This window comes from Pinus tabuliformis, chromosome 5_2 (assembly GCF_031772625.1).
Source record: "Pinus tabuliformis cultivar Carrire ecotype Pingquan chromosome 5_2, CPIR1, whole genome shotgun sequence".
NCBI classification, from domain to species: Eukaryota; Viridiplantae; Streptophyta; class Pinopsida; order Pinales; family Pinaceae; genus Pinus; species Pinus tabuliformis.
In genome coordinates, this window is record NC_142306.1 from 607,814,545 (window position 1) to 607,958,723 (window position 144,179).

Below are 144,179 nucleotides of genomic sequence, written 5' to 3' on the forward strand. Positions count from 1 at the left end.
ACATAGTGGTTCCACCCACTTAGGGGAATCCCTAACCCACTGCAACAATAAGAGGTTTTAGAGGCTCTCGCTATAGGAATCCAAGGACATAATCCTCCAAGCACACCACTAAGGTAATCTAGAGAAAATCGTCTCCACCCTATGGATTTATAGGTACTCTAGAGGAATTGTTTCTCCATAAGATCTAATCTCCATTCAAAACAATTTAGTTTTTCTTGTAAACACTCATGACCCCTCTGCAAATTTGCTAAATTGTCCTGCATCTGCCATTGGTTGCGCTGAAGATTATTCATGAATGAGATAATAATATTTTAGTCATCATGTTTGTTTCTTAGGATCCTTTCCACAAGAATTTTGAGATATGAAAGGTCATTACCAATGTTGTGTTGATCAAATGAAGAATTGTTAAAATCTTACCTATTTACACAACTATGATCTATAGCCTTCCACTGACTAATGCTTTGCAGGTGAGGTCGACTTGATTCTACCCATTCACCAACTTCAAACCTCACTTTGCCTCATTCACGTGGCATCTTGTATTTTACCAGAGGACATAAAATACTAGAATACAATAATGCTACGAATGATACAAACCAACAAAAGCTTTTGCATTAAACACAATAAAATGTCAACTAATAATACTAACAACCTAGTTAGACTTATATTGTAGTAAACAGGGACTAGGTCACAAAAGAAAGTGTTAAGAATAAGAAAAAATACTGAAACCAGAGCATATAAATGTTTCACCTTAGTTCATCATCAAATTCGAAAATTGTCTATTTCCCTTTCTGATTAACATAAGCATTTATTTTGAAAATTGACATTGTATATTGATTATTTATTTTTAACAAATCGATCGATATTATAAAATAATATTTTTGGTTTTTATTCAACAAATGCACGCATAAACATTGCTCCACATCCAATTTCCATTTGGGCAGGGTAGAGGGATGTCCATAAAGAAATATGTATGACTTCTTTCATTCTTTTTTACACTTTTGTATACATTACTCATCTGCACATACAAATGTTTTGGAGTGTGGATTATTGGATATTAAAAAGTTAATTAAGGCTAATAATGAAATTGTTATGCCTCACATTGAAGGATTGTGCAGTTCACGTTTTACCGTTAATAGCAAAATTAGTAAACAATAACTAGAATACATGCAATAAGAACAAAGTCCATAATTCATGCAATTTGGACAAATAACAGTGGACACTTTATTATAATTTCTTCTTACTCTGGACTTGAATTCAAATAAGCTCTAAACAAATAATGATTTTACCATTACCCTGCTACAAATACTTATGATCTCATTAGTGTTACAGATCCATTTGGGCACATCAATCCCATCATCTAGATCAATGTTTTAGGGCTCATCAAACCCTAATTTCAATTGCTACATGCCCTAAACAAGTCACCCCTTTGAATGCATCCTTCCCAGGCAGTTTCATGACTTGGAGACATCCAGAATTGGCCTCTAGAGGGACCAGCGCAAGTAGGCCCATGTAAGGGCACGCTGCAGAGCAGTTGAGTCCATGCCAGGGTGCTCTGCAAAGCACTTAGCCTTCCTATCACTTGCGTTGGGCGAGTTTGAGCGAAATTCACATATGGTTTGGGGAATATCCTTATATTTTGGAGTGATCTAGAAGGTTATCTCACTTATCAACTCCTATGAGCTCGAAAATGGATGAGGAATGAGTTAAGATTCATCCTATCCTCTCATCCCTTCCTCCATGGAACTAATTCTAAGTATGGAAGGCCATTCAATGCCACCATTTATGACAAAACCTCCTTCATCTCCCTATAAATTGACCACTCATCTAAGTGATCAGGGGCTGGATTATGTGGAATTGTAAGGAGATAATGTTGCTATGAGATTTGGCTTTGAAGCAAGTATTGTAATGCTACAAGTTTGTCATGCTTTTAATGTGATGTGGATGGGATCCAAGCAGGAGGAATGACTTTGAATCAAACACAAATGGTTGTAGTTCCTTCTTCTATTCATTAAAGTGTTTGAACCTTTCTCCCATATGTTTTTATTGTTTTATAATGCTTATATGTGTGAAATGTATTTGATTCCATTCACTTATATTCAATAGATCTTTTTCTTTGATCGATTCTTTGTTTTCTGTTGTGTTTATAGGTACTTCTCAAGCGTATTAAGTATGGGAAGGAGCGACAGGATCAATACAAGGGAGATGAGAGGAAAGAGGAACTACAAGTAGGTCTTCTCATCTTCTCATCTTATCTATTGCTTATAGGGAAATACTAAAATACTTTAAACTGTTGTTCTAGATATGGCTACTTATCTAGGGAATTAGTATTTATCCGTAGATACCAAATTCTCAAAAACATATTGGCGACCATACTGGGGAAGAACTGTGTGGAAAGATAATTCATATGGAAATGTGGAACATCGTGACACACTTGTATTTGTTATTAATAAATGCTTGTGTGAAGATATTTCATTGTGTAAAGATCTTTCACTGTGTCTTGACCACTTTGATGACTGACTTGTTAAATGTTCTTTTTCTTTCCTAAATATGGCTTATTTAGTATTAAAATATTACCAATATTATATAATAATAATGATGCAGGATAACAATGCAAAGAGAGACTGATAACAAGGCAAGTGAAGAGCTTTGTGCGGAGAGATTTATGGAGAGAGATTTCATTCCATGTAGAATTTTGTGCAAAGAGATATCATTGTGCAGATAGTTTTGTGTGAAGAGGTTTCATTGTGTGGAGAGTTTTGTTTGAAAATATTTCATTGTGCGGAAAGATTTCATTGTGTGGAGTTTTATTCACATTCCACACAAGCTTTAATCAATTAATTAACAGTAGGGTGTAAAAATACGCTAACAACAAGACAAGTGGAGAGCTTTGTGCAAAGAGATTTGCATTCATTGTGCAAATAATTTTGTGTGGAAAATTTTCATTATATGGATTATTTAGTTTTAAAATATAACCAATAACATATAATAATAATAATCCACAAGAACTTTGTGGAGAGACACTTACAACAATATCTTTATGCGGAATGCTTGCATTGTGCAAAGAGCTTTGCGAAGAGATCCATAATTGTGTGGAGAGCTTTGTGTAGAGAGATTTCATTGTGCTAAGAGTTTTGTGCAGATAGATTTCATTGTGTGGAGTTTTCTCTGCACTCCATAAAACCTTTAATCAATTAATTACTGGTATAGGTAGGGGCTATGCTACATTCAACTATTACCCTTGTCTTAAAAATATGATGGAACAATCTGTGTACCATAGATTACAATATTTGACCTTTGAATTCTATGACTACTATCTCATTAATTTGAAATAATTCACTGACATCTCACTTTTCCTTTCAAAGAGAGAGAATAGTTAAGAGTTCAAATTAATTATTAACTAAAAATAAAATTTATTTTAATATTTTCAGTGTATATATATGAGAAACCATTTTTAGTTTTTGTTAGGGCTCATATTGAAGATCTGATCTATGGACTGTAAAATACAGTACTCAACCCTTGGAATCTACCACAATTTTGTGTTAGTGGATGCTCGATCAAGAATTTTCACTTTGACCAGCTTCTGCTCCCAAAACATATACCATAGAAAGGCCAACTATGGATTATGAACACATAATACTCATGTTGAACGAAACCATGCAGATGTCGAGAAGAGGAGATTCACATTCCAATATTTGGCAAACAAGACCAACCTGTTCTCTGGCTCTAGGTGAGAACACAACAACCCCGATTTTAGCACCTTATCCATCTCACTCACATCGTATGCCTTCCTCAACTTTAGATATGATGTCTCCATCAATCTCTCCTTGTTTTACAACTACCATGCCCACTCCACCAAAATCGTTTGCTCGACATCCTTCGACAAATCCATGAGCCTCCTTTTACATGCCACCTCCAACAACAAAACCCCAAGATTGAATACGTCCGAGCTCAGAGGTCCTTCCTTGTGTGGATGTGTTATGTACCCTAACATTCCTACCACATGTGTCGTTTGAGAATTCTAGTTGGAATCATACAACAGAGTGAGGCCAAAGTCTACTAGACGCCCATTGTGCTCAGAATCTAGAAGCATGTTGCTTGACTTGACGTCTCTTTGGATGACCATTTTATCCCATCCCTCGTGCAGATATAACAACCTCTTTTCCATGCCCTTCAGGATTGCGTATTGTCGATCCCATGACATGACTATTGTTGGGTTCCCAAATATGAGATTACCCAAGCTGTCATTGGGAATATAGTCATAAATAATGAATACTTTCTTGTACATCCAGTACCAGTCCCAGAGATGAACCAGGTTCTAGTGCTTTAGGTGTCCCATGCAAGAGATATCTATGACAAACTAATTCATTCCCTTCATGAACTCATTTGTTATGCGTTTCACTACTACTTCTTGGTTGTTTCTTGGGAGAATGCCCCTGTAAACATCAGCCAAAACCCTTGCCCCAAAACATTATCACACTGTAATATATTGGTATTGATGTTGAGCTCCTCGTAAATGAAACTATGAGGCCAATACTCCTGCTCCCATTCTTCACTCATTTCCATGTTTCTTGTTCTTTTCAGAAACATGGTCACACCAATAAAAACCAAGATGAGAACAACAATGGCCATGGTGATGTCAGTTATGAGTCTAGGGTATGTACGTTTAGAATAAATGTTAGAAAATAAAGGGAGAAGTGAGAAATCGAGGGGCGGCATCGTGCCTTTTGTGGTGAAGCTCCACATTAGAATGTGATGGCCTTCCAACCCTATGGCCGTTGAAAATCCAAAAAACATATTCTCTTGCAGAACATTGTGTAGATCAATTTTTAGATATATCAATGGCCTCTACAGTCTCGGCAAGTCGGTCAACCTGATGGTAACGTTGAGGTGTATTTGAGTATGATTGTAATTGATCCAAGATTGTATGTCTTGTCCACACTTTAGGATCAATACATCGAAGTTTTTCTCTTATTTTTAGTACCTGACAGGCTCAACTTGCACTAACTCAAGGTTGTTTATGTTCACACCCACATGGTTTCCATCTGGGTAATTTAATCCCACATTCATGTTGGTATCGAAATCCCCTATGAAAAAGTGATTGGATGCCTTCCCACAACTGGTGGCATTCAACAAGCCCAAAAAGTGGCTTGGCAAAGTGCTAGTGGGAGATCTGTGGGGCATCATGATGAAGGCTATTCCATGTCTACCTATGTCAGAGGGAGGATTCATCATGGAGAAAACGAAGGTAGTTTTGCAATCATAATCTTGGAAAATGAATTCAATTATATTAAGAATGATGCAAATTGTGCATGTATTAATACAGTAATGAAACAATTGGATTCAGTTTCCAGGTTTCTTGGACATGCATTAATTGTTCACCAGAACCCTAGCAGATTAGGTTGGCTAACATTCCCCCGTTTACTCCGAAGGGGTATATATGGGAGTTCATAAGAGAGCTAAAATGCGAAAATGCATGAGAACCAATGGCTAAATGTGCTCTCTGAAAAGGTGGTTTTTAAAAGAAAACCATAAACAAAACAAAAGGTGTGATAACTTGAGGTCTCAACCAGTAGTGGTTTTAGGCTGACCACCAACTCTGGAACTATCAAAGCAGTTCGTGTAACAATTCCTAATATGGCTAGAAGTTGAAGTCTTATGTTAGTGGAAGTGATCCCTAACAAAAAATGTAGTAGAAACCAATATCTTCTGTATGTGGTGGTTTGAGAAAGGCCACCAATAAAAAAGGAATGCTCATGGAGCATTACTCCGTATCTGCTACAACTTTGAATATGGCTATGGTTATGTTTGGTTCTACACTCAGACAATAGGTTCAGGTTATGGCTCAGTCTCACTTGATAAATCTTCGAATGATGAATTCCAAGCTGCTCACTAATCATCAATTCCCCCCTGTCAAATACAAGGTGAGAATATAAATAAGTCTTCACTATAAGATTAGTCAGTACTCGAGAACAAATTATATGGTATGACCAGTATATCCTCTTGGTTGTTAAATACCATTGCCAAGAAGCAATTCATCCATGGTGAATCTTCAGTCTTGTATGTTTTCTGTTTATGGAACATCTATTTGAACGATGAGTGTTCCTACCACAATGATCACAAGGATGAAGACAAAAAGGTTGATCTTTCACAAGGCGAAATCGATCACAATATTGGCATTTGACAATCTGTGGCTATTGTGAAATAGGAGAAAGTGAAGATGGGCCATCCTGAAGAAATCCAGCGATGCGAAACTGGATGAGCTTGGAATCTTCCAGAATATGAAGGACACTTCCTTATCATATCTAAGACCAATTCTATTCTTGTTGTTCACAACTTCTTCACAATGTTTGATGAAAGTTTTGGGAAGTATGGGTTGAAGCTTCACATATGCATGCAAATCCACTTGTGAAATGGTGTCATTATTTTGATAAATCTTTGACTACTGATGGGAGTCAGACTCAAATCGAGAGTTGTTGTAAACAAGAACCAGTTTAGAATCATGACCCTTTTGATGTAGTTCATCTCGTTGTTGTTGTTACTCAAGCTCCAAAAACTCAATCATGTCTTGAACATTTTGTAAACATGTTTTAATGTCAGAAAGTGTATCCTTATTTATTTTAACTGTGCTTTTAGTAGTAGATATTGTTAGAGTTCTAAATAACTTTAATAAATTATCAATTCAAGCCATTTAAAAATGAATTATCTCCTGAGAATGGAAATGGATATATGAACAACATTCCTCTATTAAAAATACCCATTGATAATATATCCAATTCATACTATCAATATACTATCACCAAATAATATGTCACCATCACTTATACGAACCAACACATATATATGAACCAATGCCAATATGTCACCATCACTTATACGAACCAACATATATTATCACATATATATGAACCAATGGCAATGGAGAAATGACCATAACTTCATAAATATACCAAGACTCCATTCAAAATTCAACACATATACCAACTCAACGCATATGTCATTCACCAATACACATATCAATTCCCATCACAACACATATATGAAACTATGGCTCCAACACATGAATCAATGCAGTTTAATGTTCAACCATATGCATACAATACCTATGCATGGTACAACACATATGAATTACCAATGAATTGGTGAGGCTCCAACCATGCCAATATAACAAACAACAACGACTACTCCTTACTTACGACCCATGCCCAACAAAAACTTCAATTTGAAGAGCATTGATTCGGCGCTCAATTCCAATAAACATTGGACATCACAGGTTGATTTTCATGCTTAGACACGGAGATTCAATGCAACGGTCAGTACAATTTTAAATCATTAACCAAATACACATCTTTGTAAACATCGCAAACACTTTAATGTGCTTCACACATTCAATATATATCAGCACACGTTCGAACGATACCTCAAAGAACAGATAAGATATATACCATGTTCAATTCAAGGAAATAGTTCACAACCTCACGTTCTTCAATTCAACGTTGCATACACAGTTATTTACAAGTAGGCCAATTCAAGCAAACCTGATCAGTATTAAACAAATGATAATGTTCTTGTACATCAAGTTGGACAAGTATGCATGGTTTATATTCTCATAGGACCTCAAAATTCTATAAAGACAGGCACAACATTAGAACTTATAAAATCTGGGCTTCTTCTTGATACAATCGGCTTGTTTGATAGTGCACAAGCGAACGAATGACAACCCGAATGTTTTGCCCGAATTACAAAAATTTTTACTTAAAGATTCAAATCCCACGTTGAGTTTCTTTTGCAAAATAGTTTGCTACAATAGTTGGACGCCTATATTACTTTAAATAAATGGAAATATAAAACCTAACATTTTTCCTTCACTGAAAAATTGATGACTAATAAATAATTATGACTTTTTTCAGAAACACAATTGTTTCCCATTCCAAACTGCATATTACATCATTGGCATTCTCTGAATGAAGATCAAAAGTATTGATTGCACATGATTCTATAGGTCAGACCAACAACTAGGAAGAATAGACAGAGCACACCTTTCATGGTAGCAAGCCTTGCTTGAAATCCTTGCAATCACAGTTCCTTATCCTCAAGACACATAATGGTACATTGGGCACTAGGCCGACAAAATTTCTGCTTATACCCATAACTCTCCTAATGGACATCAAGCGTTTGGCTGGAGAAATACTAGGCTAAGGCTCCTCATATCCCGATTTTAATACAAATAAAGTCACATTGTATATAATTGTTGCCGTTGGATGCTCAAGGAACTCATGGAGAAGAAAATAGAGCACAGGGATTTGAAATCAAACTAGAAAAACTTATTTAACAATCACAATTAATACATTGATACCTACAACATAGAACACCCATACATCCAAACTCTCAACATCTAAGATTTTTTTCTCATTTTCCACGAGTCACAAACCCTTCTAGTACATTCCGCTTCCACCGTCCATGACATGCCAAAACAACGAGCGCAAAACACATATGAATAGGAGCGCACAAGAAGGCCACAAAACTAGTGGTCAATTCTGGAAAGCCACAAAACTAGTGGCTCATCTTACCACAACACTGATATTACTGTTAAATTCACAATATTGGAAAATGAATTTAACTGTATTACGAATGATGTAAATTGGACATGCATAAATACAATAATGAAACTGTTGGATTCAGCTTTCAAATTTATTGAATTTCCAGATTTCTTGGACATGCATTAACTGTTCACCAGAACCTTGGCAGGTTTGGTGGCTAACAGGTAGTGCTGGAACAGGAAAAATTGTCGTTGTTTTTCATCTGCACGAGAATTGAATACAACATGTGGCCTGAAATGAAATTTGAGTGATTCGTGAGGATAAGCATGGATTCAAAGCTCATGAATAAAGTACCCCTTCCCAAGAACAAATTACTTCTATTAAATCTATCGAAGACGAAAGTGGTGTTTCGATGATCCTCCTTCAAGGTCTATGCAGCAAAAAGTGGTATTATGAGGTAGCTTAAGGCTAGTAGGAGGAAGCTATGACATTGAAGCATCACCATTATTTTCTTTGGCATAACCTGAATTTCCCTACAAATAAAATGAATGGATCTTCAGAATACGTGGATGTTGAGATTAATATGTGGATTTTCTTATCATATTGTCGTCTGCGTCTACTCTCACAGAGTAATGTTGACTTCCCTTTATCCTTTCCTATATAATTAGACAAATAATAACTAATCAGATATCCCCTAATATATAAAATATGAATTAGACCAAATCATAAAATCGTAGTTATTCATGAATCATATATTAGGGTTGATACATCATTATTATAAATCATATCAAAGCATAAATTTGTCGTGACGATGAATCACACTGGTTGGTTCGAAACGCATCGATAAATGATGTCTCATGTGATCTTTGCTGAAAAATCATTTATAAAACATAATTTGGCTATATATATATATATATATATATATTAATTTGTAAATAATTGGTAATAAGTATATTTTTATTTGAGCTTGGAGTATTATTATAAAATTACTCTTTTACAAAGAGTACAATTTAATTAGGCATAAGAAAATATGATAATGGCCTAAGACCCAAAAAAAAATTGTTAAAAGTGAAAGCTTGTTTTTTTATAGACCACCACTCAAGTAATTTCAAGTGGTGTGATTTTTCTTAAATAAAAGTGATAAATTAGCCTACATTCACAATAACATTGAATGATGATTGTCCAGTGTTGATTTCACAACTAAATTATGATAAATTCTCCCATTATATAATAAACATATAATTTTTATATTACTATGTTTAAACAAAATCTGAACATTGAAAAAATTATTATATATTTGTTTGAGACATGTTCCAATTTTGAGTTAATAACTAATTTTCTTAAATTTAAGGATGATGACAAGAAATCTTAAATTTAATGATGATGGCACGAAAATAATGTTAAGTTAAAATTTAATCAAATCATTTTAATATAAATAATTTTAATTTTAATATAAATAATTGGCAGGGAAACATTATTATTATTTTTTAGTAAAAAATATAATAATAAAAATCTATATTTTTAAATATTTAATGACAAAAATTAATTACAATTTTTAATTTTCCTTTTTTAAATAAATTAATAAATAAATTCTTAAATTTCAAAATTTATAAACTACATATACAAATATCACACTCTTAATCTGCCATGTTCAAAAATTGTTTCATTGAATATTTGTTTTACTCTTTCAATAGTTCGTATTATTTTTAGCTCTTTTATTGATATATGGTTACACTATTTTAGAAGGGGCGGAAACGGTAGAATATTCCAATCAGGGAAAACCAGGTAACTATAGATTTATTAAATTATATTATGATTTAAAAATTATCTTTTTTGATTTGAACATAACCAAGTCAATATACACTTTAGCTAATTTTTGGTATTATTCAAATGGAAAATTTCTAAACACAAAAATAAATTGCACTTTAGCTAATTTTGATATATTCAAATGGAAAATTTCTAAACACAAAAATTGTTTCATTGAATATTTGTATTTGTTTTACTCTTTCAATAGTTCATATTATTTTTAGCTCTTTTATTGATATATGCTTACACTATTTTAGAAGTGGTGAAAAATTGATGCAACAACACATGATTTACGGCAGAATATTCCAATCAGGGAAAACCTAGAATATTTCAATCAGGGAAAACCAAGTAACTATAGATTTATTATATTATATTATGATTTAAAAATTATCATTTTTTGATTTGAGCATAATTAACTCAATATACACTTTAGTTAATTTTGTTAATATTCAAATGGAAAATTTCTAAACTTTTTAAGGGGTTCATGGCATGTAATTTGTAAGATTTAGTATTACAAATTACCAAAATTATGTGTCTAAAACTATCATTATTTTTTGTTAAATTTGATTTGAGAAATCATTATGCTTTCTTCCTTTATCATTTAGGTTTACATCTAGACTTAAATAACACTCGTAGACATGTCTTAAAGTTGTATGCTCATATACATACAATTTACAAATTTTATCTCCAAAATGATATATATATATATATATAGAGAGAGAGAGAGAGAGAGAAAATTGTTATCCACAACCATTCTCTAGCCTTCACACTTGTTCACATTAAGTGCTCTTCTCATGCTATTTTATCATAATTAACATTCTTATATGGTTTCCAATTACCTTAGCTTTTGGCCTTTTCCTCTTCATCTACCTACTAAACCAACCATTTCATGTCGTCTTTAGATGGATCTTAGATGCATTACTTACCAACTAGTAACTTCTCCTTTTTGGCTCTTTGTTTGGTTCTAGTACCACTTGTTAATAAATAAGTTGATGCCATAAAAAAATATTAAAAGAAAACTACACACATATAGCAACAACACACATGATTTATCCTAACAAATCTCAACTGGAAAAAAGATAGGCCAACCATAAATATATTATTATCTCATAGCCTAAAAGCAATCATCCTTGAGTTAAAAGAAGCTAGTGTGAAATAAAAAACACATTAGACATAGTGGGGATACCTTATGTTGAATTTAACTGCGCAACTTCTCTTAGGCACGCTAAATAAGATCTTTTCAATGAAGAATAAAGAACTGAAAGGTTATATCTAGCCAACACCCTTCTCTAGGTCAAGTAAGCATTGTAAGACTCAACTCTAGCATATTACATTGTAAGGCTCAACTCTAGCATATTACAATTTAGAATCTTGAATCCTTTAAAGGCTTCATCACATGTAACTCATATGCTTTAATACCATGGGATACTAAAACTATGTGCCTAAAAACCACCATTATTTACTTAACAACTTTAACTCCTTTATCGAGTCAAATTTACCTTACAATATTTAAATAAAAAAAACAAAAACTTAATAAAATAAACAAAAAAATTGTGTGCATTCCAGTTGCTGCCAAATGCAATGATTACTCACATGAAATAGACAATATTATTAATAGTGAAGTGAATAAAACTAACAATTTCCCCTAAATTTGCAAAGATACACCGAAGGAATGTAACATGCCTATGATGTTACTACAAAAATGTTGCAGCAAAGGAAAGATAACAACCTAAAGGGTGGAGGATGGAGGGGAGGAAATGTGTTAAGGCTTGCAATAGTCTCACACTTGTGCCGATGACTATCTAACAGATGTTGCTCGAACCACCTGGCTAAATCATTTTTTTGCAATCATACTACTATGTCAAAATATTATATACAAGCTATAACATGCAAGGTAATGAGGAGAAACATTATCATAGGTCCTGGTGGGCACTAATGTACAAAAAATGTAATTTCATAATAGAAATGACTAAGGTCAGTGTGTGTTGATAATGGAATTAAATAAAGAGTATATTTCAAAAATGTAATTGCACAGAGGAAATGATTAAATTCAGTGTGTGTTGATAATGAGATTAAATAAAGAGTATCTTTCACTGGAGTGACCTTTAGATTCGACGATATTCTACAATCAACATAAAGAAGGGGGTTTGTTTTAGAATTTTAGCTATCCCCTTTTAAAAAATTTAAATTAATTTGGAGGCATTAATTCCAGTTTTAAATTTAAATTTAAATTTTGTCTAGCAAAGATTTGTTGGAAATGCAAATTTATGTGGTGTAGTTTACACAATCCAAGTGTCCAAGTAAACTTTCAAGGCATTGTATCCATTATGCATTCAAAAATACATTTTTAAAAATGAAAACTTACACATGCTATATGCATATATAGAACCAATATAGATCCATTTTGAAGAGGATTAAATATCTTGAGGTGCATACTTTTTTTAAGTTTTTCATTCTAAAAGAGGTCCCATAGGTTATCTTTAGCCTTGTGGATGTTAAATTTTTCTTTCTCATCTTTCCAGAAGTAATTACAGTCTCCTTGGCACAGCTAGTGCGGGTCACACAATAATGAGTGGCCCTGTAAGTTAACCATAGTGAAGAAGTCCTTATGTCAAGGATGACTATTCCTAAAGAAAAAATACCCAATAACTTCTCAGGTTGAGCACCATTTAAGATGGGAATTTATCATAATTAGTTAAAGCAATATTGTGTGGGAGTTATTTTTAAAATCCGAAGAGCCATAATTTCAATAAGAGCTTAACCAAAAATTTAGATATTTTCTATTATATAAAACAAATGGTTAGGTTATGATCTAGCTGTAAATTGGTTGAAAAAATCAAAATTAAGCCCATTTAATTTTTCAATTAAATAATTTATATCATTCTACCTAAAAAAATCCCTTTAACACCTAAAGGAAATCTTTAAAAATACATAATTTAATGTAAATCTTATCATATTTATTAATATGCTAGCATCAAGAATAGTGTAAACCCCCATGCAAAAATTGACTTGTTTAAATCAAATTTAATTTAAGGTGTCTTTTACCCACTACATCATAGGTGGATTTTGAACATGAATCTCCATAATCACATCCTAAAAATGAATATATTTAGTTTTTATTTATGATATATAGAAAGTTATTATATTTAAAAAATAAAATAATTATAATATATTTTTTTTAAATAGAAATATTTGGTTTAAATGAAAGTGAGTTATCTAATTGATGTGATAATTTTTCCATCACTTGAATGTTAACATTGTTAATAATTTGGTTATTATGCTTTACTTTTCTTTAATAGTGAGTGAGTAAACATTTTCCCCATTTAAAAAAGACAAAACATATGTCAAAACAACAAATGTCAAATGGAGATGAAAAAAGTAGACAATGCCTAGCCTGACAAATTTTAGTTTAAATGAAAGTGAGTTCTTTAATTGATGTGATAATTTTCCATCACTTGAATGTTAAAATTGTTACTAATTAAGTTATTATGCTTTACTTTTCTTTAATAATAAATGAGTAAACATTTTCCCCATTTTTAATTTGAAACAATAAGTAAACACTTCTCACTCTTGATTTGAAGGAGTACCTACTAAGTATATGATATGCATTTATAGTTTGGAAAATTTTCACATTATTGAATTATTTATTTTACATATATATTTTTTTGTATGTGGAATGGAGAAGTTATAAATCTCAATTTCATATTAACAAACTATAAATATAAAGGAGAGAAATTTAATATATATATATATATAAAAAACAACGGCTAAGACTTCCTATCTGATACAGTCTCGTTTCACCGGTGGCTTTTGTACTGAACGTGTTGCTCGGAGGTATATCCGTTACTAACCGCCTCATCTCGCGGTCTGTTCCTGTTCCTGGTTGACCGGCCCGGGTTTTTCTGTTTCTCCGTTTTCTCCTGCAGTTTCGAGGTGTCCTCCGTTTCAAGGCGCAGCTGTCGACATGGAAGACTTAGATGCCGTGGATTATTCCGAAGACCCACTGGAGGGGGTTTCCATCTGGCGCTCCTCCTTTCCCACGTCGGCTAGCTTGTTCAGTTCTGGCTACTCTTTGGCTGAACCCTCCCGGCCCCCTGTGGTCCTGCCGGACGATCCTCCTACCTGGCCATCGTTATCTACTCCTCCGGCATCCCCGTCATCACTAGGGTTCGTTTCTGCCTGCCTAAACCCTAACCCTGGTTTAGACCCCCCCATCTCTGGCTCTATCACCCGAGTTCTCCCACCGGTGACCGGGGTTTCTGTCATTTCGCATATACAATCTACCCTTGCTCCCCCTTCTGGCTGTTTTTCCGTTGTCCCGCCACTCGCCGGTACCATACATCTTTCGGCTGATGGTTTGCCCCCCTCCTCGTCAAACCCTTGCCCTCCCCTTGAGTCTTCGGACCCTCCTCCTAGCAGGGCACCGCATCCACCTCCTCCTCAGGGGACCAAGAAGAAGTACAAGTGCTACAAATCTAAGGCAGACGACATCTTCCTGAGATTAGAAGAGGATATTCAGTGGGGAGAAGCCATGGACTTTGCGGACAGAGTCTTGGTCGGTCGCATCAGGGGAAGGAATTACTCGGCCGCTCGCCTGAAGGCCTGGGCAGCAGAGGTATGGGGTCACCATCTGGTTGACATCCCATTCGTGCAGACGTTTGTGAGGGGATGGTTCGCTCTGAGATTCGCTCGTGCCGATCACACAAATTGGGTACTATCCTCCTACTGGCACTTCGAGCACGCCCCGGTACTGCTGAAACGTTGGACACCCCTCTTCGATCCTGAGACTGAACAGATTGGCATTGGGCCTGTATGGATTCGGCTTCCGGGTCTCCCTTTACAATACTGGTCTGAGGACATCTTCAGACGGATCGACAATGCTATTGGCACCTACATGGAGTACGACAAGTCATACCTTCACACGGGTATGATGGCATACGCTCGCATCCTAATCAATCTTGACACTAGAGGAGGGCTTCAGGAATTCATCACCATACAGTGGAGGGACACATCCCGAAAGCAGATTATTGATTATGAAGGCATCCCGTATCGCTGCCGCAGATGCCATAAAGTAGGACACTTATACAAGGATTGCCCTCTTCTGCATAAAAATAGGGGTATTGAGCAGAGACAGGAGACTGAGCAGACGGATGGGAGCCCCACTCAGCACAAGGATGATCATGTACCTGAAAAATCAAGGGATACCCTGGGTACCCCTGACAAAGCGGCATCGGACAAGCGACCAGCGGACTCCATTCCTTCCTCGCCTCCTCCTCCATCGAGCTCGGGTACAGCAAGGGACATCACCTCGACTACGGGTATGTTATTCCCTGCCACTCCTTCTGTCTCTGGATTATCTCATGTTATTGCATCTCTCTCTTGCATGGGTACCTCCCCCCCTTCCTTCCCTTCATCTATCTTTCCTGCACCCCCGATTTCCCTGGGCTTTATCCCTTCCTCCTCTCTCCTTTGCTCCCTTCCCCTTCCCTCCCCCTTTCCTTCCCCCTGCATCCCATCCCTGATCTCCTCCTCCTCCCCCTCCATCCCCCCCCTCTCACCCCCTATCTCCCCCGGTACCCTCTACGCTCCAGAACTAAGGATAAGGGTGTTGATGCGATTGGTATTGACCCTGTTTGCCCCCCGACCTCCCATAAGTCATCTAGGGGACGCCCCTCCCGGCTCACTAAAGCCAGACACACTACGGGTGAAGAGGTTTCCCTTGGGCGACAACAAACCATTGACAGGGCCCTTAGAGCAAGGGACGGCCCTCAGCCTCACCCTCCATGAAATTCTTATCTTTCAACTGTCGTGGGGTTGCTAGCCCCCCCAAAAAACTAGCCCTCAGAAGACTGCTCACTTCGACAGAGTTGGATATAATTTTCCTTCAAGAAACCCTCTGCTCGGCTGCCACCCTTATTCCTATCCTCAACTCTTGGCTGCCGAATTGGACCTTTCATGCCATGGATGCATCTGGGAGATCGGGAGGTACTGCTATTGGTTACCGTAACAAATCTATGGTGCTCCGGAATTCTTGGGGTGGCAGAGGTTTCATTGGTATGGACTTATTCGCCCACTCTCTTGGATCTGATATTCGTATCATTAATGTATATGGCCCGTGTGTGGAGAGGGAAACATTTTGGAGGACCCTGCTCGACTCCGAATTATTTCGGGCAGATAATATCATCCTGGGAGGGGACCTGAACTTCTCATTGGGATACTGTGAATCATGGGGTCACTTGGCCCAGGTGGACAGCCTTTCCGACACGATCTCTTCCTTACTCGAAGAGCATCATTGGGTTGACATTCCTCCTGTCAGAATCCAGTATACTTGGACAAACAACAGAAGTGGCGATCACAGTCTTGCTAGAAGGCTAGACAGATTCCTCATCAAAGAGGTCCTCCTTACCCTCCACCCCCGTATTAGGCAGTGGGTAGGCTCTGGAGGCATATCTGACCATCGGCCCATATTTTTGGAACTGTCAGATAACATCCCGAAGATTAATAGCCCCTTCAAATTCAATGCCTCCTGGCTCAAGGACCCCTCCTATCTACAACTGGTATCTGAATATTGGAGAACCAACCCCATATTGGATGGGGAAGAACACACTGCTGGTTTTATAAGGAAGCTGTCTGAACTTAAGAGGATCTCCAGAAACTGGGCACACCTGAAACGAGTAAATGATGATAATACGCTGAAGGAGGCAGAACGAGCCATTGCCACATATGAGGACTCGTCAGATGGTACCTTTCTATCACCTGCCAACAAGGACCTATACACTACTCTTGTCTCAAAGCGTTCCCAAATTCTGAAGGAAAGAGAGGAGAGCTGGCGCCTCAGAAGCAGAGCCATCTGGCTGGCAGAAGGCGATAACAATACTAAGTTCTATCATAAATTTGCCAATGGTAGGAAAGCCATTAACACTATCTGGGAGCTTCAAAACGACCAGGGCCAAGTGGTATCAGATCAACAGGGTCTGGCCAGGCTCGCCAATGAGCACTTCAAGTCCATCTACAAAGCACCTTGTGAGGTGAACATCCTGGAGATAATGCGGGTTGCAGAACTCTTTCCTAGATTTGTAGAACAAGAGGACTCGGAGAATCTGACGATGGCAGTGTCGAAGGAAGAACTTGAGGCCACCATAAAATGGTTTAAAAAAGATAAGAGCCCTGGACCGGATGGGTGGACCATCGAATTCTATATTGCTTTTTTTGACATCCTGGGGGATGATTTACTCAGGATTGTGGAGGACTGTAGAAGAAGTGGCAATATCCCCTCGGCCATCAAATCCACTTTCATTGCCCTCATTCCGAAATCTGATTCCCCTTCCTCCTTTAATGATTTCAGACCCATCTCCCTTTGTAACTGTCTGTATAAAATCATTGCTAAGATCATCGCAAATCGCCTGAAGCCCATACTGTCTAGGCATATATCTCCTGAGCAATTTGCTTTTCTACAGCATCGACAGATACATGAGGCGATTGCCACTGCACAGGAACTGCTCCACACTCTACAGACAAAGAAGCAGAAGGGCATGATCTTAAAGGTGGACCTATCCAAGGCCTTTGATAGAGCTAATTGGCTCTATATCAGATTAATTTTGACTCATCTGGGTTTCCCTTTCGCATATATTAAATGGATTATGAGCTGCATTAAGGATGTATCTTACAGTGTCCTACTTAATGGGGAAGCTACTCCTTTCTTCCTATCTGAGAGAGGGCTCAGGCAGGGTTGCCCTCTCTCCCCTCTACTTTTTTTATTGATTATGGAAGGCCTAAGCCGATCCATCATTGCTGCCCGGAGCGAAATCAGTTGGTCGGCATTAAGATATCGGAGAACTTCTATTTGACCCATCTCTTGTTTGTTGATGACGTTCTGATATTCTTAAATGGTAGCATTGGCGACTCCACAGCACTGCATAATATTTTCAAACTCTTTCAACTGGCAACCGGGATGATGATTAATGAGGGAAAATCTACTATTACCATAATCGGTTGCTCTCAGCATGAGACCATTTACACTACACAGCGTTTTCCCTTCTCTGCACTCAACCTGGAAGACGGGCTTAAATATCTGGGCTTCCGATTAAAGCCTCTCGGATATAGGATTGCAGACTGGACGTGGCTCATTGCAAAGGTGGAAAAACGCTTACAGATCTGGTACCATAAATACCTTTCCCGGGCCGGCAGATTAATCCTCATAAAGGCAGTTATCGAGGCCACACCTGTGTTCTGGATGACACTGGCATGGATACCAAAAGGCATTCTGAACAGGCTCAAAAGTATATGTTGTAGATTTTTATGGAAGGGTAATCAACTCGGGAAAATTTTTGCCTAGGTCAAATGGGATAGAATAGCATTTCCAAAACGATGGGGAGGATGGGGCATTAAAAGACTTGAACTATTTTCGAAAGCCTTGGCTGCTAAACTTGGCTGGAAACTCATTACCTCTAATAGTCTCTGGACTCGGGTTGCTCAGGCAAAATACATTTGGCCTATGAATTTGATGGATTGGTTTAGGCAGACACACCCCACCAACAATAATATCTCCAACATATGGAAGGCAATGATGAACGCGCTTCCTCTATTGCGACAAGGAATTACCTGGAGAATAAATGAAGGAAATGCAGTCCGCATTGGCACGGATCCTTGGGTGGGATGTGGGAACGCACACAGGTTGCCAGCTGAATTGATAAGATTCCTAAATTACAGGGGCATCATCTACATCAAGCACATTGGAGATCGCAACAATTCCACTGTCCTTCATCAGGCATGGAAATCGGCACACGATTTGGATATCCCTGAGCAATGGCGACCCGACTGGCAACAATACATTTGAGCTCTCTCACAGGCACATATCCGACTGACAGAGGAACCAGATGAAATTATTTGGGCATTTGCAAAATCCGGATCGTATTCCCCTAAAGAAGGATACATCAGACTCATGGACCCCCACAAACCACCAGATATCGACCCGAACTGGAGATCTTTCTGGAAACTCAAGCCTGCCCCTCATACCCGCCTGCTACTGTGGAACATTCTATTTGATAAGATCCCTACTAGTGCCAATCTGATGAAAAGAACCTTTCATGGCCCTTTTCAATGGCATCTTTGTCGACTTGATGAAGAGAATACCGAACACCTCTTCCTGAACTGCCCATCCACTAAGGAGTTTTGGAATTGTCTTACTGCACACTACCCTTCCCTGATCCCCTGGCACGGTAACAACATACATGAGGCCTGGGATTCCTGGTGCCAAGCCTACAAAGGAAAAGCCAGGAACTTGCCTCTCCTAGCCTGTTGGGCCATTTGGATTGCTAGAAACCACTCCATTTTCAATCTAAAGGACCCCCACTGGCCTACCATCCTACTTCACACTATCGCTGATTATGATCTCCTTCCCGAGGATGACACCATAGCCCCTCCGCGTACCATCATACCTGAATACATCGACAAATCCAAACCTTGGGCATATTTTGATGGTTCTTCTCAGGAAGCAGGATGTGGTGGGGGAGCCATACTTTTCCTGAATGATTCTCACAGGTTTAAAATTCAAATAAACCTGGGCAGGGGTACCAACAACTTTGCTGAACTCTGTACAGCAAAGCATCTCATATACTTTGCATTAGTACATCATTGCAGACATCTTCAATTGTTTGGTGACTCAAAAATTGTGTGTAATTGGCTCAACAATGCATCTCACTGCAATGCATATACTTTGAGGCATATACTAGGAGAAGCTCGTAGATTGATAGCCACATTTGACTCCTTTGTCTGTCGACATATTTACAGGGAACAAAACTCGGAGGCTGATCAACTTTCAAAAGAGGCAGCGCATCTACAGGGCAATGACTGGTTGATTCAGGAGGAAATTGATGGTACTTACCATCAATATTACCACAGACCTTTTGCAGAACATGGACAATTTGGGCTATAAGCCCAACTTTTTGTTGATCTCATTGTATAAATTATGTTTTTTCTCATATATATATTAACGGCTGTATATACAACAGTGATGGTTTCGGCGCATATCTCTCTCTGCGTAGAGATGATACAATTTTGAACCTTTTTCCCTCTTTCTGTTGAGGGAAGTTTTGATACAATATGGTTGATTACAGACTCCCTGCATGGAGTAACAGCGATTAGCAGTTAAGCCTTTTCATTATCTAGACAGTATCATGTATCTTGATAGGCAAACATGCCTCCATATGCATATGCCTCGGCATCTACAAAATGTAATTTCTTATAAATTAATAGAAATTACTACCTTTTCCATGGGAAAAAAAACAACGGCTAAGAGTATGTGTTTCGTTGATAAAATGTTATGGGTTCAAATTCAAAGAGGATTAAAATATATATACTTTCATTAACTTTAAATGAAAAAATCTCATATATCTATTTAATATATAGTTTAGTCATAATCTTAAAAATAAATTATCATTATTATTATGCCTTGAGGGATTGCCACTTTACACTACTCTGCACCATAAGATCTATTGTTACATATTGAAAATTCTTCCAATATAATATCCCACTATTTTGACTGTCAACCAAATTTTGATTGGTGTAACCATTGTTAATCTTTCAATGAAAATAATAATAACCCATAAACATCTGTGCATGACAGATTTCAGCAAGAAAAAGGAACCTATTTCTGCTTCCTCCCAACGAGTGAGTTTTCATGTCCATTGTTATTTTTTATCTTATGATTTTCTCTTTGCATAAGCTAATTTCTGGTTGTTTTTTGTGTAAGAAAGGAGAGACGCAACGTAAACCTGCAGATACAGAATCACCTTCGCCAAATTTTGACAAATTCTACTATGAATCTGTTGTTGTGGATATGATTCAACCCCTTCGTTGCTAACATTGAACAAGAAGAATAATAACTACTGTAGACATGGCGATTCGACTCCAAACGTATTTGCAGAAGACCCATATGGGTGACTTTTTCTCTGCTCTGCTATAAATAGGCCAGTTACTTGTTTTTCTTTTTTTCTTTTTTGTAATGTAAACATGAAACTTCAAAATTTTCATTTATTGGTTAGTGTTTCCTTGGTTTTTATGTTATAAGTTTAAACTCTCTTAGGTTGACTATATCTATATATATGAGCATTAACACATATTTATATTTATATGTGAGTGTTATATATTTAATTTATTTGTGTTTGAGTAGAATATATTTTTTTTATATTTAGGTTGTGAATATTTTTGTAATAATATTTTTTTAAAATAATTTTTACTTTCATGGTTTGTTGTTATATTTTCAATCATTTTTCATAAAATTTAAATTTAAAAGTTAATGGATATTAAATTTCATATAAACTAATTAACATACATTTTATAAATCATATATATGAAAAACTCATCTCCACTTTTACTATCTAATTTATAAATATCTTTTAAAAAACTATCTCCACTTTCACTATCTAGTTTATACTATCTTTTATAAAAAAGATAAATTCAAAAAAAACTTCTCCTTAACTAACTTATAATATAATATATATTTTATTAAATATAACAAATTCATTGCATCATCCTATACTAACTTATAATATAATATATATTTTATTAACTTCCACAAATTCATTGCATCATTATATACACATTATATTAGATAAATTCATTACACCATTATTGTGAATTCAAAGATCAACAAATAAAAATTTCATGGTAAATATTATCAATTTATTCTTTCTGCAATTGTATAATATAATTCTCATACAGTTTGGATTTTTAAAAACTATATAACATGTGTTAAAATAATACGCATATACAATAAAATATGGAAAAAGGTACTGTAACATGTTTTATAATGTTGTACACATTAAAAAAAATACACAAAAACGATACACTAAAACCTCAGGAGAATCCAAAGATAGCATCGAGGATGCACACTATGAAAAACCCTAGGAATCTAAAGATAACATTGAGGATGCTATTAGAAATTGAAAGTGGTTGTTTTGCAGATTGCATTGCGGAGGAATTATAACAACCAAATAATTGGATTGCAGTTATGCCCAAAATAGGGAAATCGTATTATTGTGCAAAATGTAAAGGTGCATTTAGTTTACGATACAGAGGGATCGTTTAAGATACAAATGAAAGTCTTCCCGGTTGCTTCATACATATGAAACTTACTCAGTGCCTTTACTCCTCATCTCCTCATCCACTGGATCATCTGATTAACTTGGATCATTTGGATCATTCGTAAGCATCTCATATATTAAGCCATGATAGAGATGTCGTAGTTTTTTAGCCATGATAGAGATGTATGCATGGTAGTTTTTTTGCTTCCTGACCTAAACGTATCATGTGCAAACAAATTGCATGCATTTTCAACTACCAGTTGGTGTTATTTTTCAAAAACATTAAAAATAAATAAATAACAAACTTGATTTTATTTTGAGTTTTGTCTCGAAGTATGCACAGTACAAACCATATTTGTCAATGTTTCGAATCCCAACAGGGATCCATCATCAAGACCAATTTGATTGATGATATAAGAAGAGCTATATGATAGGATAAATAATTTAAAAAAAATAATTTTAAAAGTCTTTTGATAACTTTTAATTTTATATTTAATTTATATTTTATATTTTAACAGATTTTATATTAGTTGAAAAAATTAATTAATTGGATTTAATTTTATTTTATTTAGTTCCTTAATTCTTATAAAAATAAAAATTATTAATAATTTTAATATTTTAATTCATTGAATATAGTTTAATTATTTTATATAAAGTAATTCTTTTTATAATTAGTTAATAATAATTTATTAATATCATAAACTAATATCATAAATTTTTTACTATCTTTATTTTAATTTAGATATTAAAAATTAATTAAATATATTTATCCTTATTTGATGTTGGAAATTCTTAATTTGTAAATAAGTTTTGTTATAATATCATTGGTCATTACTATGGCTCATCAATACTACATGTCCAAAACACTATAACTCATTTCATATGATTCAATACTACATGTCCAAAACACTAAAACTCATTTCATATGATTCTCGTTAATATAACATTTTTTTTTAATTAATTAAAAGGATAAACAAAAAAATAGATGTCAAAACAACACATAAATGTCAAATGGAGATGAAAAAAGTAGACAATACTTAAGTTGACCAATTTCAAAAAGGGACACCTTTTGTACAAATATAAGGAACACTTTAGGTAGATATATATTTTAGTACCATCTTCTTTTTTCAGCAAATTATTATTATTATTATTACTATTATTATTATTATTTCAGCGTAAATATAAAGAATACTTTAGGTAAATATATATTTTAGTACCATCTTCTTCTTTTTTCAAAAAAAAAAAAATATTATTATTATTATTATTAGTCCCTTCCCTCCAGGCTGGGAGGGACTATAGTAATCGGTTGAAGCTTTGTCATTAATCTCTACACAAAAATCGATGACAAAAACTTTGGTTTAAGTTAAAGTTTCAATGACATTTTACTTTTAACTAATGACATTTTACTTACTTTTAACAAATGACATTTTAATTTTAACCGAAAGTTTGTGTTTGCCACATTTTATTAATAATGAAGGTTTTAGTTCACCATCTTATTTGGCCTCTTCTCGAGGTCAGCCCAAAAGAGGCCCACATCACACATTGGCATTGGCATTAGGATATCAGCTTTACGATATGAGCATTACATGAACATGACATTATTTTCAAGTGAAGTAATGCTAGCATTACTTCACTAACATTTAATGTTTGTATTTACTTCCCTTGCTGGATGTTTATTAAAATTATCATCTCCAACTTGATGTTTATTAAACTTCTCCAAGCTTGACATCATTAAACTTCTCTCTCTGGCTTGACATCTAGTTCTATGACCTTTGTCCAACAAGCTGCAACATGTTCTACCTGGCGCAACTCCAGCGCCCTTCTGCAGAGACCTTTCATATCAAACTTCTGGCTTGACACTAGGTTCTATGCGCTTTGTCCAACAAGCTGCAACATGTTCTACCGCCCTTCCGCAGAGACCTTTCATCTCAGACTACATCTTGCATATTTGTAATTTTGTGGTTTCTTTACTTCCTTTGTTGATTCATGCACTCCCATTCTAGACTTACTCTCATTCTGGACTCTTCATACATATACACTCTAGTTTCATTCTTTTGTGGAGGACAACATATCCCTTCACACTTGTTTAGTCACTCAGTCATGAGAAGACTAGCTCCAAGTCCTAATGAATGGAAAAAAGTGAGGTAACATAAAAATGGTTAGAAATAGCAAGATTCTTTCATCAAGTTTATGACTGTAATTACTTAAGTTTGTTATGTGCACAAATTTTCCACACTCTTCATTGTTTCCATTGAAATATTAGTTTTAAAACACATGCTTTCTTGGGAATTTAATTAGTTATACCTATATATTTCATGCAATTTTGGTCAATTGTTGTACTGGAAATATATTGCTCTGGAAATATATAGCTCCGAACTTGGTTCAATATTAGAACAATCTTTAGTCTTTGCATAGAGATCCAAAGACATGTAGCTAAACCCTAAAAACTGACTGTGTATTTTAATGCCTTTTAGACCTTTGTATATGTTCTGTTCTGTCTTGGCTTTTTGAGATTTGATATTTTCTAGTTGGAGATGGCCTGCTACTTTACTATTGTTGTTGGTCACTGGTTTCTGCACCTTCGCAACAATTTACACGCCATCAACTGCACTGCAAAAACTGTGTAATCATTAATATGAGTGATATTTAATCTTTGGAAATGAATTCTTAAAGTTATTTCATACATTAATTTAATAGTGTTGTCTTATTTCATGTAGTTCATGGAGTTGATTCTTGTATTCTAAAGCTTTTGTTATCCTTTTGATACTAGGGTATTTTAATTTTTTTATAAAATACAAAATTATTTTTTTTAATTGGATCAGTTCTACAAAAATTTCCACCCGACCACCCATCATTTCAAGGAGGTACTTAGTCTTCAAGGCCTGGCTATTAGCTATAAACAAGTGTGGTATTTACTTAGTCTTCAAGCCCTCGCTATTAGCTATAAACAAGTTTTCACAGGTTTAGAATGAATCGATGGATATTAGGATTTCCATGGGTTTAAAGAGAAGAATTGATAGATGGATATCAGGAAGAGGCTTGGCAATAATTAATTAGTTACATGTTATTAGTTAGTTACATTTTCTTTTTAATATATTATGATTCTCTGTTTGTTTATAGCCTCTTTCTAAGAATACCCCTTCAGAATTAAGATGAGAAGATCTACATACCTGGAGTGTGGTGACTGTAGTAGCGATAGGTACATCGGGACAACCTGGGGCTAATAATTAACTACAATTCGAAGAAGTTTCTCATGTACTTGTGTATGTTGTGTTGCACCTCAACATCATCCCTGTGAGCAAAAGACGAGACAATGAGGAAGTGGTCGATCTCATAATTACAACACAGTTCAATGAATAAAATCAATTATGGTTGATTTTCATGACATTATAGGCACCTCTAAATCTTGCAACACAGAAACACAAAACCACAGTTAGAATGCGTGCATCCGCACCTCTAAATCTTGCAACATAGAAACATAGAACCACATTTGGAACAGAACCACATTTGGAATGCGTGCATCCTCTTATGTGCTACTGCTTCGGAGGGGAAAAGGTGAGAAGTTTGTTGCCCTGGAATCTCCTGTATCGAATTATGTTCTTCCTAGTGAGCATGGCCCTAGTTTAAAGAATACTAAATTACCAAGCCCATTCCCTAGGCGGGATATTATTCTTCATCCTTGGGTCGAAATAATATTTTTCAAGTCTGGTTCATTGGCTTCAAGACAACAACTAAGTGTAGCAACTCTTCACGCTAGATAGAGTTTCTGGCAAGACAAATCTCTCTGTGCAATTGAGTTCTGTTAAAAATTTCTGCAAATAGCACATGCACCCTATGAAAAAGCATCACTGCGAAAAAAACACCACAGTAAAATTATTAACCATGAAAATATTTCTAGATTCATTAATGTTATTGCTACATCAAACACAATCCTAAGCAATTTTGAGTAAGAGATTCCTGAAAGTTTTCAGCTTAATGGAAATCAGGGCGGAGAAAGGGATTTAAGAATGTAATTATTTTCTTTCTTTTAATCCTGCAATTGCAATTGGTGGAAATAGAAATTGGTCAAAATAGGGTGTAGCACACGCAGGTTTCACTGGATTTCTCCAGATTCTCCTTGCCTTGCATGCCGGCTCTGCTTACAGTTACCATGGTGAAATAGGTGAAGTGATAGTAAACCTTCATTCTGGTCTCAAACATTAAACACTAGAATTGAGATTTAGATACTCACAGGTGGCGCAATGCATGTTTTGATGATTGCCACCTTCATCGTAATGCATGTTTTGATTATTGCCACCTTCCTGTCGCCTCTAATTCATCTGGTGTGGACGCTTTCCAATGTTTTCCAAAGCGATTAAGATATTGAATATCATATCGTATTTGTTTATATGATTTTCAAAAAAATCATAGTTAACCATTTATATGATTTAAAAAAGATCTTAATTAACTTTAGGCTTTCCATTTTGAACATAAAGTCTATTTATTTGGGTGGAACAATTTTTACAAGAAAATTCACTAGCTTCCTGTGCCTCGGGTAAGGAATATAACTCTCAACTTATTTGTTTCAAAGATTTGCAAGTTGTGATTGGTCTTGACAGTTTTTGATCTGGAAATCTAAGTTTGTGCACTGTCTCCTGAGCAGCCATCGATTCAGTAACAATCAATCTGATTTCAATCCAGTACCAAAATTTCTGCACTCAAGGAAGAATTGTGCTTCATGGCCATGTTTGTCTAGGTTACAATTCAAGCTATAAATGTAATATTCAATCTCAAAAACATAAAAACAACACCTCCATGTGCTTATTATTGATCTGCACATTGTACATTTATGCACTTATTTTTAGATTCATGTTTTTAGTGGCCTTTCAAATTTTTATTTTGATCTAACACTTGAAATATCTTTGAAAATAAAGTTCAAATCTGCCAGAGAAAAATAACTTCCACGGCCAGCATAGTCTGTGTCTTGCACCTATTAAACATTTACAGTTGATTTTTGTTTTGACTAAGTAATCGTTGTTGCTTATTTTATAGGTTCATTTGTTGTTGATGCCATAATTTGGGTTCACTATTTTAGTTTCCCTCGAGCCCAGCGAGACTGAGCAAGCAATGTGAAGAGCTTAGGCCTTCTTCCAATATGTTTTTCTTGTTTTCACCAGTCTCAGCTACTGCTTGTTGCCTCTACTATTATTACTCTGAATTCACAAGTTGCAACAGTTTGTCCCTCTAAATTCACAAGTTATTGTAAGAACGGTTCTTTTCTAGGGAAGGTTCCATGAACTTGTCAGGTTTCGGCTTATTGTTTTGTGCTCTTATTTTGTTGGCTAGGTTTCGGCTTATTGTTTTGTGCTCTTATTTTGTTGGCTAGATGTTGAATACTATCATTCTTATACACTATCAAGTTGTCTTTGTTGATCATACATCATGAATAGATGCGAAAATGTTCTCTGCTGCACTTGCATCTATGTGCATCATTGCTTTATTTTTAAATCTCAAAGAAAAACAGGTTATCAATTGATTTGGTAATATATATATATATATATATATATATATATAATTTTATTATGGCTACTTCAATGCAATGGTGCAAATAGTCACTAAACACCATCTTTGTTATATGTATTCAGTTCGTCAATTTGAACTTTGGGATCAACCAGTGAGGCAAATAGTCACTAAAAACCATTTCTGTTATATGTATTCAGTTTTTCAATTTGAACTTTGGGATCAACGAGTGAGGTTCATGGTTCATAGCACAGAGCTTAACTGAATCTACAACATCTGTCTTTGCCGGTGTATCTCCATTGACGTGACAAGCACCAAGCTGCTGTAAAAGCTCTTGCATGGTGTCCTTTCCAAGCAAATTTACTAGCTTCCTGTGCCTCAGGTAAGGAATATAACTCTCAACTTCTTTGTTTCAAATATTTGCACGCTGTGATTGGTCTTGACAGCATTTGATCTAGAAATCCAGGTTTGTGCACTATAGTGGAACAGACATCAGAAGGAGCTCCTAAGCAGCCATCGATTCAGTAACAATCAATCTGATTTCAATCCAATACCAAAATTTCTGCAGTCAAGGAGGAATTATGCTTCATGGCCATGTTTACGCTTATTATTGATCTGCAGATTGTACATTTCTGCAATCTTATTTTCATATTCATGTTTCTAGTGGTCTTTCAAATTTTTATCCTGATCTAACACTTGAAATATCTTTGAAAATAAATTTCACAATCTGCTAGAGAAAAATAACCTCCACGGCAAGCATACTTTGTCTCTTGCACCTTCAGCGTACTGCCTCCCACACTAATGCATGTATAAAAGACTCCATACATGTTTAACATTATTAGATAACCACAACATGCACACCTTCTTTCACTATGCTTTTCTTGCTTTCACCGGTCTCAAAACATCTCCTATTTTGAATTATGTTCCTCAATGTCTCATATTACAGTACTCAATCAACTCCAGTTCCCCGTTCCTCCAACTTAGGGTAGGGACTAGCTTCCCCCTTGTTTATTTTGAAGTTGATCTACATTTCATAAGTTTTTGGTCAGTTCTCCTATTTAGCTAATCCTTGGCCTTTTACTAGATTTATAGTTTAATAGTTAGATCAAACTCCATAATTTGAGTGATCCATCTACCTCTCTTTCCATCAGTGTCTGGTTGGGTTAAAACAATTTTTACAGCACTGCTAGGAACATAAGCAATAATAGGAGAATGCAGGACATACATCCTGAATGATTTCACGTTTGAATAAGGGCATAGGATTGCTTCTCAATTATGTCATACTTAAGCTTGGCATCTCTCATAACCTTACTAAAAAAGGCTATGGGTTGATCATGGGAATCTTCATTCTTTTGTAATAGAATAGCAGCAAGGGTTGTTTCTTAGGTAAAGGAAAAGATACTGAATGGTTAGTGTAATTAGGGTTGGCCAAGGTGGGAGCTTCAGAGATAGCTTTCTCGATTTGATCAAATGCATACCTGGAAGAGATAGTCCATTTAACTTCATGATCCTTTAGGAGCATGTCAGCTATATCTTTTACAATCTCAGCATAATTTAGGATCTCCTTAAAAAATTAATCTTACCTAGAAAAGCTTGAATCTCCTTCTTATTTCTGGGTAAGGTCAATGTTTCAATGGCACACACACACTTGGGATCAATCATTACTCCTTCTTTTGAAATTATATGGCCCAGATACTTTTTAGGATTCAACGATATTCCGAATTTTCTACACCTGTCAAAAACCTTCATAAAGTGCTTTAGATGTTTCTGATTAGATTTAGAAAAAGCAGTTATGTCATCAAGATAAATGACCACAAATTTGTTTACCTGATCCATAAAAGCTACATCCATAGCTCTCTGAAATGTTGCTTCAGCATTGGTTAAGCCAAATGGCATTCTAGCATACATGAATGTACCCCAGGGTGTAGTAAAGGATGTCTTCTCTCTGTCTCTTGAATCAACATTTACTTGATTATAGTTTGAAAAACCATCAAGCATAGAAATTCTTTGCGCTCCTGAAACCATTAGAAGTAATTGATCCATTTTGGGCAAAGGATAGTTATCTTTTAATGATGCCTTGTTCAAATTTCTAATGTCCACACAAAGTCTAAGTTCTCCATTCTTCTTTCTAACAGGAACTAAATTTGTAACCCAATCAGAATATCTAAGAGGGAGGATGGTCTGGGCATCTAGCATTTTCTTAATTTCCTTTTCTACAGTTGGTAGAAGAGCTGGATTGATCCTCCTATGTTTCTGTTGATAAGGAATTGCTTCTGGCTTTAAAAGAATCTTATGTTGTATTAATGAAGTGTCATAAGTCTTCAAATCAGCATAGGTCCATGCAAAAACATCCCTATAAGTTTGGAGTAACTTAAGATATTGAGCTTTGATCTCAGGATCTAGAGATGCACAAATTTTTATGTTTTTAATATCGTCATTTGTTCCAATATTAATTTCTTCTGTGTCATCTTGTGAAGAAATGGACTAAGGATTTCTGAGGACATCATTTTGATCAAACAATTTTTCTAAAGGAATGAGGCCTTTGGGAATAAAATTGTTAGACAATTAAATAATATCATGATCAACTATTTTTGAATTGAAATTTGAAGTATCATTTCCATCTGTATGTTCATCATCTTCAAATATCTACCAGTGTTTTAGATTGTCTAGGATGGATGGTCTGTACTTGACTTGTATTTGATAGAGTACATTGGTCTGATCAGGTATTTTAAATGAACTAGCAAAAACAGCTAAGGCATCTACATGAATATTTTGATCTCTTGGAATATAAGTCAAATTAAAAGAATCAAAGAAGTTTTCAACTGAATCCCAGACTTCATTTCGATAAGACCTAAGTCTAGGATGCAAATATTTCTCACTTGTTTGACAATAAGTTCTGAATCAGTAAAAACACTTAGGTTTTGAACTTTTAAGCTTTTGGCTAATTGGAGTCCTAAAAGGAAAGATTCATATTTAGCCACATTATTTGTAACTTCGAAGTCGATTTTACAGGATTGGGTGATATTTTCGTTTTCTGGTGAAATTAAAACTACCCCAGGTCATGCCCCATCTTTTGTACAAGAACCATCAAAAAATAGTTTCCATACATCAGTTTGATTTGGTACAGGACTTTCAATTACATCTTCTATTTTAACTTGAGTTTCATGTATTTGGTTTGAAGAGGGTTGAAAGCAACCAAAATCATGATCAATTGCATAAATGGAATGGTTCCTTGGCTGGTCAGTTTTGCAAACAGTGTACACAAATATTACCTCTCTATATAACCTTAGTTTTTCTCCCCCATAAACTGGAATAGTGGCATAAGACATATCCATCTAAAGAGTTCCCCCTAATTTGGCACGGCAAGACCTAGAAAGGAGCATTCCAAATTTGGGAGGGATATATGTGACACCCATATCAAGCACTACACTTTTTACTAGAATTTGGGCAAGGGTGACTACTAAATCCTTAATCAATCCTAAGAAGGGAAACCTTTTAGAATCAAAAGTGTACAAGTCATGATAGGATCTAGTTATGTCAAGTTTCAAATGGTCCATGATAGCTTTTGGCATGAGGCTATGTGATGCTTCAGAATCAAGCATACAATTATATAACATGGAATCATTTGTCTTAAGAGTTACATAGAAAGGAGGCACTATTCCATCTATCATATCTGAGCTAGGACCAAAGACAACTGCTAGTTTTTCATCTTGCAAGCTAATGATATCACTTTCAGCATCAATCGAGGTGTTTTGTATTCATTTGGAGACTTGATTTTTATACCCAAGGTTTTTTTGAAAGTTCTGAAAGTGGAATTGGGATTTTAACTCTTTCTAACTCTTTTTCAATGTTAAATGTAGTCAAGGCATTTTTATCATTTTGAACAGTATCAGTTGACTGATTTAATGTTCGAATAACAGTTGTTTGAGTTTCAACAGCTTTGGTATGAGGTTCAATTCTTGGAGCCTCCTTAGGAGGTCTTCCAGGGCCGGGTCTAGGCCTAAGATTGTATCTCTTGTTCAACTCTGCAATTAAAAATTCAGAGAAGGCATGGTATTTAGAAACCTGTGAGGATTATTGATCTTCTTGAACCTGATTTTGTTGTGAGAGAGAAATCATTACTGTTTGATTATAAGAAGTATCCATGTTATTGATATCTTCAATAATAGTCATAGTATTTTCATCAGGTTGCTGGTCATCTATAAATAAAGGAGTGGGAACCTACTGATCATTACTAGGTCTCTGAAGAATTTGTAATTGTGGGTTTCTTCTATACTGAACTTGATTTTGATTTTGGGGTCTAGTAACTGTTTGTTGAACTATCCTAGGTTGAGTCTCAATCTTGGAAATTCTATTATATAGATGTCTAAGAAGAGAACTTATTTCATCTATTTTAGAATCTTCAGTTTTAGTCTTAGAAGAACTAGAGGAACTAGAGGCTTCTTGAATATATTTGAGTTTTCTTTGGGCCTTTTCCTCTTTAGCTTTCAAGGAATTCGAAGCAGCCCTATTTGCATCCACCTCTATAGCATTTGTTTATATATCGTCAAGAGTTCTTGAAGTTCTCTATCTTAGCATTACAACAAAATCATCGTCAAAGGCTTTAGAAAGCCTAGACTTAGCTGCTTCTACAGGGGGTTTACAATCAGGGGGCATGTTCACCAAAGTTTCTTTTAAGTTATTCAAACTCAGTCAGAAAGTAAAGAGGATCTTTCTTTACACCCCATCTTTTTTTAAATATGTTTGTAAGCTTTTCCTAATTTCTAATAGAATTTACAGGTAATTGTCTAAACCAGATTCTTACATTTCCTTCAAGTGACTGTACAAACAATCTCATGTAAAAAATTTCTTATTCAATATTCATGTTGTCTGCAAAGTCTAGAAAATCTTAAAGATGGTCCTCAGTTGTGGGACCAATTTCTCCATTATCCCTGGGAAGGTATTTCAAATACCTAGCTGGGAATGCATCGAGGTTAGCAGGTAAGACTAAAGCTACATATCTAGCTTGTAAAATAGGTTAGAATTCCATCGTAGAAGGTGGTGTATAATTTGTTTGTGTGGATGAAGAAGAAGTAAATGAAAAAGAGGTAGAAGAAGGTGATTGAGGGGGTGTGTGACTATGTGGAGCTGAAGAAGGAGGGGATCTCCTGAATGACTTTAAAGGAGTCTTAAGAACTAACTTTGGGACCTGTGAAGGAATACCCTCTTTTGTTTCAAAGAGTGGATTTGTATATATAGGGATGATCTCTTCAGGTCTTTCAGAAGTGGAAGGAAATGAATAAGTGGTAGGGGATATGAAATCTGTGGGTTGGTATTTAGGTAAATGAACACCCAAGTCAGACTCAATTTTAGGTGATCCTGTTGGTAATGGGGGTTCTGGATGCTTTTTAAAAGAATGAATGAGGAAAGTTGAACCTAAATCAACTCCCCTATCTAATAGTTCAGAAACCCTAAGAGGTATTTGTGTTAAACCAGGATCAGATAGAATATTACTAAAAGGATCAAATGATACTAACTCTTCAGACTACAAGGTAGGAGAGGAAGAAGAAGATGGTTGTTGTCTCCTTTTAGAATTGGCTTCTCTTAGAAGTTTTTCAAGATTTGACGGAGGATTAACTAATTCAAATTCTGAATGAGATTTGGTGTGCTTAAAAGGTGCCAGTTTGGGCTAGTGGAGTCGCTAGGTGAAAGATTTTAACCTTTCTAGACCTTTAATCACCTTAAAGGAATAGAATGAATATCATTCTTCCAAGAAAACTTAATAGAATTTGAATCCCCAGCAACGGCGCCAGGTTCATGTTGTACCTCTAAGATAATAGTGGTCATCTATCAATGCCAGAGCATCTAAGATAATTGTTTTGGGGGTTTTTGTTTTAATTTGGAAGACCAATGAATAAAACATATGTAACGCTATAATGCCTAACCTTTTGAATAATATTAATCCCAAAGTAAAGGGCTTCTATAAAACTTCACACAGTGATAAAGTTTGAATAGTGGTGAGCAGAAACAAAAAATAATATGATTATTACAGTTTTCAGACAGAAAATTAAACAATCATAAGTATGAAAACCTCTAACCGATGTTCAGAAGGTTCAAGAGAATATGCTTATGCTTACAACAAGATGCTGATGATTTATTGATTCAAAGGGAATTAATTAAACATGTTAGAAAATTATATATTACAGAGAAATGGAACACATAAAATATTGCAGAAATATAAACACAGAAAACACATAAAACAAGAGAGACACAGATATACGTGGTTCACCCAGTTTGGGCTACGTCCACCCTGAACAGCCAGTCCTTCCTTTCTATTATCCAACAAAATGAACAGACACAACCTACAACATATCCGTTGTAATATCCTCTGTTTTCTCTCACAGCCTCACCTCTCTGTTTCTCGCTCAGAGAATACACATCTATTACACAGCCTCAAATACAATGCCCTCATACAAAGAGAGGGGTTGCCTTCTAGGGAAAAAAACCCTAAACTAAACATAAGTTCTACCGTCAGATCATCCGCCTAATGAACGGCCCAGATTGACTAGAAATTACTATACTTTTACAAGGAAATTTTGCATCTGTTTTTAGCTTCGGGGGCGCTACCCCCAAAACCCCCACCAAGGGACCGCTAGCCCCGAACCCCCACAGGGGAGACAAGTCCCCCCCGCACCCCCCCCCGCGTGGAGGGGTGTACAAACTTCGTGGGGTATACATCCGACTAAAACAAAGACCTCTGAACAATCATGCTCCACACCCAACAAAACAGACAGTTCATTAATGCATTCTCTTCAATGATTATCACTTCAGAAGTTTATAGGAATAGATTGAGACACAATTATTCCTACCAAGGTATCTTTGTAAGGCATAAGAATATGAAGAAAAACATAATGTGTAACACTGGAAAAACTTACAAGAAACACAAACTGTGTAAAACTGAATTCGGAATCCTTTGCTTTGTATTAAGGGTCCAGAAAAGCTAGTACATCAAATGTCTACAAATGCTTCTTCAAGGGTGAACTCTCTTTCAATGGTCAATGATCAGGAGCTCAGGACTAAGTGTTGTAAAATGGTCAAAATGAAAGTTCTCAGAACTAGTTTGAACCTAAACGAATGGATAGAGCTCGTCTTCCTGATTTCGGCACCGTGAACGGTTCGGAAAACGGTTGCCGTATGAGAAAGTTATGTCAAAAAGAAGAATGGTCCAATAACATTGAAATTTTGAATTTTTTCAAAAAAATTTAAAATAGAATATTTTGTTTTGGGCAGCGAATGGCAAGCCACCACGTGGCAGGCCCGGAGGCCGCCACGTGGCCCGGATGACGTCAGCAAGTATGTTGGGGCACATGCTTAAAATTTTTGGGAATTTTTAGTATTGAACCCGCGACCTACAGTCTACAACAACCACGCCTTACCAACGTGCCACCGGGGTTACATTTTTTATATGGGTGGCAGAAATGTTTTATAAAGTTTGGTTTTGTATTATGGCGGGGCTCGAAGGGGTCCAACCCCCACTCATGAGACCACAACACAAGACCATGGGCCTATCCACTAAACCGTCGGCGCTAATAACGTTCAACGGTTATAATACGTGGTGGTCACATGTCCCCAAAGTCCGGGTTAAACAACGGTTAGACTGCCTGTCAACCACAATTTTGGGCACGCAATCCGAGAAAGATTGCCAGTGATATAAATGCGTTCACATGCGCTTTAACACCAAACAGTTAAATCTGGCGGTCCGGTCAGGGTTTGGTGGAGGATTTGGCGTAGTGCTCCAAAAATGGCAGAATTGCCTATTTGTTGGGATTATCTGGCAGTTAGCCAGTTTTATCTGGAGTTTATTAGGGCAGACTGGAGAAACTTTAATGAGCCATAACTTTGGCTAGGAAAGTCCTTTTTGGACGAATTTTTTTTTTTTTTTTGGTCTCTTCGACCTTCTAAATCCATTGGCATAGGTTTCACAGCCATCTGAGGTCATTTGCAGGTGTTTTTGCTTCGTGGAAGTTCCAGGAGCCACTAGGGCCATATCAGTTTGGGAGCTGCATTGGGATGTGTGCAGCCATTGAATGTGGAACGAAGGTCCATTCTGAAGGATTTCAGTGTTTTGAATCCATTTCTACAGTTTTTTTTTCCTGTTGAGGCATTCTTCTCACTTTTTAGCTTCAGGGAAGCTTTCAGGGCCACTAGGGCCATTTCAGTGATTGAGCTGTGCTGGGCTAGGTTCATCTGTTTGAGGTGAAACAAAAGCCTATTTCTACTATAAGGAACCTTCTGAATCCAATGAAGGTGTTTTCAGAAGCATTTGGAGACTTCTAAAGGCCAAGATGCTAAAGAGAAGTTTCAGGCAACCCAAAGCCATCCATGGGAGAAGGCCTAGATTGGGGATGCAGTGCTCATTTTGAGCAAATGAATAGTCATTTGTTTATGTCAGATATGTGTTGGAGACAGTAGCAGAGGTTTCAGAGACATTTGAAGCATTCTGAAGGAGTTTTTGCCATTAAGAAGCTCAAGGAAGCTTAGTGCACCTACTGAAGGAATTAAGTCCAAGGGAGCCTAGATTTGCCTGCACATAGTGGACAGCCATGACAGGGATGTATATGGTTTTTCTAAACCCATAGGTTCAGTTAGTAACCTTTTGGAGTTGATTGTGGAACTTGTAAAAGAATTCAAGCCATAATCCCAAAGAGCCAAGTCTAGTTGACTAGAGCTCACAGGAGACGTAGCCCACGAGATTGGGGTGAACTCCTTATTAAATTTTCTGTTATGTGTGATGTTTATTTTCTGCCTTATATGTCTGATATATATGTTTAATATCAGCTGAAACAAATCAAGTTAAAACACATCAACAGAAGAAAAGACATACGCCTCTTCAAGCTAAGATTCCGCATAATGTCAAGTCAAGCAAGGTCTTGTTTTTAATTGAATCTTAGTGTTTACTTTTTATTTCTTTAGGCAGAGTCTGTAGAGGGCTAGGTAGCTTCTGGATCTCATCCTCTCTTTAGAGGTTACATATCCGGTAAATTCCCCTACAGTCAATCTCTGTATTAGAAATAAGAAGTGCACATCTTTGCATATTTAAACTTGGAGTATTTGTGCACTCATTTACATAAATGGAAATGGATACCTTGCACCCTTAAACAAGTACATTCCATTTTCAGATCAGGTTGGTATCAGAGCACTTGGTTTGCTTGATTGACATCACAATAGCTTGATTGTATATCTTGAAAGGTGTTTTAAAGCAGTGTTGAAGATTGACTGCTTTACTATTTTGCAAACTGCATGTTGTTTGAGTTTGTTGAAGTTTGGGGATAGCTACTGATTAGCTAAGTCTTGGAGAAGAAAGAAAGGAATAGAAGGTATTTTCCTTACCCAAAAAGGACCTTAAAATCACTCTAAGAAATTTTGTTGAGTTGATTTGATGTTGGCTGCTTGAATTTGATGTCTGTAAAGACATTTGGGTAGAAAGCTTTGTCACTTGTTTTGAAAAGCTTTAAGCACATTGTTGAAGTTAATTTGTTCATTTTTATAATGACAACTTCCATAAGTGAGTTCTCAAAATCATCCTCCTTCACAAGATTCTTTGATGAAGGCTTGAAGCAAGAATTTTTCATCATGATGAATATGGTGAGAGAAATGTATGAGGATGAAAGGTAGAGCTCTAGACTTCAAGAGTAGTTGAATTCCATGAGGGAAGAGAAGCAGTTGCTTTCTGACCAATTGCAGGAAATGGAAGGCCAACTTCATATTGCAAACATGAATCTGGAAAGGATGCATGAGTTGGAGACACAACTCCTTGTTGCCAAAGAAGCCTTAGCCAAGTATCAGCTTGAAGAAGAGGTAAACAATTCTAGTTTGTCTTCAAATTCTTATAAGAATGTTTCTGTTGGTTATTTTGAGAAACATACCAGAGGCATAGGGTCCAAGTTGATGTCCAAAATGGGATATGAAGGAAAAGGATTGGGCAAACATGCACAGGGTATAGTTGAGCCAATAATGGTTGAGGTAAGGCCTAAGAATTTGGGTCTTGGCTATGGACAATCTTATGAAGAAAGTTCCAAAGCAGCCATGAAGGAAGAAGGTGTGCATAAGCATGCACTTGAACAAGAAAGTGGTGAAAGCTCTAAAACCATTGAAGGGACTGATAGTGTTCCAAAGGGAGCTTCTTCTTCTTTCGATTCACCACCTTATGAAGGTAATGAAGGTGAAAGAGAAAGGTATAAATCTGATTTCCATCACCCTTCCTTTGATCATGTAAAGCATGGAAAATTTCCACATAAGCATTGGAAAAGAATTGCATGTTCTTTTTGTGGTTTGGTTAACCATAATGTTTCTAGATGTTGGAAAAGAATGGCAACATATAGGAAACTTTTGAAGGAAAGGAGGCAAGAAGCCAAAGTTCCATTGAACAATGCAACTCATGCTTTCAAGAAGATGAACATGTGTTGCACTTATTACCATAAGCATGGACATACTGCTGAAAGGTGTTGGACTCTGAATCCAACAATGCTTCCATGAAAGTTGAAGAAATTGGAGAGAGAGTATGGCAAGAATGGGAAGGAAGTTTCCATCATTGATATGTGTCAGGATGATACACATGTTGATATCGATGTGCAGTTAAAGGAAGCACCTTTGAAATGGATTGGTAAGAAATGGTTAGAATTCTTATCCAATTAAAGTTGCATGTCTTTTGATTGAATGCATTTTCTTTGTTAAGGGAATGCAAGTTGCAGGATGGAAAAGCTGAGTATGAGACTCACTCTATCATAGCGAAAGTTATATTCATTTCAGCTTTGAAAGTAGATGTACATGTGATCGAGGATCTTGTACTTATGATTGTACTTAAGAGAAAGTTGAAGGATAAACTGCATGCATGAGAATGATATGCATGATCACAGGGATCATGATGATTTCCTTGTACTTTAAACATGTATGTGTGATTAACTTGAAGGGTTGATTACTTTGTTTTTAACCATGCATGTAATGTAATATTGACTTGGAAAAAGTTAATTTGATCTCCAAGATTGTAAAGAGGAGAAATGATGAAGGGTCAAATGTTTGAAAGGCTGAAGAGAAGAGGATGTTCATTCTCTCATTGTCTGTACTACAGTTCATTTCAGCATTTCAGTAAGCTTTTGGGGACCAAAAGCCTCTCATTTGGGAGGTGTGATCAGGAGCTCAGCACCAAGCGTCGTAAAATGGTAAAAAATGAAAGTACTCAGAACTAGTTTGAACCTAAACGAATGGATAGAGCTCGTCTTCCTGATTTCGGCACCGTGAACGGTTCGGAAAACGGTCGCCATATGAGAAAGTTATGCCAAAACGAAGAATGGTCCAATAACATTGAAATTTTGAATTTTTTCAAAAAAAATTAAAATAGAATATTCCATTTTGGGCAGCGAATGGCAAGCTACCACGTGGCAGGCCTGGAGGCCACCACGTGGCTCGGATGACGTCAGCAAGTATGTTGGGGCGCATGTTTAAATTTTTTGGGAGTTCTGAGTATTGAACCCATGCCCTACAATCTACAATAACCACGCCTTACCAACGCGCCACCAGGGTTACATTTGTTATATGGGTGGCGGAAATGTTTTATAAAGTTTGGTTTTGTATTAAGGCGGGGCCCGAAGGGGGCCAACCCCCACTCATGAGACCACAGCACAAGACCACGGGCCTATCTACTAAACCGTTGGCGCTAATAATGTTCAACGGTTATAATACGTGGTGGTCACATGTCCCCAAAGTTCGGGTTAAACAACGGTTAGACTGCCCGTCAACCACAATTTTGGGCGCACAATCTGAGAAAGACTGCCAGTGTTATAAATGCGTTCACATGCGCTTTAACACCAAACAGTTAAATCCGGCGGTCCGGTCAGGGTTTGGTGGAGGATTTGGCGTAGCGCTCCAAAAATGGCGGAATTGCCTATTTTTCGGGGTTATCTGGCAATTATCCAGTTTTATCTGGAGTTTTTCTAGGGCAGACTGGAGAAACTTTAATGAGCCATAACTTCGGCTAGGAAAGTCCTTTTTTGACGAATTGTTTTCTGATTTTGGGTCTCTTCGACCTTCTGAAGCCATTGGCATAGGTTTCACAGCCATCTGAGGTCATTTGCAGGTGGTTTTGCTTCGTGGAAGTTCCAGGAGCCACCAAGGCCATATCAATTTGGGAGCTGCATTGGGATGTGTGTAGCCATTGAATGTGGAACGAAGACCCATTCTGAAGGATTTCAGTGTTCTGAATCCATTTCTACAGCTTTTTTTTCCTGATGAGGCATTCTTCTCACTTTTTAGCTTCAGGGAAGCTTTCAGGGCCACTAGGGCCATTTCAATGATTGAGCTGTGCTGGGCTAGGTTCATCTGTTTGAGGTGAAACAAAAGCCTATTTCTACTATAAGGAACCTTCTGAATCCAATGAAGGTGTTTTCAGAAGCATTTGGAGACTTTTAAAGGCTGAGATGCTAAAGAGAAGTTTCAGGCAGCCCAAAGCCATCCATGAGAGAAGGCCTAGATTGGGGATGCAGTGCTCATTTTGAGCAAATGAATAGTCATTTGTTTATGTCAGATATGTGTTGGAGATATTAGCAGAGGTTTCAAAGACATTTGAAGCATTCTGAAGGAGTTTGTGCCATTAAGAAGCTCAAGGAAGCTTAGTGCACCTACTGAAGGAATCAGGTCCAAGGGAGCCTAGATCTACCTGCACATAATGGACAACCATGAGAGGGATGTATATGGTTTTTCTAAACCCATAGGTTCAGTTAGTAACATTTTGGAGTTGATTGTGGAACTTGTAAAAGAATTCAAGCCATAATCCCAAAGAGCCAAGTCTAGTTGACTAGAGCTCACAGGAGACGTAGCCCACGAGATTGGGGTGAACTCCTTATTAAATTTTCTGTTATGTGTGATGTTTATTTGCTGCCTTATATGTCTGATATATATGCTTAATATCAGCTGAAACAAATCAAGGGTAAAACACATAAACAGAAGAAAAGACATACACCTCTTCAAGCTAAGATTCCGCATAATGTCAAGTTCAAGCAAGGTCTTGTTTTTAATTGAATCTGAGTGTTTACTTTTTATTTCTTTAGGCAGAGTCTATAGAGGGCCAGGTAGCTTCTGGATCTCATCCTCTCTTTAGAGGTGACATATCCGGTAAATTCCCCGACAGTCAATCTCTGTATTAGAAATAAGAAGTGCACATATTTGCAGATTTAAACTTGGAGTATTTATGCACTCATTTACATAAATGGAAATGGATACCTTGCACCCTTAAACAAGTACATTCTGAATTTGAAACTACTTGTAAATGCTTAGCAAGGTATTCAATTCAGTAAACATACATGTTTAAGTGATGTACATGTCTTGCAGTTAAAAACAAATGAGTTTTTCAACTGTTTATGACCCTTTTATGTGTAGTAGAATTAATTCATTTCTCTGTTTAACATACTAAAACATATTTATTCAGGAAAATAAATCAACCACAGATGCAAAAGAAACTGATAACGCAGTTCACCCCTCCTGGGCTACATCTGCCGGGTCCAAGGCTCCCAAATGGGCATGTCCTTGATTTGATTAAAAGCTCAAAATGTTTGTACAGCTGAGTAAAAGCCTCTACAGGAAAAATAGACTGTAAAAATGGATTCAGAACACTCAAATCCTTCAGGATTGACTACTGGTTCACCTCCAATGGGTACCTGCAACCCAATACAGCTCTCACAATGCTGGGCCCTGGTGGCTCCTAAAACTTCCACGGAGAAAATACACCTGCAAATCTGAAGGAGTTTGTGCCATTAAGAAGCTCAGGGAAGCTTAGTGCACCTACTGAAGGAATCAAGTCCAAGGGAGCCTAGATCTGCCTGCACATAGTGGACAACCATGACAGGGATGCATATGGTTTTTCTAAACCCATAGGTTCAGTTAGTAACATTTTGGAGTTGATTGTGGAACTTGTAAAAGAATTCAAGCCATAATCCCAAAGAGCCAAGTCTAGTTGACTAGAGCTCACAGGAGACGTAGCCCACGAGATTGGGGTGAACTCCTTATTAAATTTGTTGTTATGTGTGATGTTTATTTGCTGCCTTATATGTCTGATATATATGTTTAATATCAGCTGAAACAAATCAAGTTAAAACACATAAACAGAAGAAAATACATACACCTCTTCAAGTTAAGATTCTGCATAATGTCAAGTTCAAGCAAGGTCTTGTTTTTAATTGAATCTGAGTGTTTACCTTTTATTTCTTTAGGCAGAGTCTGTAGAGGGCTAGGTAGCTTCTGGATCTCATCCTCTCTTTAGAGGTGACATATCCGGTAAATGCCCCTACAGTCAATCTGTGTATTAGAAATAAGAAGTGCACATCTTTGCATATTTAAACTTGGAGTATTTGTGCACTCATTTACATAAATGGAAATGGATACCTTGCACCCTTAAACAAGTACATTCCATTTTCAGATCAGTCAACCTGGTTCAATGGTGAACAATGAACCCTTAATAACTCGAGAAGAGAGTTATTTATACAATAGTAGAACTAAGAAAATATCCTAAACTGTTTAAGGATTTATTCTAGGAAAAGGAAATATCTTCATGCAAGAAGATAGAGACAACTATTGAATTGTTGCTTGTTGTCCCTGTTATTTAGGTTCTGTTGGCTTTGGTCTTTGATATTTTTCCCTTTAAGCTGCTTGTCTATTTAATCTTCACGATGGAAGTCATATTCACTTATGACCTTTCATCTGATACACTTTAATTTGATACTCTTTGACCTTACTGACCTATCAATATCCTTTACTGTGCCTTTTTACTTTTACTATACATTTCAAGTTTTTACTGTGTATTTCAACAATAAATCATTTAGTTTTTACATGTCTCAGTATCAGGTATTTGGATATTTGATCATTTGTTTGTCTTTTAACTATATGTTTATTCTGCCTCCTCTGTTTTGTCTTTTAACTATGTAAATTGTCTGTTTTAACATTTACTGTGTAAATGATTTCTTCTGCTCTATCTTTGGTTTAGACCTGATTTCAGTTTGTACAGGAAAATCATTTGAATTCATTTCCCAAAAACTTGGAACAAAATTAACTGGTATAAATGTTGCTTATCAAATCTCCTGGTCTTCTGCTAATCACCTACAAAATGCAACAATTGTTAAGAAAAACACATGGTGACAGGGAGGGCCACAATGGCTTCATTTGAGTTGATAGGTCTGTGGATGGAGTTTGGAGCGTTTTCAGGAGGTAAACAGTGGGTAAATTGGTTGCAGAGGCTTAGGGTGGTGCAGGAGGGTTATACAAGTTTTATTGTGTAAACGGACAAAAAGAGCGAAAGTGAGGGTTTTTGCATTTAAACAAGTAAACGGTTAACTTTTTAAAATTTGGCACAAAGTGAATAGTGGATGGTTTTTCCATACGCGGGGAAGCGGTTTCGTAGGCTCATCACACCGCTTTTGGCTATGGGGTGGTTTTTCTCTTAGGTTACGCGAGTTAACGTGGGAATGACATGTAACCATAAGGGGCCCGAGCAAAACCTCGAATCTCGCATGCTCTCGGGCGGGTAAAGCTAGGAGATTGGGAGCGCGCGATATTGTTGTGGGTCAGTGGTTTTGGGAGCATGTGATCGGACGGTTATCTCGCGGTCGAGATGCATGAAGGGATTAGGCACAGAGATTAGTGGGCCCGAGGAATAATTACAAAGGATTTGTAATTATTTTAATGAATAAAGCAGGTTTAAACACATTGCGGTGGGTTTATGGAGTGGGACCAAGGTTAACGGCGGTGGGGTTTAATTAGATAAAGCGAAGGGGGGAATTTATACTTAGGGTAAAGGGTTTTTTATGGGTTTTTAGGGAAATCACAAGGGAAATTTATGAAACCAAGAGAAAGGGTGAAAATGAAGGGAAAATGGTGTTTTCTTAAGAAATGATGGGATGATGAGGAAATTAGTAAGGATGTAGTGGGGAATGAAATGAATGAGGGGAAGTTAACCAAATCAACTTGTGAACATCTTTTCACTTTCATAACTGCTCCTGCACACTGAAACACATGATCAAGCATGGTAAATGTACTTCTGCAACTTTTCTTCTACCTACCCATTTACTTACCCTAACATTTTCTCTTCACTTAATTGGGTGCATTTAGGCTAGCAGACCCTTTTCTTTCCTTTTTCTTTTGAAAATAAATGATCGAGGTGGATCTTCAAGAACACATGACAAAGAGGACTCATGGAGGCTCAAAAATCAAATTCACCAGAATGATTTTGACCCAAGACCAGATCGTAGATCTCATCTTCCTGATCGCGTTGGCGCGAACTGTTCGTCAATCTGAGCTCGTATGCAAAAGATAGAGCTCGTCAAAGTTTGATATGGCAGGGGAAAAAATGGGGCCCACAGTGCACCACATGGCATCCCAATCAGCACGTGAGACCCACATAGTAGCCTCTGACACATGGCAGCTCGTCATTGGTCTCGTACCCCTGCACAAGAAACAAAAATCATTTTGGTTATAACACTATGCCAAAAATTGTTTTAATATATAACTATTGAAATAACTATATAAAAACAATAAATAAACAAAAACTATATAAAATATGGTTATCATAACCATATATTAAATCATATAAAAACAAATAAATATATATATATATATATCAAAACCCATTATACCAAACCAATAAAAAATGGGCATATGGTAAAACAAAACTATATAACCAAAAAGCTAATATATATATTATGGTTATATATAAACCATATATGGTATGGTTATAAAAATCAACGAATGGTGGGTGAAGTTAATATATGTTATATGGTGATATATAAACCATATATGGTGTGGTTATAAAAATCAACGAATGGTGGGCGGCGGGCCGGCCCTTGGGGCATGGACCCAACAACTCCATACCCCATTTAAATCAACCACGACATATCCATGGAACCATTGACCTTTGAAATAGGCACAGGGTGCGGGTAGGCGGCCACGTATGTGGTCCCGCCACCCAACCGCGGCCACGTATGTGGTCCCGCCACCCAACCACCGGCCCCTCACTTAATGCATATCCAAAAATTTTAAAACAAAGATTAATGCGGGTTCTTATCCATGGAACCATTGACCTTTGAAATAGGCACAGGGTGCGGGTAGGCAGCCACGTATGTAGTCCCGCCACCCAACCACCGGCCCCTCACTTAATGCATATCCAAAAATTTTAAAACAAAGATTAATGCGGGTTCTTATATGGTTCGAATTGGCGTCTTGTTAAAACAATATGGTAAAATTAGAGGGTACAAGATTTGACCCCCGACTTACCCAACCAATTCCTTTATATGGTTCGAATTGGGGTCTTGTTAAAACAATATGGTAAAATTAGAGGGTACAAGATTTGACCCCCGACTTACCCAACCAATTCCTAAGTATTAGGATTGCACCAAACAGATTTCTTGGTAAATCTGTCCATGAATTTATATAAACTTAGATTTTTACCAGAGCTGGGAGGAGAAGGATTGCACAGATTTCGAGACAGAACGCTGCAGTGATGTTTTTCGAGACAATAAATTAATATTTTAATGTAGGACTATGAATTTTGTAGGAAGGTAAAATTTTCAACTTCTCAGAAATTGATAAATTTTATATGGATTTTACACTTCTCATCGCCACAAACACGATGGTGCTATCCATTTTTCAATCTGAGTTATACATCTTCCAGTGATTTCCAGAATGCACGTGGAACCATGATTTCAGCGAAAACAGGGCGCAAAACCATGAGCCATGAAATTTTCCCACGGAGGTAAAATTTCACTTTGTCAGAATATGGTCAAGTTTATACTTGTTTTTCATGGTTTTTCGCAGGGATCCTAATGGTGAAATCAGATTTGACATTTGAGCAGCGGATTTTCAGCTCATCCCTGAAACAGAATCTTTGAGGAATCCCGAGGGAATCTAAAAGATTCCTTGAGCTCCGAATTTTCAAATTCTCAGAATTCAGATTTTGAATAGTCATTTCAGCACTACTCGACGCCACAAATCTGATGGTGTATTCAGATTTGTCTTTCTCTCATTTCTTCTTTCAATCACTTTTCTGAGTGCCAGTGCAGATGTCCATCTTCATGTGCGAACAGTCTTCTTCTTGTGATCGATGTTGTGAGATCGATGTTTCAGCAAGCTTCAACACTTTGACAGCCTTTTCTTCAGATGGCCCTTGGTGGTGAGGTATATGATGTGTTCATGTACTTCTTATTTCTGCATTATGTTGTACAGATCCATGATTGATGATTGATGCAGGATCTTGTTTATTTCATGTTGTCATGATTCCTTGCTTTATGTCATGTGTAATCTTTATATGTGATGTAATTTCTGTCATGAATCTTTATATTATGCTTTGAAATCCCTTGTTGTATGTTGTTGGGATACTCTTGATGTTGCCATGCATGTGTTTTGCTTTGACATCCCTTTTGTGCCATGTTGGCGAGATGCGCACCATGCTTCTTTTGTGTCATATTGATATGAGTCTTTTGATTGAGAGTTCTAGCTGTGAAACATCTCTTAGAGCCACTCCTGTGTGACGGCATTCTTCCTTGTATGATCAAGACATCATCTCTGTGTACATCATCTTTATTGACAACACATAATGCAGCGGCCTACACCATCTTGACATCGGGGCCCGAAGACGTAGTCCCTCCTGGACGAACTCCGTTATCAACTGCTTTTGTTTTCATGTGCTAATGATTGTTATGTTACTCTTCTTTATAGCATGCAGATGTATTCATTAATGTTCCTTTAATTGCAATCTTAACACATCACGAAAGTAAAAGGTCTTGGAAAGGTCCTTCTTCACACCCGGACCTGGATCAATAAAACTATCTAATTCTGACCTTATAACATCCAAGGGCTCAGATTAAACTGATGAGCTCCTTATTATTCTCTACCTAACTACTGATCTGTCAAGATTAAACAGTTTGGCTAGATATTTATTCTCTAACTATAATCATGAAATTTAAAGCATGAACTAGTTAAGATTAAACTATTTGACTGTCATGGGTTGTGGCATTTATGACAAGTTGCACACAACCATTATTTTGCATAATAAAGTAAAAGTAGTGGCACTTGGACTTGGACACTTTCATAGTTTATTTCTTTTTGCTTTTCTCTCTAACCTAACATTTTATTTTTTCCTTCATTTTTTAGGGCATCTACTCTAACATTTTCTTTGATATGGATATATTTATCAAAATATTTCCTAACATTTTTATTCAGTATTCTTTTTGTCCATATCCTAGCTTAACATTTTTTGAAAAATATTTTCATTTTTTTTACTAATTGATTCTAACTTAAAAAAACCAAAAACTGCTACAACAACTTGATTCTTGAATTCAAAACCGATTGAAAACCGCAACATCAAAATAGCCTTATGCTCAGACCGTCACAATAAAGGTGTCACTTGATTCTTGGTGCTATGCAAGCAAGAATTGTGAAGTTTCATGGACAATTCATGGTTTTTTGTCTTCGTGATTGGGGATTTATTAATTATTTTCATCATAAAACTATTGGTGCAGCTTGTGATGTTGTTGGTGTTTTACGTGCTTTTTTTATATATTAAATGTGAATTTAAATTTATGATGAACGAACATAAATTTATGTTGAACCCAGCTTCATGCGCACAGTGATGTTGTGCATGAGTTTTGGAGTTTCTACACCAAATATTTGACAAGCTATTGCAATGTGAATATTGAAACCATTGTTGCTATGACATACTTCATCTGAATAAACGCCATGTCTTTGCCAACACAGATTTGCGTGCCGACTTGGACTACTGCGAGCTTGAAGTTGCTATGCGCAATGAAATGGCCTCCTTCATTCAGCCACCTCTTCGGCTTGAATTCGGGATAGTTCGTACCCCATATGGCATCCATGTGCTATCTTTGGTCCAGTCTGGGCTAAGTCGACAAGATCTAAGCTACGACGTTTTCCTTGAGATCACCCGCTACGAGAATCTTCTGGTTGAAACTCAAGGGTATATCCCAGCATTGAGCTACCCCTCTTGATTAATAGAGTAACCTCTCTCGGACATCTTAATATATTCGATTGCCTAAGACATCTTAATATATTCAATTTAGATTTCCTTTAAAATGTATAGGAACAAGACTCTCCAGCTTGAATCACTAGAATCACCAAAGTTTGTGAGACTTGAAGGCATAAACCTCCATTTCCATGACCGCCGCCAATTATGGCTTCCAATTTTCTAAATTCTAGCAATGCCAATAAGGCAGATGCCATAAACCAAATGACCTCTTTCGTATCCAGACGAGTTGGCATCCGGAGCCTTGCAAGTGGCGATGCTACTTTGTTTTTTTTTTTTTTCTAACCACATGGTGAATCGGTAACTATCAAGTTTAATCCACGGGAGACCCAGGATCAAACCTCATTGCTGCCACTATAACACCAAGAGCATAACCAACCACTTGCAAGTCGGGTATGCTAAGATCCTATGATTTTAGCAAGAGCAGACCCAGCGGTCAGGGGGGGTCCGCCCCTCTAGCCGCCACCACAGCAGGTCACTGTACTCCATGAGATTTGAACTTTGGTCTCCCGAGCTTCGCCTGTTTGACTTACCGTTAAACCACACATCACCTACTTTGTTACACTTGTGAGAGCTATCTCTACATGGGATAAGGCGGGAGGGCACTTAGCCTCATCTAGGTCTGCACGTTGTCTGAATGTAGGTGTGGGTTTTTTATATAAATTTTTTTTTTTTTTAATTTTTATTTCTCGTAATTACTTATATAAAAAAATTTCCATATTTTGATCAAATTATTTGCGAATATAGAAATGGCATTTTGGCATGGATTTCGCTGACTTGTTTGGTTTTTTCCTGAACCTTTATTACACTTGGATAACTCAAGTATTTGAGAGCTCCGTTGCAAGCTTTTTTATTTTACCCAATGGTTAAGAGCATGTGTTTCGTCTTAAGAGATTACAAGTTCAAAACTAGATGCGGTAGAGTGTGTATGCCTTGGTAGACTTAGCAATCAAATAGTTGCACAGAGGTGGGTCCCTTGTCCCACAAACAAAAGAATCTCATACACCAATTCAGTGTCGGCTTGGCTGTGACCTTATATATATATATATATATATATATATATATATATATATATATATATATATATATATATATATATATATCATCTTACTTAAATTATACACCATAAAAATCTATAAATACAACATTATAATTAATATATATAATCATATCACTTAAATTATACACAATCAAAATATATAAATTAATAGAATCTTTTAAAGTTATTAAGTTATATTTTCTATTTTTACAATAATAATATAACTTAATTATGAACTAAAATGACAATAGTATTGTCATTGAGAGAGAATCTAGCCATTAATGTATTGGATTTACATTTGGAAACATGAAATTTCAACTTCAATTTGATGTGCTTTTTCTTTTGGTTATATTAAGGGTGGTTATCTTGTAATGTGCATTCATCCATCTAGTATTCAACCCATGGATGTGGAACGGGAAGGTGGATGTGGACTAAAGAAGGCCTCTTTAGTTGATTATGATAATGGCAAGGGTATAGTAGGACACTTAATTTAGGTAACAAATTCATGTAAACTTTCTGTGGTTGAATCTATAGTTTTAGAGATCTGCCTCAAAGATAACCCTAATTTGATGAACCCAATTCCTTACATTCTAGATAAGAAAATTCCACCAAGTGGCAACACAATTATCACCAAGAGGCTTGAATCAAATCGCATTTGATATCTCTTTATTTGTTAACACAACTTTAAATGCACTTAATTATTTTGATAGGTGTTTCTCTGCACACTTGGTTTGGGTAGGCACTGTTCATCCCAACCAATCGCAAAGCCTCGGTTTTTTCTGTGTCCCTTGAATTAAAATATGACACATGCTCTCATCCAACCAAATAAAAAATACATAATACTTACCCTATGTTTTATTGAGGCTCTCCATTGGGGTTTTCTTGGTCGGTATACTAAAAACATGATTTCACATCTCATCTTCATCAACGCTATTGTCAAATCACTCTTAAATTTTTCAAGAAGAATCCACAATGGCTCTAGCGAACATAGCACAATAGACCTAATCTGAGTGCTTCTTCTTACTAAATCGATTGTGGATCTCCTAGGAGAAAATATATCATTCTGCATTTTCACCTTTGTCATCTCTATTGTTGAAATGCTCAAAGAAAATTTTAGGGTAAATTTTCTTGGGATGGATATTGAAAATATCCTTTTACTTTTTTATTCCTCCATTGGTTCCTCCAATAGTGGCTTTTAGAAAGCATATCTAAGGTTTTGGGAAATGTTAAAACAAATTGTTTTCTCACACTTTTTCACCAACTGAACATTATTATTAAGCATGGGGATGGTTGTATCATTCACCTTCCTCTCATCCATATGCCCCAATTCATACAATTGGAAAAGACTCTTGAATTTTGATATGAGATTCTTCAACTTAAGAGATAATTGGAAGGAAGTTACTACTGAAAGAAGTCTTGGATCTCCTTCTCCAGCTGGTAGATTTCAAAAGCATATATGATTCTGGAGAATATTACAACAACTTGTTCTCTCACACTTTTTCGAACATCCTTATTGAGGAATTTTTTTCCATCCATGTGAAAAAACCATTAATAACTAAAATTAGCAATCCCAAAATATATAAATAACTTTTAACCTAAATATCTTTTAACAACGACAATTAAATACAATCAAAATTTGAGTTTCTATAGTAGCAGGAGGTTAAATTTAAGAAAATAGTTACACTAACATAAATGTCCCAAAACAATGACATAGTAATGATGGTATCCTTCCCGTTGTTGCTACCTCCTCATCCTATGCTTTATTATATGACATTTGAGAAATGGAGGAAGTACGAAGGTGGGATAAGAATTAATCAAAGAAAAATATGAAGAGAGAAAATGAAGGAAAGGAAACCATGTTCACTCAAGAAGCATAAAAAATGGATCCATGAACTCCCATAAAATAAAATAAAAACATCAAGCTCCTTGCCAATAATGAGAAAGAAACTAAATTAGGAAAAAAAAGAAATTTTCAAAAGAGATGCTCATTTGAATATAACACTAGGCTCACAAGCATCTCTAGCCAATTTTGGCTAATATATGTGAAGTTCCTTTAAATTTAGGTATCTTCTTTCATTGAATAAAGACAATTTATCAAGCAATGTTCAAGTCATTTCATAATTTAAAAGAAGAAAAAGTAAAAAAAAAAATTGATGAATCTATCTTAGTGATAAACATGTTTTTAAGTTCCAATTTCATATTCGTTTTATTCTAACAATGTTTTTTTCCTTTTTGTTGTTTATGCAAAAATTCCTAGCACTATGAGGTGTCCAACTCATCATATGTTGATTTAGATAACTTGAACAACATGATATATCATGATTGTTGGTGTTTAAGTATGTGATGATCAATTTTTTTATATATAAATGGGAAATTATGAATGCAAATTGGTCCATGTTTATGAAAAACTGTGATGATTTATACTTGCAAATGTAGTCAATTCCCTATTGTCACCCTTAGGCTTTTGATGTTTTAATATTTTGTGATTCTTGAAAAAAGCTTGAGGATTTTGCATCCTATTATACTTTATTATAAGCATTTTATTTTAGGGATTTTATGCCTAGGGATTTTGTGATTTCTTAAAGAATCATGATGATTTTTTCCCTAACGCAATATACAATATTATGGGCATTTCATTTTGAAGAACAATTAATATGACGAGACCTACCTTTGTTATTTTTCTGAAATTTTCTTTAAACTAATAGATGAAATTGGTCATATGAGTAATGTGTGGGGAAATAAATCATGGTTGTCAATTCGAAAGTTACTTGAAAATGTCCATTTAGACCAAAAAACACAAAAAGTTGTTTTACCAAAGAGATTGTACAACTTTGATCTTTAAACTTGCAAAACCCATAAATGAGCATGTTCTTTCGGAAATCGAAGTTCTTGATGTGTACTGGGAAACTCTTTATAAGGTAATCATCATTTTTGTAGAAGAGTTTCATACACAATGAAACTACATTTTGATTCACTATGACTATAAACAACATTTTCGAAAAAATGTCTTTCTTTTTGCATTATTGAAGCTGAGATGTCAAATATAATTGTATGCTTCCACACACACGCACACACACACATGTCTCACACACACACATACATATAGTTTTTGAATAGTAATATATGTATGGTTTCTACTATTATTTCCAAATTCCAAATTTGTTTATTTTATTTACGCAAAATATTTCCATGTGTTTTGTTCTGAATATTATGTTTCCATGAACAAGGAACACCACACATACTCAAAATATTGCAAATATTTTTATTACATTGAAGTATGATAATATATATATCAAGAATTGCTTATTGTGTCTCAATAATTCTTATAGACAACATAAATGACATAAGGAGCTATGCCACAAAATTGTTCCTTCAAACTAAGAGTATAAAATAGACTAGTGACCACCATGATGCTTGGAGATCAGTTTAACTGAGTAAGTGCCTCATTTTCTTACTCGTTAAATATGATGAACTATTTCTAGATATTTGGACATCCATCTCAACCAATATTTCAATCCTTTTGCAAAGGACTATTGTATAAATGGCATATTCATCTAACAACCTTTTCATAGAGATGCCAACATAAGCTTTCTTAAAAGACACATCCAACTCAGTTGTTCTTGCCATAGAAATTTTCAAAAGTACTTTCACAACATTCAATGATACAACAATTCTATTTGCAATATGATTTTCACACATCTTCACAACAACTTATTAATGAAAGTTTTTTCTCCTAAGTACCATAAATATATTTACCTGATAGACACCTCATCATTCCCATGTTCAAAATTTATTTCATGCCATTTTACAAAAAACAAAGAAATTAATCTCCTCTGCTATGTACCTTATGCCTACAAGGATTATCATTGTTCTGGGACATTTATGTTAGTGTAACTTTCTTCTTAAATTTAACCTCTTGCTACATTGTCTAGAAGATATATAGAAACACAAATTTTGACTGTAAATCATTGTCCATATATTTCGCTTCACTATTTCCTCCCATATTCCCCCACTCCTCCTATTCATGTTGCTTTTGTCGGATTTTCTCAAAATAATGTTGAACTTTATACTGTTTTCTAAGTGAAATTGTGGCTTGTTTAGACTATGCTTTGACGTTATGGGTCCCCACAATTTAAACAGTTTTTACCTATTTAATAAAAAAACTTAACTTTAGAATTTAGCATTCTAAATTGATGCCACTGTTTAAACTTGTGTAATGGATTAGAAAGCTATCGTGTTTGTGGAAAAGTAGAATATGTTGGCGTGATAAGAATCTTCAATACTAATTCCATAAAAACATGAAAAGTTTCATTTGGATCCAGTTGGACTCCCATTTCATATTTTAACATATATAGCATGAAAAGTAAAAGTTTTTTTTTATTATGTAGGACACGAAACTTTTGTTTGAATCAAACATGGTTGCTTTTTCATCTTTGTAGGTTTTAAGGTGAAGGGGATATGGTGTAAAAAGTCAAAAAAATATTTGATGTGTAGCACAAAGAATGCAAGAATCTTGTTTGCATCATGCTTGACTACCAGAAACTTGAAGTAGTGTCGACCAGACTAGTGGAATGTCACAGGCGGATCCATTTTTTGTCGTGGGGACAAGTCGTTGGGCTCTAGGATCTCACTAGAGATTATGATCTCATGCCCTGAAAGAATCTAGTGCACCATGTGGTTGAGAAAAGATAGCTAGCTCAGCAGGAACAGAGCTTGGACAAGGTATGTCAACACTTTGTGCTCATGCAAAGTTTGTAAGCAATGGGCTTGCCTCGCATCGCTTGCATTGAAGAGTTTGGTAGATATTATGCACATGCATTTAACAATTGACTATGTTCGTAGCTATATGGTCTTCCCAAATCTTCAATTCCTTCGGTGTTTCTTCCCACCTTTAGAAGCAATTTCTAGTTAAACATCGTCAAACTTGTCACAATTGCAGGTTCATCGGACTTGTTGACGTGGCTACTGGGCCCTCTGTTTCCGTTATCAGTTTTGTTTACATCCTATTTCACTGCCAGATATGAAAATATATTTTGTCTACTCATTAAGGCTTTGCACAGTAATGTCATGCATATATCGAACATCCAACAGCTATGGTTTTGCCGATGACTATCAACATAATCATCCATGAGCATCCTGGTCCTACGGGATGACCATCACATAGGCATCCATGGAGCATCCGCCTCGAGACGGAGTCCCGCTCATTTGAAATTTGAAACTTATACATAACACCCTCCATTAATATCGCAAAGACTGTTCTTAATTTGCTTCTTTTTTCTGCTGGCCTGTAACTACCATCTCAAAATATGCACGAAATTAGTGGATGTTTTTCCCAAGCACAGGGACTTGAATATATACAGTCACTGGTCATTCACTCCCCCTGTTAGTTAATGCGACAGTAAGAGGTTTATGTGATGCTTCTGTTGCTGTGGCTGGCGGGTTGTTTTTTTGTGGTATTAGAAACCGTTGGTTTATGTGATGTTTCTGTTGTTAAAGCCTGTCGATTGTTTTTTTTCATGGTATTATAAACAGTTTGTTCCTTGTGGTATTATAAACGGTAAATTGCTTATTATTGTTTTTATTTTTTATTTTTCATACCACTCTTCGCTGAAGCTATTCCCGACTCCCGAGCTACTCTCTGCCTTTTAAGGAGGCATCTCAATGGTCATACCATCCTATTTTGAGTTCCCCCTAGCCTAGCCATACGTATAGGGATCCAGGAGAGTGTTTCTAGGGCTGCTACGAAGTTTGAGATGATTTGACTACCCACCTCGACACATCATTGCTCAAGGTATAAACCCATCGGTCTAGAGATCTCATAGTTCATCCTTATATGACTTTTGGATGGGGGACCTGGATTTTGAAGATGTTTCCCTATTCAAGAAATATTCTTTGGCTTTTTCCTTTTCTTAGTCTAGACTTTCCCCCAAAAAAACACCTCAAACAACCTGCATGTCAATTTGTTACCCAAACAACCTGCATGTCAATTTGTTACCCAGATTAGACTAAATTTTATTGCTTAAATTTAGAAGCACGGAGGCATTTAAGCTTTTAATGATATACTCTCACAAATAATAAATTAGACTAACTTTTGCGGTTTGAATTTTGAAGGACGCAGGTATTAAGGTTTTAATGAGATACTCTCATGTGGAAAATTAGAGGAGACAACTATGATAGCATGCATCTTTGTAAGAACGGAATTGAATAAATAAAATAATTTTGTGTTTAATTAATTAACCAAAGTCTTTTTTTCACTTTAGAGGGATAAAGTAAATGAATAAATAAAAGAATTTTGTGTTTAGTTAGTAAACCGTCCTTTTTCTAATAAATTGGTAAAAAAAATTGTCCTTCAAAAAGTGAAGATTAGATTTTATTAATTAATTTTTTTTTTTTATAAGAAAAGTGTTGTATTATCTTACCTTGTGTGTAATGGTCGGGAAAAAACATAATTTCCAATTTAAAGGGATATTTTCAATTGTTAAAAAAAAATGTCGTCCAAAAGTGAAGATATATATTGGTAAATGATTTTTTTAATTAGATTATTTTTTTATTTCTTTGAAGAAAAGTATTGTATTATATTACCTTATGTGTACTATTATGGTGAAAAGATATAATTTTATAAAACTACCTATTAATCTCTTTAAAATACTAAGACCAACAACTTTTTATTACTACAATTATAATATTTTTTTATATTTTATATGTTTAGTTAGTATATTAAATACATATTATACACTTCAACAATTTATTAATTTTAATGACAAATTAAAATAATAATAATATATTAGATATTTTTTTAATTTGTTTAAAAATTAAAATTAAAATTCAAAATATTTAATTTTAATTTTTAATTTAATATTTTTATATATTTTATATATTATAATATTAATTTCAATTAAATTAAAGAAGTTTCTCTTTGAAACTTTAGTCACTCTGGTTATTTTATATAGATGTGAGGTTTGGGGTTGTAGCATCTCTAGAGAATCCTGGAGAAAGATTGAACAAATCCAGAAGCGTTTTATAATGTACAACCTCAAAATTAAAAGCAACACACCCTATCCTATTCTCCTTATAGAAGTGGGTCTTTCCCCTATCGAGATCCTAGCTATGACTAGGCTTCTGTTGTACAAACACAAACTCAATAACATAGGAGACGATAGACTTCCTAATCTAGCTTTAAATTCCAGCCAAAACCACCTAAGGCTCAAACGAGGTTGGTATAAAGACAGTAGGGCCTGGTTAAACCATTGGGAGATCGACGAGAATGTTGCATTGAAAAACATTAATAACATTAAAAATATTGTTACTTCTAAGTTAAAAAAAAAATGTGGTGTGAGAAAGATTTAGCAGCTAAAAGAAAATTAAGATATTATAAGGAGGTCATCAAACCCACCTTAGAAGATCAAAAGTATCTCTCTGTTTTAACTAGCTCAAAGAAGAAAATTAATATAGCCAAGATTAGAACGAACTCTCATGAGCTCCATAGTGAAATGGGTCATTGGGCAGTTCCTAAAACACCATGAATGGAAAGGTTCTGCCATCTCTGTGAGAATACGAATATCTAGGATGAAAATCACTTCCTCTTAGAGTGCCCCGTGTACAACCACATTAGATCTCAGTTTTAAAATCTTTGTTGCAATAATTACAGTGAGCTCGGGAGGCTTCTCTCCAAGCTTTTTGAGCATAAGAATAAAATCTTAAATCAAAATAAATAATTCATTTCTTTAGGTCCGATAAATCACAATTTGGTCTCAGCGTTAACCACCATCATCATCATATATATATAAACTTATTAAATTTTACTATTTTATAAATATATATTTTATAACTTAGATGAGCTATTATTCATATATATTTTTAACTACGTTGTATACTTATTTGATAAATATAAATTATAGTTATTTAACCTGTATGAATTATTTCTAACATGCAGTTATGTGAAAAATGGTGCATTAAATGCTCATTTTTAAAAAACTGAAATTTATTTATCGTTAACTATTAGTATCTTATTTGGGAAACCAAACCAATAATGTAAGTTTGAAATTTTAATTATATATTATATAGTTTCTCAAAATAGAAATAAAACCAGAAAATAAAATAAACCAAACACTGGAAAAGATAACAATGACAACATTATGATAGATATTCTTCTTGATCATCATTCAATTTGACACTTCATCGAAATCAATCATCATTCAATTTGACACTTCATCGAAATCAATGATTGAATCTCACTCTAATTGTTCTAAGATGAGAAGTCAAAGTTTGCCAATATTGCACCATGCTTAGATTCTTCGAGAAAAACTTTGCAGAAAATACATTTTTAATCGATTACCCATATTCATGGTTGGCTTTAATGTTTTTATTTAATTTAATTATTAATTTTTTAATTAAAAAATGGGGGAGATTGTAGTAAAATACATGAAGTTTTGTATGTACTACAAGAAGTGTTTTTTTTCAACTCCGCAGTTTTTAAGTTTTTTTCCTTAATTTTTTTTTTTATTTGAAATTTTATAGATATTTGAAATTTGTCATTTGTAAAATTTAATTGATTTATAAATTTAGAATCTAAATGATTCAATTTTTTTACAGTATTATTTATAACTTAAAAATTTAATATTTTTTAAACAATACTAAATCTATTTTTATGGTTAAAAACATAATACTAAATCTATTTTTATGGTTAAAAACATATTATAAATAATTGGGAAAAATTACAACCTTACCAAATTATCTATTTTTAACATAATTAAATTATTAAAAAAAAAAAACTAAAATTTAGAATAATTAAACAATGTAGTTATACAATCTTAAATGATACCTCCTTGTTGAGTTTATCCACCTTTTCCATTAATTCTATCATATAAATGGTCACTCTCTATCAGTAAGAACTCTTTCTATGGGAGTTTTAGTATGCTAGTAAAGATTAATGGTTTACATGTCAGATGAGGTGCATGCTCTGGTAGAGTTTCCCACATCATGTATCCATTCATTGGTTTCACTACCCACTTTCCTATCTAGAATAAACCTTTTGGCTTCTTAAGGGTGTTCTTCCACATCAGAGATATTTTTTGGACAACTTCAAGGATAATTTCTTTATATTGGGTCATAGCAGCTTGAGTTATTGATTAGGCTTGGGTTTGGCCAATAGGGGGGAAAGCAAGGTTAGGCGTAAGGGAGGGGTCAGGTTGTGGTCTTCTACCTCCATGGTGAGTAGAGGAGAGACAACATCTTGCCATGACCTAGGGACACCAAGGAAGGATGAATTGAGTTTAGCATCTTAGGGATGGAAGGGGAAATCAAAGACAAAGTTTAGATAGTGAGGAGAGGAAAAACAGAGATAATAGGAAATCCAAGAGGGGGATAGGGAGGGTGAATAGGAGACTAGAGAAGGATATCCTAGCTTAACTATGAGTGTTGGGTATGTGTTATATTCTTTGCACGACTAGTTCCATTTGTTGTTACGTTGTGTTGGGCATGGTGGGGCGACTACAACCCCTCTTGCTAGGGGATTTGCATGGGAGGAAATAGCCCCCGTGCACGAGGTTCAAGCCAATGCCCTATTTTTTTCTTTGGGTGAACCCAAGCATGGTAGGGAGACCCACCCATAGTTGTGTGCATGGTTTTACTCATGATGGTTTTGCCCATAGTATTTTCTAGATCTGACTAAGGGAAATACGGTTATGTTCTAATCTAGGGCTATTGGATTGGGGGTTTATGAATTCTTTTGCATGCATATAACACATTATAGCATTAAGAGGAATATAAGGAAAAATTAATCCAATTTTTCTAGTTTGTGGTTCCATGAGAAAAATCTCTGTGTATATTTTCTATTATTGCCATTACATTTTTTGCTTTCTTTTTAAAGAATTTGTTTGTAGGTAATTTTTGTACAGGGTTAGAACCTTCAATGATCGGGGCAGTCCTGAAAAACAAAAGCATTGGAGGTAGGCGGTAAAATGGGAGGCAAAAAAGCTCAAATTGAATTCATAAAAAACACACCTCCTAGAATTAGAAGTCCTAAAGAGGGGATAAATATCTAGAAGATGATTAATCCACAACTCCTATAGAACACTAATAGAAAAATGTCTACAACTAAAGGGATATGTAGAACAATAATTACAATAACAACAAACTTGAGACTCCTTCGCCAATTTTACAATGAACTAGTGGTAGTGCACCCTAGACTGAGTATTTTCTAGTTGCAAACTATCATCAATCTTGCATGCAACGACAATTCTATTACAAGATTGATATTGACTTTCCTTCCTTTCAAAACTATAATCTTTGAAAATAAAAAGACTGTAAAAGGCTAGGATTTCGCATGAGAAACAATGGCATGGAACATAATAAACTGCAACGAGAGCTTCAACCCTCCCACTTTTATCTCCATTACTCCATATTGTGTCATGATATGCTATTGCCTTCCTATTAATCACCATAATTACTACCTGGGTGCTCCTATTTTTAGAATTCATAATGAATTGTCCTTCATTGAACTCCCATGCAATGAAGTCTATCATCAAAGTGCCCTCCCATGAACTAACCATGTTACCACACAGGTGTAGTTGTATGCTAAGTCATGCAGAGAACAAATTGATGGGTGGTCTACCACCAATATTAAATAGATGGCCATCATGTCAATGCGAGGAGGTCGCCCCACCAGATGTGTGCCCACTTTGGGGAGCTTTGTCCATTTCTACAATTTCTTTTCATATTGTTCTTAGCACATCGAGAAGAGGATGGAGCCAATTTTTTTCTAACACATCTTCTTTGTAGTGCATACTCTCATTGACCAGTTTATCTGTCAACTTATTTCTAGTTCTTCGTATATGTAATAGTACAAGACATATTATTACTTTTAATAGGAATTCAATTCTCATTAGGATTTCTATTAGTCTCCAGCTATTAGTGACCTCGCAGGGAGGATTTTGTAGTTTTCTTATCATTAGGACATGAGTTTTAAAACCCCCTTCAGTTATCATCTTTTTATAATCAAGACACTTGGATATTATTAAGCCTTACCATAGGGATGAGAGTTTCGCCACATTACTAGTGTCATTCCCTAGATTTCTTACATAAATGAGAATAAATTGTCCATGATAATCTCTAAATACCCCTCCAAAACTAGCAAGTCCAAAATTACTCCTAGAGGCCCCATAAAAATTTAATTTTAAGAAGCCAATATGAGGTGGTTGCCATTTATTAGGACTTGAGGGAATGGGATAGGGTTGTGGAGATTGAAAATTTGTAAAGGATTTGTTGAGCCCCAAAAGTGTGAGAATGTGTGATTCCTTGGAATCACATTCCTAATCTTATGCAGACCAAAGGGATGTGAAGATTGTTTCTCTTACCCTTCCCATTGTGGAGCTCCAAATAGTTTATAGATTTATTGACTAATATTTGAAGATTCTTCTGTTCCTTCCATATTTCCCACATTATAAATTGTAACACTCCCTTCCACCACTTAGACTAAACCAGCTCTGTGGAAGGTGTTACTTACTTTTAACTTGACCTTCATAGTTATCTCATGGAAATGGGGTCACAAAATTCCTCAACTTCTCATTCCTTGAATCTAAAACTAATGTGACCATTGTGTCCGACTCGTTGAGATATTTCTGGCAATATAGTTTTTTCCTTAATCTAGATCAAATAAAAATTATGACCATGAATTTTATAGTTATTAATTTAGAAACCCTAATATCGTACTTGATATAATGTTATATTTCACATTTGGTGTCATTTTATCAATTGGGTATTTGATTTTGTCTAGTCACATATTTGATTTGGTCATTGTTTGATTATCCAAAAAAACTTTGGCCTTGAACCACTTCTTTTTAGTTATTTAATTTTTTTCTTGAAACCCTACCATAAAGGGTTCTCAAACTATCACAAGGATTCCTTTAGGGTTTCTACAATTTAGATATATAGTATTTTTCTTGCAATTGTTTTTCAATAGGTTCTTGTTTATTTAAAATTATGAGAGTAGGGTCATAACTCTACAGGTACAAATGATTATCTGAAAGTCTACACCATTTCATTTTGTTAGTATTACCATTGTTTTTGTAAGATAATCACAAACCCTAGCTAGGTTATTGGTAAAATGAACAATAATCATTGTTAAATTATGCTATACTTATGGCCATAAAAGGCAACATAAATGAAGGATCTCTGTATGTTTCTTATTTTTTCCAAAATGGCTATAGGGGCTTCCAAGGCTAAGAATAGGTACATAGGGATGGCTTACAAAATTTATTTAAGAAAGTTAAGTCTAATAACAAGGTTGAGTGTTCCAAAGGTCCAACAAGATAATTTTTTCTCCATACTTTGCATGAGCTCTTCCCAAACTTTTATTCTGAGAGGATTTCTTACAAGTGGGGCTCCAATGTATTTAGACGGAAGGGAACTTCTTTATATACCCATTAGTCTTGAGATGTTTATTTGAATGGCTATAGGGGTATTGAATAAAAATATGTTAGGCTAAAAAAAAAATGGAAATAAAAAACCAAGATGTAGGAACATTTTAGGGTTCTCTCACCTTTGAGTGGGATATAAGCACCACAAGTTGGCCTTTTTGTAGTGGAAATGCATACTAATGTATAATCTTGGTCAAGTGGGAACTAGTGAGCTTAACCCCTAAGTAAACCTTCTTGAGATTGAGCACCATAAACAACACCTAGAAACATTGACTTAAGCTCTCTATAGGGATTCTTTCACATTTGAGTTGATTAATGCACTAGACTTAAGCATCATTGATGGGTCTCAACTCTATTTTTCTAGTGAACCACCACAAAAATTCCTTGAACCACCACATTATACCTTTGTTAGTTACTAGTTTCTTCCAAGTTTCTAATGGACACCATGATTAGGTTAGTTGCACCCTAGGAATGAGTGTATAGTTCTAACCAAGGTTATGAGTTGACAATAACTACCTTATGCCCAAAATGATACTTCCTAGTCTCAATCACCATGGAAAACTATTGTAATTGATAAAATAATACATCTTTTAGAAATATTTTGACAATGAGTGGTTTAACATGGGACATTATGATTCTTTTAGTAACAATGACAGGTATTTGTATCTTGGAAATGGTTAGGGAAGCATAAAAAAGGGCCTTAGGAATTTATCAAAGCTTTTAAGGCTTAAGCATGATGAAAGATGAATTGAAACACCACATAGGAACTTTCGATGAGATCTTTGGCCTTTAAGTGGGAAGTGGCTACCATTAATTGATTTTGGGTAATGGTGAGGGGTCTAGGGGCCTAAACGATGGCTGAAGAGGAAAACAAGAGAATTACATAATAAAATGAGCATTGTAGGATTTAGGCACCATCATCAAGGTGTCTAACAATGAAACATGCATTATCTCTAGTGTCCTTGACCTTTACTGGTATTTTAGGTACCATTTGGTAGCTTTACATAAAGGTGATAGGCCTACGGACCTTCACTATGCATGGTTATGAACTTATGTAAATAGGAATATATATTCAAAAATAATTGGTGGAATTACGTATTCTCCTCTACATGTTGATGAGTCGGCTTCTTTGGTTTATCTTCAGACTAACAAATCTATTAGATCAACCTACATAAATAAACACACATCCATTTTTCCAACTCCCCTATTCTTACTTGTTTTCAGTGTCATATTAAATATTATCCAAAAATTCAATAACTAAATCACATCTAGATTTTAAAAATATACATTATTTAAGGAAAGAATATTGCTTTGTATTGTTTAATGATTTTTATTGTACATATATCATGATTTTTTAAATACATGTCTTCTTTTATTTCTCCCACAAATTTTTATTTCCTTTCCCATTCACAAAATAAAAAGTATAAAATTATATGATGCATAACTACAAACATTTATTTACACACTTAATATATATATATATATATATATATATATATATATATATATATATATATATATATATATTTTATATTATAATATAATGTTAAGGCTCTCCAACTTGATCTTAACACTAGACTTCTTAATTTCAAGACATCAATGACTTTATTAATTTTTCAAAATGTAAAATTAATATTGAAAAGTATGGAAGGTAGTGGTGCATTTACACCTACATTTATACAAACTTAATTCAAGTGTCTACATCATTTGTATACTAAACAAATGTCTTAACATGAACATATGCATTTATTTTAGAGGGAAAATAAATAATTATTATTAGAAAAATATAAAATTTTATTTTACTAATTTTCTATGAACTAAAGTTGTCTATTATTAAGGAGTTGTCTTTAGTGTGACTTTTTGGACTTCCGCGGAAACTTTTGAGGTGAATTTTGATTTGTGTTATTTAAACTGGTTTTTTGATTGTGTATATGGATTCATCACCCACACCTCTAAGGCACTTCCATTATGCAAGGATTACCCATCAAGTTTGTAATTTCAATCATTCCTACTGGATTTTAGAGAACCGGAAAAACCCATCAGAAAATCTTCCAAAAAGTTACACTAAAGACAACTCGTATAATTAAAACTCACCCAATTCTTATTATTTTCATATTTTTACACCATCCTCTAATAACTTAAGCATGTAATTCGGTCAACTAATTATTTTTTTATATTTTTTTTTTATGGATTTCCATTACAACTAGTGTCACAAGAGAGAAGCATTAGTTTGAAGTAACCTACATACTACAAAAGAATTGTGTAACTTGTAAGAGATGAGATAATGAAAAGTGGATATGATGTTCATGAAGAAATTTATATAATCCAAAAATTTTCATTTTCGGAATTTATCTAACCCAAAAATTGTTATTTTCATTAGTTTTCATTCTAATTAAATATTATTTCAGTATTATTTGCATTACTATTCTCACTTTAATTTTGTATCTTTATTTTCAATAAAAATGACTTTCTATATCTAATATTACACATAAAAACTTAATAGTAAAAAAACTCTAACCATTGAAAAGTCAAAAATTAATAATAGAAAAACTTTAACAATTCAAAGTTCAAAACTTAATAGTAAAAAAATCGAACCATTCAAAGGATAAGGAAATAATAACAAATAATATTATTAAATTTGTATGGATAAAATTTTTCAAATTTTATCCAAATTCAAGTGTATTATTTTGTTTTTATAATTTTTTAATTGGTCGATAGGTATATATATATGAATTTTAGATGGAAGGAGATTTGTTGATTTTTTGTTTTTTTAATTGAGGGCCTAGATTGATTCTCAAGGAAATATGCTCAATATATGCTTCTTCTTAATGTTTATTAATGGTTTTAATGTATTACAAAGTTTGTTAGGTTGGATTGACTTTAATAAATTTAAAAAATTATATTCGTGCCACCTAGCTCCCCACCCACCAATTTCCTAGGAATTTGAGATTATTCCAATTCTAATAAGTTCCTCCATGTTGATATTATTTCAATTATAATAAGTTCCTCATTATTATTTATAACATTCATTTATATATAAGAAAATTTTATTTAGAAAAATGGTCCATTACTTTTAATAAATTAAAAAAATTATATTTGTGCCACGTGGCTCCCCACCCACAAATTTCCTAGGGATTTGAGATTATTCCAATTCTAATAAGTTCCTCCATGTTGAGATTATTCTAATTCTAATAAGTTCCTCATTATTATTTATAACATTCATTTATATATAAGAAAATTTTATTTAGCAAAATGGTCAATTATGTTTAATAAATTTAAAAAATTAGATTCATGTCACGTGGCTCCCCACCCACCAATTTCCTAGGGATTTGATATTATTCCAATTCTAACAAGTTCCATTCATGTTGAGATTATTCCAATTCTAGCAAGTTCCATTCATGTTGAGATTATTCCAATTCTAATAAGTTCCTCATTATTATTTATAACATTCATTTATATATAAGAAAATTTTATTGAGCAAAATGGTCAATTACTTTTAATAAATTTAAAAGATTAGATTCATGCCAAATGACTCCCCACCCACCAATTTCCTAGGGATTTGAGATTATTCCAATTCTAATAAATTCCTCATGATTATTTATAACATTCATTTATATATAAGCCACTTTCCTAGGGATTTGAGATTATTCCAATTCTAATAAGTTCCATTCATGTTGAGATTATTCCAATTCTAATAAGTTCTTCTATGTTGAGATTATTCCAATTCTAATAAGTTCCTCATTATTATTTATAACATTAATTTATATATAAACAAATTTTATTTAGCAAAATGGTCCATTACTTTTAATAAATTTAAAAAATTAGATTCGTGCCACGTGGCTCCCCACTGACCAATTTCTTAGGGATTTGAGATTATTCCAATTCTAATAAGTTCCTCCATGTTGAGATTATTCCAATTCTAATAAGTTCCTCAATATTATTTATAACATTCATTTATATATAAGCAAATTTTATTTAGCAAAATGGTCCATTACTTTTAATAAATTTAAAAAAATAGATTTGTGCCACATGGCTCCCCACCCACCAATTTCCTAAGGATTTGAGATTATTCCAATTCTAATAAGTTCCTCCATGCTGAGATTATTCCAATGCTAATAAGTTCTTCATTATTATTTATAACATTCATTTATATATAAGAAATTTTTATTTAGCAAAATAGTCCATTACTTTTAATAAAAAAAATTAGATTCATGCCACGTGGCTCCCCACCCACCAATTTCCTAAATATTGGAGATTATTCCAATTCTAATAAGTTCCTCATTATTATTTATAACATTAATTTATATATAAGAAAATATATAATAAGCTATTTTCCTATGTCTTCACTATGGTGCAAATAAATTCCATCCATTCTGGCGTTAATATGTCCCTCAATGTGTTCGAAGATCATATTGTCTACTCCAATCTTCTGCTCACACTAGAAGAATGTGGGCTACAAGTTGTGAATGCTACGTCTTCTTCGATTAATAACAAAGTTTTCCATACCATATATAACAAGGTATTTTCCTATAATCGTGGCAAAAACTTACTTGTGTGTCTCCTTTACCAATATTTGAACATACATATATTTGTATGCTGCCAAAGGTGTCTGACAGTGGTGAATTTAACGTAGACAACCTCTATGAGAAGTTTGGGCATTTCATATTGGATCACGGGGTTGAGTTAGGGGACCTTGACTCTCGAGAGGAATATGTCGCCGCACAAATGAGGAGTACAAGGTTTCACTTGCTTATGCCACGAATCTCCACGAGATCAATTATGTGTCCGCTATAAATTTAGTATCTTAGTGTGGTTTAGATGTTAATGATTTGAAGGACTGTTCTATGGAAGATTGCTTTACTTTCCAAATACAAATGTATACAAGTAGCTCAACTATGAATTTGGTTTGTCCTAGGTTTTTAGTGTAGGATTAGTGTAGAATTAGGTAAGGAAGCATGAATGAATTTGTGCTCTAAAATTAATTAGCAATCATTTTTATTAGTTTTTCTTTAAAGATCAGTATTGATCTATTTTAATCACAAATCTAAGAAGTTTTTAGAGTGATATAATTTATTTTTGTGTAATTTAAAAAAAAAAAAAATTGAAAAAGAAATGTTTGCATCTCAAAGATAAAATTGACAAAAAAATATAGCACAAATATAAAATAATAAAATTACTTGAAATGCTTTAAAATGTTTTAACCATGAAAATTTACTTCTTTACATTGTAGATAATAGTTGACATTGAAATATTTTACATAATATGGCATTGAAATATTTTACTTATGAAGTACATTGTTTATATTAATAAGTTCCATGAGAAGTTCCTCCATGATTAATAAATTATGAAATTTAGAAACTATGGTTGATGTTTTGAATTTTTTTTTGTTTTTTTTGAAATGCCTTATTATATTGTAAATTGATTATAAGTAAAATAGATGAAGTAAAAATATAAAATTTGTTTTTTTTTATCATTTAATTATCAATTTTTGAAATATATCATACATTAAAAAATTGTAAGTTTATAGATTTAAAATTCCATCAATAATGTTTTACATGATATATTTTTTAAATTTAATATATTCAAATGAGATTATAGTAAATGAATTTATGAATTTACAAATGTTTATTTCATTTCATTTTATTTTGTATGAATTTATTTTTGAAAAAATCATTATCTATTATTCATTTGTTTTTTAGATCTTGCACCATTTATTATTATTATTATTATTATTATTATTATTATTTTATTTTATTTTTCAGTAAAAAAAGTCTATAAAATAATAATTTATAGGGTTTATTAAACTAAGATTTCTTATTCCTAGGGTATAATATTATTCATAGGGTTTATAATATTGATCTTTAGTTTTTATAAATCCATTGGGTTTATAAGCATGGTCGACCATGGTCCAATGTCACATTGCGATAAAGATTTTCTCAATATTAAAATAAACCAATGTCACATTGTGATAATCATTGTTTCAATATGAAAATCAACCATGGTCAACCATGTTCCAACGTGGCATTGTGATAAAGATTGTCTCAACCATGGTCAAACATGGTTAATCAGGCTCAACCATGCTCAACCATGGTCACATTGTGACAAAGACTGCTTCTTAGTCCAATGTCACATTGTGACAACCATGGTCAGCCATGGTCCAACATCGCATAGTGACACATATTGTCTCAATATGGACATCAACCATGGTCAACGATGGTCAACCATTTTCCAACGTCGCATTGCGACAAACATTGTCTCAAATATGAAAATCAATCGTGGTCAACCATATTCCAATGTCGTATTGTGACAATTATTTATCTTAGGGTTTATAATATTTATCTTAGGGTTTATGGGTTTATAATATTTATCCCTTGGGTTTATATTATCAATATGTTAGGTCTTTAATCCCTTGGGTTTTTAGTATTAATCTCTTGGGTTTATAATATCAATCCCTTTAGGGTTTATATACCTTGAATTTATAATATTAGTCCCTTGGGTCTATAATACCTTCGGGTTTTAGAGTTAATCCCTTGGGATTATTATTACCTTCGGTTTATAATATCAATCCCTTGGGTTTATTTGGTTCATATTCCTAGGGTATAATATTATTCATAGGGTTTATAATATTAATCCTATGGTTTAATGTAAATCGCTTGGGTTTACAATCATGGTCATCCATGGTCAATGATGGTCCAATGTCACAATGTGCCAAATATTGTCTCAATATGAAAATCAATCATGGTTAACTATGGTCAACCATTGTCCAATGTCACATTGTGACAAATATCATCTCAGTATGAAAATCAATGACAGTAAACCATGGTCAAGCATATTTATTTTAGGGTTTATATTATTTATCTTAGGGTTTATATTATTTATCTTAGGGTTTTTATACCTTGGGTTTAATATTATTCCTCTGACATTTACAACTATATCAAGAGTGAAATCAATAGATGGTTTGCAGATTTCACCGCCTTTTTCTTTTCAACGTTATGCAAAAATGCAAGACAATGTGAGAAGGGATTGGTTGAAAAGTGTGAATGGTCATGATCATTATCTTGTTGATTTGAATTGGAGAAAATTTTGTCATCGGTCTTGGTGCATTTTTGAAGAGGCTAATGTTTAATAACTATGTTCTTGTAGAGTGTTTAAAGTTGAATTTCCTTCATTATTATTTCTTAAATGATTATTATTGTAAGTGTTAGTATTATCTTTATTTATTTATTATTATTATTATTATTTTTAATTATTATTATTTAATACAATAGTAATAATATAATTATTATTATTATCATTCTTCTTGCATTCTTCCGCAGCTTCTTCCCGCATTCTTGTTCCCGCTCACAAAAGTCTAGCGGGTCCGCACTCGAGTCCTGGCTTCTTCCTTCGGCAAAGAGCATCGAGACCATCTCAGCGAGTGACCATCGAGACCTCTCCTACGATTTGTAGAGTTCTCCTATGTGGACTTTGGGTGTGTTGGCGTGCTCTCTTTTATAGCTTGTTCGCACCCTTCTCAGCCTGCATTTGATTTGTTTAAGATCGAACTTGGAGCCCTCACATCTTCCAGATCAGGTGCTTGCTAGGGTTCTGAATACGTGTTTTATCTACGCTGATACTTCAACCTTTGTTTGCAAGCACTCTTCAGATCCTTGGGATTCCTTCTGAGATTAATTCTGGACAGAGCGAATCTGGTCAAAATCTGAGCGGATTCTTCCTGAGGCGGGTTCTAAACAGAGCGAAGTTTAAGACTGAGGCTAATTATCTGTTTCAGTGATCAAACCCTTGCGCAGCTTTCCTGTAGTGTATAGAAACTAAATTGAAGTATGGTAGAGTAGTTCTGGGGTTAACGTCAGCTTCTCACTAATATTCTGCAGTTAAAGTGTGGACAGAGCCTCTCTGTGGTCACCGAACAGCGCATGAACAGAAGTACGACCATTTACTGAGCATAGACGGAGATTAGAAACAGGTTCGAATTTCCTAGAATAAATGCCGCAGATCTGGGACTGATTTTCGAAGAGTTCGATCATCTACAAATCACTAGCTGTCTTCTTGAAGAAGTGCAGATTGCATTCTGGAGCTTATTTCGACTCTCGGACAGCCCTGTAATAGAGTAAAATTTCAAATCTGTAGCTAGCCAGGCTTTTTCATTCTTCTGCAGGGGCATACATAAGCTTGGGAATCATCAACTGGCCCTAATCCAGATGGCTCCCAGCTTCGCAAAGATAGTTGCTGGCTCAGTTCCATCCGCCTCTGGGGGGCAAGCTTCGACCATATCGTTAGTGAAGCCCCAAATGGTTTTTGGCTGTGGTTGATAGTTCTCCACAGTTGGATCTTGTAGGTATGGAAGCCTGTCATTTCTGATGAAATTAATATCTACCCCTGTGCTATGGATTTCTTTATAGTAGATTTTGAAAACCCTGAAAGCAGACAATGTATTCTATATTCCAGCCCTTGGTTTTGGGAAAACTCAGGCCTATTCATGAAGCCATGGAACCCATCATTCGATCCCTCAACAACATTCATAACCTCAGCACCAGTTTGGGTGAGATTGCCAAACCTACCCTTGCATCTCTGGAATTTCTCCTTGCTAAAAGTCATTGGAAATGCAATTGGTAAATTTTACTGCAAGTGCCCATAAACAGAGGAATATGCCAGAACCACCTATGCATGCATCTGTGTGGAAATGCACTTCAACGCTGGATTCCCAGCTGAAATAAACCTAACAAGTAAAGGCTATGTGTGGAACCAGAAACTCGATTATGAAAGCATCCTCTTCAGATGTCGATCCTGCTTTGAGACAAGCCATCTAGCCAAAAATTGCCCAAAAGCCTCCCAAAAAAATTATGCTAGAAAGAATCACCACAGATCGACATGGTGGGAAGGAGCACAAAAAGAACATTACACTATCATCAAGGAAGAATACTCTCCAGAAAACTATGAATCGCAAGAAATCGGGCAAGAAAGAAACAACTCTCAAGACAAGCAGGGGGAAAGCCCCGCCCAACAGCAAAAAAGTGAACTCGACAACCTCTCAAGCATCAACAGTTATGAGGATTTGAATACCGCACAAAATAAATCTTCATTTAATAGCAAAGCAGATCTCCCAGACCAAACTTCTTCTCCAACCATCTTCAAAAGGACGAACACAACAGATCACGAGGCTAAGACACCAATGTCCCAAGAACCAGAAGAGATTAAGGAGATGCAAGATAAAGGAAGTAGGAAGACCGTAGAGAAAAAAAAGAAAGCTACAACACCAATCTCGCCAAGAAAGACGGGAAGCCAAACAATTAAGAGCTAAGAAAATTATAGATCCGATAGACCAATTTGGTCTCAGTGGATGTTAACCACCACCATCATCATCAATATAATAGTAATAATATAATATTAATTATTATTAATATGGTTCTTATATTTATATTAATATTACTGACAATAAATTTAATTCTTAAAATTATTAATAATTGATATATGTGTTTGGTATGGACAATCAACATTTATCAACCACATTAATTAATGTGGTTGTGCTAGTAATTATTCATTAATAAACTAATTTAACGCAAAATAATGTAATATTAAAGCTTTATATTTTATTTTTAATGTTTTTTTGAAAATGTGATATATTTATATTCGTTGTATTTTTTATATGTTTTTTTTGCAAATTAATAAATTTGGTTGTGTAGTTTTTTAATTATTATTATTCAAAATTTGTTTGGTTGCTATTTAAACTTTCAAGAATGTGTTTGTTTTTTTTGTTGGTATTTAGAGGAATAGGCCACTGGGCTAGTCTCATACTCAGGAGGTCGATTCCAATTACTACCACTATAATATCTAGGTGCTTACATACAACTACTACCACTATAACCTCTAGGTGTCTATGTATGCGCCTTCAGTAGGCACATGTAAAGTTGGGGATTTGAACCTAGAACCTCTTCACACATAACACTCATTTTCATGGGCATCTCAAATTGAATTGTATGACACAAAATATTTTTCATGAATATTTTACTGAAGTATATTAATTTTGATACAATTTAAAATAATTCATTTCATTTTTATTTATTTTTATAATGATAGAATGAAAATTATCCAATCCATTAATTTTAGTTATTTTATAATTTAAAATGAACTACTTCCCTTAAGTTCATTTTTTAAAAATATATCAACTCAAATAAATATGTTTAAATATAATTGATCAAATATTTAAATAAATATATTTTCTTATATTTTTTAATTATTATTATGTAATATTAAAGTCACGACCAAGCCAGACACCAAATTGGTGTATAAGACCCCTTATTAATATTTCCTAAATTATAATATAATATTATTGATTTTATAATTCAAATTAAATTATTTATGTTAAATTAATTTGGTGAATATAAACTCAAATAAATATATTTAATTCAAATTTATCAAATATTTATATAATCAATCTTTAATTTTTTAATTTTTAATTTTATTTACTTTTAATAAATATGTTGTAAATTAAAAGTTAAAATGAATTTAAGTTGATTTAAAAAGATGCGAATTATATTCATAATTATAAAAAATAGTGTTATTATTATTTTTATGTTTTAATACATTTGTATTTAGTACGCTTTTATTTTAATATTACTAATTGAAGGGAGATAAGGTATTATAAGGAGGTGATCAACTCCAATCTTGAAAATCAGAATTATTTTTCTGCCTTGACTAGTACGAAGAAGAAAATGAACATTGCCAAGATAATAATTAATTCCCATGAGCTTCAAAGTGAAATCCGACATTGGTCTATTCCCAAAACATTTTGGGATGGAGAAGTTTCTCACCTTTATAATACAATTTTCATTTTTTAAAATTAATAAAATATAATAAGTTTTTATATTTTATTAAAAAATTATCATTAAATTTTACATTTAATTAAAATATAAAAACACATGATATTATTTTATAATTATTTTTTTAATGTTCGCCTAGGGTAGCTCATGAAGTCTCACCGAACCAAAGATCTTGGTTTCGAATCTTGTGCTACCCTCCCCCATAGCAGGGTGAATAATGGACATGTAAAACTGGAAAATCGGAGAGTCCTACAAAGCTTACAATATATATATATATATATATATATATATATATATATATATATATATATATATATATATGAATATACAAAATCAAAGTATTTATTTTAATTGAAATTAATAAAATGAATATAATTTGTAAAAAATATAAAATAGATAAATTAAATTAAAAAATATTTTTTTAAAATTTTTATGCACATTAAAATTAAAATAAAGTATTACATACTACAATAATGAAACAGATTAACGAACTAAGACTCAGAGGCATCTGGTATGAGTGAAAGCCTGTATCATTAGACCACACTAATTGTAACCTAGTTTCCTTGAATACTAGTGATGAGTCGACTTACATTCTTGGATATCAACTAGTGATGGTAACAATGATGAGTCAACCTGCATTCTTGGATAGCAACGGGTGATGGTTGTCCCCACTGATGGTTTGGTAACTGAGTTATGATACTTTCCCATTATTGAAAATATATATATATATATATATATATTATTTTTTTAATTAATAAAAACTTAATTTATTAATAAAATTATTGACCAAAGTATTTCCATGGCTAGTTGAATGGTGGATTAGACAAAGGCAAAGTAGTTTGGGTTATGTAAGCCAATCCCGTCCCAACTTTTAACACTTTAAATATATTGTTCTAAACTAGACATTGACTTTTGCTAATAAATTGAACACTAGTAATCAAAGGGCAATAACTTGAGTGGATGCTAGTGGGTTTAATCCCCGCTCCACCATAGACATGCTAGTTTGTATGGATGTTGACAAAAAAAACGTCTAATGAGCAGGAATTAAAATTGAGGTGAATCCTTCAATATCTTGAAATCATGAAAAAATTTAGGGGATAATGTTTGCCCAGTGGGCTAATTTTCCTTTATTTTTCCACAAAAAAGATTCGTCAATTTCCAATTTTTATAAAAGACGATTTGCCAAAATTTTAGAATATAAAATTATTCTACCTTAAAAAATGCCAACATTATATAGAGACTATATATAAAATCATTATAAATTTGAATAATTTTACAAATATATCAATAAACATTTTATAGTTTGCATATTAGGGATTAGTGAGATTCACCAATGTTTTTAAACTTCAAGGAAATTTTTCATCCTTAAAATTTTCCTTGCTTGAAATTGAGGTGAATAGTGGCACCAACTGTCATTTGATCTTGGGTTTTATCGAGATTAGTCCTTAAAAGTTATCGATACACCACTACTAATTTTTTTTAATTAAGCATTAGTGAGAGTTATTGTATTCAATCACTTACTTTCTCGAAGGGCTCCAAGTCATCATAATTGTTTGATTTAATTTCGAAAGTGAAAGAATCCTTAATAACATAAGTATTTAGTTTATGAAGTATGTTTCTTCAAAATTCAAAAGGGAAAAGCTACATACAAGTCATTGTTTTAGAAAAAATAATTGAACACTAGTCAAAGTTATTGTATTTATTCATCTACTTTCTCATAGGACTCCAAGTCATCATAATTGTTCAAACATGAAAGAAACCTTGATAACAAATATTTACTTTATGAATAACTTAGAGATTTAACTCCTACTTGTCTTGTGCATATTAATTGATGTTCCTCATCATTAAATGTATTTGTTAATTAGTTTTGTATAAGATATGTAGTCCAACTAAAATAGTTCCTAGATTAGTGTTTGGTTGAGGGATTTGCTCAACTAAGTGATTGTGTGGTTAAGATAGAATTTCTATCTTCAACCAATGATTGATGTATTTTTATGTGTGATTAATCTAATGTAAAAGTAAGTTTTGGTGTGCAATCTATCCGAGCCACTGGGTTTGGGTTAATTCCTTAAAGGAAAGCCCACATATATGTGAGAAAAATGTGAGAGTTATTTGTTGTGCAATTAAACTGAAGTAGATAAGTTAGTGTTTTGTGTGGTAGTGGCCAAGTATGCTTTTCCATTGCTGAAGAGTGCGTGAAAGGAGGAGCACTGAAAGGTTGTTTATTCACTACACCATATTTTTCCCTTAATGCTTCTGCTTCTGTAATGCTTCCATGACCTAGTGTTGTTTTGGGAACAACCATGAGGCCAGATTAGAAGGCTACGAGCGGCCCTGTAAGCATCAAGAACGAATACATCGATCCTGAACAAATTCGTTCATGGAAGTTGTTATGCGAGTCGAGAGAAATCGTTGTCAATTCAATGACATGGAGAAATCACAGCAAAAGAAAGAGGGTGTAGCGTGGAGGACTCAACGTTGTTGAGAATCTAGCAATTTATAACTGCAAAGGTTGAGTAAATTTATGTTCGGCATGTGTGTGGAGGAAATCCTTAGAGCTATGTTGGTATGAGCAAATCTTGTCTCCTAATTAGCTTACAGACATAGATCAAACCATTTACATGATTAAGTATGCTACTATTAATCTTTCTTAGCATCGATCCCATCATCTAAAAATTTGCAACACAAGTTTAATGGAAGATCCCAGTAGCTTTCTATCAATATGTTTGTATTATGTATTGTTTCATGAAGTTGTATTTTCCATCTGTGGGCACGAAGGCTCATGCGATCAGGCGTTCCGAAGATCATAGGTTGCGACAGAAATTGGGAGTTGAAGATCTAGTGGCCACCACAGGTTTTGCGTGATGTAACATGTCAAGGATGATATAGGATCACAATCGTTTGGCGGTAATACTGAATACATAAAACAAAGTGCAACTGTGGAAATTTAACAGGGAGAAGTTGGATTCTACGATGGTTACGTTGCCTGGAGAATTTATAGTAGAGTCATGCGTGGTAAAGTGCGTTGACTTGTGCAAAGAAAGAAAATTTGAGACTCTTCGCCATGGAGCACACTACCTCCACCCTGAACTACTGTTAATTTTGAGCCTGACAATGTCGATCCTCTTTACAATTCATATGTAGAGAACTACGAGAACATGGGACTGTGTTTGAAGAATTTATGAGAATGGCAAGCATTGTAGTGTTTTTAAAGTATAAGATTTTGGTGGTGAAGTAATTAAATTATTTTTATGCTAAAATTCTTAGTATTATAATAATACTAATATGTTTGTTTGTAAAATTGACAAGGATGAAATTTTCAAAATTAGATGAAGAGTTGATTTTTGTAAAACCGACTCTACAGATATTCCATATTTAGATGGATTCCCTCATAGCGGGCGAGTACAGCAATTGGTATCTATGTATCTTGGTGGGGAGCTCGTCCATAGAATGACTAGTAGTTCAATTATTGCAAACAGGTGATTAATTGTGTTTGAAGGAACTATTTTAAGAGATTGAGTAGTGTAAAACTCAATATGGATGGTTGTGCAGATAGTTTGGTAGTTTTGGATGTAGGGAAAGATCACTCATTTGTTGAAGATGTGGAAGTGGTATTCTTGTGAGGTTATGCGACAACTTGGCATATTGTTCAATGATTGACTTCGGGAGACCCGTGATTCGAGAGTGGAACTCGGGAATCCAGTTTGCCAACTACACCTTTATGAGGGTTATGAGACAACTTGATGGAGTTCGCTCCATGTGATTTTGAAGATGTTTAAATAAGCCAATGAAGACTTTGTAGAAATGAAGATCAAAGACAAGTACTTATTAAGGGAGAGACTTGGAGATTTAACTCCTACTTGTTTTGTGCATATTAATTGATGTCCCTCATCATTAAATGTATTTGTTAATTAGTTGGATATAAGATATTTAGTCCAACTAAAATAATTTCAAGATTAGTGTTTGGTTGAGAGATTTGCTCAAGTAAATAATTATGTGGTTAAGATAGAATTCTTATCTTAACCAATTATTCATGTAAATTATATGTATGATTAATCTAATGTAAATGTAAGTTTTGGTGTGCAATCTATTTTACAAATGAATATATCATTTTTTGAAATTTAAAAGAAAAAAGCTCCATAGTTTAATTTACTCTTTGTGACTAACCAATTGACCCATATAAATTTGCAAATAAGAGAGATTATTTGCAAATCTAAGCTTGAACTTGAACCTATCCAACTCTCCAATCTTCCCAATTCAAACATTGACATACTTCTAGCCAATCTTTCAAATTCAACCATTGATATGGGGTTGTCTAACAATACCACCATTTTTCCTAGAAAATGAATTTCTAGCCAAAATCCCACGAATTTTTTGTCAAAAATTCTCACCGTGGGAGCATTTAAATCCTTTTTTCTTTTTAATGGAAAAAATGAATTTAACACTATCAAAAACTCTAGGGGCACCCAAAATCCTAAATTTAACAAAAATCTTAAAAGTTAAGATTTTCTATTATTTTCCAGACAAAATTATGAATAATTTAGACTATACACATTGATATACCATTCTTAAAAGACCAAAAATAACTCACAATTAACCATTAACAATAATTACAAGAAAATAAAAAACTTTAAAAACAAAACAAAAAAACACAATTTATTATTGAAAAGAAAAATCATTTGAGTACCAACCAAATTAAAACAAAATAAAAGCAATTTATTATTTAACAAAATAATACCATTTGAGTTTACATTTACTAACCAGCGGAGCGATGACCTTGTTAAATTGCCTATGCCATAAAAACATCCCATCATTTCGTGAGCTAGTAGTTACAAGCTATATAAAGTTAGAAGAAACAAACTGGGGAAAGGGCACTGGATATTTACGGAGGGAAGGCGCCATGTAAAGTATTCACAATTTAAATTTCAAATGGGCGGGATTGCGTCTTGGCTGGGACTGCGTCTTTGATGGTGAATTCACGGCGGAATGCTCCATGGATGACCATGTGATGGCCATTGTAAAACCATGGTAATAAGATGCTATGTTGATGGTCATTCGGCAAAACCGTGGCCGCTGTATGCTCATGTATGCGCCATACAGTTTGCAAAGTCTTTTTAAATAAATAATTTTGGTAATTGACGTCGATGTCCGTCCCGGAGACAGAGACGTGGGCCCGAGCAGCCATCTAAGCAGGTTCTGATAATTAGCAATCGGGATAAGGGTTGCCGTTAAACACTTATCCGAATGACTTGGAATACTGTTATATATAACCTACAATACACTCAACGAAAAAGAGACGTACATGGAAACATTACAAATCAATTGTTTTCACTTGCCCTAAGTTCCTCTCCACAATAAATGCATGGATGTTGACAATACGTTGATGCTGATCTTAGTACATGGGTTCCGTCATCTAATACTGCACTCCGCGTTTATCTCTGAGGTCTCCGTCCAATTCATGACGACGCGACGACTATTCTTTCATGATTCATCGATTAATTTTCTTCTTTGCGTTTCTGCCGTCTGGTCTTTACCTAATAACGTTGACTGCCCTCTATTCTGACATAATAATACTGTTGATAGCCACCGATTTCTACCTAATAATTGGACAATCAGATAGATCATAACCACAGTATCCCCTGGTTTGACGAGTATTTCACCTTTTTACTCGTTATTTACTTACTGGCATTTTTAAAATTTCCACATCTATATATCCATTTTATTTTTACCTCATAATTGGACAATCAGATAGATCATAACCACCGGATCCGACAGATAGTTCTGAAATATGAAATAGGTTTTGGTCTTAACAAATAACGTTGACTGCCCTCTGTTCTGACATAATTATACTGTTGACAACCATCGATTTTTACTTAATAATTGGACAACCAAATAGATTGGGAGTAGTCTAGTTAGGTGGGGGACAATCAAATAGATGGGGAGTAGTGTAGCTACTGGAGGAATTGTCTAGATTGTCAAATGTAGTTGGAATTTGGGCAATTTAAAAAAAACATATTGTAGAGACTATGTTTGAATCATATTTTTGACGTTGGAAATGAATTCAATATCATCAAAAAAAATTTGGGTATCTAAAATCTTAAAGTTTAAAAACTGAAAGTTTGATTTACAAAAATCTCTTCTAAATTTTCTCCATGGTAAATTTTTTTCGTATTTATTTATTTATTTATTTTTTTAAAAACATTCTCATTAAACTACTGCGATGGGGAGGTTGTAACCACCGGATCCGACAGAGAGTTGTGTGAAAAATAAAGTAAGTTTTGGTCTTACCTAATAACGTTGACTTCCCTCTGTTCTGTTGACAGCCATCGAATTTTACCGGATAATTGGACAATCAGATAGATCATAAGCATCGGATCCCACCGTATCCCACAGAGAGTTGTGAAATATGAAATAGGTTTAATGATTGAGTTGGCCAAAACTCAAATTTTTAGGTTGGAAGTTAGTTATAGGATAAAAGTATTTTTCAATAATGTAAATATTTATAAATAGTAACTTAATAAATTTTTGTTTTTCTTCTATTAATTAGGTTGATAGGCTTCCTATGGATCAACTTCTTTGTCAACACTTTTACCTTGCTCCGTTCGATCAGCTAAGACACTTTCAACTGTTGATTTGAAGTTTTGACTGCTTTTTCCAAATATCGGCTGAGTTGCCTTCTTTTCACCTGCGAGTTCTGTTGGGCATTGAACCTGGTCACTATCATCTCCTTAACTGGTCATCGTCTTTATTTTCTTCGCCACTCTCATATATGATGAACAATCCTCCGATTCAGACTGGAAAAAATTTGGGGGCGCTCTTCTGAATGCCCTTGTATTTGTAGCTGTTGTCACAGTGGTCACGTTCCTGTTGGTATGCCTTTTCTATTACAGATGCATGAAGTTTCTTTGTTTTTACATGGGTTTTGCAGCAATCATTGTGTTGGGAAATTTGGGGGCGCTCTTCTGAATGCCCTTGTATTTGTAGCTGTTGTCACAGTGGTCGTGTTCCTGTTGGTATGCCTTTTCTATTACAGATGCACGAAGTTTCTTCGTTTTATATGGGTTTTGCAGCATTCGTTGTGTTGGGTTATATGGGTGGGGGTGTGGCCGTGCTTCTGGTGCAAGTCCTCTCTATACCCATTGACTGCTTTACTTTTGGGGTTGTGCTTTTTAATTTCGCTGTTGTGGGGGTGTTTTCTGTTTCCTGTGCAAAGTGCCCATAATTTTCACCCAGGGTTACTTGGTACTCATAGGCATGCTTGTTGCATTCTGGTTTACTATGCTCCCCGAATGGACTTCGTGGGTGCTGTTTGTTGCAATGGCAGTATATGATGTTATTGTCGTTCTCATCCCCGATGGCCCTCTCAAAATTTTGGTAGAGCTCGCTATTTCAAGAGATAAGGAAATCCCTGCTTTGATTTACGAGGCTCGCCCTATTACGAGAAAACACCACATCGCAGTCCCCGAGTGTGAAAATGAAAATGCGCTTCTTCCTCGCAGTCGCCCTCTAGCTACTGAAAGTGAAGAAGAAGAAGAAGCTTTGATAAACCCCTCCCTTCCTCCATCCGTGCAAAGTTTAGAAAAGCCCTCCCGCAACAACAGATGGGAAACATTTGGAAGAAACCAGCAAGTTCAAGTTCGAGATCTGCGTTATTGAAATCCTTGAATTCAGGATGCGATGGGAGCACTGCCTCTACTTCTGCATCACTACCTCATGAGGATTCTATTCAGGGTTTCAGAATAGCTGTCGCAGAGGAGGAGGAGGCGGAGGAGAGTCGTGTTCACGGAGACATAGTGTAATGCCCCGGGATAAATGTAAATATTTGACTTTACTGTGGTAAATGACAAACTGAATATGATATTATTATCTGTTTGAATTTAATAATATTTTCTTTTAAAAAAAAGATAAGAAATGTTTCTTTAAGAGTTGGCAACTTCTCAAGGAGGAAGTTGGAAAAAAAAAGACAGTTGCTGTGATTCCAACCCTAACTGCTTTCCCTAACTGGAAGGGCTTCCAGAGGAAAAGGGAAAAAAAGGGGAAAAGTCTGTGCTGTTGGGACAGGCAGAAAAGAGGAAAAGAAAGGAAAAAAATGGCTAAGTCTGGTGATGACCAGATAGCCAAGCACTAAGTGCAAGCGTCTTGCTGCGGACAGTGGTCCTGCAAGAGAGCTAGGGGGGAGATTCTAGTCTCGAAAGACGAATCTCAAGGACGAGTGGCAGACAGGAAGCAGATGAACAGAGGTAATCTCGGCTTCTCAAGTGTTCGCAAGTTACAGTGGCATAGGTAAGTGGGCCAAACCACTTAGAAAGCATTCAAAAGTATTAATGAGGTAATCCACGTTAAAAGTATGCACTGTTATGATATATTAGCTGAAACCTCAGCCAACTGTGGAAGTTGCCTCTTTACTCTGTGCCCATGTTATTTTCTGAAGAAAAAAAAAAGAATACTGTAGGGGTCATCTTGAAATTGTACAGTTAAAGAAAAGAAATATATATATATATATATATATAAGCCGCTCTTTTACTTTGATTAGTTATGAGCAGAGCACTTTCGAGGAGGTGTAGGGTTTGCGCAACAGGGAAAGAGAAAAGAGCAGGAAACCGTAGTCAGACCATTTTCTGGAAAAAAGGGTCTTGCTGGGGTAGTGATGTAGGAAAAGTTTATAAGAAATAAAAGACATAATTAAACGAGACTGTTGTAAGCTTAGTTCGCCTAACGCTCTGGGCATGGGAAGAAATGCAACAAGTTGGCAAACAAACCAACCCCAACAAGAAAGGTTTGGAACGAACTCAGAAGAAACAAGGGTAGGTTCTATTCATATTTTTAAAAGAAAAGAACAGCAGCCGTGAAACAGGGGAATTAGCTCCTAAAGACCGAGCTCTGTTTAACCTTCTAGAAGATAACTAAATAAGTTTTCTGCAAAAAGGAATTGCAAACCCAATGTGCACCAGAACCCTGGGTGTAGGGTCTCAAGTCTAAATTTAAATTCTTGCCGCAACAGGAATTAAATTACAAATAAATTACAAAAGGAAGACCCGTTTATGATGGTCGACCCCGTTCTCTGGGTGAACGGGCTTCCTGGATTCCATCTGAAAACTCAAAACCCCATCAAGATAACTCAGTTAATCGAACAGATAAGAAGTTGGCAAATGACCATACTGTCCAAGTCGGAATACAAATAAGAATTAGCAAAGGGTTTCACTGCCGAACCAAACGACCAAATAAAACAAAGAAATCATAAGCATCACCTCCGCCGAATAGCGTAGCTGGAGGAGTGTAAAGAATAAACAGTCGAGGGACAGTAAATATATGAAAACAACGCATGTATTTTCTGTAGATTAGTAAACTAAAAGAGCCATAGAAATAACAGCTGAGGAACATTTATATATAATGGTATCGCATGGAATATCTCTGCAGAATAGCAAAGCTAGGAGTTGTATAAAATAAACAAAATACATGATAGTGATGTTTGGTAAACAACATGAGTACCTTACAAAAACATAACCCAGGAAGGAAGCCTTCCAGATGCACAAGAACTACCAATTTAATTACCCAATAGTCTAGATTACAATTGTATGCGTCTATCAGAGCTTTTAATAAGCAGTAAACAAAAGAAACGAGTCATACTGTAGGGAAGCTTAATACATTTACAAGTTGGCCAGCATGGCTCAAAAGACTTCAGAGGTAAAAACCCTCGAAGTTAAATCCTTTACTTGAAAAAAAAATATAATACAAGAGTAACAGAATCTCAACCCTCGAATTGAAACCAAAGGGGAATACCCTCTACATTACATATACAGTAAGTAAATACCAGATATGAGATTCGAGCAGATAGTTGGACTACGCAGGAAGGGCTAAATGTTCCTTCTGCCAGAAAATATAGAAGAACTAAAACTTAATGACCACAACCAGGGCGGAAACCCTCATACTTGGTGGAATTTTGAAGTTAATCCCACTCTTGGAAGACTTCGCTCCCATCCGGAACCAAGCGCGAAACCAGAGTGGAAAAGATCTTGCGTGAGACCACCAAAGATAGGTTAGATAGCCGAAGAAGTTCTTAGAGAAAAAGAAGAGAACTTTGAACGTAGTGAGGGCAGGATTATGCTATTATTGCATAAAGAAAAATGAGCATGAACAGTATACATAACTGAAAGCTTACCCGGTGACTAGTCTCTGAAGGCGACGATAGGATTTGGCATTCTGAGTGCCCTCCACAATCTCCATAGGAACCTGGTTCGAAGCGGAGAGCAAGGACCATGGACGAATGTAGCAGACCGAGCAGTGAACCAAGAGAAATGGCGGATGAATGAGTCTCCGAATTGGTACCAAGGAATGTGAACAAGGACTGAGCCATCTACATCCGTTGGATCATCAAGCAAAACCCAACACTGTCGATTCAACAGGAATCCTGAGGTAGTAGCTGGGTAGATCAACACTGCACATGCCGTGTACAGTGGGTAGTGCGGATATTTAATAAACATTCCAATTTAATCAAAATCAAGCGGATAGCCGACGGTCAGAAATATCTAACTCGAGTTTCTATACCAAGCAATGGCATAGATCGATTTGCATTGTCAAAAGAGCCCTGCCTAACTTAATGCTGAGTTACGAACTTCATAAATGTAGGGGATTAATGTGTACTTTCAATAGGATGGGAAATAAAACAGTAATTGCGAATGTCAGAATGATGCATTTACATATTGTAGTAGAAAAAAGAATTTTCTAGGTGTATGACAAGTGGTATCAGAGCCAAGTTTCAAAAACTGTGGCCTCTGGGAAATAAACAGCTTAAGTGAATTCATTATATTTTTTAATTTTCAATTCTATTTATATTTAAAAGAAAACAGTTAATGTTTTAACCCTTCTTCTGTTTCTATTCTTAGGCTAAGACCAGGGAAAAACAGAAGACAACCAATATGAGAAGGGCCGGCAGCGTTCCACATAGGTTTGTAGTGGGTTAGGGCTCTACAACAAGCCCTGGAAATAACCCAGAATTATGGGTACAGCTTGGCGAGGAGGCTGGCAATACGAACTGTGCAATATTTGAGACAGGACAAGAGTTGAAAAATGAAATGGCCCGATTATGGGAGGATAACGCGAGGTTAACCATGGAATAGGAAAGGATTATAAAGAGCCTATCAGACAAGCATAATAAGCAACCGCTGAATCCTAGTGCTGAGCAGCAAAGGGTGTCGGAAGAGCAGAATCACCACACAGAGCCAGAAAAATAAGAAGGAAGGGATGAAGAACGGGAAGAACGATCTAATAACGCTTTCGAGCAACAGATATAAAAAAGGCAATGGGTAGAACTGCAAGGGGAATTTCGTAAGATAAAATCGCCACACTTTGATGGGGAACTAGAGGAAGCAACCGAGGCTTGGTTGATTAGTATGAACAAATACTTCCAGCTATATGAATACGATCACAACCTCAAGGCACGGTTAGCCGTTTTCCAATTACAAGGAAAAACCACCCTGTGGTGGGAGGAAGTTAAAATTGTTAGAGAAGTAAGTGAGCAGAATATTACCTGGGAAAAATTTCAAAAATACTTTAAGGAAAGATACCTGACAGAACATTTTTATGACAAAAAAGCAAGAGAATTCCATGACTTGCGACTGGGACAACAAACCATGGATGAATTTATCACTCGTTTTACTTCATTGCTCCATTATGTGCCTTGTATTAGAGAGGAAAAAGCTAAAGTACAGAGGTTCGTCAGTGGTTTACCCTTGAATATGAAGGAAAGGATTGAGTTTGACAATCCAAAGACAATGGATGAAGTAATACGTAAAGCCAGGATTTGTTACCAGCAAAGTAAACAGAAGGGAGAAATTCCGGGTAAAAGATGGACTGATAAGAGAAGCAACAAATTGGCTGGAAATAATAAAGGGAATCGAGGTGGAGGTAACAAGGGTTTTTCCAAAGGGCAAAACAGCAGAAATTTACAGAAAAATTTGCTCAGATCAAAGCCAACCAATGAGTCCAGAATCAACGAACAACCTGGAAAGTTAGACAGTGAAGGGACAGCAAGGCCTCCAATGCAGTGTTCGGGTTGTGGTGGGCCTCATTAGGTTAAAAATTGTCCTCAACAAAAGGGAACCGAACAGGTTTCCCAAATCCATGAAGCATTGACGGTCGGCGATGTGGGACGTAGTCTACCAAGGATTAATACTGCCTTGGAAGATCGTCAAGCGGAGTACCAGCCGACCATGGTGGAATTCGAAGGTAAAATCTCAGACCTTACTGTAACTGTTTTAATTCATCCTGGAGCCACATTAAGTTATATTAGCCCTAAGGTTGTGGAGCATTGTAAATTGCAACCTGTTAAATTTATGAACCCTTGGCTAGTACAACTGGCTACAGGGGCAAAGAGACGAGTGCTTGCTAAGGACAATAACTGCCCTTTAAAGATAGCAGGACAACCAGTGATGGCAGATTTAAATTTTCTTCCCCTAGGTTCGTAGGATGTCCTAATTGGTATGGACTCGTTAGAAAAACATTGGTGCATAGTCAATTGTAAAACAAAGACTATCTATTACAAAGATGAGCTTGGAGCAAGGCAAGAGATGCAAGGGATTAAGCAGCCAGTGCAGATTTGGCCAATAACCACCTCTCAGTTAGCAAAATGCATTAGGAAGGGATGTCAGATTTATGCCATCCAAGTGGGTTATGCTAACTCGAAAGATAAAACAGCCACATTGGAAAACATTCATGTGATACAAGAATTTGCTGATGTGTTTCCAGAGGAGATTCTCGGACTGCCAACTAAGAGAGACATGGACTTTACTATCGAATTGGTGCCAGTGGCAGCCCCGGTATCCCAAGCACCTTACAGAATGAGCACACCAGAATTGACAGAGCTAAAAATGAAGTTACAGGAGTTGTTAGACAAAAGCTACATTCTCCCCAGTGTGTCCCCCTGGGGAGCCCCGGTATTATTCGTTAAGAAAAAGGATGGGACCTTTCGCATGTGTATGGATTATCGTCAGTTGAATAAATTGACAATAAAAAATAAGTATCCTCTACCCCGGATTGATGAACTTTTTGATCAAGTAAAAAGAGCAACGATATTCTCCAAGATTGATTTGCAATCAGGGTATCACCAAATCAGGATTAAGGAGGAAGACATAGCTAAGACTGCTTTTAGAACAAGATATGGACATTACGAGTTTGTGGTGCTACCCTTTGGGTTAACCAACGCTCCTGCAACTTTTATGTGTTTGATGAACAACATATTTCACCAGTATTTGGATAGGTTTGTGCTTATTTTTATTGATGATATACTGATATATTCCCGAACTATGAAAGAGCACAAGGAGTACCTCAGATTGGTACTGCAAACCCTCCGAAAACACTAGTTATATGCCAAGTTCAGCAAGTGCGATTTCTTTAAGGAGCAAATACAATATTTGGGACATATAATCACAAAAGAAGGGATCGCGGTGGACCCCGAAAAGATAAGGACCATAATGGAATGGCCCATACCAAAGGATGTGGCAGACATCAGATCCTTCATGGGTTTAGCAGGTTATTACAGACGGTTTGTAGAAGGATTCTCGAGAGTAGCGTATCCTATCACTTCCTTACAGAAAAAGGGAAGAACTTTTAGGTGGACTCTCGAATGCCAAAAAAGTTTTGAGCAACTTAAGTATTTTCTCACCACCGCACCCGTTCTAAGCATAAATGATCCTGGTAAAGACTATGTGGTGTGCACTGACGCAAGCAAAGAAGGAGTAGGGGGCGTGTTGATGCAAGAAGGGAGGGTAATTTCTTACAAGTCAAGGAAACTAAAAGAACATGAGCAGAAATATTCCGCTTATAATATAGAGTTGGCAGCCGTCATTCATGCTTTGAAAATGTGGCAACATTACCTTATGGGAAGGAAATTTTTATTATTGACAGACCACCATAGTCTAACCAATTATTTTAGTCAGCCCACCTTAAATGCTAGGCAAGCACGGTGGGTGGATTTCCTAAGTGGTTTTGATTTCGAGATCAAGCATTTGAAAGGGAAAGAGAATTGGGTGGTGGACGCTTTAAGTCAGAAATTACAATGTTTATATGAGATTTCTTGCAGCGAATGGAAAAGCCCCTTTGAAGAGATGATTAAAAAAGCAGTAGGACAAGATACTGCATATCAGCAAATCAAACAGCAAGTACAACACTCCACCAACAAGGAAAAATAGCAGGGTTATGCTTCAGGTACTACTGGAATGTTGTATTATCAAGAGAGGTTGTACGTGCCCTATCAAAACAGCATTAAAAACTTGATTTTGGATGAATTTCATAAAATTCACTATGCTGGACACCCAGGATATCAGAAAATTATTACAGCACTCCGGAAGGAATATTATTGGTCAGGTATGAAGAAGGATGTGGTTGAGTACTTGATACGTTGTCTGGAGTGCCAACAAATTAAGGCAGAGCACCAACATCTTGCGGGGTTATTACAGCCATTACCCATTCCGAAATGGAAGTGGGAAACCATCTCCATGGACTTCATAATGGGTTTGCCCAAAACAAAGAGAAATAACGATTCCATCATGGTGGTGGTGGACAAATTAAGTAAATCGACACATTTTATACCTGTGCAATCTACTTATAGACCTGTGTAGATTGCCCACATCTTCATGTAGAATATATTTAGGCTGCATGGGTTACCTAAAACAATAATTTCAGACCGTGATGTAAAATTTACCTAAGCTTTTTGGAAAACATTGTTTGGAGAACTAGGAACTCAGTTGAATTTCAGTACAGCTTATCACCCTCAGACTGACGGACAAACAGAACGGGTGAACCAGGTGGTGGAAGACATGTTAATGGCATATGTAATGCAACAACCAATCAAGTGGGAAGATTATTTGCACTGGTCGAGTTCGCATATAATAATGGCTATCATACGTCATTGCAAATGAGCCCATTTGAAGTATTGTATGGGCAGAAGTGTCGCACGCCCTCAAGCTGGGGTGGACCAAAGGACAGATTAATGTTGGCACCCGACATGCTTAAGGAAATGGAGGAAATGGTTAAGAAAGTGCGAGTCAATTTAAAGGCAGCTCAGGATAGGCCAAAGAATTTTGCTGACCGGAAAAGGAAGTTTAAGGAATATCAAGTCGGTGATCATGTATATGTGAGAATTCGAGCAAAAAAGAGCACATTACAATGGAGCGGGTGCATTAAGTTGGCACCCCAATTTTGTGGACCCTTTCAGGTCTTAGCAAGAATTGGGTTGGTAGCTTACCAACTCGCTATGCCAAGTCATATACGGGTCCATAACGTCTTCCATGTTTCCATATTAAAAAAATATGTTTATGATCCTAACCATGTAATCCGTTGGCAGGATATACAGGTAAGAAAAACTCCAGTAGAGCAAATTGAATGAGTTTCTTTAAAAAAAACTGATTTAAGATGTTGCATGTTTCAGGTCGAACCGGAAGGAGAAATCTTGGTCGAGCCGTTGAACATCCTCGACCGGAGAGAAGTAATGTTGCAGAAGCGAGCTATTACCCAAGTTAAGGTGCAGTCGCAGCACTTTGGGCCTGAGGAGGCCACCTGAGATGATGTAGAGCTCATGAAAAAAGCTTATCCAGGGTTGTTCATGGCTGAAAGATATCTGGACGATGTCCAAGTTCAAGAGGGGGAGATGTAATGCCCCGGGATAAATGTAAATATTTGACTTTACTGTGGTAAATGATAAACTGAATATGATATTATTATCTATTTGAATTTAATAATATTTTCTTTAAAAAAAAAAGATAAGAAATGTTTCTTTAAGAGTTGGCAACTTCTCAAGGAGGAAGTTGGAAAAAAAAAAAGACAGTTGCTGTGATTCCAACCCTAACTGCTTTCCCTAACTGGAAGGGCTTCCAGAGGAAAAGGGAAAAAAAGGGGAAAATTATGTGCTGTTGGGATAGGCAGAAAGGAGGAAAAGAAAGGAATAAAATGGCTAAGTCTGGCGATGACCAGATAGCTAAGCACTAAGTGCAAGCGTCTTGCTGTGGACAGTGGTTCTCCAAGAGAGCTAGGGGGAAGATTCTCGTCTCGAAAGATGAATCTCAAGGACGGGTGGAAGAGAGGAAGGAGATGAACAGAGGTAATCTCGGCTTCTCAAGTGTTCGCAAGTTACAGTGGCACAGGTAAGTGGGCCAAACCACTTAGAAAGCATTCAAAAGTATTAATGAGGTAATCCATGTTAAATGTATGCACTGTTATGATATATTAGCTGAAACCTGAGCCAACTGTGGAAGTTGACTCTTACTCTGTGCCCATGTTATTTTCTAAAAAAAAAAAGAATACTGTAGGGGTCATCTTGAAACTGTACAGTTAAAGAAAAGAAATATATATCTATATATATATATATATATATATATATATATATATATATATATAAGCCGCTCTTTTACTCTGATTAGTTATGAGCAGAGCACTGTCGAGGAGGTGTAGAGTTTGCGCAACAGGGAAAGAGGAAAGAGCAGGAAACCGTAGTCGGACCATTTTCTGGAAAAAGGGGTCTTGCTGGGGTAGTGATGTAGGAAAAGTTTATAAGAAATAAAAGACATAATTAAACGAGACTGTTGTAAGCGTAGTTCGCCTAATGCTCTGGGCATGGGAAGAAATGTAACAAGTTGGCAAACAAACCAACCCCAATAAAAAGGTTTGGAACGAACTCAGAAGAAACAAGTGTAGGTCCTATTCATATTTTTAAAAGAAAAGAATGGCAGCCGTGAAACAAGGAAATTAGCTCCTAGAGGCCCAGCTCTATTTAACCTTCTAGAAGATAGCTAAATAAGTTTTCTGCAAAAAAGAATTGCAAACCCAATGTGCACCAGAACCCTGGGTGTAGGGTCTCAAGTCTAAATTTAAATGCTTGCCGCAACAGGAATTAAATTACAAATAAATTACAAAAGGAAGACCCGTTTATGATGGTCGACCCCGTTCTCTGGGTGAACGGGCTTCCTGGATTCCATCTGAAAACTCAAAACCCCATCAAGATAACTCAGTGAATCGAACAGATAAGAAGTTAGCAAATGACCATACTGTCCAAGTCGGAATACAAATAAGAATTAGCAAAGGGTTTCACTGCCGAACCAAAAGATGAAATAAAACAAAGAAATCATAAGCATCACCTCCGCCGAATAGCGTAGCTGGAGGAGTGTAAAGAATAAACAGTCGAGGGATAGTAAATATATGAAAACAACGCATGTATTTTCTATAGATTAGTAAACTAAAAGATCCATAGAAATAACAATTGAGGAACATTTATATATAATGGTATCGCATGGAATATCTCTGCAGAATAGTAATGCTAGGAGCTGTATAAAATAAACAAAATACATGATAGTGATGTTTGGTAAACAACACGAGTACCTTACGAAAACATAACCGAGGAAGGAAGCCTTCTAGATGCACAAGAACTACCAATTTAATTACCTAATAGTCCATATTACAATTGTATGCGTCTATGAGAGCTTTTAATAAGTAGTAAACAAAAGAAACGAGTCATATTGTAGGGAAGCTTAATACATTTACAAGTTGGCCAACACGACTCAAAAGACTTTAAAGGTAAAAACCCTCGAAGTTAAATCCTTTACTTGAAAAAAAATATAATACAAGAGTAACAGAATCTCAACCCTCAAACTGAAACCAGAGGGGAATACCCTCTACATTACATATACAGTAAGTAAATACCAAATATGAGATTCGAGCAGATAGTTGGACTACGCAGGAAGGGCTAAACGTTCCTTCTGCACGAAAATAGAGAAGAACTAAAACTTAATGACCACAACCAGGGTGGAAACCCTCATACCCAACGGAATTTTGAAGTTAATCCCACTCTTGGAATACTTCGCTCCCATCCGGAACCAAGCGCGAAACCAGAGTGGAAAAGATCCTGCGTGAGACCACCAAAGATAGGTTAGATAACCGAAGAAGTTCTCAGAGAAAAAGAAGAGAACTTTGAACACAGAGAGGGCATGATTATACCATCATTGAATAAAGAAAAATGAGCATGAACAGTCTACATAACTGAAAACTTACCAGGTGACCAGTCTTTGAAGGCGAGGACAGGATTTGGCATTCTGAGCGCCCTCCAAAATCTCCATAGGAACCTAGTTCGAAGCGGAGAGCAAGGACCATGGACGAATGTAGCAGACCGAGCAGTGAACCAAGAGAAATGGCGGATGAATGAGTCTTCGAATTGGTACCAAGGAATGTGAACAAGGACTGAGCCCTCTACATCCGTTGGATCATCAAGCAAAACCCAACACCGTCGATTCAACAGGAATCCCGAGGTAGTAGCCGGGCAGATCAGGACTGCACATGCCACGAACAATGTGTAGTGCAGATATTTAATAAACATTCCAATTTAACCAAAATCAAGCGGATAGCCGACGGTCAGAAATATCTAACCCGAGTTTCTATACCAAACAATGGCGTAGATCGATTTGCATTGTCAAAAGAGCCCTGCCTAACTTAATGCTGAGTTATGAACTTCATAAATGTAGGGGATTAATGTGTACTTTCAATAGGATGGGAAATAAAACAGTGATTGTGACTGCCAAAATGATGCATTTACATACTGTAGTAAAAAAAAGAATTTTCTGGGTGTATGACACACAGAGACACCATCAGAAGAGGAATCAATTCCCCTCGTAAATCACCAGGTGAGGACTTCTTCTTCCACATATGTGAATCAACAAGTGGGTTCTTTGCCATTTCCTTCTACACTACAAGGATTATTGACCCAAACTGATAGTGATAGTGAGGGGAGGCCGCACCCAAATGGGATTGAAGATTCTACGCACACAGATACATACCAACAGGATGGGATTGGGCTTTTTTCATCTGGTGCAATTAAATTAGGATTGGGTGACTTCATATTATACAGCGTATTGGTTGGAAGGGCAGCTATGTATGATTACATGAAAGTTTACACATGTTACCTTGCCATAATAGCATGCCTTGGTGTAACATTGATTCTATTGGCCTTCTGTCAGAAGGCTTTGCCTGCTCTCCTCGTTTCAATTTCTTTGGGTGTAATTTTTTACTTCTTAACTCGTCTTGTAATGGAAGCTTTTGTGGTTCAGATCACGACTCACCTTTTGCTTTTTTGATATTAGAGCAGAATAACTCCAATCCCCAAAGTTGCACTTAGCTTGAATACCTTTAAATAGACCGCTGGATATCGTGAGGCCACAAATCAACTCAGCTCTGACAAGGGAAGCCAAATTTTCTTTGTTGTAAACTTATAAATTTAGCACAAATAGCATTGATTCTGTTGTATTCTATTCTTATCATTTCCTTCGGCAAAGAAATATACTCTGTAATTTGATTATGTAATTGAAATTTACTGCGAGAGGAAATCTATGGAAATTTGAAAACAATATTCTAATTATTTTATCAAACGACAAAGAGCGTTTAGAAGGGTAATTGCACAATGATCCAGTTCAAGAAAACAAGGTTTTCCACAAACCAATTAACTCTTCTAGAAAAATTCAACAATTCCAATTTAATAATCCTATCAGCCTTTCTTTGTACCTTTTGGGACAATTGCTAGTTTAGTAAAATAGTATATTTTGATGGGAGACTGAAGGCTTGATTTTTATATTAGATTTATTGGCCAAATGACACTAACCAGAAAATATAGATAATGAAAAAAAGCTAATCGACCACACATGCATAGCTCGTTGACACCAAAATTGACCAAGTATGAAAATATAATGATTTATCATATTTAGTGGGTTTTCCATTCCATCTTCGTGTGGCTTGTGGAAGGTTTCATGTATATGAGTTACTGTATGGGCTATCTTAGTTGTCATGCCATTATGTCAATAATATACTATTGGTTATGCTGAATATCATTCAGCAAAGCGATCATTTCATTTTGGCTAGGCAATCACTGTACATACCAAGGTTGCCACCCTAAAAATCTGTGCATAGTTTAATGATGCGGAGGAGTTGCCCGGAATGTTATGGAAATTCCGGTCATATTTAGAGAAAATCTGGCAAGGATTTTTGTAAATCCAAGTTATAGTTGTTAAACTTCAAATTTTTAGGTGTCTTGGACGTTTTTGATGGTGCTGAATCCATTTCCACCATCAAAAACACAATTCAAATACTCCCTCTACAAGAAATTTTTTTTGGACCAAATTCCAGCCACTTTGATGGCAATTCCTCTGCCTAATTAGACGACTCCAAAAATCTGAGCTTCAAAAACATCAAAAGAGGGCCACAGGTCAACGTTGCCCAATGAGTAACCCTGTTATTACTAAAGCTCCTCTCCATCATCCAATTTAAATATAATTGTTAATAAAAAGAAAATAAAACTAATATACACATATTTTAATAAAAAAAACTCTAAAATAGACTTAATTATCAATGTTTTTAAAATATGTAGATTAAATTAAATAGTAAATATTTTTTTGGCAGGAATAAGTATTTTTTTTTTGTTTTCTTTCTTCTTTATATGACCTGTGTAACTAATAGTTATAAATTTCTGATGATTTAATAAATTTGGGAATAAATTTTAATTAAAAAATAAAATGTTTTTTATTTTATTTTTAACATACACATAATAATATATATATATATATATATATATATATATATATATATATATATATTTAAATCAACATGCTTATCATTGTATTTAGAATGTGTCAATTAAATTGAATCAATAAATTTTCTTTTAATAACTATTTATTCTTTTTTTTCTTATTATATAATATTTGTAATAAAAAATCTCTAAAATAAATAATTGTTAAATATATTAAATAAATAATTGTTAAATATATTAAATAAATACTTATCCTTATTCTTTCTCTACTATAATATATTTATAATAAAAAAATTAAAAAATTAATAAAAAAAGTTATAAAAAGAATGCGTCTTCTATTAAATTAAATAAATATTTATAATTTTTTTACCATTATTAAATTATCATATAGATAATTTTAAAATTTTTACGTCACTATTCATGTATACTTCATTCTTAATATTCATTAAATAGATAACGAAGTCTAAAATTTGCTTCACAATTTAGAATAACTTGGTACAATTTAACGGTTGTTTTATTTTTATTTATTTTTAATAGTGGGTGACTAATTACATTGAAATCTAGTTATTATAGTTATCAGGTTAATAAATAGAACCATAGGTTTTACATTATGTTTAATACAGGGCATGTAACTGAATCGTCATAATGATATTTTCTTGAATATTCCCCGAGAGTTTTTGTGTCCATTCAAGTGGCAAATAAGTCATGATAACTTAAAAGGGCTCAATTATCCTTAAAGGATCCAACAACTAGATTGTCACATGTATTAACATAGAAGCGTAGGTGGATCGAATGTAAATATGTAGATTTTTTTTAAGGGTGGTACAAGTTAATTTAGTTTATGCTAGTGTAAATATGAGTGGGTTATAGAGTGAATTTGAATGCATTTACTATTGGTAGTGTATTGGTTAAAGGTTTAGAGAATTTATGATTTTTCTCATGGTTTTATCATGTAATGTAACTTATTTACAAACATGATGATTCTATTGTAAGTTTTTTTGGGTCAAAGAATAAGAGATCTATTATTGGGTAATGTTTTTTTTAAAGGGTTTCTAGGTTAATTATTGGGTAATGTTTTTTTTAAAGGGTTTCTAGGTTAATTTATGGTTTCTATGTGTTATTATTACGTTTTCATTTATCACTGTTTTTATAACAACACTATACAGTAAAAGTTGTGCCTGTTTCCATATGCCAAAGAGAGATAAGTGTAGCAAATCTAGACTACGTTGTGCCTGTTTCCATATGCCAAAGAGAGATAAGTGTAGCAAATCTAGACTACGATGAGGATAGTCAAGTTACAGTAAAGAGGCCATGTAGTTTCAAGGGAAAAGATCTCCAAGGTAGTCATTATATACGTGGAAAAGTGTTTGGTTAATGTGGTAGAAACTTGCATTCATGGGCATAAAAGACACTGCTAAGGCTGATCAGGAACTTCTAGTAGAGTGTGGGGTGTGGTGAGAGTCCTAATGGGCGCCTAGAAAACTAAACCAATGAGAGAAAGGAATGAGTGACATAATGAGGCCTAAAGAGCACACACATGTCATGTATGTGATAATTGTTACTTATCTCAATTGATATGATTAGATGAGCATGGAGATATGCATAGATTTATGCATGATATGGTCGAGGAATCGACTAGGGGAATGCAAGGTCATAGAAGAGGTTGTTGGAGCAGATCTATAAGTGCTCGAAGAATCAAACCTGGTGTTTTAATTTCAAGCTTTAATGAGAAGCCATGGGGGGTAGGTACTTCGGTAGTAGAGGCTAAGTAGTTGTACATATAGGTAATATGCATCGACCTAGTGTTGTTTTGGGAACAACCATGAGGCCAGATTAGAAGGCTACGAGCGGCCCTGTAAGCATCAAGAACGAATACATCGATCCTGAACAAATTCGTTCATGGATGTTGTTATGCGAGTCGAGAGAAATCGTTGTCAATTCAATGACATGGAGAAATCACAGCAAAAGAAAGAGGGTGTAGTGTGGAGTACTCAAAGTTGTTGAGAATCTAGCAATTTATAACTACAAAGGTTGAGTAAATTTATGTTCGGCATGTGTGTGGAGGTAATCCTTAGAGCTATGTTGGTATGAGCAAATCTCGTCTCCTAATTAGCTTGCAGACATAGATCAAACCATTTACATGATTAAGTATGCTACTATTTATCTTTGTCAGCATCGATCTCATCATTTAAAAATTTGCAACACAAGTTTAATGGAAGATCCCAGTAGCTTTCTATCAATATGCTTGTATATGTATTGTTTCATGAAGTTGTATTTTCCATCTCTGGGAACGAAGTCTCATTCGACCAGGCGTTCCGAAGATCATAGGTTGCGGCAGAATTGGGAGTTGAAGATCTAGTGGCCGCCACAGGTTTTGTGTTATGTAACATGTCAAGGATGATATAGGATCACAATTATTTGGCGGTCATACTGAATACATAAAACAAAGTGCAACTGTGGAAATTTAACAGGGAGAAGTTGGATTCTACGATGGTTATGTTGCCTGGAGAATTTATAGTAGAGTCATGCGTGGTAAAGTGCGTTGACTTGTGCAAAGAAAGAAAATTTGAGACTCTTCGCCATGGAGCACACCACCTCCACCATGAACTACTGTTAATTTTGAGCCTGGCAATGTCGATCCTCTTTACAGGTCATATGTAGAGAACTACGAGAACATGGGGCTGTGTTTGAAGAATTTATGAGAATGGCAAGCATTGTAGTGTTTTTAAAGTATTAAGATTTTGGTGGTGAAGTAATTAAATTATTTTTATACTAAAATTCTTAGTATTATAATAATACTAATATGTTTGTTTGTAAAATTGACGAGGATGAAATTTTCAAAATTAGATAAAGAGTTGATTTTTGTAAAACCGACTCTAGAGACATTCCATATCTAGATGGATTCCCTCGATAGCGGGCGAGTACAACGATTGGTACCCATGTATCCCAGTGGATGGGAGCTCGTCCATAGAATGACTAGTAGTTCAATTATTGCAAACAGGTGATTAATTGTGTTTGAAGCAACTATTTTAAGAGATCGAGTAGTGTAAAACTCAATATGGATGGTTGTGCAAATAGTTTGGTAGTTTTGGATCTAGGGAAGGATCACTCATTTGTTGAAGATGTGGAAGTGGTATTCTCGTGAGGTTATGCGACAACTTGGGATATTGTTCAATGATTGACTTTGGGAGATCCGTGATTGGAGAGTGGAACTCCGGAATCCAGTTCGCCAACTACACCTTTATGAGGGTTATGAGACAACTTGATGGAGTTCGCTCCATGTGATTTTGAAGATGTTTAAATAAGCCAATGAAGACTTTGTAGAAATGAAGATCAAAGACAAGTACTTATTAAGGGAGAGACTTGGAGATTTAACTCCTACTTGTCTTGTGCATATTAATTGATGTTACTCATCATTAAATGTATTTGTTAATTAGTTGGATATAAGATATTTAGTTGAACTAAAATAGTTTCAAGATTAGTGTTTGGTTGAGAGATTTGCTCAAGTAAGTAATTCTGTAGTTAAGATAGAATTCTTATCTTAACCAATTATTGATGTAAATTATATGTATGATTAATCTAATGTAAATGTAAGTTTTGGTGTGCAATCTATTTTACAAATGAATATATCATTTTTTGAAATTTAAAAGAAAAAAGCTCCATAGTTTAATTTACTCTTTGTGACTAACCAATAGACCCACATAAATTTGCAAATAAGAGAGATTATTTGCAAATTTAAGCTTGAACTTGAACCTATCCAACTCTTCAATCTTCCCAATTCAAACATTGACATACTTCTAGCCAATCTTTCAAATTCAACCATTGATATGGGGTTGTCTAACAGTACCACCATTTTTCCCAGAAAATGAATTTCTAGCCAGAATCGCACGAATTTTTTGTCAAAAAATCTCACTGTGGGAGCATTTAAATCTTTTTTTTTTTTATGGAAGAAATGAATTCAACACTATCAAGAACTCTGGGGGCACCTGTTAACAAAAATCCTAAAATTAAGATTTTCTATTATTTTCCAGACAAAATTATGAATAGTTTAGACTATACACATTGATATACCATTCTTAAATGACCAAAAATAACTCACAATTAACCATCAACAATAATTACAGGAAAATAAAAAACTTAAAAAACAAAACAAAACAAAAAACAATTTATTATTGAAAACAAAATTTATTATTTAAAAAAATAATACCATATGAGTTTACATTTACTAACCAGCGGAGTGATGACCTTGTTAAATTGCCTATGCCATAAAAACATCCCATCATTTCGTGAGCTAGTAGTTACAAGCTATAAAGTTGAAGAAACAATCTGGCGAAAGGACACTCGATATTTACGGAGGGAAGGCGCCATGTAAAGTATTCACAATTTAAATTTCAAATGGGCGGGACTGCGTCTTTGATGGTGAATTCACGGCGGAATGCTCCATGGATGACCATGTGATGGGCATTGTAAAACCATGGTAATAAGATGCTATGTTGATGGTCATTCGGCAAAACCGTGGCCGCTGTATGCTCATGTATGCACCATACAGTTTGCATAGTTTTTTTAAATAATTAATTTTGGTAATTGACGTCGATGTCCGTCCCGGAGACAGTGACGTAGGCCCGAGCAGCCATCTAAGCAGGTGATAATTAGCAATCGGGATAAGGGTTGCCGTTAAACACTTATTCGAATGACTTGGAATACTTTTATATATAACCTACCATACACGCAACGAAAAAGAGAGGTACATGGAAACATTACAAATCGATTGTTTTCACTTGCCCTAAGTTTCTCTCCACAATAAATGCATGGATGTTGACAATACGTTGATGCTGATCTTAGTACATGGGTTCCGTGATCTAATACTGCACTCCGCGTTTATCTCTGAGGTCTCCGTCCAATTCATGACGACGCGACGACTATTCTTTCATGATTCATCGACTAATTTTCTTCTTTGCGTTTCTGCCGTCTGGTCTTTACCTAGTAACGTTGACTGCCCTCTATTCTGACATAATAATACTGTTGATAGCCACCGATCTACCGAATAATTGGACAATCAGATAGATCATAACCACAGCATCCCCTGGTTTGACGAGTATTTCACCTTTTTACTCGTTATTTACTTACTGTCATTTTTAAAATTTCCACATCTATATATCCATTTTATTTTTGCCTCATAATTGGACAATCAGATAGATCATAACCACCGGATCCGACAGAGTTCTGAAATATGAAATAGGTTTTGGGCTTAACAAATAACGTTGACTGCCCTCTGTTCTGACATAATAATACTGTTGACAACCATCGATTTTTACTTAATAATTCGACAATCAAATAGATTGGGAGTAGTCGTGGAGTACAATCAAATAGATGGGGAAATAGATTGGGAGTAGTGGATTTAGGTGGAGGAATTGTCTAGACCGTTAAAATTAGTTGAAATTTGTAGAAACTATATTTGAATCATGTTTTTGATGTTGGAAATGAATTCCAAAAAAAACTTCAAGGTATCTAAAATCTTGAAGTTTAAAAACTAAAACTTTAATTTACAAAAATCTCTTCTAAATTTTCTCCACGGTAAATTTTTTTCCCTATTTTTTTTTTTTTTTTAAAACCATTCTCATTAAACTACTGCGATGGGGAGGTTGTAACCACCGGATCCGACAGAGAGTTGTGTGAAAAATAAAGTAAGTTTTGGTCTTACCTAATAACGTTGACTTCCCTCTGTTCTGACATAAGAATACTGTTGACAGCCATCGAATTTTACCTGATAATTGGACAATCAGATAAATCATAAGCATCGGATCCCACCGTATCCCACAGAGAGTTGTGAAATATGAAATAGGTTTAATGATTGAGTTGGCCAAAACTCAAATTTTTAGGTTGGAAGTTAGTTATAGGATAAAAGTATTTTTCAATAATGTAAATAGTTAGTAACTTAATAAATTTTTGTTTTTCTTTTATTAATTAGGGTGATAGGTTTCCTATGCATTAACTTCTTTGTCAACACTTTTACCTTGCTCTGTTCGATCAGCTAAGACACTTTCAACTCTTGATTTGAAGCTTTGATTGCTTTTTCCAAATATTGGCCGAGTTGCCTTCTTTTCACCTGCGAGTTCTGTTGTGCATTGAACCTGGTCACTATCATCTCCTTAACTGGTCATCGTCTTAATTTTCTTCGCCACTCTCATAAATGATGAACAATCCTTCGACTCAGACTGGAAAAAATTTGGGGGCACTCTTCTGAATGCCCTTGTATTTGTAGCTGTTGTCACAGTGGTCACGTTCCCTGTTGGTATGCCTTTTCTATTACAGATGCATGAAGTTTCTTCGTTTTTTACATGGGTTTTGCAGCATTCATTGTGTTTGGAAATTTGGGGGCGCTCTTCTAAATGCCCTTGTATTTGTAGTTGTTGTCACAGTGGTCACGTTCCTGTTTGTATGCCTTTTCTATTACAGATGCACGAAGTTTCTTCGGTTTTATATGGGTTTTGCAGCATTCGTTGTGTTGGGTTATATGGGTGGGGGCGTGGCCGTGCTTCTGGTGCAAGCTCTCTCTATACCCATTGATTGCTTTACTTTTGGGGTTGTGCTTTTTAATTTTGCTGTTGTGTGGGTGTTTTCTGTTTCCTGTGCAAAGTGCCCATAATTTTCACCCAGGGTTACTTGGTACTCATAGGCATGCTTGTTGCATTCTGGTTTACTATGCTCCCCGAATGGACTTCATGGGTGCTGCTTGTCGCAATGGCAGTATATGATGTTATTTCCGTTCTCATCCCCAATGGCCCTCTCAAAATTTTGGTAGAGCTCGCTATTTCAAGAGATGAGGAAATCCCTGCTTTGATTTACGAGGCTCACCCTGTTACAAGAAAACCCCACATCGCAGTCCCCGAGCGTGAAAATGAAAATGCGCTTCTTCCTCGCAGTCGCCCTCTAGCTATTGAAAGTGAAGAAGAAGAAGAAGCTTTGATAAACCCCTCCCTTCCTCCATCCGTGCAAAGATTAGAAAAAGCCCTCCCGCAACAACAAATGGGAAACATTTGGAAGAAACCAGCAAGTTCAAGTTCGAGATCTGCGTTATTGAAATCCTTGAATTCAGGATGCGATGAGAGCACTGCCTCTGCTTCTGCATCGCTACTTCATGAGGATTCTATTCAGGGTTTTAGAATAGCTGTCGTAGAGGAGGAGGAGGCAGAGGAGAGTCGTGTTCATGGAGACACAGTGTAATGCCCCGGGATAAATGTAAATATTTGACTTTACTGTGGTAAATGACAAACTGAATATGATATTATTATCTATTTCAATTTAATAATATTTTCTTTAAAAAAAAAGATAAGAAATGTTTCTTTAAGAGTTGGCAACTTCTTAAGGAGGAAGTTGGAAAAAAAAAACACAGTTGCTATGATTCCAACCCTAACTGCTTTCCCTAACTGGAAGGGCTTCCAGAGGAAAAGGGAAAAAAAAGGAAAAAGTTTGTGCTGTTGGGACAGGCAGAAAGGAGGAAAAGAAAGGAAAAAAATGGCTAAGTCTGGTGATGACCAGATAACCAAGCACTAAGTGCAAGCGTCTTGCTGCGGAAAGTGGTCCTGCAAGAGTGCTAGGGAGGAGATTCTGGTCTCGAAAGACGAATCTCAAGGATAGGTGGCAGACAGGAAGCAGATGAACAAAGGTAATCTCGGCATCTCAAGTGTTCGCAAGTTACAGTGGCACAGGTAAGTGGGCAAAACCACTTAGAAAGCATTCAAAAGTATTAATGAGGTAATCCATGTTAAATGTATGCACTGTTATGATATGTTAGCTGAAACCTAAGCCAACTGTGGAAGTTGACTCTTTACTTTGCGCCCATGTTATTTTCTAAAAAAAAAAAAGAACACTTTAGGGGTCATCTTGAAACTGTACAGCTAAAGAAAAGAAATATATATATATATATATATATATATATATAAGCCGCTCTTTTACTCTGATTAGTTATGAGCAGAGCACTGTCGAGGAGGTGTAGAGTTTGTGCAATAGGGAAAGAGAAAAGAGCATGAAACTGTAGTCGGACCATTTTCTGGAAAAAGGGGTCCTGCTGGGGTAGTGATGTAGGAAAAGTTTATAAGAAATAAAAGACATAATTAAACGAGACTGTTGTAAGCTTAGTTTGCCTAACGCTCTGGGCATGGGAAGAAATGCAACAAGTTGGCAAACAAACCAACCCCAACAAGAAATGTTTGGAACGAACTCAGAAGAAACAAGGGTAGGTCCTATTCATATTTTTAAAAGAAAATAACAGCAGGTGTGAAACAGGGGAATTAGCTCCTAAAGATCAAGCTCTGTTTAACCTTCTAGAAGATAGCTAAATAAGTTTCTTGCAAAAAGGAATTGCAAACCCAATGTGCACCACAACCCTGGGTGTAGGGTCTCAAGTCTAAATTTAAATTCTTTCCGCAACAGGAATTAAATTACAAATAAATTACAAAAGGAAGACCCGTTTATGATGGTTGACCTCGTTCTCTGAGTGAACGAGCTTCCTGGATTCCATCAGAAAACTCAAAACTCCATCAAGATAACTCAATTAATCGAACGGATGAGAAGTTGGCAAATGACCATACTGTCCAAGTCGGAATACAAATAAGAATTAGCAAAGGGTTTCACTGCCGAACCAAACGACCAAATAAAACAAAGAAATCATAAGCATCACCTCTACCGAATAGCGTAGCTGGAGGAGTGTAAAGAATAAACAGTTGAGGGACAATAAATATATGAAAACAACGCATGTATTTTTTGTAGATTAGTAAACTAAAAGTGCCATAGAAATAACAGTTGAGGAACATTTATATATAATGGTATCGCATGGAATATCTCTGCAGAATAGCAAAGCTAGGAGCTGTATAAAATAAACAAAATACATGATAGTGATGTTTGGTAAACAACACGAGTACCTTACAAAAACATAACCCATGAAGGAAGCCTTCCAGATGCACAAGAACTACCAATTTAATTACCCAATAGTCTAGATTACAATTGTATGTGTCTATCAGAGCTTTTAATAAGCAGTAAACAAAAAAAACGAGTCATATTGTAGGGAAGCTTAATACATTTACAAGTTGGCTAGCGTGGCTCAAAAGACTTCAGAGGTAAAAACCCTCGAAGTTAAATCCTTTACTTGAAAAAAAAATATAATACAAGAGTAACAAAATCTCAACCCTCGAATTGAAACCAAAGGGGAATACCCTCTACATTACATATACAGTAAGTAAATACCAGATATGAGATTCGAGCAAATAGTTGGACTACGTAGGAAGGGCTAAATGTTCCTTCCGCACGAAAATATAGAAGAACTAAAACTTAATGACCACAACCAAGGCGGAAACCCTCATACCAGCGGAATTTTGAAGTTAATCCCACTCTTGGAAGACTTCACTCCCATCCGGAACCAAGCGCGAAACCAGAGTGGAAAAGATCCTGTGTGAGACCACCAAAGATAGGTTAGATAGCCAAAGAAGTTCTCAGAGAAAAAGAAGAGAACTTTGAACGCAGAGAGGGCAGGATTATACCATTATTGCATAAAGAAAAATGAGCATGAACAGTCTACATAACTGAAAGCTTACCCGGTGACCAGTCTCTGAAGGCGAGGACAGGATTTGGCATTCTGAGTGCCCTCCACAATCTCCATAGGAACCTGGTTTGAAGCAGAGAACAAGGACCATGGACGAATGTAACAGACCGAGCAGTGAACCAAGAGAAATGGCAGATGAATGAGTCTCCGAATTGGTACCAGGGAATGTGAATAAGGACTTAGCCATCTACATCCTGTTGGATCATCAAGCAAAACCCAACACCGTCGATTCAATAGGAATCCTGAGGTAGTAGCCGAGCAGATCAAGATTGCACATGCCACGTACAGTGGGTAGTGCAGATATTTGATAAACATTCCAATTTAATCAAAATCAAGTGGATAGCTAACGGTCAGAAATATCTAACTCGCGTTTCTATACCAAACAATGGCGTATATCGATTTGGATTGTCAAAAGAGCCCTACCTAACTTAATGCTGAGTTACAAACTTCATAAATGTAGGGGATTAATGTGTACTTTCAATAGGATGGGAAATAAAACAATAATTGCGAATGTCAGAATGATGCATTTACATACTGTAGTAAAAGAAAGAATTTTCTAGGTGTATGACAAGTGGTATCAGAGCCAAGTTTCAAAAACTGTGGCCTCTGGGAAATAAACAGCTTAAGTGAATTCATTATATATTTTAATTTTCAATTCTATTTATATTTAAAAGAAAATAGTTAATGTTTTAACCCTTCTTCTGTTTCTATTCTTAGGCTAAGACCAGGGAAAAACAGAAGACAACCAATATGAGAAGGGCCGTCAACGTTCCACATAGGTTTGTAGCGGGTTAGGGACCTGCAACAAGCCTTGGAAATAACCCAGAATTATGGGTACAACTTGGCGAGGAGGCTGGCGAGGAGGCTCGCAATACAAACCTTTCAATATTAGAGACAATACAGGAGTTGAAAAATGAAATAGCCCGATTACGGGAGGATAATGCGAGGTTAACCATGGAATAGGAAAGGATTATAAAGAGCCTATCAGACAAGCATAATAAGCAACCGATGAATCATAGTGCTGAGCTGCAAAGGGTGTCGGAAGAGTAGAATCACCACACAGAGCCAGAAGAATCAGAAGGAAGGGATGAAGAACAGGAAGAACGATCTGATAACGCTTCCGAGCAACAGATATAAAAAAGGCAACGGGTAGAACTGTAAGGGGAATTTCGTAAGATAAAATTGCCACACTTTGATGGGGAAATAGAGGAAGCAGTCGAGGCTTGGTTGATTAATATGAACAAATACTTCAAGCTATATGAATACGCTCACAACCTCAAGGCACGATTAGCCATTTTCAAATTACAAGGGAAAGGCACCCTGTTGTGGGAGGAAGTTAAGATTGCTAGAGGAGTAAGTGAGCAGAATATTACCTAGGAAAATTTCAAAAATACTTTAAGGAAAGATACCTGACAGAACATTTCTATGACAAAAAAGCAAGAGAATTCCATGACTTGCGACTGGGACAACAAACCATGGATGAATTTATCACTCATTTTACTTCATTGCTCCATTATGTGCCTTATATTATAGAGGAAAAATCTAAAGTACAGAGGTTCGTCAGTGGTTTACCCTTGAATATGAGGGAAATGATTGAGTTTGACAATCCAAAGACAATGGATGAAGTAATACGTAAAGCCAGGATTTGTTACCAGCAAAGTAAACAGAAGGGAGAAATTCCAGGTAAAAGATGGATTGATAAGAGAAGCAACAAATAGGCTGGAAATAATAAAGGGAATCGAGGTGGAGGTAACAAGGGTTTTTCCAAAGGGTAAAACAATAGAAATTTACAGAAAAATTCGCTTAGATCAAAGCCAACCAATGAGTCCAGAATCAACGAACAACTTGGAAAGTTAGACAGTGAAGGGACAGCAAGGCCTCCAGTGCAGTGTTGGGGCTGTGGTGGGCCTCATTACGTTAAAAACTGTCCTCAACGAAAGGGAACCGAACAGGTTTCCCAGATCCATGAAGCATTGACAGTCGACGATGTGGGACTTAGTTTACCAAGGATTAATACTGCCTTGGAAGATCGTCAAGCGGAGTACCAGCTGACCATGGTGGAATTCGAAGGTAAAATCTCAGACCTTACTGTAACTGTTTTAATTGATCCTGGAGCCACATTAAGTTATATTAGCCCTAAGGTTGTGGAGCATTGTAAATTGCAACCTGTTAAATTTAAGAACCCTTGGCTAGTACAGCTGGCTACAGGGGCAAAGAGACGAGTGCTTGCTAAGGGCAATAACTGCCCTTTAAAGATAGCAGGACAGCCAGTGATGGCAGATTTAAATTTTCTTCCCCTAGGTTTGTATGATGTCCTAATTGGTATGGACTGGTTAGAAAAACATTGGTCCATAATCAATTGTAAAACAAAGACTATCTATTACAAAGATGAGCTTGGAGCAAGGCAAGAGATGCAAGGGATTAAGCAGCCAGTGTAGATTCGGCCAATAACTGCCTCTCAGTTAGCAAAATGCATTAGGAAGGGATGTCATATTTATGCCATCCAAGTGGGTTATGCTAACTTGAAAGATAAAACAGCCACATTGGAAAACATTCATGTGATACAAGAACTTACTGATGTGTTTCTAGAGGAGATTCCCGGACTACCAACTAAGAGAGACATGGACTTTACTATCAAATTGGTGCCAGGGGCAGCCCCGGTATCCTGAGCACCTTACAGAATGAGCACACTAGAATTGACAGAGCTAAAAATGCAGTTACAGGAGCTGTTAGACAAAAACTACATTCGCCCCAGTGTGTCCCCCTGGGGAGCCCCGATATTGTTCGTTAAGAAAAAGGATGGGACCCTTCGCATGTGTATGGATTATCGTCAGTTGAATAAATTGACAATAGAAAATAAGTATCCTCTACCCCGGATTGATGAAATTTTTGATCAAGTAAAAGGAGCAACGATATTCTCCAAGATTGATTTGCGATCAAGGTATCACCAAATCAGGATTAAGGAGGAAGACATAGCTAAGACTGCTTTTAGAACAAGATATGGACATTACGAGTTTGTGGTGCTACCCTTTGGGTTAACCAACACTCCCGCAACTTTTATGTGTTTGATGAACAACATATTTCATCAGTATTTGGATAGGTTTGTGTTGATTTTTATTGATGATATACTGATATATTCCCGAACTATGGAAGAGCACAAGGAGCACCTCAGATTGGTACTGCAAGCCCTCCGAGAACACCAGTTATATGCCAAGTTCAGCAAATGCAATTTCTTTAAGGAGCAAATACAATATTTGGGACATATAATCACAAAAGAAGGGATCGCGGTGGACCCCGAAAAGATAAGGAGCATAATGGAATGGCCCGTACCAAAGGATGTGGCAGACATCAGATCCTTCATGGGTTTAGCAGGTTATTACAGACGGTTTGTAGAAGGATTTTTTAGAGTAGCGTATCCTATCACTTCCTTACATAAAAAGGAAAGAACTTTTAGGTGGACCCTCGAATGCCAAAAAAGTTTTGAGCAACTTAAACATTTTCTCACCACTGCACTCGTTCTAAGCATAGATGATCCTAGTAAAGACTATGTGGTGTGCACTAACGCAAGCAAATAAGGAGTAGGAGGCGTGTTGATGCAAGAAGGGAGGGTAATTGCTTACGAGTCAAGGAAACTAAAAGAACATGAGCAGAAATATTCCGCTTATGATCTAGAATTGGCAGTCGTCATTCATGCTTTGAAAATGTGGCAACATTACCTTATGGGAAGAAAATTTTTATTATTGACAAACCACCATAGTCTAACCAATTATTTTAGCCAGCCCACCTTAAATGCTAGGCAAGCACGGTGGGTGGATTTCCTAAGTGGTTTTGATTTCGAGATCAAGCATTTGAAAGGGAAAGAGAATTGGGTGGTGGACGCTTTAAGTTGGAAATTACAATGTTTATATGAGATTTCTTGCAGCAAATGGAAAAGCTCCTTCGAAGAGATGATTAAAAAAACAGCAGAACAAGATACTGTATATCAGCAAATCAAATAGCAAGTACAACACTCCACCAGCAAGGAAAAACAACAGGGTTATGCTTTAGGTACTGCTGGATTGCTGTATTATCAGGAGAGGTTGTATGTGCCCTGTCAAAACAGCATTAAAAACATGATTTTTGATGAATTTAATAAAATTCACTATGCTGGACACCCAGGATATCAGAAAATGATCACAGCACTCCGGAAGGAATATTATTGGACAGGTATGAAGAAGGATGTGGTTGAGTACCTGATACGTTGTCTGGAGTGCCAACAAATTAAGGCAGAGCACAAACATCTTGCGGGGTTATTACAACCATTACCCATTCTGGAATGGAAGTGGGAAACCATCTCCATGGACTTCATAACGGGTTTGCCCAAAACAAAGAGAAATAACGATTCCATCATGGTGGTGGTGGACAAATTAAGTAAATCGACACATTTTATACCTGTGCAATCTACTTATAGAGCTGTGCAGATTGCCCACATCTTCATGTAGAATATATTTACGCTGCATGGGTTACCTAAAACAATAATTTCAGACCATGATGTAAAATTTACCTAAGATTTTTGGAAAACATTGTTTGGAGAATTAGGAACTCAGCTGAATTTTTGTACAGCTTATCACCCTCAGAGTGACGGACAAACAGAACGGGTGAACCAGGTGGTGGAAGACATGTTAATGGCATATGTAATGCAACAACCAATCAAGTGGGAAGATTATCTGCACTTGGTCGAGTTCGCATATAATAATGGTTATCATACGTCATTACAAATGAGCCCATTTGAAGTATTGTATGGGCGGAAGTGTCGCACGCCCTCAAGCTAGGGTGGACCAAACGACAGATTAATGTTGGGACCCGACATGCTTAAGGAAATGGAGGAAATGGTTAAGAAAGTGCGAGTCAATTTAAAGGTAGCTCAGGATAGGCAAAATAATTTTGCTAACTAGAAAAGGAAGTTTAAGGAATATCAAGTCGGTGATCATGTATATGTGAGAATTCGAGCAAGAAAGAGCACATTACAATGGAGCGGGTGCACTAAGTTGGCACCCCGATTTTGTGGACCCTTTTAGGTCTTAGCAAGAATTGGGCTGGTAGCTTACCAGCTCGCTCTGCCAAGTCATATACGGGTCCATAACGTCTTCCATGTTTCCGTATTAAAAAAATATGTTTATGATCCTAAGCATGTAATCCGTTGGCAGGATATACAGGTAAGAAAAACTCCAGTAGAGAAAACTGAATGAGTTTCTTTAAAAAAAACTGATTTAAGATGTTGCATGTTTCAGGTTGAACCGGAAGGAGAAATCTTGGTCGAGCCGTTGAACATCCTCGACCGGAGAGAAGTAATGTTGTGGAAGTGAGATATTACCCAAGTTAAGGTGCAGTGGCAACACTTTAGGCCTGAGGAGGCCACCCGGGAAGATGTGGAGCTCATGAAAAAATCTTATCCAGGGCTGTTCATGGCCGAAAGACATCGGGACGATGTCCAAGTTCAGGAGGGGGAGATGTAATGCCCCGGGATAAATGTAAATATTTGACTTTACTGTGGTAAATGATAAACTGAATATGATATTATTATCTGTTTGAATTTAATAATATTTTCTTTAAAAAAAAAAAGATAAGAAATGTTTCTTTAAGAGTTGGCAACTTCTCAAGGAGGAAGTTGGAAAAAAAAAAAGATAGTTGCTGTGATTCCAACCCTAACTGCTTTCCCTAACTAGAAGGGCTTTCAGAGGAAAAGGGAAAAAAGGGGAAAATTTTGTGCTATTGGGATAGGTAGAAAGGAGGAAAAGAAAGGAAAAAAATGGCTAAGTCTGGTGATGACCAGATAGCCAAGCACTAAGTGCAAGCGTCTTGCTGCGGACAGTGGTCCTCCAAGAGAGCTAGGGGAAGATTCTGGTCTTGAAAGACGAATCTCAAGGATGGGTGGCAGACAGGAAGCAGATGAACAGAGGTAATCTCAGCTTCTCAAGTGTTCGCAAGTTACAGTGGCACATGTAAGTGGTCCAAACCACTTAGAAAGCATTCAAAAGTATTAATGAGGTAATCCATGTTAAATGTATGCACTGTTATGATATATTAGCTAAAACCTGAGCCAACTGTGGAAGTTGACTCTTACTCTGTGCCCATGTTATTTTCTAAAAAAAAAAAGAATATTGTAGGGGTCATCTTGAAACTGTACAGTTAAAGAAAAGATATATATATATATATATATATATATATATATATATATATATATATAAGCCGCTTTTTTTACTTTGATTAGTTATGAGCAGAGCATTGTCGAGGTGTAGAGTTTGTGCAACAGGGAAAGAGAAAAGAGCAGGAAACTGTAGTCGGACCATTTTCTAGAAAAAGGGGTCTTGCTGGGGTAGTGACGTAGGAAAAGTTTATAAGAAATAAAAGACATAATTAAATGAGACTGTTGTAAGCTTAGTTCGCCTAACGCTCTGGGCATGGGAAGAAATGCAATAAGTTGGCAAACAAACCAACCCCAATAAGAAAGGTTTGGAACGAACTCAGAAGAAACAAGTGTAGGTCCTATTCATATTTTTAAAAGAAAAGAACAACAACCGTGAAACAGGGCAATTAGCTCCTAGAGGCCGAGCTCTGTTTAACCTTTTAGAAGATAGCTAAATACGTTTTCTGCAAAAAGGAATTGCAAACCCAATGTGCACCACAACCCTGGGTGTAGGGTCTCAAGTCTAAATTTAAATGCTTGCCACAAAAAGAATTAAATTACAAATAAATGACAAAAGGAAGACCCATTTATGATGGTCGACCTCGTTCTCTGGGTGAATGGGCTTCTTGGATTCCATCTGAAAACTCAAAACCCCATCAAGATAACTCAGTGAATCGAATAGATAAGAAGTTGGCAAATGACCATGCTGTCCAAGTCGAAATACAAATAAGAATTAGCAAAGGGTTTCACTGCCGAACCAAACAACCAAATAAAACAAAGAAATCATAAGCATCACCTCCGTTGAATAGCATAGCTGCAGGAGTGTAAAGAATAAACAGTCGAGGGACAGTAAATATATGAAAACAACACATGTATTTTCTGTGGATTAGTAAACTAAAAGATCCATATAAATAACAGTTGAGGAACATTTATATATAATGGTATCACATGGAATATCTCTGCAGAATAGCAAAGCTAGGAGTTGTATAAAATAAACAAAATACATGATAGTGATGTTTGGTAAACAGCACGAGTACCTTACGAAAACATAACCCAGGAAGGAAGCCTTCTAGATGCATAAGAACTACCAATTTAATTACCCAATAGTCCAGATTACAATTGTATGCGTCTATCAGAGATTTTAATAAGCAGTAAACAAAATAAACGAGTCTTACTGTAGGGAATCTTAATACATTTACAAGTTGGCTAGCACGGCTCAAAATACTTCAGAGGTAAAAACCCTCGAAGTTAAATCCTTTACTTGAAAAAAAAATATAATACAAGAGTAACAGAATCTCAACCCTCAAACTGAAACCAGAGGGGAATACCCTCTACATTACATATAAAAGTACACAAAGGAGGTACTGGGCACTTGGGTTGGGCCCAACCCCAAGAGCTACAACCTCCTAAGAGAGATTAGAGCTGGTGCAAAGCTGTATTCGTCTTTATTGAGCAAGAAATAATAGTTACATCCCAGAAACTATCCACAAGAAAAAGCTTGAAAATGTGCTGAAATGCAAAGCTAACCTACTGACTAAAATCTAACTAACATCTGACTAACTCCTCCTAAAATCAAACTACAAATTAGCTAACTGAAATGAGGCCCTAAGCCTTCTTATTTATTCAAATTGAGGACCCCAATATTCCTCCTAAACTTTAGGGACTCCGCTGCCAAAACTTGCAGTTAACAGCAACTTTACTAGCCCTTGCTCGGCTGCCCTTGTGATAATCGATGTGGTGGCCCTTGAACTCCGAGCTAGTGGTGGAGAATTCGAGGTAAGGGCTCATAAATGAATGGGACACCTTCCTACAAATCCTCTCCACGAATTTGGCTGCCAAGTGCTCATTTAAACCTTTGATTTTGTCTCCAAATTGACCAAAAAGACTGCGTAAAGCACACATTAGACTTGTTGGCATAATGACTAACTCAATTCACTCTATTAGCATAAATATAATAAAAAACATGCAATAAACTAATGAGAATGGTGGATTAAGTTGAATTACGAGGCTGAATGAGCCCATATAATTACCCATTTCTGGGGCTCATCACTTGAGGAGGATAACATATGCTTGCTCTATAATTTGCCCTTCGGGCAAACCCATCACTATGTTTTAACGAGTCTAGCGACAGTGAAACTCACTCTTGTCTGAATGGACAGGTTTTTCACTATTTTTTTAAGGAGTTTAACGACAAGGATAACTCGGTCCTTTTCAATTTTAGAGAGTCTGAGACGGAAAGGAAACTCCAATATTCCTTTTTGATAATATAATCCCTTAAGTCCGAAAAAGTATAAAACAATGCGAAAGGAATGACTTTTTGATAGTTTTAACGAGCCGAACAAGAAAAATGCTCGATATTTTTGTGTAATGATTCCTTAGGTCCAAAAAGATTAAAATCTCGAGGAGGGGTAGCACTTCCGATCACTTTAATGAGCTGGAGAGGCCAATTTCTCGGCAATCTTTTCATATTTTATGAGTCAGATGAAAAGAGCTTAAAGGAGATTCGTTTTTTGAGGAACGAGTGATGTTTTCAGATAACAGCTGGTTCTAGGTAAGGTTTGTAACTTTCCAATCACAGCAGTGTAAAGAGGTGGCTAATAAGATCACTCGTCGCAGTTGTTCCTCAAAAGGGGTAAACAATCAAATGGAGGTGAATGATCAGCTAATACAAAGTGGAGGTGATGGTAAGAACACGACCAAGGCTCAAAAGCTGATGATAATCATTCACAATGGTTATTTATCGGAGGTGGGTTCATTTTTTAGTGAGCTTAAACTCTGGTGGAACATATGCTCATTGCTAGGTTTAATTCTTAACGAGCTTGAACTTCACGCAAAACTGCTTGTGCCAGTCGTATAATAAGGATGTCTCATCAATAGGTTCATTTTTTAGGGAGCTTGCACCATTCGAAATTATGCTTCGACTCCTTTTAGTATGTAAGCTAGGAATGACCATTCCTATGAGTTTAAAGGGTTAAGAATCTACAAAATAGGAAAATAAATGGTCGCTTTTCACTTTCATGCAAAAAGGTTTGCATGCCCCCTAGTATAGCGCAGTAGAGTTTTCCAGGTTACCCCTAAATTTGCAACCAAAGCATTTCTTCTATCGGGAAAGGCCTACCTTTTCCAGGTTACCCTTCAATTTGTAGACAAAACATTTTCTTTATCAGGAAAGGCCTACCTTCTAACAGAGGTATCTTATTCTGGTCTAATCCAATTTTCCTAAACGGACGGGTGTGTCAGACTAGTCATATATCCTCTACAGAAACCTACCCTATGCCTGAAGTTTTCCTACTGAAGCAGACCAGGGTGCATGCTCCCTGGGTTTCAGTCACAACCACCGAATCACTTGTGTTCATCAGGTGGATGGACTGGAGATTGATGAGACATTCCTAGCACAAAAAGACCAGTTAGGGATGGCATTTGACTATTAGCTACGTGTGAACCAGGGAATGAAAGTTGGTCTACAAGCTGGACCACTCTTCCTTCATGCGGAAAACACATCACTCAAAATAGTGAGGAAACAATAGCTCCCATGCTATAAATGTAGTCACGCCCAAGGAGTAGATTGTAATCTAAAGATCCTTGGACTGCCATTACGTTCAGATAAATGGTTTTCCTTCTCAAAGTTATAGGAAAACTTGGAAGGATCCCTAACGGTCGACTGGTTCCTTTGTCGAAGCCTGTCAGATATCGCATCTTAGGCAAAAGTGATGGCGAACCAAGCACTTTCCAAGTAGTTGAGGAAAGGATACTCACAGAAGCCCCTTCATCTATGATGGTACCAACCATGACCATTTTCTAAGTTTACACTATGATCCAGAATGGTACATTAGATGGTAAACGGGGTTTGCCAAGTAGATTCCAATAGAAGGAAACGACTAGGTTGCTTGGAGGTGGGACTGAATAAACGGCCAGATACAACTCTGATGAATTTCCTTCCTGTGGTAAAGGAATGGGTAGATTTCCCCCATGTTCATCGGAGTCTGTGTTTATGAAAAGAATTTGAACGATGTCGTTCTCATTCTCTTTGGTGACTGTATCATCTGAAGGTAAATCCTCTGAAGCCAAGATGGGGTCGATTGCCATCTCGACTTGTTGACTTTGGTCCGATGTGGACTCAGAGGGCTTATCTTCAATGATAGGTGCTTCGACCGAAAACAAAGGTGTGTCAGTCAGATTTTCAACTAGCAATGGACTCGGCAAGAGTTTTTGGTATCCAGGAGGGAGTCGCTGCAGTGATGCAGGATGGTTATCCAAGACTCCTTCAGCTTCGTCCAGGAAAGGAAAATGGTGGACGACATGATCACCTTCACATAGTCTGTAAAAAAATTTAGATTTTAGTTTCTGTCCGGTGACTTCGTTTTCACTAGTTGACGGTGTACTCTTAACATGATCGTCAGAGGTTGACGACACCGGATTGTGTAAGCGGGGAGACCAGTCCCTTAAGATCCGTGGGATGCAAGGACAATCTCGATGATAGTGGTCTCCTTTGCAGATGACACATGGAGATTTAGGCTTGGAGGGTGCAGTGTGTGGATTTTCGCTAGACGATGCATGGTTGCCCCTTTTTGCTGTTGGCTCCTTCTTCTTCTTCTCCTTCCCTTTCTTCTTCTTCTCAGTTACTTGGTTTTCAGTTTTACTATCTTCACCAATTGAAGAGGATGAAGGAGAGGGAGAGACAAATGAAGTAGAAGGTTGGGGGGTAACTCTAGTATTATCTAGTTGCTGATTTGATTGTCCAGGAATCACGGTGCTTTGAATGATAGAGGTTGAGAAAAGCCATACTGGCAGGCCAAATGTCAGTCCTGGAAGGGACAATGTGGCCATATGAGGTGCACCAACATCTCCCCAAGAGGAGAAAGGACTAGGATTTCCCCCAAGGGGAAATCCTTGGTTGGTGGACTCCATTTTCTCAACCTAAGACCAACGAGGGAACAGTGACGTTATTCCGATTAAAATAAATTTTAGACGCTTTGACACAACTTGCTTTTTCAATTTTTAAGAGTTGAGAAAAAGCTAAAGATGACTCTAGTCGCCTTTGATTTTTAATGAGCCTGAAGTGACAAGTGCTCATATGGACCTTTTCCTTTAAGGAGTCTGGAAAGGAACGAAAGAGACTACTTTGGAAATCTAGACAGAGGGATTACCAAACCAATTGCAAAACTGCAGAATACTTTTTACGGTATGGCAGTCAATCTTCCTGAATGTAGTGTTCAGTGCATTGCGATCGATAGGGCGACAGACACGGCTTCCTAAGGGTAAAGGATATAGCCTATTGTGGTCTCCCAATATATACTTGACGGTATGTGGGAGCACAAGTTTGTACTAGCACTTATCGTCTCAAAGAGGAGAAATCACCCAACCTACGATGAAAGCGACAGTTACCAGGCTTTACGACGCCGAAATACGTCTCTAGCCTAGACTTCTAAATGTTGTGCGTTAGGTTCCAACGCGTTTTTATGTTCATTGAATTTATTTTATAGTTGATCTTTCTTAAGAAGTTTGCCTTTAAGGTTCACCGCGTGATGTAGATATACAATTCCTAAAATGAAATATAAGATGATAAACAGTCGTTTAATCTTCTTTTTGCAATGAAAATCCTAGCTACTAAGGAAAGAGAAACGAAATCCTTTCAACTTAGAGCAGAGAGCACACACTAGATGCACTGTCCTAAACCAAAATCAACAAACAGTCTAAATGCAAATGCACATGCATGTATTTTTTTTTCGCTTTCTTAATGTATGAATGACAAAAAGAATGCTCAATACAAATTTGAATTATTTCTTCTTTCAAAGTGACAGTACTAACGATTTTATTTTCAAAAAACGAAAGGAAGACAAGACGACACTTTGCGATTTTGAATTGAAAACTACTTTTGACACTTGAAATACTACTAATTCAGATCAAATACAAGAGTAATAGTGTAATCAACTATTAAAAAGAGAAGGATTCTTTTCCTTGACTGAAAACGACACTTGCGACACTTTCAAATCAAAAGACAATAGTTCGATTAAGCTGCTATTTTGTAAATGAGAACTGTGAATGGAGAAAAATACACAAAAACATTCACAAATCTTTGTACAATGGAGGTTGGATGATGTAAAGGAATGGGGTTTCAACAGTGGTCTAATGATCACAGACAACAAAACTCCTGAATAAAGCTGAAGAGAGTGAAGAAAAAACCAAAATTTGGAGGCAGAACTAGTCTTATCTGATCATCGCACCTGTAACATAGGGAAATAGGGATGCATCTCACCTACTGCACATGGGAGGTGCGATGCATCCAGATTGCCAAGAAGACAAGGTGCGATGGTTTAGGGACGAGACTTTAACTTGGTTTTTGGTCACAGTTTTCAGTTTAGTTCACAGACTTAGGCCGAGCAAATGATAATCAGTAACTACAAAGTACATGGGCTGATCTAATGAGGTTACTCAAGCTACCTCTAGGGCACTTAGGATGTTTGCAAGTCAATTGTTCAGTTAAAAAACAAACTTGGAGATAGACTAAAGCAACATTGATCTACTTTGCACTTGCATATCAAATGCAGTTCGAAGGCTAGCTGGCTTAACTTCAGGCTCCGTCTGTGGTTTATAAATCAAACAAATAGAGACAAGCAATCAAACTAATCGGTCCCCAGCGAAGTCGCCATTTTGTTATGGGGAAATCTAGTGTCTATTTAGAGCTGCTAGTCCCACTAAGATGGGTAGCTATCTAAGAAAAAAATAGATTAAAGTCACTTGTTTTTCCTTTACGAGAGAGGGATGAGAAAGAAGCAGAGAGTACCAACCTTAGTCTTTCACTTGGCTCGTTGCTTGTTTCCTTTCCCCTTTGACAGAATCTCGCCACTGCTTCCTTACTTGTCCCACTTCAAAGAGCACCTGTAGAGTCACAAGAACATAATACCATCAAAGCATAGAGATCTATCACTGTAAACAATATAGGATCAGATATATATTGACCATACAAATGCATATATCAACACAATATTCAGATATACACAAGAATATGGAGGAAAAATCAAATAGATTTATTGATAAAAGTAGTAGAAGAGAGGATTACAACCACTTGGTCTGACCCAACGCCATCCTCCCAGCTTGAAAGCCCTCTTCACCTCATACAAATAAGGATCACCAACAATGTCTTCAAAGAGAAACCAACAATACTTCTTTGCAAATTACCAAATTCCAACCTTTGGATCTCTAGGATGAGGGATCCATTTATAGATATTTGTAGGGGGTGAGTCAGCTTCTGGGATTTTGATTAGTGTCATTTCTCTGATAGTTCTTGGTTCCACTTGGAGATTTCGTGATCTATTACTCACCCCTGGGCAAATTCAGGGAGGCAAGTGTCAAATGAGCAGCTTCTAGAAGACTCTCAGGGTCTCCACCTAGCAAACTGCTTGTGCCATTTGTCTGCTCTTGCTCATCGCACCCTACAAAAGGAATTTCCAATATGCATCGCACTTTTTGCATGTGGTAGGTGAGATGCATCGCACCCTTTGCACTGGGCAGTCTGTATGGTCCTACCTTGACCAGTTCTGAGTGGTTTTTTCATGGAAAACTTCTAGGAGATGATGTAATCAACTGACCTTGCTCCTTTAGGGTATGAAACAACACTTTTAGGGACTTAGAAGCCCTTGGTTTATGGACATATGTGATTGGGGTTGCAGTGCCCAAATATGTCTATAACACCATGGTAACCAAACAGTTTAATCTTGGTTATTCCATGTTTTGAATTTCATGCTTAGAGATAGAGAATAAAATCTGACCAAATTGTTTAATCTTGGCAGATAAGTAGATAGGTAGAGTGAATAAAAGGATGCTCAATAGTTTAATCTGAGCCCTTGGATGTAATAAGGTTAGACTTAGTTAGAATACCATTGTAAAAGAAAAGAAAAGGTTTTGATAAGGGTTTTCCAGTTTAAGTGCACCCTAATAAAAGAAGAAAAAATGGTAGGATAAGTAGGTAGGGTAAGTAGATGATTGGTTGCAGAATTATGTATGATGAATGATTATCCAGATATCAAGTCATATACTTTCATCATCAAAAGCACTTAAAGATATGGATGACAATGAAGACATTTACATCATAGACAAAAGTCAAACTAATTAACCTCCTCACTCATTTTTTCCCTAAATTTTACTAATTTCCCATAAGTATTAAAGGCACCAAAAACCTAAAAGTTAAAGAGGCTCAGAGCATTTCTCTAACTTCTGGAGGGACCAACCTTCGGCCCAATAACTTGTAAGGCCTAAGTGCTAAAACCCCTTCATCAAAATTCACCCCCTTCATAATTCATTCATTCCCTTCAAATCCTTTTCCTAAGGTAAAATCACTCTTTTACTTAGGAAAAATAAATGGTTCTTTATAAAAACCCCCCAAACACATTTTAGCCTAAGTCATAATGTTGGATGATGAATATATTTTCAGAAACATTTACTTAGCACATTTTCTTTTTCCATGGTCATATTAACTCTTAATTCTTATTATTTATTTAACTCCCGAAACAAATTACCCTTTCCTGTATTATTAATAAAAATCCCAAAATAAATAAATATCTTATCCCTATGGTTTGAAAAATAAACCATAAATAAAGTTAATTAAATTGGATTAGTTAATTGAATCATGATTAATCAAGAGCCAAAACCCACCAACGTGTTAAAAAAAGGGATTAATTAGTCATCTGGATTAATTAATAACCTCTCCGCCAATACCATCACTCCCAATATCATTAAAGTTATTAAACCTTTATTCGTCCAATCATATCATCCCCGGTATAATTAAAGTCAATTTAACTATGTTGATTATGCCATCGGGCCCCCTCCATTAACTCCTTAACACTTTCCGCTGTCGATTTCCATTTGATCTGCCTTCCCGCTTCCAACGACTCTCGCTCATATCGCGCGGGCCTTTTGGTCGAATTTTAACCACACGATACAAGATGTTTTGAATTTTTGCTGATTCTACATGTCATCCACTTTGTGGCATCGCGTGACCCTCTGCCAAAACCACCAACGTCCCAAAAGCGGTGCGATCAATCCTGCTTACCGCTTCCACTAAATAACAAAATGTCCCATCAGTTAGTTGACGCCAACTGTCGTTTTCCCATTAGCCTGCCAAAAGTCATTGACTTTGTGCATAAAAACAAAAATATTCATTGTTTTCCCTTTTTACCGAGAAAAGAAACTGCTGCCTTCCATGCATGCACAGAGTACGTCCAGACTAGCAACTTACTCGCAACCGCCAACCACCATTAGTTTTTGAACTCCAGGTGTTATAGACATTTTTGTGCCTTACAACATTGAGCATGAAATTTCCATAATCTAAGGGATCCAAAGTCCCTAAACATGTTGTTCCTACCACTAGAGGAACAAGGCCAATAAACCACAGCAATTCAGAGAAGTTCTCCACCAAAAACTGATCAGAACAAGTCAATTCAGGATCATTTCAGTGGCTACACTAGCTGTCTGCGCTGAATGTCAAAGCCAACACTGGCTACCTGCGCTGAATGTCAACTGCTACACTGGCTACCTGCGCTGAGCGAGAAGGGACAAGTGGCAAGCTCATTTCTCAAGGTGTTAGAGTCCAGGAAGCTTCCAAAATGACGCTTGCCTCAGGGAATTTGACTGGTGATGAGTAAGAGGTTCCAAATCTCCAAGTGGAAGCAAGAACCTCCAAGTGGAATCAAGAACTGAAAGAGGGAGAGGACACTAGTCACACCTCAGGCTGACTCATCCTCTCTCCAAACATCTATATATGGATCTCTCCCCCATGAGATCTGGAGGCTGGAATTTTGTGAATGCAAAGAATTGCTGTTGGTTTGAGTTTAGAGCTATTGGGTGATTTGCTTTGAAGGAGGTGAAGAGGAGATTCCTTTCTGCTGGGAAGGTGATGCTGGATTGGGCCTCTTATGGTTGTATCACTTCCTGAACTTTATTTCTTCCATCAATAAAGCCATTTGAGTTTCTTCTATATGCATGTATCTCAATGATGTTTTGTTGTATTTGCATATTTAGTTTATTCTAATCCTTAAACTAGTTATGAATGTATGCTTCTTGTAGTTTCCCTCTCTTGCCATTTTGTAGGAACTTGGTGTAGCTAGGCCAGTGAAAGAGCAAGGAGCTGGGAGCAAGCAGCAAGGAGTGAGATTGGATCAACAAACTAGCGGAAGACATTGGTTAGTTAACTCCTTCTCCTCTCTTTACATTTCATAAAGAAGAACACTTAGATAGTTTTGTCTTGTTTGTTGCTGAGGTACTATCACTCCTTAGAGTGGGATAGGGTCATTCCGTAAGCTGTCAAAATGCAAATGCACAATGCAGGTATTTCTTTTCTCTTTCTTAATATTGATGTTTATATAAAGAAAGCTGTTGTATAACTTTGAATTCGATTTCAAGTGAACATACAAACAAGTTTTTAGTCCAAAATCAAAAGACACCTTATGATTTACTTGTTTCGACACTAGAAATACATAAATTCAAACCATATGATGAAAGTAAAAGCTCAATCAGCTGTGAACAGCAAACAAACTTACTCCTAAGATCAAAACGACACTTATGACAGGTCTAGATCTAAGAGGCCACAGTAAGACTAGTTCACTTTCGTAATGGGAAACTGCAAATGGTGTAAGAAATACACAAAGAAAGGTGGTTTCAGATAGGTACATTGACTGATAACAGGCTGCAAAAACAGGGATGAAAACTGAGCAAAAGACATAGGGAACCACAGCTGCACAAGGCAAGGACTGTTTCAGCAATGCTTCCCGATCCCAAGTGCTTATGTTGTCTACCTCAAAGCAGCAGAATGATGCTTTGACAAGGAATAAAGATTACGGGAATCCACAGCTGTGGAATAACAAGGCTAATGAACAACCTAGCAGTTCGACGACGACTTTGACCGAAGTTGTGCCACCCATCATTCCTGAACCAATGATAAAGTCGCCAAAGGGAGTAGTACACAAATCGACATTTAATCCTCGTGCCAAAGTAGCACAGAATTATAATATAGTAGAGGACCTGGCCCAATCGTCGTCCGCTATGTCGACACTTGAGGTACCGCAAAATTTCCCCTCCCAAGAGCAAGTTTTATTATCAGCAATAGGTGGGATTGCCCAATGGATTCCAATCTTGTGGCCTTTGATCATAAAGGATATGACCCTCAGTTACCAGCTCAACTAGCTTTCCTTATTCAAGTGAAATCCCTCAACAAAACTGTTCATCGAACAATTATTGATGAGGGGGCATCTACATGTCTTATGTCGATGAGTTGCTGGAAGAATTTAGGCTCACCACCCTTGTCGAAATCGTCAACGATGTTAAAAGCATTTGATGGACGATCATACACTCCATACGGGATTTTAAGTAACTTACAAGTCGAACTGGGGGGCAAAACAGTAGAAGTTGATGTTGAAGTAATCGATGGAAACCTCGATTACAACATCCTACTGGGAAGGCCCTGGATATATGCCATGGCCGCAGTTGTGTCGACCTACTTCAGGAAGATTGCATTTCCCTTTCAAGGAGGAATTACAGTCGTCGACCAACAAACTTTCCTCCCCGACAGTTCACAAGTTACGGGAAGCACCCCAGCGATCCATGGAAGCAATCATTCGCTTCAAAATATTGGAGTAGGTCTCCTAAAAGACCCTGCCTTAATGGGTACTTTTTCCCTACCGCCTACGAGTAATCTGGCGGAAGTAGCCACAGTGGAAACCTACAATATGAAATCTTCTATATCTAATCGATTCGGAAGATTCCTAAACATTTTGTCAGTGTGGATCATCACCCTAATAGAAATACTGTAAATACAGTGGGCTCCGAGGACAGTTCTTATCTCATGTCAACCTCGTTAAAAAATGAAACAAGGAGTCATGAGGACAGTTCTTTTACTGTGTCAACCTCATTAAAAAATGAAACAATCCCCTTTCCAAATCTCAAAGGTAAACCTTCATTCCAACCACCAAGTTGAATACAATGAAGCTTGGGGGGCATGCACCTCGATTTGCGTTATAATGCTGGGGGCATGCAAACTTATCATCGAGCAGTTTTAGCACACAGTTCATGCTCGTTAAAAAATAAACGCAAGATTCGAGCAGTTTTAGCACACAGTTCATGCTCGTTAAAAAATAAACGCAAAATTCGAGCAGTTTTAGCGCATAGTTCATGCTCATTAAAAAATAAACATAAGATCGAGCAGTTTTAGCACAAGTTCATGCTCATTAAAAAATAAACGCAACTGTGAGCAATCTTTCCCCTAGAGTTCAAGCTCATCCAGAAAAAATGAACCGGTAAATAACCATTGAGATCGTAAATTCATCAGCCATAAAAGCCTTGGTCGTGTTTGCACCATCACCTCCACTTTTCATTTGGCCGATCATTCACCTCCATTTGATTGTTTACCTATTTTGAGGAACCGCTGCGAAGAGTGATTTCACCTAGCCATCCTTGTGACACTGTCGTGATTGGAAAATTCCAACCTGTACCTGGAATCTGCTGCTATCCTTGTTTATCACTCGTTCCTCAAAATATGAGTCTTCTTTGAGCTCTTTTCATCTGACTCATAAAATATGAAAAGTTTGCCGACTTTTGGCCTTCCAGCTCGTTAAAGCGACCGAAATAGCTATCCCTCCTCTAGATTTTAATCGTTTTGGACCTGAGGGATTATTGCACAAAAAGATCGAGCGCTTGTTTAGTTCGGCTCGATAAAACTATCGAACATTCATCCCTTCTGTATTGTTTTATACTTTTTCGGACTTAAGGGATTAGATGACGAAAAAGGATCTTTGGAGTTAACTTTACGTACCTTTTCAGACTCTCTAAAAATGAAAAGGACCGAGTTGTCTTTGTCGCTAAACTCGTTAAATGCATTAAATAGCGACAAACTTGTCTTTAGATGAGAACGAGTTTCCCTATCGCTAGGCTCGTTAAAACATAGCGATGGGCTTGCCCGAAGGGTAGGTTATAGAACAAGCATATGTTATCCTCCTCAAGCTTGACAAAAATAAAGAGGTACTGGTCAGAAACGACTGGGGAAAAATTGGGAGAAACTCAAAAATTTGATGGTAGCAAGTCGCTTTTGAACATGACACTTTTCCTCCGTACCACATCGGGTTGGGTTGTTTCATTCACCGGTCACATCACCATGGTCTCGCCATACCATCCATATTTGGGGTAATGCTACCGATCCATTGCATCGGTGTCGTTATATGTTCAAGAGATGTTGTCAGAAAGAGTCAACCGTGTCCCATCCACTGTTATACATTATCCTTCATCCTTTCATGACCGCCACCCTGAATCATATGTCACTGATCGTTTTCACCTTCATCATAATCATGAACTCTGTTCCGTGTCACTGATGTGGGATTCATTAAGGCCCTCCTTTGACGGATCGCTTCTTGTCGACATCAGATCATTATCCAAGAAGTTGATCTAGGAACACCCCCCTCAGTACTTTGAAGCTTGCATGCCACAATGGCAAGTTTCTCACTTCCGGCGACAGGTATACATCAATGACCTTCGACCGAAAGATTTTGCGTGGTGTTCGACGCCAAGTCCTCTATTCACACCACATGAATTGTACTACAGTACCTTGAGGGTCATCATCATTATCGGTGATTCTTCTCGCGCTTGTTAACAGTTTACATCATTGACTGGTAATCAAGCGATGTCTTTCCACGTTCGACTTCAAAAAGTTCTCACGTGGATCGACTTGTACTTAGAGTGAAGATCGGACGAGATTGAAGACCCCGGATCTAGTTTCATCCATCCGGGCTGCGATATATATTCAGGAAATAAAGACATTGACATGTGCAGCAGATGATCATCCTACTCAAAGGATGATAATTTCATCAGAAAATTATCAGTCGACTATCAGACGATTGTCTGTTCTATGTACAGAAAAATGTATTTATAAAGCTGAGCATGGGTATGCCCGCCTCAGCTAGATCATGAAAGCAGTATGAAAAATAATGTATTGTATTGTATCTTATTACAGGTCACCTCCCAGCATTGGATGAACTTCGGATCCTACTGATAAAGCATTTCACCCGATAAACGGCCTCATACTTTAGGGGGCAACTGTTATAGACCTTTTTGTGCCTTACAACATTGGGCATGAAATGTCCATAATCTAAGGGATCCAAAGTCCCTAAACATGTTGTTCCTATCCCTAGAGGAACAAGGCCAATAAACCACAGCAATTCAGAGAAGTTCTCCACCAAAAACTGATCAGAACAAGTCAATTCAGGATCATTTCAGTGGCTACACTAGCTGTCTGCGCTGAATGTCAAAGCCAACACTGGCTACCTGTGATGAATGTCAACTGCTACACTAGCTACCTACGCTGAGCGAGAAGGGACAAGTGGCAAGCTCATTTCTCAAGGTGTCAGAGTCCAGGAAGCTTCCAAAATGACACTTGCCTCAGGGAATTCGACTGGTGATGAGTAAGAGGTTCCAAATCTCCAAGTGGAAGCAAGAACCTCCAAGTGGAATCAAGAACTGAAAGAGGGAGAGGACACTAGTCACATCTCAGGCTGACTCATCCTCTCTCCAAACATCTATATATGGATCTCTCCCCCATGAGATCTGGAGGCTGGAATTTTGTGAATGCAAAGAATTGCTGTTGGTTTGAGTTTAGAGCTATTGGGTGATTTGCTTTGAAGGAGGTGAAGAGGGGATTCTTTTCTGCTGGGAAGGTGATGCTGGATTGGGCCTCTTATGGTTGTATCACTTCCTGAACTTTACTTCTTCCATCAATAAAGCCATTTGAGTTTCTTCTATATGCATGTATCTCAATGATGTTTTGTTGTATTTGCATATTTAGTTTATTCTAATCCTTAAACTAGTTATGAATGTATGCATCTTGTAGTTTCCCTCTCTTGCCATTTTGCAGGAACTTGGTGTAGCTGGGCCAGTGAAATAGCAAGGAGTGAGATTGGATCAACAAACTAGCGGAAGACATCGGTTAGTTAACTCCTTCTCCTCTCTTTACATTTCATAAAGAAGAACACTTAGATAGTTTTGTCTTGTTTGTTGCTGAGGTACTATCACTCCTTAGAGTGGGATAGGGTCATTCCGTATTGGATACTTTTCCCAACAACACCAGGCCACTGCAAACTACTGTGCACACCCAGAAAAGCATTCACCTTGTCCATTTGTCCCTTCAATCAACCATAAACAGGTATTTATCGCATTTCCTTCTCAAAAACCCTGTTTTACTCTGAAACCTCCACCAAATTGCTCTAACCTCAAGTAATCCAGTACAATTAAGCTGTTTCTTAGCCCCAAGGCTTCCCCAAGCACCTGTTTTATCTTAAATCCTTGAAAACGCCAAATTTCTTCCTTGAATACATAAGAACCAAGAATGGAAGCTCCTGTCACCCTAAATATCACACCAATCACTAGTCCCCACAAGAATTTGGTCCACCTTCCCTTGGTCGATAAAGATTTTCAAATCAAGGACCTTACTTTTGAGGAAACCCCCTTGAAGCTATACTGCAAGTATCGGGACAATTATCTGAATAATGCTGATAAAATAGGTCTTTGGGAGTCAAACCTACCTAAATATCAATTCCCCACTGTCCATATTTTCCCAGATATTTTCCACCAATGCCATGAAAGCTACGATCCCAATATGAGAGCTGTAATGTCCCCTGACCAGAAAGTCATTTTCACCATTACAGCTGAGTCTATAAATGAAATGTTGCAATTACAGCCTGGCCAGGACCTCACTCCCCTTTCCATTGCCGATTTACTTGAAAAATCTTCAAGGCTGTCCAGTTTCGAAATTAACCAAGTCAGTCAGACTTTCATTGAAGAAAAATACAGATCAAAAGACCCCCCTCCTTACATGTCATGTGTCTTTACTAGTTTAGGCAGGGATATTGCCACCATGTTTGCTTGCATTATGGGTTTTACCACTAGTGAGTATGTATATGAAATGGCATTTGCCTTCATGTCTATTTTCACCCTTGGCCAATCTCCTGGAGCCAAATTTGACTATGCTACATTCATTGCTGATAAGATGCATGACCAATTCATGAGATTAGAGAACGAGAGAGTATTTAAATATTCTTCAGTCCTGTATCATCTTTTCCTCTATTACCAAACTGATAAATTCCCTTTCTCTATACAAAATCTTGACACCAGAGGGAACCCTAGGTCAGTCATCTTCTGGACTTCCATTTTTCACTATTCGCATTCTTCTCCCCATCCTTATACAGATTTTATTGATCAATTTGTGCATCCAGTAACTACCATGTTGAGAGGAAGTCCCCCTCCTAGAATCAGTGATAATATTAAGAGAATTCTTCAGTTATCCAAGCAATACAAGGTTGGGGACTTGTACTTGTACCACAACCATACCGAGATCAAAATTTACGGGTGTGAGCTGCCTCCCTTTAAACTTCCCAAATACCTCCCCATGCGATTATCTGCCCTGGAGTACTACAGGAAAATGATCAATTTTGATGAAATCCACTTTATGAAGGCTAGGAAGAAAGCTTAGCTAAGGATAAATGATCACCTAGGGCCATTTATTTGCAACAACAGGAAATCAGGGAAAGAGGCAGAGGAAATCCTTGAGAGATTGAGATTGAAAAAGAGTTTCATCTGGCCTTATGATCCTCATAGCTTCATATGTGACAGAAGACAAAAGCATAAACTATCCCCCTACATCCATCATAGAATTCTAGAGATAGAATAGTATGCAAATCAAAATGAATGGGTGGAGGGAACACTTATAGAAAAAGATAGTACACAAGTTGAAGTAGAAAATGTTATGAAAGATTTGGAGAAAAGACTTGATCTGGATTCCTTTGTACAGGTGCCTAGAGAATCTTCACAGAGACCAACACAGGAGCATAGTGCACAAACATCAGGACAACCAGAGACTTCAGGACAGGGAAAAGATTCAAGATCACAGAGTATTTATGAGGAGTTGACCCAAACTGATACAAACATGGGCAACCCTCTAGTATTGCAGACCCCTCTTAATGAGGAGCGAATTCAAAAAAGAAGTAGGAATGAGGCTAGCCCCTCTACAGTGCCATTGGACTAGGTATATGTAAAGAGACAGAGATTGAATCCTCTGTCTGAGCAGGAATATGAAGAGACAAGAAGTGACACAGTGCAGACAACACTAGCAGGGGAGACACCATCTACCTCTCAAACACAGGCACTAAACAGGCAGCCAAGTGTAGAAGTGTCATCACTAAGGACAGTTTCAGAGCAAAGCCAGGATTTGAAAGAAAATTACAAAGAGATTAAGGCTAGGAATGAGTAGCTCAAAGCTCAAACCTATGCCAAATATCTGAAAATGGCTCCTACAAATCAGACAAGGTTGATGTCAGCCTTTGACATCAAAGAGGGAAAGATGCAGATGAGCTTTTTGAAGCCAACAATACAACAACCAAAGTCCATGGCTGATTATTTAAAAACAAATTTTGAAGTTCTTGCCAGAGACATCCACCCAATTGATCAGATTGAGCTCCATAAGCAAACGGGTGAGATGGTCTATTCCACATTGACTGGTAAAGCCATCACTGCACATCAGTTGTAGAATTATCTGAGTAATATTACAACATAGTTACAGTTAGAAAAACCCTCTTCTCAGGCTAAGGACACCAGGATAAAATCATTAGAAGACCTGGTGATTGAGTTGGGACATGATTTCAAAGATGTTAAAGCAGATGAAAGCTTGATAAAGAAAAATAATGATGACATTGCTACACTTAGGAAAAAACTAAAACTCCCTCCCCTCATACATCCACAAATTGCAGAAGTAATTGAGAAACAAAACGAGGAAGAACTTATGGAATTGGTCCTTAAGTTGAATGAGCAGTTGAAATAAACAGAGCAAGAACTAGAAAAAGCTTTGCAGTCCAAACAGGGTGAGCCAACCACCATTCCTCATACTGTAATACCCATAATTTCTACAGCAGTGCCATCTACTACTGCAACATATTTGGCACCCAACATTCCCATAGCAATAGCTTTGCCAGCAACAACAACAACAAGTACATCAGAAGCAGCAACAACTTCAACAAAGCAAACAGAAGACTTAATAAAGTCCATGGAGGAAATGAAAATCCAAGCAATTGAAATAAATAAACTAAAAGAAATGGTTACCAGCTTGGAAAACAAGTATGAGCTATCACAAATTAATTACATTGAAGAAGAGAGAAAAAATAGAAGGATGACTGAAACAATCAAGACATTAGAGAAGGACTTAACATTGGAAAAGCCTTTGAGAGATATTAGAGAGATTTTATGGACCAATATCATTGATTCCATCAATGATATTTGGTCTTCTATCTAGATCATTTTTGAATAGACTGAGTTAGTTAAACTAGCTACAAAGGCTATACAGAAGACCAGGGAAGAATTGGGAGAAAAACCTGAAGAGGCAACCCAATTGATCAACTTCTTGAATAACAAAAGCAGGCACCAGCTAGAACAATGGGATATCGAGGATCGAACTGGTACTATCCTTGAAATTAAGAAAGTTATTACTAAAAAGAACTTAATGCTTAACCTGGAAAAAAGATGTCAAAGTATTCAAGAGGACATAGATGATTTTATGTTAAAATATGACATTCTAAGGAATAAAGGACTTCCAAGCCCACTAGTCATAAATGACAAACTGATGACTCATGATGACTACATTGATAAACTGCACAAACAAGCCAAAAGTCAAGTCAGCTCTTCCACAGTGAAAGCACTACCTACAAGAAAAGTGTTGTATGATGGTTTGGAAAATCTTTTCTATATTGAGCATGAGGTTAAGCACCTATTCACAGTCTAGCCCAATTTTGCAAAATACACTGAAGCTGACGAAGTGTACAGGAAATTAATTAGGATGAAGATACTAAATGAAGAATGGTGGACCAATATGACTGATATCCTATAATTTACTATGGTAACTCGAAGGTAAATAGAAAATAGTTACTAAGGTAAAGCCTGGTAAATAGGTAAAGAGTATCAGGAACAGGTAAAGAGTATCAATAGGGAAAAGTAAGCAAAGATCCAACACAAAATTACTAAAGAAATAGTAAGAGGCAAATCTAAGTTTCAACCTCCAGCTCATTCACAAATAAAGGGACAACAACAATCAGTTTTCCATTTGTCTCTATCTTTTTGTAAAAGATATTTTGTATTCCCTATAATAAATCTCATGTGGTTATGAGATATTTTTGATGTAATTTTTGTATAAATACTTCTCCATTCGAAGTATTGTGTGTGGATTCTATAACATATCTGTAAATCTATGCTGTCAAGCTGAGAAAGCTTTTGTACTCAAATTTGGATTTTTGCTGGAAAAGGAATGAAAGTTGAGGACATTTCATCAGATTCCCGTGCAGTATAATTACAAATAAGTATTCTATCCTTGTGATTTTATGTGCTTTCTATATGTTTCAATGTTTCATGCATCTTAAATCTAAATGGTAAAATAGTCAAAGTATATCAGAATTAGCTTTATTGCTCTTTGTTATCAACAATCTACCATTTATATGTTTTCTTCTAAACAATTTCGATAAAGGAATTCTTAACTGCTCCTCTATCCCTGTAGTTTTTCTCAAATAAGTCCCTGGTATAAGATTCTTAAGTGCCCTCTGCTAGTTGACCTATCTTCCTTTCCTCTTTCTAATCCTAACTTGAGGATTCCTGATTGCCCTCTAGTTTTGAGTAGAAAAATCATCCATTCAAGCCCCAAAGTTTGTTTATTATACTATCTTGACTATTGAACTCATACCTCAACAATTTGACTTGATCTAGTGAATTCTCCTTGTTTGACTCCATATCCCAATGGCCTAAAAGCCCAGTTTTCCCATTTTTTTCAGAACTCCACCACTCTCAAACAAAACAACCTCACTGAGCATTAATACTAGCCTAAAATCCTTACAAACATAGCTAAATCATAAAGAGAGAGCCCTCTCTAGACTTAGGTGGGCTAGCACCTGAGTCTAAAAGTTGGTTTGTAGTTACTTTGGATCCTTTCCTTCTTCCAAATAACTTATAAGGAAAATCTGAGTGATAACACCCATCACAGAGAAAATCTCTTCTATCTACTATAGGTGTCCTAGATCCTCAAGATGATCAGATGATTGTCTTCCCTGTTGACAAGTTAGATAATCCTCTTTTATCTTCAAATGTTTCTTTCCAAATTCCACTCTCCATTCGAAACACCACTGTCCAACGGTATATCATTGACAAAGGTGCATCCACTTCTGTGATGGCTTCCAATGTTTGGAAATAACTTGGTTCCCTTGACCTATCTTTGTCCACCATCAATTTGCATGCATGGAATGGTCATCCTTCATAACCCCTTGGCTTATACCACAACTTCTCAGTCACAGTTACTGGCAAGACCATTTGTATTCACATTGAATTCATTGATGTTCTCCTTGACTATAACATCCTTTGGGTCACAGTTATACTTATGCCATGTCAACTATCACATATGCGGTTCACTGTAAGATATTCTTTCCCCGCAATGGAAATATCGTCACTGTCGATCAATTGACGTATTATGATCCAAAAGCCCAGACTTCGCCACAGACCAACATCTTGTCCATGGCCGACAATAAGATTGTCTTGTCTGTTTCTCCCAGACTCTATAAATATTCCTCATTTCTTGGTACTTACTATGTCCCACCGCCTACTTCTTCTGAGCCTAGCTCATCAAGTGTTTCCATGCTCCAAGCATCACGGGCTTCCCACAAACAGGCTTCGATGTATGCACAATAGTCCACACCTTCACAAGTCGTTGTGCCTAACTCAACCACACCTAATAGTACAACTCCTCAAGGACCACCTCCTTTTGCTGGTGTCTCTCCTTATCCTTTTCCACGTGACTTCATTTCCCCAACCCATAACCATGTATGAGTTGTTCCTCGAAGTCATTACCCTTTTGGTCAGATAGCTTTCTTGTTTCCACCTCTCGAAATTTTTTCTACACCTGTCATGGCCATATTGAGTCTACCTAATATCACCCTAGGGATCCCAGTCTAGCACATTGATCCCCCTTCAAACACTCCACCTCATCAGTTAAAACCTTACATCACTTTAACCCCAGTCCAATTGGTCGTTCCTACCCTTGCCTTTGCTTCAGTTCCACAACATCCTCAATAGGAGGCTACTCCTACTGTGAAAGAATCTGGTGAGGCAGGTAAAGCCTAAAAGAAGCGATCTTAAGACAAGGCTCCCCCAACAACTCCAGCTGCCCCTAAGCCCATAAAGCCTCTTCCTCCTTGCGCTCTATGTGATGTTGTTGGTCATGCCACCAATAACTATCTTGAAATCCTTCACATTAAAGAGGTTGTCACTAATACCTTTCTTGATCCTAACATCCCTGAGGTCCAAGTAACCCTTCTTGAATCGGCTAAGATATTCCAATCGTTACGCACAAACCACCCTTGTGCTCTGTGCAATAACTACGGCCATTATTCCCATCACTTTCCTCATCTTGAAGATTTTCGTGATACACTTCAAGTACTTCACGAAATAGAGGTCACTCATACCGAGTCCCCTTCTCCTTTACCTGCGAAGTCTAGTCCCACCCATAGTTCAGAGCAAGAGGTCTCCCAAGCACCCATCCTGATCCCTCCCCCTGATGTCGCGATGAAGGACAACCCTACTCCCATCCTCTATCTATCATCATTCATGAGATCGCTCACCGAGAACTCCCTAGATATCTCCTCTTGTGATTCTATTGAACCTCCTTCAGCGGACACATCGGTCTCAACATCGGTAAATGTTCCCTCTACTAGTTTTCTTTTACTGTAGATTTTCCATTTGTGTTGCAGATCTAGAACAACATCAACCATCAACTTGTTGTTAGGGTCACTTGTCACCTAGTCACTTAAGTGAGGGTTTTTGGTACATCTTCCAGGTATTTTCATACTAGCTTGAACCCTAACTGACTTGATTTCAATCTTAAAATGGAATATTTACAAAAACATAAAAACAACATGCTATCATGATTAACACGATCAAAATATCTTCATCGCTACTGAGTTTCTTCTGATGGAAGAGATCTTGGGTCAATGATCTGTATTCATGGAGGATTGATGAACTGGTCACACTTCTACCATAGTGTTGGGCTTGGTAGAGGAGAGGAAAAGAAGCTATAATATAAAATCTTAAGACTGGTGAGCCCTAAATAATTTTTCCTAGTGTAAAACAAGGTCCTCACAAGCCATAGAAATTGGGAACCCCTCCTGATACAGTTCACTACAATCTTCCCCTTTAGAGAGGAGGTCTTATCATTATAGGAGTCATCTATGTTCTTAGCCTTTACTAGCATTTTATTTTACTACTCCCATGGGATAAATACTCCTACAAGGTCCCAATAGCTGGGAAATCTAGCTCTAACCCTCTCCTTGAATTTCGAGTCAAAAATAACTACATCTTTAAGCTCTTTTTACAGACATTATTCAACCGTGGCTCTAGCATCTTCCTTCTGGATCATCTTGGAGACCTCCAAGATTGCAATTACCCAATCTACAATATCTATGGTCCTTAACTCACTGGTTGAATTTTCATTACTATACTGGATGAATTTTTCATTTGTCTCACCATTTCTTCCATCCTCCTCCTTGGCAGATAGGATAAAGAACTCATAGTCCTTGACTACAATTTTCTGCTCTGCCATCAAGGTTATATTCTCCCAGTTATTCTTCACCTCTATTATTATTTCATCCCATATCAGTTGTTTGGCCTGGAGGAGGGACATGCTACTTTTCAGTCTACTTTTTAGCTTAGTAACCTCCTGGTTTACAGTCTGCAGATTTTTTCTCATTAGCTCAGTGTTAGTCCTTGTAGTCTCTAATTGTTTCTCCTTTTGTTCAAGAGAATATTGTCATTATCCAAATCCCCTTGCCCCTTCTTGAGTTCACCTTCAAAGAGTTGACACTTAGTGAGGGTCTAAGTGAGCCGCTTGGTGGGATTTTGTGGATTCTCGGGTACCAACATTGCACGAATATGAGAATATATTCTATGTTGGAGCTCTGCCATCTCTTTATTGAGGGATAATACCTCATTATTCCTATCTATAAGCTCCTTGGCTAGAATCTCTTTTTCTCCTACCACATGGGTTAATTCCATGGACTGCACATGTTCACTAGAAGGCATCTTTGACTTATGTCTTAGGTCTTAGATCCTGACTTCTAAACTCTAGATAAGAGTCTCTATCATAGCTTTATATTCTAGGTTCAATATTAGCTTTACAATCATTTATTTGAAGTTCCCGTTCTGTAAATGCAGAGCTCTGGAATTAGCTCTCTCTTGCTTTATTTTTGTGGCAACCTTCTCCAGTAGCTTATCAACTTTGTTGATTGTCATAGAAATTCATCTTAGATCATTGTAAAGCATCTCTCCCACTTGTCTATGAAAGTTGAACTTGTCTGGAAGAGGGACACTATTCATGTTTAGAGATACATCTACATTCTTAACTGTGATCCTGATAAAAGGGGGCTGGGCCGAGGGATGATGTAATGAAAATTTCATTTGATTTCTCTCCAGGTCCATGGCAGCCATAATTTTGGTGTGGTAAGGGATCAAATGCGATGCTAGTTGATGTCGCATCTCCTCTCTAATCCTCTTGTTACTTTTTTCTATTACCTTTCCTGCAACCCACTTATATCCTATTGTTGTTGAGCTCCCAATAGAACTCAAAAGTGCTACCTCTATTGATGAAGAGGAAGAAGCTTGAAGTGGGTCTTCTAAGGTCACCTCTAATCCTGGCTGGTCCAACTTTGTCTCAATCAACCTTGTCTCGATCTCTTCATCAGTTGTTTCCTATATTTTGGCCCTTTTACTAGAGTGAACTTCTTCCATCTCCACATCTCTAGTCTCATCTACATTCCTCTTCTGAGTTTTATCCTTTGAAGTCAAAGTCCCAATCTCGATCTCTGTATTAATAGGCCAGGAATCAAAGTTAGCCTTCCCTTCAACTTTGGGCCTATACCCATGATCATAAGCTGAGTCATTAAATCTTTTCCTTTTCTTTGAAATGATTCCATGGGGTTCATAGTTCCAAATGTCTCCTATTTCAAAATTTAGTTCCTTTAATAAATTTTCAACTGGCTAAAATGCTTGTTTGGTATTTACAATGAAAGGGCCTATTTGCTTGCCTAATTTTAACATATAGCCTTTCTTGTAAGGAACAAAGTGGATTTGATCCACATGTAGGCTCTGCTTAATGAATTCTAGGGAAAATATTCTCATGGGCATAAATATAGGTAAACAGTAAGGAGGAAGCTCACACCCATAAACCTTAATTTCAATGTAATCCTCGAATAAGTACCAGTCACTCACCTTGGTGTATTTCCTGAGCTAGAGGATTTCTTTTTGCTGGGGAAAAATCCTTGTGGGAGAGACATTGTGAATGATTTTGTATGTTGTAGCCGTATATGTAGATATGAATTGCAAAAGACCCTCAATGTTGGGTTTCTTCCTGAAAACAACATCCCATTCAAAGATAAACTTTCTCTATTTGTGAGAGTCCTTGAGACTGAGGCCCGAGTATTCAAACTCATACACATGGGTGTATAAGACTAAATAAAAAAAATGGAGCAATATCTAAAGAATGCAGTGGTAGGAAAAAGGTGCAGCTGGAATTTAATGGATTCAACAAGGTAAGTTCAGTAAATTTTTTAGAGTCAGGAGAAACTGGGTACACCAGAGGTTTTTGGATCAGTTCTAGGTTTATCTCCCAGATATTCACTCCATTAGATGATACAAAGCAATTTTTGTCTTCAACATAAGATGCGACAAGCCATGAAATAAATGCTAGAAAATGGTTGAAAGATGGCGTAACTTGGTAATACAACCTCGAATCCACTACCCTAAAGGGGTATTCTCCCTTGAAATGGTGATAATGCACGTCAATTCAGAGGTTTGACAGGAGGTAGGTGTTGGGTGTGTGTTATATTCTTTCGACAACTAACCTCGGGTGTGAAGCCGAGGGTAGGTAACTCCCCCTTCATTGCGCGACGTGCAGTGGGGGAGTCATGGGGGGGGGGGGGGGTATCCCCCCTTGTCAGGTGGTTTGAGGCAGCACCCCGAAAAACAAAAAATTGGACCCTATATTAGGTGGGCGTACTTACAGATGATTTTGTGCATGGATTTTGCACATGGTTTTTTACCCATGGTATTTTGTAGATCTGGTCAAGGGAAAAATGGTTATGTTATAATCCAGTGTTAATGAATTGGGGTTTATGGATGCTTTGACATGTATATATATGTATCGTAACAATGAAAGGATAATAATGTAAAATCAATATGGTAGTCTTGGTTTTGGGATCTAGTGGAAATCTTTGTGTATTTGTTTTGTGTTTCTCACCATTGTATATTTTCTATTTTTTAAGAATTTATTTGCAGGTAATTTTTGTATAGGGTTAAAACCTATATTTGGTATTAGAGTTATTTCGGCTTCAAGGGGACACCTTTGCTGCCGAGGGTTTTTTCTTGGGCTTGTGGTCGACCCTATTCAATGGGAGATTTGCAAGATCGATTCTTGTGGTGAAAGAAGATGGGGACTAGTGGAAAGATAAAGATCGAGGAATTTAATGGTCAGAGTTTTGATTTGTGGAAAATCAATATGGAGGATCTGCTCGTGGATAAATATCAGTGGATTGCAGTAGTTCCGGGTATTAAACCAACGACAATGTCTGATGAAGACTAGAATAAGTTGGATCCGAAAGCAAAGAGCACAATACAGTTGTGTATCTTAGATTCAGTATTGTTGAATGTATGAAGGAGAAGCTTCAAAAAATATTTTTGGGACAAGTTAGGGACTTTGTACCAATCTAAGTCTCAGGTGAATAAACTTCTCCTACGGAAAATGTTGTATAACATGAGGATGAAGGATGGAGACTCGGTGATAGAGCATACGAACAACTTTAATGCTGTGGTAAGCTAGTTGTTATCTGTTGTTATTAAAATATCATATGAACATAAGTGCATTAGTTTGTTGTGTTATCTACCAGATTTGTGGGATAGTTTGGTTTTTGCAATAGGTAGCAATACAACTACCTTGTAGTTTGATGAAATAGTCTCATCTCTATTGTTGGAGGAGACGAGACAGAAAAATATGGAGGGCCAGAATGGTGATGCCTTTTCTGTATGAGGACGATCCCAAAATAGAAAAAAAAATAATTCCTTTAGTGGGAGATCTAAATATCCAGGAATACTTGCAAATGTGCGATGGAAATGTGAAAAGGAAGGGAACTTCAAAAAGGACTGTAGATCTAAAGTTTTTGAGAAAGGAAATGGATATAATGATGCTCTTTCTGCAGAGGCGAAAACCACCTCAGAAGAAAGTGGGGATGTGAACTTTGCTTCTTCTTCAAGTACACATGTAGATTATGAGGCATGGTTGATTAAATCATGTGCATCCTTTCACTTCACTCCCCATAGGAAGTGGTTCTGCGAGTATGATAAATATGATGGTGGTGATGTCTTCTTAGGGGATGATAGGAAGAATATAACTTTCAATCGTGGAAAATTCAAGTTGAAGTTGCAAGGTGGAAGGATTAGAACACTTACAAGTGTTCTACATATTCCTGCATTAGCCATAAATCTGATTTTTGTAGGCAAGATGGATGATGCAGGTGTAAAAATAGTGTTCAAGAAAGATACCTACAAGATGGTTAGGGGAGCATTGGTATTGATGTGGGGAGTTAAGATTGGAAATCTATACAAGATTTAGGGTAGCACTGTTATTGATTAGTGCAACAGTTCTTTGGTTCCTAAAATTGGAGCAGAAAATCTAGTGGTCTATGGAGAAAAGGCCATGCTATGGCATCAAAGACTTGGAAATATTGGAGAGATGGGCCTTAAAATACTTCATGGTAAAGGTATGGTAGAAAATATGTCTAATTACTCTCTGGATTTCGATTCCTATGAAAATTGTGTATATGGGCAGCCGAATCGAGTGAGTTTCCCCTCTGGTGCTAAGAGGGCAAAAGGGATATTAGTGATTTTGCACAGTGATGTGTTTGGACCTGTGCTGGTTCAATCACTAGGTAATTCTATGTAATATGTATAATTTATAGATGACTTCTCAAGAAATACATGGATATATTTCCTCAGGAATAAATCTGCAGTCTTTGAAAGGTTTAAATAATTTAAGGCTCTGGTGGAAAACCGAACAGAGAAGAAGGTAAAGGTGCCAAGGACAGATAACGGTGGAGAGTTTGTCAAGGAGGAATTTGAATAGTTCTGTAAGAAGTGTGGTATAGCATGGAAGAATACTACTCCATACACACCTCGAAAAAATGGAGTTACAGAAAGAATGAACATGACGTTGATGGAAAAGGTAAGAAGCATGCTTAGTGGTGCCGGGTTAGGACAGGAATTCTAGGCAGAGCCAGTGGAGACTGCATGTTACCTGGTCAACACATCACCTTCATCAGCATTGGAGGATAAGACTCCACAAGAGGTATGGACTAGATAAGAAACCCTCTCTTTCACATTTGATGGTATTTGGCTGTGATGAATATGTACATGTTCTAAAGAAGAAAATAACCAAGTTGGATAGTAAATCCGAAAGGTGCATCTTTATTGGATATAAGGATCATTTAAAAGGTTATAAGCTCTGGAACCCAGAAACAAGGAAGGTTGTGTCCAGCCACGATGTGGTGTTTAGAGAGGTGAAATATGTTATTAAACATGAAATCCTACCAAAGGAACCCAAGAAGGTATAGTTTGAGCTAAAGGTGGAAGAATCAGACTCTACAATAGAAGAGGAATCAGAAGATGAAGAGCCACAAACTCTAACTGTGAGAAGATCAGTTCGAGAGAGAAGGAAACAAAAACAATATAGTCCAGCTGCTTTCTTTTCAAATTTTTCTTTATCTATTACTGATGATAATCCTAGAACTGTTAGGTAAGCAGTAGATTTAGAGAATGGAAAACTCTGGAAAGAAGCCATGGTTGATGAAATGGCATCTTTGCACAAAAATGAGGCTTGGGATTTGGTGGATTTGTCCGCTGGAAGGAAACCCATTAGCAGCAAATGGGTGTTTAAGAAGAAGATGAATGTAGAAGGCAAGGTGCAGAAATACAAATCTAGGTTGGTAGAAAAAGGTTATTCCCAGGTGCTGGGAATTAATTCTGGTGATATTTTTTCTCCTATTGCCAAGGTAGCTTCTATTATATTACTTTTATTTGTTGTTTCTCCTTTTGATTTTGATGTAGAACAGATGGATGTGAAGACATAATTTCTTCACGGGGATTTGGAAGAAGAGATCTACATGAAGCAACCTGAAGGCTTTGTGGTGAAGGGTAAGAAAGAACTGGTATCCAGGTTTAAAAAGTCTCTGTATGGGTTAAAACAACCACCAAGGATATGGTATAAAAAATTTGATACATACATACGGGGACTTGGCTTCACTAGAAGAAAAATAGATAACTGTGTGTATTTTAAATTAATTTGTGACCATGTTATTTATTTGGTCTTGTATGTGGATGATATGTTGCTGATTGGAAATAATAAAGAAATTATCTAGGAATTGACGGCCCAATTGTCCTCCTAATTCGAGATGAAAGATCTTGGTGCTACAAACTATACTTTGGGCATGGAAATTAAACGAGATCGAGAAAAGAGGGATCTCTTGTTAAACCAGAGGAAGTATGTCGAGACAATATTTCTGAGGTTTAATATGCAGGATAGTAAACTGGTGAGGATTCCTATTCCTGTAGGTGTAAACTTTTTTGCTGAACAGTGTCCCAAGATTAAATAAGAGGAAGAGAGCTTATCCCATGTTCCATATTAAAGTGCAGTAGGTAGCCTAATGTATGCAATGGTCTATACTAGACCAAACATTACACATGCAGTGGGAGTATTGAGCAGGTTCATGTCAAAACTAGGGAAGGCACATTGGACAACAATTAAGCGGGTTTTCAGGTATTTTCGTGGCACCAGTTATTATGGCTTGTGCTACCAAAGAAGACCAGGATTGGATAGAGTTTTGGACATCCGTGGCTTTGTTGATGCAGTCTGGGACGGAGAACTAGATCAGAGAAGATCTACAAGTGGGTATGTGTTTAACCTATTCGGAGGTGAAGTCAGTTGGATGAGCAAGAGATAGTTTGTAGTGGCACTTTCAACTATAGAGGTAGGATACATGGTAGCCACTCTTGCAAGCAAGGAAGTAGTTTGATTGCAAAGATTGTGTTCAAGTATGGGGTTAGTACAATGAGCTATAAAGATAGAATGTGATAGCCAAAGTGAAATTTTCTTGGCAAAGAACCCTGCTTATCATTCAAAGACAAAGCACATTGATGTTCAGTATCACTTTGTGAGGGATATGGTTGAGGAGAAAAAGGTGTTGTTGGTAAAGGTGGACACTTTAAAGAATAGAGCAGATGCATTGACAAAGTATGTGACCACTGAGAAGTTCTCTTGGTTTAGAGAAAAAAGGGGCGTTGCAGGGTTGGACCAATGACTAAGCTATCTTGTGGCCCCTTGTGGAAAGAAAATTACAAGTGGGAGAACGTTGGGTGTGTGTTATATTATTTCCATGACTAGCCCTAGACGAGAAGCTAGGGGGTTAGAAGGGGGGCGGCATCCCCCCCTCCGTTGAATTTGACGCAACAAGGGGTCTCAGGGGGGGAAATAGCCCCCCCTGTCATGGGATTTGCAAGGGGGAAGTAGCCCCCTTGCACAGAGTTCGGGGCAACACACTGAAAAATAAAAATAAAAAATTGGACCCCATATTAGGTGGGCAGACCTACCTATGGTTTTGTGAATGGATTTCCCACATGGTTTTGGGCATGATGGTTTTCTGCCCATGGTATTTTGTAGATTTGGTCAAGGGAACTATGGTTATGTTCAAATCCAGGGTTAATGGATGCTTCGGCATGTATATATATATATATATATATATATATATATATATATATATATATATATATATATATATATATATATATATATATATATATATATATATATATATATATATATATATATATATATATATATATATATATATATATATATATATATATATATATAGATTGTAACATTGAAAGGATAATAATGTAAAAACAATATGGTAGTCCCAATTTTTGGATCTAGGGAAAATCTCTGTGTATTTGTTTTGTGTTTCTCACCATTGTATCATTTTTTTTTTAATAATTCGTTTGTAGGTAATTTTTGTACATGGTTAAAACCTACAGTAGGGCATGGTGATTCATAGATTTGAGATTATGTGTCCATGAAAGACTCAAGATTTGAAGACGATTTAGCCTCTCATAGTTTATGGGTTTTAGGCATAGGCTTCTTCATTTTGACCATAAGGATAAAATCTATAAATAGAAGGCCTGCATATTACTTGGTTGACCAGGTGAATTTTGGACAAACGACATTGAGGAAGCTCTTGATTGTCTAATAGGAGAACAAATTCGTGGACTAGTGGAGCAAAAAGAGTACTCAACTGTAGGAAATATACTTTTAAATTCAAATGGCTAATGGGTCAACTTTTTAGAGGCGGGAGAAAATGGTAACATGATGACAGGTGAGATTGTTGACGTTGATGACACCTCAGTGTGTGGCGTGGCAAGCATGGTCCCCACCTTTCTTCACCGGGTGAAAAGAGGGAGTTAGGATCAAGCCAAGACCGCCCAAAGTTAATCTGGGTCGTCGATCCACCAAATCTTCTTTGTTGACTTTTCTCCTCTGCGGAGTGGCGCCGACATATAGGCCATGCCTGTTCTCCCCCCATAATTATCCTAGGGGTTGGACGGGTTGCGATGAATAAAGATCCACCCGAAAATTACTCAAAGTTTAAGCAAAGGGCCCCGCCTTCCATTAACCTCCTACTCTTAGATTGTTATGTCCATGAAAAGAAGTGTTTAATGTTGCCTTTTCCTGAGTGTGTTTAGTGCATAAAAAGCACCTATATTTTGTTTTCTTTTTCCAACTTGGTTGTATCTGTTCTTCATCTTCATAGGGATAGATTTAGGACCATCTAATGAAGATGTAATCATGCTAAAGAGGAGAACAACATTAGCTCCAACTGGGGACAATGCATTGCAAGAAATTCGTTGAGAACCTGCAGATTAGTGCCTTATTAATTGGGTGTGGAGTTAATTTTTTGAAGAATGTATAAAAATAAAACAAAAGAAATAAGGGTATAAAAACATATCTGGTATTTACAATGGCTCACTGGTCTATACAGTGAATGGGAGTGGAATTATTTAATGCTAGAAATAGAGCTTGAGAAATTGCCCATTTATAAGCAGTTCAAGCACTTGACCATCTAATTTCTCCAGCAATAAGGTATTGTTTCCCTTTGTTTCGTCTAACTTGAAAGGTTTGAACTACAGAGGATCAAATTTCCCATGATTTCCTTTATATTATCTGCTAACATCCCACCTAAGCACTAAATCCCCTGGATGTAGGGATCTTTCCTTTACCTTTTTGTCAAATAGATCCTTCATTTTCTCTTGATATCTGATCAGATTCTTAGTTACTTTCCCTCTGCATTCTTGCAGTTCCACCAGTGATTTATCCTCCTGATTAAAGAGTTGGGCTCCTCCTCAGCATCCTATAATAATTTTTCCACTGGCATAGCTAATTGGACAATGAAAATTGCAACAATTCCATATACCAATTCAAAAGGAGACTTCCCAGTTGATATCTTGGTAGTAACTCTATTAGTCCATAATGAAAATTTTAGTTGAGTCCCAATTTTTCTAATTTTCGGCTATGGTCTTCTTTAGCATTTTCACTAAGGTTTTGTTTGAAGATTCAGTTAATCCATTCCCCTATGGATAATAAGTGGTGGAATATCGTAAAATGATATTGTAATTATGACAGAAGTTAATAAACTTTGTTGATTTAAATGCATGAGCGTTGTTAGTGATGATCTTCCTCGGAGAACAAAATCTAGCAATAATATTCTCCTCAATAAATTTAATGACCACTACATCGGTTGTGTTTCTAGAATGGATGGCCTCCACCCATTTAGTGAAATAATTTGTTGCTATGATAATCCACCTATGTTGACCAATAGATGGTGGATGTATTTCCCCAATGAATTCTAGCCCTCACTGTCTGAATGGCTCTTTTATGGAGACAAGGATCAGAGGAAGGGGTGCTAGTCTCTGCTTCTCAACAAATATTTGGAATTTTTCATAGGCCCTTATGTAAGCATGGATTTCACCAAATAAACTAGGCCAATAGAAACCAACCTTGAGAACATTATGGATCGTGGTTATCTAGCTATAATGTCCTCCAAAAGCAAAACTATAGAACTCATCAATCACCTTAGGAACCTACTCTTCCACTAGACACAATAACAGGACTCCCACCAATACTTCTAATACAACTGGCCATATGAGATAAAAAAAAAATTACCTTGTAGTCTCAAGGCCTTATATTTTACTTTACTGGAATTCAATGGGAAAGTCAGAAAAATTAAATAGTGAACAAGATATTTGTACCACTTTGAGGCTAAGTTTCAATGTATTTCTTTCCTTCTTCTCCTTTTCTTTCTCCTTCCTGGTTTGCTAACAAGTTTATGCCCAAGGCTTAGCAGTTAGCTTCAGACAATATTTTAGCCAATCCTTTCCCTTTGATCAACTTGGTGGGTTTGATATCCATATCATATTCTTGAATCTTAGCAATCCATTTACCTCTCTTTCCTTCACTGTCACCCTATATGAGGATATCTTTTACAACAACTGTAGGGTCATAAGAAATCACATTTGATTGCAAGACATAAATGTGAAAGGCCTCCAAAGGTTTAACTAAGGCATAGGGCTTCTTTTCTAGAATATTGTATTTCAACTTTGAATTTCAAAACACCCAGCTAAAAAATGCAATTGGTTACTCATGTCCTTCGCTATTTTTATACAATAAAAAATTGCCACCAAGTTAGGAAAGGACAAAGTGAAAATGAGGAATTACCTCTTATAATTGGGGCTAGCTAAGACTGGGGCTTCTACAAAATCCCTTTTGATTATGGAGAATGACTCTCGGGATTCCATAATCCTCTTGACCTTTCTGTCCTTGTTTAACATTTATGTGATTTCATTGACAATTTCAACATAGTTTGGTATGAACCTTCTTAGGAAAATTATTCTACCCAAGAAGAGTTGAATATTCTTCCTATTCGTTGGTAATGGAATATTTCTAATGGACTCAGCCATTTTGGGATTAATTTTCACTCCTTCCCTTGCCAAAATATGGCCCAATAGCTTCCTTTCACTTAAAGAACACTGTGATTTCTTAAGGTTTAAAGATAGACCATACTTCCTACATTTTTCAAATGTGAGTTGCATGTGTTTGAGATGTTCCTTGTATGACTTCGAGAAAACACTTACGTCATCTAGATAGATCACTGCAAATTTTTCTTTCGCCCCCACAAATGCTATATACATTACCCTTTAAAAAGTGGCTCCAACATTTATAATGCCAAAAGGCATTCTCACATACATAAATGTTCCCCAAGGTGTAGTAAAAGTTGTTTTTTTTATCCCCATGGTGTACAATGACCTGGTTCTATCCAGAGAAACCATCCATCATGGACATTCGGGCAAACCCTACTACTTTCTATATAATATAATCCATTTTAGGAAAAGGGTAGTTATCTTTCAATGATGCCTTATTCAAATTTTTGAAATCTATAGATAGCTTATTTTCACCACTTTTCTTCCCGACAGGTACTAAATTTGCTACCCAATCTGAATACCTCAAAGGCACAATAATCTTATCTTGTAGAAACTTCTTCACTTCCTTTTCAATTGATGGGAGTAACAAGGGATTGATTTTACTAAGCTTCTGCTTGTATGGATTCATTCCAACTTTTAGAGAAATATTGTTTTGTATGACATTGGGGACGAAAGTCTTCAAATAATCATATGACCAAGAAAACACATCCATATACTCATTAAAATGGTCAATATATCTTTTTTGTATCCTTTAGGGATTCCTTTATCTAACCTTATGACTCTAGGATCTCCTTCCATGCCAATATTACAATCCTCCACCTCTTCCTCGACCTCTTATTTAGCTAGTTTAGTAGCCACATCATTTGAGTTAAAAATCCTCTCCAATGGAACCAAGCCTCTGGGGATGTTATTTCCCTTCAATTCTAATATTTTGTGACCAACAATTAATTCCTCCCAACCGGTTTGTTGTTCCTCTATTGTATTTTCATTCTCCTGATCAATCACTGAGTTTGAGAATTCCCCAATAACCTCCATAAATATCTTGATATGTTCATCATCCTCGAAAACCTACCAGTACTTCATGTTGTCTGGTATTGAAGACATATATATGACCTTAACTTCATGTCTAAGAAAAGGGTTTTGGGGGGATTTGAAATTTCTAGCAACAATTTCCAAGGAGTCAGCCATCCTATTCTGCTCCCTAGGCAGAAACTCAATATTGAATGCTGAGAAAAAAATTTCAACCAAATTCCATACCTCATTCATATAAGACTTCAATCTTGTGTGTTTGGTATGAGATTGATCCTTTACTTGTTTCACCACCAACTGAAAATCTCCAAACAAAGCAAGCACGCAGTATTGAGGTTTTTTGCATCTTGCAGCCCCAACAACAATGCTTCATATTCAGCAACATTATTAGTGGCCTCAAATTCTAGCTTGAAAGAAAAATGAATCAAGATACCTTCTGGGGAAACTAATAGCATGCCTACTCCATTACCTTCCCTAGAATAAGCACCATCAAAATATAATTTCCATATTTGATCATGCTCTAGAGGTTGTTTACCCAATTGGGCAGAAAACTCCACTTGGGTATCTCCCATGATTTGATCATCTTCCTCTAGTAATAGACAAAAAAAATATTTCTCTAGACCATACACAGGAGTGTTGTTTAAACCATCTGCTTTGGTAAGAGTCTTTACAAATTTGGATTCCCTATATAATCGACACTCCTCTCCACCAAACATTGGAATGGTAGCATATATTAGATCAAGTCTAATAGAACCCCCAATTTTTATCCCTCATGACCTAGACAAAAGCATACCAAATCTTGCAGGGATGTCAACAACTACGATATCCATTACTACACTCTTCACTAGGATTTGCTCCAAATCGACTACTAGATCTTTGATCATACCCAGGCACTTTACTCTTTTAGAATCAAAAGAATACAAATATTTGTATGGTTTTGTTATTTGCAGACCTAATTTTTCCATTACATATAATGGCATTAAATTATGAGAAGCTCTCGAGTTGAGCATATAGTTATGTAGTAGCAAATCATGAATCACCAGGGTGACATAGAATAGAGGAGTGTAAGGGTCTTTCTCCTCCACGTGTGGTCAACATACAACCATGGACCTTTCCTATTGTAGATTAAGACTATCTTGAAGGGGGTTGGTGGTGGGTGAACTTATGAATTGAGAAATTTGAGCTTTATAACTAGGTTGTTTCAGTAATTCGGTCAAAGGGATAGATATCTTAACCTTCTCTAGTTCTTTTCAGAGATTGAAAGAAGAGGGATTATTATCAATTTTAACTGACACAGAAGGTTCTTTGTTTTCATTGTAGTTTGACTTTGTTTTCTTTGGTGTTTTCTCTATATTGGGGGCTCCAAACTTTAGAGGAAGGAGGTTGGAGG

The 144,179-nt window shown here is 36.4% G+C and overlaps 1 protein-coding gene and 1 pseudogene across 1 annotated transcript; both read left to right on the top strand.

Moving 5' to 3' along the window:
• The first annotated feature begins 14,307 nt into the window (after positions 1-14,307).
• LOC149160480 (uncharacterized) lies at positions 14,308-79,481 on the top strand. Its single transcript, XM_089434622.1, has 5 exons — positions 14,308-15,661; positions 16,233-18,066; positions 18,237-18,622; positions 47,696-47,918; positions 79,244-79,481. The coding sequence occupies exons 1-5, from the start codon at positions 14,308-14,310 to the stop codon at positions 79,479-79,481; spliced, it is 4,035 nt and encodes a 1,344-aa protein (XP_089290748.1).
• Positions 79,482-79,576: 95 nt separating this feature from the next.
• LOC149160481 (presenilin-like protein At2g29900) lies at positions 79,577-91,371 on the top strand (annotated as a pseudogene).
• Positions 91,372-144,179: the final 52,808 nt, after the last annotated feature.

Coding starts and splice junctions, on each gene's coding strand:
- LOC149160480 (XM_089434622.1), top strand. CDS start 14,308: ATGGAAGACTTAGATGCCGTGGATTATTCCGAAGACCCACTGGAGGGG. Junction 15,662..16,232: donor GGACATCACCTCGACTACGG/GTATGTTATTCC, acceptor TTTTCCTTCAAG/AAACCCTCTGCTCGGCTGCC. Junction 18,623..47,695: donor CATTCTGAACAGGCTCAAAA/GTATATGTTGTA, acceptor TTGCCAACACAG/ATTTGCGTGCCGACTTGGAC.